Consider the following 125,050-nt stretch of genomic DNA (forward strand, 5'->3'; position numbering starts at 1 on the left):
CCTGATCCCTCTCTGGGCCCCACCCACAGTTGGCACAGACTCACGCCCACCGGGGGAGGCCAGTGCCACTGACCTCATCCCTGGCTGCCTGCCCCGTGTGTGTGTGTGTGGGGGGAGGGCGGCGGGGGATGAGGGGCTGGGGGGGGTTCAGCCCCAAATACTGACGGGAGTGCAGGGGTCGCGGGGAGGTTCAGGGACTCCTGCCCTCTCAGCCTCGCTGGGTGTCCCTCAGGCCCTTCTCCTCGGGGGTCCCTCAATTGTTCAACCCAGGGTTCCCCTTAAGAATTCTCCTTGGGGATCCCCTGGTAGCCTGTCCCTGGGGGTCTTCCCTTGCTCTCTTTCTCTCTCTCCCTCTCTCTCCCTCTCTCCTCTTTGTTCAGGTCCGGTTAGACCCAAGTGCAGAGTAAATGGGGCCGACTTGGGGCTATGCCCGCTCAGATCCTACCTGGGTCCCCCCGCTGCTGGCCTGGACCCTGTGGCCACCAGCTCGTGCACTAGGGCACCGCGCACGGCCACGAGACTGACTCAGCTGAGCACTGACCGGCGGGCCCCCTGACCAGCAGGGCCTCAGACAGGCGTGCGGGGCTCTGTGTCCACTCTGAGGGGAGATTGGCCTCAGGGCCCTCACAGAGAGGCTGCGCCTCCCTTGTGAGGGTCAGGCCCGCGCCCCCCGCCCCAACACCCTCACCTGGAGGGGGGGCGCCCAAACACCAAGGAAGTGGGAACACCCAACGTGCAGGGTTTCGCTGGGGGACTCGAGTGGGCAGTGGCCACTCGGTGACCCGCTGGGGGGACCCAGCACCCAGCACAGCCCAGCCCGGATTCCAGAGTGGTGGTTTCAGCAATATCGTAGACCACATTGTAACTGGATTAGAGGAAACAAACAAAACCCCGGGCCTCGCCCCCACACAGCCCTGCACGCACGTCCACACGGCGATGGCCGCCCCTGCCCCCCCTCCCCCGTGTCCCTGAGCAGGTCAGCATATGGGCCTGGCTGGGCTCATTTTCGGCTCCTCTCAGGCACCAGGGGGGCATGGGGACAAAGGAGGGGCCAGAGCAACAGGCTGGTGGGGAGGGCACTGGCCTTGCACACAGACCTGGGTTCGAACCCAGCACCCCACAGGGTCCTCCGAGCCCACCGGGAGGGACCCCTGAGCACAGAGCCAGCAGCCAGCCCTGCAGACTGTCGAGCGCACCCACCCCTGCAGCCCCTCCCAAAAGCAGTAACACCAAGAGCCAAGTGGAGGCAGGACCACAGGCAGGGGTGGGGCTGGGACACAGCGAAGTGAGGCCCCGCAGACAGGCTCCCCCGCTCCCAGAGCGCCCCACAGCCCCTGGGCCCCAAACTAAGCACACTAAGTCGGTACCAAGTGCCTGAGAATGAACGCCTGGCAGTGTCCATCCGGTGGTGTCCAGTCCGGTGGTGCCCAGCCCGAAGGTGTCCCGCCCGGAGATGCCCAGTCCAGAGGTGTCCAGCCCAAAGGTGCCCAGGCCGGAGGTGTCCAGCCCGGAGGTGTCCAGCCCGGAGGTGCCCAGGCCGGAGGTGTCCAGCCCGGAGGTGTCCAGCCCGGAGGTGCCCAGGCCGGAGGTGTCCAGCCCGGAGGTGTCCAGCCCGGAGGTGCCCAGCCCGGAGGTGTCCAGCCCGGAGGTGCCCAGCCCGGAGGTGCCCAGCCCGGAGGTGTCCAGCCCGGAGATGCCCAGCCCGGAGGTGCCCAGGCTGGAGGTGCCCAGGCCAGAGGTGCCCAGCCCAAAGGTCCCCAGTCCGGAGATGCCCAGACTGGAGGTGTCCTGCCCAGAGGTGCCCAGCCCGGAGGAGTCAAGCCCGGAGATGCCTGGCACGGAGGTGCCCAGGCTGGAGGTGCCCAGGCCGGAGATGCCCAGCCCGGAAGTGCCCAGGCCAAAGGTGTCAAGCCCGGAGGTGCCCAGCCCGGAGGTGCCCAGCCCGGAGATGCCCAGCCCGAAGGTGCCCAGCCCGGAGATGCCCAGCCCGGAGGTGTCCAGCCCGGAGGTGCCCAGCCCGGAGATGCCCAGCCCGGAGGTGTCCAGCCCGGAGGTGCCCAGCCCGGAGATGCCCAGCCCGGAGGTGTCCAGCCCGGAGGTACCCAGCTCGGAGGTGCCCAGGCCGGAGATGCCCAGCCCGGAGGTACCCAGGCCAAAGGTGTCAAGCCCCGAGGTGCCCAGCTTGAAGATGCCCAGCCCGAAAGTGCCCAGGCCGGAGATGCCCAGGCCTCAGGTGTCCCGTCCGGAGGTGCCCAGCCCGGAAGTGCCCAGGCCAGAGGTGTCCCACCCGGAGGTGTCCCGCCCGGAGATGTCCAGTCCAGAGGTGTCCAGCCCGAAGGTGCCCAGCCCAGAGATGCCCAGCCCAGAGGTGTCCAGCCCGGAGATGCCCAGCCCGGAGGTGTCCAGCCCGGAGATGCCCAGCCCGGAGGTGCCCAGCCCGGAGGTGCCCAGCCCAGAGGTGCCCAGGCTGGAGGTGCCCAGGCCAGAGGTGCCCAGCCCGGAGGTGCCCAGGCCAAAGGTGTCAAGCCCCGAGGTGCCCAGCCTGGAGATGCCCAGCCCGAAGGTGCCCAGCCCGAAGGTGCCCAGGCCGGAGATGCCCAGGCCTCAGGTGTCCCGTCCAGAGGTGCCCAGCCCGGAGGTGCCCAGGCCGGAGGTGTCCCACCCGGAGGTGTCCCGCCAGGAGGTGCCCAGCCTGGAGGTGCCCAGCCCGGAGTTGTCAAGCCCGGAGGTGCCCAGCCTGGAGATGCCCAGCCCGAAGGTGCCCAGGCCAGAGGTGCCCAGGCCAAAGGTGTCAAGCCCCGAGGTGCCCAGCCTGGAGATGCCCAGCCCGAAGGTGCCCAGCCCGGAGGTGCCCAGGCTGGAGGTGCCCAGCCCGAAGGTACCCAGCCCGAAGGTGCCCAGGCCGGAGGTGTCCCGCCCGGAGTTGCCCAGCCTGGAGGTGCCCAGCCCGGAGATGCCCAGCCCGAAGGTGCCCAGGCTGGAGATGCCCAGGCCGGAGGTGCCCAGGCTGGAGATGCCCAGGCCGGAAGTATCCTGCCCGGAGGTGTCCAGCCTGGAGGTGTCAAGCCCGGAGGTGCCCAGCCCGGAGATCCCCAGCCCTGAGATGCCCAGCCCAGAGGTGCCCAGGCCGAAGATGCCCAGGCCGGAGGTGTCCTGCCTGGAGGTGCCAGCTCGGAAGTGCCCTGCCCGGAGATGCCCAGCCTGGAAGTGCCCAGGCCAGAGGTGCCCAGCCCAGAGGTGCCCAGCCCAGGGGTGTCCAGGCCCATCTTGCGCCTGGTCTCCAGCCCCACTTCCCGGTTGGCAGTGGGGCCCCTTCAGAGCTGGCTGTAAAGTGGAAAACTAAGTCCGGCCGCGGGACTAAGGAAGAAAACAACTCCTCGGCGGCCGACGCTGGCCCAGACGCTCGCGAGCGCTGTGTGGGTTGTTGGATTGGGTTTGGGGCCACGCCCAGCCGTGCTCTGGGCCGACTCCCGGCTCTGTGCTCAGGGATCCCTCCAGGAGGGCTCAGGGGACTGTCTGGAGTGTGGGGAGGGACCGGGCGGCTACCACGCCCTCCCCGGGGTCTCTCGGGCGAGCGGGTTTGGTGGCAGGTCCCCCCCGCCCCCCTCTGGGGTTCCCCCTGCTAGAGCATCTGCAGACAGCACCGGGCCCATGACGTCACCCCGAGCCAGGGGAAACTCAAACTCTATTTTTCAAACTTTCTCGGAAAGTGAATCAGACCGTGAAGCCGTCAGCTCTTTGGCGAGCCGAGCGCCAGCTTCTCGGGGCCCCCGCGTGGACGGCCCCCCAGCTCCCCGGGCCCCTGGCATCGTTGCAGCCCGTGAGTCACACTAGAAAACAGAAGCATCACATTTAAAGTGAATCCGGGGGCTGGAGTCACAGCACAGCAGGGAGGGCGTTTGCCTTGCATGCGTCCGATCCGGGTTCGATTCCCAGCATCCCATAGGGTCCCCCGAGCACTGTCAGGAGTGATTCCTAAGTGCAGAGCCAGGAGGAACCCCCTCAGCATCGCCGGGTGTGACCCAACAAACAAAAAAAACATCAAAAAATTAAGTAAAGTGAAGCCAAAGGAGCGCCCCGCTTACAGATCCCAGCTCTCCCTCCCGCCAAGATAAGGCCCCTCACTGACGCCCACATGGGCCACGTTCCTTTGAGCTTGTAAACACTTCCTTTGCTTATCTGTGCCTCAGTGTTCTCATCTGTAACATGGAAAGAACAAAAGCACCAAGTCGGGGTGGGGGAAGAAAAAACTGAAAATACATAAAGAGGGATTGGAGAGTTAGTACAGCCAGTGAGGTGCTGGCCTTGCATGTGGCCGACCCAGGTTCGATCCCGGCATCCCATAGGGTCCCCCGAGCACTGCCAGGAGTGATCCCTGAATGCAGAGCCAGGAGGAAGCCCTGAGCATTACGGGGTGTGGCCCAAAAATGAACAAATAAAATATGTAAATAAAGGCCGGTGTCAAGGGGTGAGCTGCCTCTTTGTCTGGTGTTCAAATGCCGTGAGTTTGGGTGGGGTTTTGTTCTGTTTTGTTTTGTTTGCTTTTTGGGTCACACCTGGCGATGCTCAGGGGTTCCTCCTGGCTCTGCACTCAGGAATTACCCATGGCGGTGCTCGGGGGACCCTATGGGATGCTGGGAATCGAACCCAGGTCGGCTGTGTGCAAGGCAAATGCCCTCCCCGCTGTGCTATCGCTCCAGCCCCGTAGTGGCATGTTTTCAATGTGGGTGTTAACAGTCTGGCTACCCGAAACCTGCTCCCCAAAAATGGCGGCTTGAGTGAAGCCGGGGCCACCCCAAAGGGACTCAGCACAGGAAGACTTCAGTCTCCTGGCCACAGGCTTCTCTGGCCCCTCTCGTCGCCTGTCCTGGCCCTGGCGGTCACAGGGACAGAGGTGACACTTCCCTCTGGTGCCCCCAGGGCCTCACTCTCGGGTCTGCATCTTGGGGGTTGGGGGGGAGGGACATGCCTTAATTGTGTGGTTTCCATACACCTGGCTGGGGTGACCAGAGTCACAGAAGGTTCCCTCCCCCCAAAGCCCAGGGGAAGCTGCCGGGGGGGCCCGGGTGGTCCCGGGGACCCTGGAGCCCACACAGCCCGGCGTCCTTGTGTGAGTCTGAGCACGAAGCCCACAGCTGGGCTGGCCCAGAGCCACTGGGGAGGTTCCCCTGAGCGCTGCTTGGGAGGCCCCCAGATTATACAATTTAGTTGTCTGTGTCACTGATTTGTTTAAGTATCAGAATCCAAGAAAGCTCTTTATTTTGCAAGGAGAAGCTGTCAGCCAGGGTCGCTGGGACAGACTCCATCCTGGCCCGTCCAAGGCAGATGCAGGCAGCTGGGCCATGCGGGGCCCCTGGGCGCTGGGGCCAGCTCCAGCAGACGGGAGTGAGCATGTGTGTGTGTGTGTGCGCGTGTGCGAGTGTGTGTCTGTGTGTGTATATGTGTCTGTGTATGAGTGTGTGTGTCTGTGTGTCTCTGTGTCTGTGTCTTTGTGTGTCTGTGTATATGTGTCTGTGTTTGTGCGTCTGTTTGTGTTTGTGTGTCTGTGTGTCTGTGTGTGCGTGTGTGTATCTGTGTGTCTGTATGTGGTGTGTGTCTGTGTGTGTTGGGCCTGGTGGGGTAGGAGCACAGTTGTGTGTGTGTGTCTATGTGTGTGTGTGTGTCTGTGTGCATGTTAGTGTGTCTGTGTGTGTCTGTGTGTGTGTCTGTGTCTGTCTCTGTGTGTGTGTGTTGGAGGGGCAGGGGCACAGTCGTGTGTGTGCCTATGTGTGTCTGTGTCTGTGTGTGTGTCTGTGTGTGTGCACGCACATGTCTGTATGTGTGTGTGTGTGTGCGCGCGCACGTGTGTGTGTTGGGCCTGTGGGACAGAGTCGGAAGATCATCCCGTGCTCCCCAGAGCACAGCGCTCAGTGCTCCCTGGCCTGCCTTTGATTCCCGCCTTGGCGGGCCGGGAGGTGGAGGGGCGGGTGGGGGTCGGCACTGTATAAAGTCAGACTCAAAGGGTCCTCGGGGACCCTCCTCTGTGGCAGGAAGCGAGGCCACCACACAGCTGGACGTGGGCCCAGGCGGGGGCCAGCTGGCCTCCAGAACGGCAGGACGGGCATCTGGAACACATCAGCTCCGCTCAGCCAGCCGCGAGCACAGCCCTTCCTCCCTCCTCCCTCCTCCTCCCCGGCCTTCCAACTGGCGTCTGGCAGTGGGCGGGGCGGGGTCAGAGGGCGCCGCTGTTGGGGCTGGAATTCGCACCTGCCCAGGGAAGCGCCTACGGGTTACGGGTTACGGTTACGGGTCCCAGAGTTTAAGGTCCAGGGCTCCGGATTAAGGCAAAGACAACAGACAGGCAGGGGAGGGGCAGCCTGATCAGACCCGCCTCCTCCTCCTGCAGACCATCCCCTCGTCCCTGGGGCCCCTTCAGTGACTCCCCCTCCCGACCTGGCGCCCCCCAGGTCCTAGTCTGAACCTCAGCCTGGCTCCCCGGGTTCTGGGGCCCTCCCTCCCCAGCACCCTCCCCCTCCCACACAGCCCGGGCCAGGAGCATCTGGAGAGTCCCTGGGGAGGCGGCTCAGAGGCCCAGTCTAGGCTTTGCAGGCAGAAGCCCCAAACTTCAGGGGCAAACTTCAGGGAGGGCGCCTGCCTTGCACGCGGCCGACCCGGGTTCGATTCCCAGCATTCCATATGCCCCCCGACCCGAGCATTGCCAGGAGGGATTCCTGAGTGCAGAGCCAGGAGAAATCCCTGAGCATCGCCAGGTGTGACTCAAAAAGCCAAAAAAAAAAAAAAAAGCAGCAGCCCCAAATTTCATTCTACGGTGGTCCCCAAGCAGGCGTGTGGTCTCGATCCTCAAGAGCAGGGGAACTCGGAGGAGAGCCCGGGTCTCGTCACCCCCCCCCCCCGCCCCGTGGGCTGGGGGTCAGAGGGGCGGGCTGGCAGGACAGAGGAGGAGGAGGAGGTGGCAGGTGGCAGGGAAGGTGTGGGCAACCCGGGTGGGGGACAGGCAGACAAAAGGACAGGCGCCTGGGTGAGGGGCCCTCAGGGGCCGTCTGTCCTGGTGTTGTACCAGTGGGCGGCTCATATTTGTGGGTCCTATTTAAAACCGTTATGGGGACCCTAGGGAGACCCCACCTGGGTCCGTGAGAGCTCATGCAGTGCCGGGGGCCAAACCCAGAGCCTGGCATATACGGAGCTGCTTGTGCCCATCCCAGAGTCATGTAAAATCAGCGGGGTTCCAGGCCCGGGGGGCTCCCGAATTCTCCAGCCCCAGGCTCAAAGACCCCCATGGGGGGCGGGACACAGAGCCCCAGGACACGGGGAATAGCGCCTTGCCCATCCCCTGTCCCGGTCCCTGCCCTCTGGCCACTGCTGTCCTGGCCAGTGCTGGGCTGGGTCTGGAAAGAGGTTTGGGACCCGGAGGCCTCTGCGGGGTGTGGACGGTGTGTGGCCGTGTCCTGCGGAATTGGAGGCCCCGGAAGAACCAGGGTGCCGGAGCCTCTGGTCACTCTGTGGGGCCAGCAAGAACATTTGCCAGCTGCCCAAGTCTGCCTGGAAAGGGCTCTGAGGGAGGGGCTTTCCCTGGTGCGCCCCTGAAATGCAGGGACCCCCCCTGCCAGAGCAGAAAAGGGACTTTCCTTCCACTTGGGGTGGGCAGTGGGAGCCAGGTGATGCCGGGGGTATATCAGGTCAGGGCAGCCTGCCCCCAACCCCAGGGCCTCCCGCAGGGCCCTGAGGAATCAATCCCACTGCACCCCCAAAGTAAACATCCTTCCTGCCTCAGACACCCACCTCAGAATCAGACCCTCCCAGGCGCCCCCGCAGCTCAGTTGCTCCCTGAGCTGGGCTGGGTAGTCTCACTGAGGGGTTGGTGGTAACGTCCCCCCCTGCCCCCCGAAGTAGTCCTGAGGGCGGTAAGGAGGGTGGCACCTGGCCCAGTGCCCGGCTGCAGCAAGGAGCCCCAGGCCGGCTGAAAAACGCGCACCCACCTGGGCAGAGGGTCACGCGCTGGCCGCCGCCCACTCGGAGGGCTGGTTCCTTAGCCAGAGGTGGGGGGTGTGGCCGGGACACAGGCACTCTCCCAGGTGGAGGGACACCACCACAGGGCAAACCCAACCAGGACCCTCCCCGGGGAGGGCCGTGTGCCCTGGCGTGTTTATCCCAGGAGCAGGGTGTGTTTCTGGACACGTGGGGTCACCGGGCGTGGACGAAAGGCCCCCTCCCCGCCCTGAGCCTCCATCTGGCGAGCTCTCTTCTGAAACCCAGCCCAGCTGGCGTTGCTTCTGGAAGCTTCCAACCTGGGAAACATCAGCCCTGTCCGTGAACCGGGCGCAGGCGTCTCGGGGTCCCTCCCCGGCCCCTCCAGATAGGCGGCTGGGGCGGACGCTCCTGCCCCCACGGGATGGTCTGGGTTAACAGAGAAAAGCCGGAGCCTGTCCCTGCCAGGGCCCGAGGCCGATCTGGTCAAAGAGCCCCACAAAAGCCCGGCCCGGAGCCAGCCCCGTCAGCTCCGCCGCTAATTGGGAACAGGTTCCAGGGGCGTGTGGCACAGTTCCCGCCGGATTCCTGCGCTCTGCTCCCCCCACACGCGCCGCGCCAGACCCCCAACTGCCACGCCCTGGGGCCAGCCGCCCGGCTCTGTGGGTATCTGTGTATGTGGGCGCACGTGTGCTGTGTGTGAGTGTGTGTGCATGTCTGCGTGTGTGAGCGTGCATGTCTGTGTGAGTGTGTATCTGTGTGTGAGTGTGTGTCGGGGGGTGGGTTTGTGTGTGCATACGTGTGTATGTGTGTGCGTGTCTGTGTGAGTGTGTGCATATGTGTGTCTGTGTATGTGCGTGTGTCTGTGTGTGGAGATATGTGCATATCTGTGTGTGCATGTGTGTGTGCATGTCTGCGTGTGAGTGTGTATGTGTATACCTGTGCACGTGTGTGCATGTGTGTATGTGTGTGTGCATGTGTCTGTGTGGGTGTGCGTGTGCATGCATGTGTGTGTGTCTCTGCCTGTGCGCATGTGAATACGAGTGTGTCTGTGTGTACATACATGTGCATGCATATCTGTGTGTATGCGTGAGAGTGTATGTGGATGAGTGAGGGTGTTTGTGTGAGTGTGCGTGTGTGCGCATGTGTGTGTATATGTGCGAGTATGAGAGTGTGTCTGTGTGTGTCTGTGTGTGAGTGTGCATGTCTGTGTGTGTGTCTGTGCATGAGTGTGTGTGTATGTATGTGAGTATGCATGTCTGTGTGTCTGTGTGTGTGTGTGTGCGTATCTCTGCGTATGTGCGTGTGTGTGTGGGGGGGGGGGAGATCACCCTGGTGGAGGAGCCACAGGTCTGAGTCACTCCCGGGGCCCTTGACCACCTTCTGAGGGGGGATGGTGGGCAGAGGGCTCTGTGGGGCAGGCAGTGACCCCCACCCCCCACACTCTGGCAGCCTCTGCTGCGCGTCTTCACGGAACTGAGAGGTGTCCCCGGGGAGAGGGCCGGGGCTCCCCACGCCACCCCTGCACGGCCGGCACCCCTGCCGCCCTCACGCCTTTCTGATGGGCCGCCTGGCTCCAGTGCCCCTCCCACCTCCACCCTGCCGGGGCAGCTTGGGAGTGAGTCAGCAGCCTTCTGCCTCAGTTTCCCTGGCCGAGGTGAGTGGACTGTGGGGTGCAGCTCCCAGGGGACGGCTCAGGGCGAGGTCGGGGGCTGCTGTCCGGGCCCACCCCTCACCCTGGCACTCACCTCAAGACAGCGGGGGCAGGAGGAGATGGGGGGGGGACCCAGCCTCGGCCCACCCACCCTCCGCCTTCCTGGGGCTCAGGCCTCTCCTGCTTCTGGAAAGGTCCTTGTGGGTCGTCCCTAACACCCCCGGGGTCACCCCATTCCCCCTGAGCGTGAGCGGGCCCACAGAGGGGTGGGCAGGTGGAGGGCTGCCCCTGGGCTGTCGTGTTCCCGGCGCCCCGAGCTGGTCCTGGAGGGGAACTTTGACGTCTGTCATGGAGAGTTGGGGGTGTGTGGGGTCCAGCCCCACCAGCCTCTGCCCAAGGACCCCTGCAGCGAGGGGTCTGGGGAGCACAGGCCGCAGGAGGGGGGCTGCACTCCCCCAACCTGGCAGCAGGGAGCTGGGGTCAGAGAGAAGGTCCAGCCAGCCAGAAACCTGAGACCAGGGGCTCCGGGCGCCCAGGGACAGGCGGCCCTGCAGACAGAAAGTTCTAGCAGCCAAGAAAGAAGGCTCTTGGCGGGGCGGGGGCAGGGTCCCCGGGGAGAAGGGGTATTTACTACCGGCGGGTGGCGAAACCTGGGGTGATTTATGGGGGCGCTGCTGTGCGTCTGTTCCCGGGGAGGGGGCCGGGACCCCCGCATTCTGATCCTCTGTGTCACTTCCAGGCATTTGGTTCTGATTATGGAGAGAGACAGACCAGAGCCTGGCTGGGGGCAGAGAGGAAACAGGATGAAGCTCTAGTCCCTCCTCCAAGCCCCCCTGGGTGTCCCGTGTAGGGGGTGGGGCCCGGCCAGGCGCCCAGACACAGCTCAGGGCTGTGGCTGGAGAAGGAACTGTGTTAGGCCCTGAGTTCGCCTTCACAGCCACGCCGGGGCGTCCAGGGCCTTATTCCTGGGAGACCAACGGCTCCCCCTGGTCAGAAACGCAGAAACCATCGGGCTAGAATGCATGTTTTGAACTTTGGGGAGCAGAGGGACCCCCCCAAGCAGTGCTTAGGGGGCGGGGGGTGGTCCTGGTGATTCTCCTGCAACTGGGCTGGTGGGTCCGATGCAGAGCCAGGAGCCGTGGAGGGCCGCAGCACCAGGGGGTGGTCCGGGACCACATAGGGACCTCCCCCGCCCCCCCCCCCCCGTTGCAAACACCACACCACGGGGCGGCTGCCGAGGAAGCTTGAGGGGTCTTTGCTCCTTCCCTGCGCTGACCTGAGCCCTTCGAAGCCTTCCCGCTTCCTGGCACACAGCTCCCTGCGCCAGGGCGGGGCAAACGGCCTTCAAATGTTTTCTTAATTTTTTTTTTAGTTATTTTTGTATTGGATCACCGTGAGATAGAACATTACAAAATTGTTCATGATTGCGTGCCAGCCGTACAATGTTCCAACCCCCCAGCCCTCCGCCAGGGTGATTCCCAGCACCAGCGTCCCCGGGTTCCTTCCCGCCCCTTCAGGCCACCCCACCCCAGCCTGCCTCTGTGGCAGACACCTCTCTCCTCTCTCCCTCTCTCCCTCCCTCTCTCCTTCCCTCTCCCTCCTCTCTCGCTCCTCTCTCTCTCTCTTCCTCTCTGTCTCTCTCCATCTCTCTCCTCTCTCTCCCTCTCACCCTCTCTCTCCCTTCCTCTCTCCTTCCCTCTCCCTCTCTCTCCTCCCTCTCACCCTCTTTCTTTCTCTCTCTCCCTCTCCTCCTCTTTCTCCCTCTTCCTCTCTCCCTCCCTCCTTCTCTCCCTTCCTCCCTCTCCCTCCTTCTCTCCCTCCCTGTCTCTCTTCCTCCCTCTCTCCTTCTCTCTCCCTCTCTCCTCCTCTCTTCCTCTCCCTCCCTCTCTCTCTCCCTTCCTCCCTCTCTCTCCCTCTCTTCCTCTCCCTCCCTCTCTCTCTCCCTTCCTCCCTCTCTCCCCATCCCTCTCTCCTCCTCTCTTTCTCTCTCTTCCTCTCCCTCCCTCTCTCTCTCTCCCTTCCTCCCTCTCTCTCCCTCTCTTCCTCTCCCTCCCTCTCTCTCTCTCCCTCCCTCTCTCTCTCCCTTCCTCCCTCTCTCCCCATCCCTCTCTCCTCCTCTCTTTCTCTCTCTTCCTCTCCCTCCCTCTCTTTCTCCCTTCCTCCCTCTCTCTCCCTCTCTTCCTCTCCCTCCCTCTCTCTCCCTCTCTCCTCTCTTTCTCTCTCTTCCTCTCCCTCCCTCTCTCTCTCCCTTCCTCCCTCTCTCCCTCTCTCTTTCTCTCTCCCTCTCTCCCTCTATTTCAGGCCTTACGGTCTGCGTCACAGATGCTGACAGGTAATGGTGTCTATCCCTGTACCTGCTTCCCACGCTCAGTTCTTGTCCCGCGTGGCCATTTCCAACTGGTGTGTCGTAATGCTCCTCTCAAATATTCCCAGGAGACTTCACGAACAAATTCACAGATTCTCCGAACAAATCCTAGAGCAGAGCGCGCTGGAGCAGAGACTCGGCGAGACCCGGACAATTCTCAGACCACAGCACTTGCCCCCTCCCTGAGTGTCAGTGTGTGCGCATGTGTCTACCCCAGATGGGCAGAGCAGGACTGTGGTGGGGAGACCCCCGGGTCTTACTCACCACCCAGGAGCGCGTGTGATATGGTTGGGGTTCCGGGGACCGAGCCCCACCGCGGGAGTCTTGCCCTCAGCCCCACGCCACAGACGGACCCTGGCACTAGCCACCTGGTTGCTCTTCAGTCAGCCCCGCCTGGGCCCTTCAGCTTACTGAGCCTCAGTTTCCCCACCATTCCCTGGGCCTGGGGCCATTCCCTGGGGGGGTGGGCGGTGCATGGGGGCCAGGATACAGGAAGGGGAATGATCAGGCAGGGGCAGCTCCTGGCTCTGCGGTCAGTCGGGCACTGTGCCAGGATGCTCTGGGTGGGGGGGGACCACATGGTCCTGGGCTCCAGCTCTGCCCACTGGACTCTCCGGCCCCAGCTGATGTTTCCTTGGTCCCGTTCACCTTTCCCGACACCAGAGAAGGACTGAGAGTGGCAGGTGTGGGGGTGGTGCTGAGCGGCCACTTTGGGCCATGTGCCGGTTCCGGGGGCAAGTGGACAGTGACCGAGTGACCAGGCAGCCGGTCTGTCCCTGGGCATCTCTTCAACAACAACGCAACAACAGTTGGCAGTGCTCCCAGCTTGGCCCACGGGGAAGGAGATGCCCCCAGCCCAGCTTCCCCCGCCAGGGGTCTGGAATATTCCACCGGAAACCCCACGGGCCAGAGTCGGGTCTCTCCAGCACAGCTGTGTCGGGGGCGTTTTCTGCAACGTCTGGTCAGAAAAACTGAAGAGACTCCCTAGGTGGCAGGCACTTCCCTGGGCCCCCGCATCTGGGCGGTTGCGTGGGCCGGGCACGGGAGTGACTCTGCTAGCTCGGACCCGGGGCCAGGCACAGGCTGTTGCTGGGTGGTGGGGCGCAGAGCCCCCCAAGGCTGATTTCAACACACTCCTCGGGGTCACCGCTGGACACGGCCCCCAAGGGTAGAGAAAGGGGGTGTCTTCTGAGGGATGCACCCCCAGGGTCTGTGGTGTGTGGGGCCTTGTCGTCTCCTGGCTCTGACGCCCAGTGTGGCCAGCCTGGTCACCCCAGCGGGGAGACTGGAGGGACAATCCCCCCTCCCGCCCTGCGCCCCACAGGCAGCCGACGCCACCTGCTGGTGACACACGTGCACACACAGCCCAGGGGTTTCTGCTCAGCAACGTTTGCCCTGCCCTGCTGTCCTGAAGGGGCGGGGTGTGAGAGCGAGTGTGTGTGTGTGCGTGCGTGTGTGCAGAATGTGCACGTGTGCACACGTGTGTGTCAGTGAGAGTGGGTGCGATCTGTGCGTGTGCAAGAGTGTGAGAATATGTCCGTGTATGTGTGTGTGCAAGTGTGTGTGTGAACGGACGTGTCCTTTTTTGTTAGTATGTGTGTTTGTTTTACCGTTCCATGGACTCTCTTGTGAGTTCAGAATGCACATGAAATACTTGTGGTGTACCAGGATCTCAGAGCACTGTTGCGGGAGCCGGAGCGATAGCACAGCGGGGAGGGCGTTTGCCTGGCACGCGGCCCACCAGGGTTCGATCCTCGGTATCCCATAAGGTCCTTTGAGCACCACCAGGAGTGATTCCTGAGTGTAGAGCCAGCAGGAGACCCTGAGCATCGCCGGGTGTGACCCAAAATAAAAAAATTTAAAAAAAAAGGCAACAGTAAAACTTTTGAGTAGAAATAAAAGAGCTAAAAGCTCAGAGCATTGATGTGGTGGCCTGTGCCTATCTGTCCATCCGCCCTGTGGCCCTTCCCTTGTCCCGTGGAAGCTCGGTGACTTCATCTGTGAAGAATGGACACGGTCTTCCTGGCCTCTGAGGACCATGGCCAGACCCTGAGCTAGGAGAGAGGAATGCACGAGGGGCGGGCTCAGATAAGAGACCAGCAGGGTCCACTGTGAGGCAGTGGACAAAGCACCACCACAGCCAACACCCGCCTTCCACAAACAGACACGGCCCAGTTAAGCCAGGCCTGCGGGGCAAGGGGCAGCCTGGCCTGAGGCCACACGCTGAGCCAGGTCTGGGGGGTGTGGGAGGGCGGGGTGGCCCCCCGCAGGATGTGCTGGGCCTCAAGGCCTCTCTCTGCAGTGACCTCTCTGAATCTCCTCTCCTACTCTCCTAGCCAGCCTGTCAGTCACGGCCTGGCCGCAAGGTGACCCCACAGGGCAGTTGCAAGGACCCAGTTAGAGTTCGCTGATGAGAGTGGGGCCCGGGGCGGGTGGGGCTTGGGCAGGCAGAGAGGGGGCTGGTGACTGAGGCGGTGGTCTGAGGGGGGCTGTGTTTCTGAAACGGCTGGTCCCGTAGCGAGGGCAGTGGGGGTCCCCAGGCAGGTGGCAGGTGACGGGGACGGTGACCTCCCAGCTGTGACCCGGGGCGCACTGCTGACTGCTCTGAGCTCCTGATACCCCGGGGAAGACACAGCCCCAGGCTCTTGCCCTGCACTCGGGCAGAAACTGAGACTTCTGGAAGCAGGAGAAATGTGCTAGAAGCTTCCAGAACTCTTCTAGAACCAACGAGGCCCAGGTGCTGCGTTGGAATAATGTACTCCTGAGGACAGCCTGGTGCGACGGCCCCGCTGCAGCTCCGACATGCGGGCACATTGAGGGGGGAGGGGACCGGGGTGCCCAGGAAAGTCCTTCAACAAGTGCAGGGGGTCACTCCCTGCCCTCTGGCCGGGGGCCTTGTGCCTGCGAGGAGAGGACGCCTGCCCACAAGCAGGACGGTGAGGGCTCGCAGGAGCTGGGGACAGTCTGCCTTCCGCTGCGGGGACAGCCCGTGTGACAGGCGGGCAGTGTGGATGGGGGTGAGGCGCTCCCAAATACTCGTGTTCCTGGAGCCCGGGGCCTCCCGCCTGGCCTGGGAGGTGTGAGCGCGGCCTCCTGCCTGGCCCTCGGTCCCTGACAGCTTTCAATGCCACTGAAGGCCTGGCCCCGCCCGGTCACAAGGTCTCCGTCACCTGGGCTGCTCCTAGTGGGGCCCGCAACTCCGGGGGAACCCGCCCCAGGAGACCCTCAAGAACCAGGACAGGCCTCTGGCCTTGCGCAAACGCTCCTGAGTGAACATGCCGCATGGCGCTAACGCCCCGGGGTCCCCTGGACTAAGCTGTGCCCCCGAGCTCACTGCTGGGTCTGCCCTGTAGGAGGGGGCCATCCAGAGCCCTGATTCAAGTGCTCCGAGGCAGGGCTCTGGGGCCGGCGGGAGGCACGGGCTCCTGGGGGGGGGGGGGGGGCTCAGAACTCGCATAGACCAGAAGAGAGCGGGAGGGACAGGAGACTGAGCTCCAGGACCGTCCCCCAAGTCTGGACAAAATAGGGTTTGTCTGTACGCATGCTCGGCCGGTGCAGATCCCCCCCCCCCCACAGCGTTAAGGCTTAGGGATGTATCTTTTATAGACAGCGGTGCTTGGGGGGTCACTCCCAGAGAGGTGCATGGTGCCAGGGCCCAGCCCCCCCAGCCCCATCCGGCTTCTGTCACTTGGCGGAATGTGCGTTTTGGGGCTCCGTGCCCTTCTCTGGCTCGACAGCCTGCTTCTCACACTGAAAAACCACCGCCCGTGGCCTGGAGGACAGTGTCTGCCTTGGCCACGCACCCAGGGGGCCGGCGGCTGCTTGTGGCCACCGGGGTGGGGTCCCCAACTCATTTGGGCAGATTCAGAGCGATGTTTGAATCCTTTTAAGAATGAGAACTCTTTACTGGATTGTTCCATTGTTGACCTGTCTCTGGCAAGCAGCAGATGGGGGACCCCCAGAGCAGGGAGAGAGAAAAGGGGGGGGCCACGAACAGCCAGGCCTGGTGGACGCACGGCGGTGGGCGCTGCGCAAGGCCTTCTGCTCTTCTGGGTGTGAATCTCGTGACAAAAGGATGAAGCAAAGCAAAAGAGAATCCAACAAAACCTACTGGCGAGTGTGAGTGTGTGTGTGCCTGTGTGTGAATGTATGCTTGTGTGTGCATGTGTGTATGTAAGTATTCGTGTGTATGTGCATGTATGCATGCATGTGTGGATGTACGCGTGTACCTGTGTGTATATGTGTGTGCATGTGTGTGTGTGTGTGTACGCACGCGAGTGTATGTGTGTGTGTGAAGCTGTAAGGGCCTTCAGAGGAGATTAGACCCCGCGCTGATCCCTGGGTCTGCCTCCTGGGGGCTTAGGGGCTGGAGCACCTAAGTTCTCTTGTCAGACGGTGACCACAACGTCCCAGTGAGGCCACAGGTGGTGCCCGGGGCCTGTCCAGCACTGGGGTGGCTGGGGCCCTTCAACGTGGGCACTGAGCAAGTGCAGGTGCAGAAGGCCGTGGGCTCCACCGGCCCTTCTCAGGGTGACGCAAACGTGGGCCAGACCCTCACCATGGGCTGGGCCGCAGGCCCAGGAGCACGGGCGGACGGGGTCCAGGGGGTCATGTCCACAGTGGGGAACCAAACCCGACACCCTGGCACAAGGACGCTTGCGTGTGCATGTGTGTGACTGTGTGTGTCCGTGTCTGTGTGTACTGTCTGCGTGCACGCGTGCGTGTGTGCGCGCACAGTGTGACATTCCCAAGCCGCCGCCGCGTTCACCCGCGGTGGCTGGGGGCGGGAAGGAGGCTCGGGTCCTTATCGGCTCCTTGTATTGAACTGCGAGAAGTAGTCTTCGCTGTGGTAGTTCGTGGACGCCTCCTTCGTGGCCTTTTCCCTGACGGTACAGGGAAAGGACACGTCAGCAGCGCCGCAGCCATCCTGGGCACCCGCCGGGACTCGCCCGCGGAGCTCCTGGTCGCCCTCCTGCCCCAGACACCAGCTGGGCTCATGGGTGCCGGGGGAAGCTTCTCCCCTGCTGGGGCCGTGGGGGGCAGGGAAGGGCATGCCTCCACTCACTCCTGGGCGGGGGCACCCAACCGCCCTCCAGCCCCCCAGAGGGGAGATGGCCAACAGTGACCCCCACCCCACCAAACCACATCACTGAGACGCCCCAGCCTAGCGCCAGGGGCAGGAACGGGACCAGCTGGTTTCCCTCTGGAGTCCCCCTATGCTTGGGCACCCGGATGTAAGGGCCACTCTTAAGGGCTGGGGGGCGGGGGGGACAAGGAAGAGACCCCAGGCTTGCTCATGGCAGCCCCGGGCCCTCCCCCTGCCCAGAGAGCATCGCTCCCTGCTGGCGGCCTCCAGGAAGACCCCCTGGCTCTGCCAGGCCCAAGGGGAAGGCAGTGCCCCCCCACCAGTGGCCGGCATCTGCCTGAGCCCCGTGGTGAGGTGGGGTGGGTGGGGGTGCGGGAGGGAGGAGGGAGGAGAGCGCCCCAGGGCGCCATCCCCAAGGGGCTCTGTCATCATCCGCAGGTGCGGGGCCTTCTCCCCTTGGCCGCTGAGTTCTCAGACCCCCGGGCGCGCCGAGGGTCGGGGGCGCCGGGCGGGGGGCGGGGGTCTCACCGGAGCCGCTGCTCCTCGGCCAGGCCCCGGTTGCTGCAGTCCAGTGCCAGGCGCGCCTCCCGCCGCTGCCGCTCCCGCTGCCGCTGCTCCAGCTGCGCGTCCCGGGCCTCCTGCACCCGCAGCCGGTCCCAGGCGCGCGCGCGCTGCCGCTCCTCCTCCTGCAGCCTCTGCCGGGGCGGGGGGCTCAGGGCCGGCCCCTCCCCGCCCCCGACACCCGGGAGACGCCTGCACGGGCACCGCGCCCCTGGCCTGGGTGGGGGGACGCGCCCCACTCGGCCTGGCCGCGCGCCCCTCCCCAGGTCAGACGCCCAAAGGTCCTGCCCCCGCGGGCGCCCCTCCCCAGGTCGACACCCAAGAGTCCTGCCCCCGCGGGCGCCCCTCCCCAGGTCAGACGCCCCATGGGCCCTGCCCCCCGCCCCCGGGACCCCCGGGGCGCGGTACCAGCTTCTCCTGGACCTGCAGCTGCTGCAGGTCGCGCACGTGCGCGCGCTCCTGGGCGCTCATGCCCTTCCAGCGGTGGGGCAGCAGCCGGCGCGGGCCCCCGGTGCTGGCCGCCTGCAGCGGGTTCTCGGTCAGCAGGTCCCAGCCCAGCAGGTGGCAGATCTCGGCCGCGTTGTCCTCCTCTTCCTGCTGCCTCTCTCGGGCCCTCCTGGTCGCCAGCTCCGCCACCTGCCCGGGGCCAGGGGCAGAAGCGCGCAGGGGTGAGCGCCAGGGGCCCACCGAGGCTTCCCCTGGGATCTGGACGCCCCCCCCCACCACACACACCGGGAACCACGCAGGCTGGCCACGTGTCCAGTGTTCCCGCAGCCCTGCGCGGGCAGCCCGCCACATACCCACAGACGCCACACCCATGGACGCAGGGCCACCGGGGTGCGGGGCTGACCAGCGGCCACATCTGCTCCCAGGAGCAGCGCCAGGAAGGAGTGACCCCTGGACACTGTGGGGGTGGCCCTCCTACCCCAGAACGACCACCCAGTGGGGCTGCTCAGACTCCCTCCAGCTCCCAACCCTGCTCTCGCCACTTGGGGACCTCGGTTCTGACCCCAGGACTGGGGGAGGCAGCACCCCGCCACCTGGACGGTGGCAGGTCCAACCTGGGGAGGGGTGGGGGTCTTTCTTTCCCAAGGGGGCGCCTGAGTCAACCTCGGCGTGGGGCCGGCAGAGCCCGGAGAACCAGAGAACGGAGGTGTGTCCGGGAGCCCCCCAAATCTGCAGGCCGTGCTTGGGCAAGGGGGGCCCCGAGCCCGGGGAAGTGCTGTGGGGTCCGGCAGAGGCGGCCCAGGCGGCCAGGGGCCCAGCTGTGGACCCCGCCTGGCCTGTCTCCGTGTACCTGGCTCTTGTTGAACTCCTTCACTGCCACGCAGATGGCCTTGCTGGTGGCCCTCTCCTGCTCGTCCAGGAGCCTGGCGGTGGCGTCAAACTGCAGCTGGGTCTGCGTGTGGCGGTCCTCTGGGGGAGAGCAAGGCGCCGTCACACAGGTGGGCCCCCGCTCCCCCAAACAGGGCCCCCCGGGTGGCAACCTTGGGGACGCTCAGGTAAGGCCCGTGAGGCCGTGGCAGCAGTGCATCCGGGCAGAGGGTTGCGGCTACAGACTACTGGGCATGTCCACTGTGGGCGGGCCATGTCTGAGGACCAGTGGTGCCGTCTGCTGGGAGTGAAGACTGTCCACTGCGGGTGGAGGGTCTCGGCGGAAGATTGGTGATGTCTGCTGTGGGTGGGGACTGGTCACTGCAGGTTCAGGGCGTCTGAGGATGATCAGTGGGGTCTGCTGTGGCTGGAAAATAACCATGGTGGGCGGAGGGTGTCTGCAGGCCGTCGGTAGTGTCCGCGGTGGGTGGAGACTGTCCACTGCGGGGGGAGGGTGTCTGCGGATGGCTGATGATGTCTGCTGTGGCTGGACGCTGTCCACGGTGGGTGGCGGGTGTCTGAGGACGAGGGGTGGCATCCGCTGTGAGTGGGGACTGTCCACCGTGGGTGGAGGGTGTCTGTGGACGATTGGTGCTGTCGGCTGTGGGTGGACACTGTCCACTGTCGCTGGAGAATGTCTGCGGATGATGGGTGCTGTCTGCCGTGGGTGGAGACTGTCCACGGTGGGCTTAGGGTGTCTGAGGACGAGGGGTGCCATCCGCTGTGAGTGGAGACTGTCCACCGTGGGTGGAGGGTGTCTGCGGACGATTGGTGCTGTCTGCTCCGGGTGGACAGTGTCCACTGTCGGTGGGGAGTGTCTGCGGATGATGGGTGCTGTCTGCTGTGGGCTCAGACCGACCATGGTGGGCTTAAGGTGCCTGAGGACCAGGGGTGCTGTCTGCTGTGGGTGGAGCCTGTCCACTGCGGGTGGAGGGTGTCTGAGGGCCAGTGGTGCTGTCTGCTGTGGCCCCAGGCCCAGAGCGCTCTGCGGGACCCCTGCCATCCCTGATCTCGGGGGGCCTGGCCTCTACGTCCTCCCCGGGTCCAGTGGGAACCCAGAAGCGGGCGCCATGGGAGCCGAGGGTGCTCCCCAGGGGAGGGTGTCCAGGAAGCCAGGAGAGCGCAGGCGGGGGTGTGGGGGAGGCTCGGGGGGTGGGCACGGGCAGGGGGCTCACAATGGCGCTGGACAGAGGGGGGCTCTGTCCTGCGGGGGCCACGCCCACCAGTGCTGGAGGGCAGGGGACAGCACCAAGGCCAAGGCTGCAACGCGGGCTCGGAGCTGGACACCGAAACCCCGAAGTCTGGAGCTCGCGGAGAGCAACAGTGAACAAGACGCACAGAACCCGCCGCCGTCCTGAGCGGGGCGGGGTCCGGGGAGGGGCCTCCAGGGAAGCTGCGGTCCGACACCGAGGAGGGGGACGGGGCAGGGAGGTTGTGCCCCGCCATGGGACGTTTGAGCCCAGATGGGACGTTGGGGGAAGAGGTGGGTGGCCCTGAGGGCATCTGGGGAAAACGCTCCTCCGGAGGGCGCAGGATCGGGAGCTGCAAAGGCCCGGGGGCAGAAGGCGCGAGTGCTCGCTCTGGGGAAAGGCGCGCTGGCCAGAGGGCCGTGGGTGGCTCCGAGCTTCAACCCCCGGGCAGTGAGAAGGCACTGGACGAGCCCCGGCTGCTGGGCCGGGCACAGGGAGAACCACCAAGCGTGCAGCTCCGGGAGGGAAACGCGCAGGGGCAGCCGGTTGGGGGGTGGGGGTGGGGGTCGCTGGACCAGAGTGACATCGGGGAGAAGGGGGGGCGGCCGGAGACCTTGGGGCGGGGGGCCTGGAGTTCCGACCAAGGGAGGGGGGGGGCAGGTCTTCAAATCGCCTTCCTGGGCCGGAACGCCCGGCGCCCACGGACCAGGCACCCGCGCGCAGGGCGGGGTCCACGGGGCCCCTGGACCCCACAACCCAACCCTAAACCCCTGGGTGGGAGCGACACAGCTGCCAGGGGGGTCGCCTAGGTGACGCCAGGGGAGGGGTCGCAGCAGAGAGCAGCGGCCCTCGGAGGTCCGCTCGGAGCAGGCGGGGCCAACAGGGCCCCGGCCAGGCGATGCCCGTGCACTGACCGCGCCCGGGACAGGGGACGCAGCTATTGGTCGATTTCAGTGCAGGCTGGGGGCGGAAGTCGGGGTGCGGGGCGGGGCCTGCGAGAATCCGGGACGGTGATTGGGGCAGAGCCCAGCGCGGGCGCAGGGGGCGGGCGGTGCGTGCGCGCCCCCGAGCCCCGAGACGGTGCGTGCGCGTGCGCGTGCTCGGGGCACAGCGGACGCGGCTGCAGCGCGCTCCCGTGTGCGTACGTGCGCGTGCTCGAGGCACGGCAGCAGCTGCAGCGCGCGCTCCCGTGCGCGCGCGCTCCCGTGCGCGCACGTGCTTGGGGCACGGCGCCGGTCGCAGATAGCAATGCGCGCTCCCGCTCCCGTGCGTGCGCGTGCTCCAGGCACAGCAACAGCAGCAGTGCGCGCTCCCGTGCGTGCGCGTGCTCGAGGCACAGCAGCAGCTGCAGCGCGCGCTCCCGTGTGCGCGCGCTCCCGTGCGTGCACGTGCTTGGGGCACGGCGCCGGTCGCAGGCAGCAACGCGCGCTCCCGCGTGCGCGCTCCCGTGCGTGCGCGTGCTCGAGGCGCAGCAGCAGCGCGCGCTCCCGTGCGTGCATGTGCTCGGGCACGGCAGCGGTCGCAGCGCGTGCACCCGTGGGCGTGCGCGCGCTCGGGGCAAGGCAGCAGTGCGCGCTCCCGTGCGCGCGCGTGCCCGGAGCCGGGCCAGGGTTGCGCCCAGCCCTACCTGCGCGCTTCCGCGCTGCCCGCGCGTCGCGTCCTTCCCGCTGCTGCTGCAGGAGCCACTCCCGGTTCTGCTCCTCCTGGAACTTCTTCCTGGCCTGGAAGTCGAGGTCCTCGCCCATGAACTTCTGCATGCCCGAGACGGTGTTGCGGGGGTCGTGGTCCGAGAGCCGGGCTGGCGGCTCTTTCTGGAGGGCCAGGGGGTCCGAGAGGTCGAACTCGCGGCGCGTCTCGGGGCGCTGGCAGTTCTGCCGGAACTTGCTGATGGCTCTGCAGATGTTTAGCTTATCTGTCTTCTCCCGGTTTTCTAACATGCACAGGATCTTGTCGTTGTGCTTCATCTCGGCGGCTGGAAGAGACAGCACACACACACACACACACACACACACACACACACGAGACATAACACAGTGACTCACTTGACTTCCCAGGCGAAAGTAAACCTGAGCTCACTTTTAAAACTAGGTTTTTGGGGCCCGGAGCGATCATCCAGTGGGGAGGGCGTCTGCCTTGCACCCGGCCAACCCGGGTTCGACTCCCCCCCCCATCCCATAAGGTCTCTGGAGCACCGCCAAGAGTGATTCCTGAGTGCAGAGCCAGAAGTAACCCCTGAGCATCACCGGGTATAGCCCCCAAAACAACAATTTAAAAAAAATTAACTCTTGGGGGCTCAGAAAGAGAGGATGGGAGTTAAGGTGGTTGCCTGGCATGCTGCTGGTCTTGGTCTGATCCCCAGCACCACATATGGTCCCAAGAGGACTGAGGTTCTGCGCACAGAGCCGAGTAAACCCTGAGCACTGCCAGGTGTGGCCCAAAACTAATCCCCTCCAATTTGGAAAGTAGTTTGCCAAAATCTAAAGAAACTCAAAATATGCACACAGAGGACCCCCAGTTCTTGACAATGCAGAGCCCAGATATTCACTGCAGAGCTCTCGTCCTGCTTCTTTAGATTTAAAAATCTTCACGGCGGGGCCAGAGCAATAGTGCAGCAGGTAGGGCACTTACCTTCCTTCCGTGTGGCTGACCAGAGTTTGACCCAGACACCCCATATGGTCTTTTGGGCACCACCAGGAGTAATTCCTGAGTGCAGGGCTGAGAGTAACCTCGGAGGATCGCCAGGTGTGACCCAAATATTATCATGGTCCGCGTTTGTCTCCTACACGCTTGGGAACAATGAGGAAGATGATGGGAAGAGCTTCAGCCCCCGCCATACATGTATGTTCAAAAACTGTATAGAAATGTGAGGGGTTGGAGAGCGCTCAAGGGGCTGGGTGCAGCTTTGCGGGCAGGGAGCCGGGGTTGGCTCCCGCACCACAATGTCCCCAGAGCACGCTGGGATTGGCCCGTTTACCCAGGGCCAGGAGGAGCCCTGAGCACCCAGCCTGTGACCCCAGAACCAAAATACTTAAAGCCAATTTGGCAAAATCTTTACATCTGGGGCTGGAGCAGTAGCATCACATTTATTTATTTTATTTATTTTTTTTTGCTTTTTGGGGTCACACCCGGCGATGCACAGGAGTTCCTCCTGGCTCTGCACTCAGGAATCACCCCCTGGCGGTGCTCAGGGGACCCTGTGGGATGCTGGGAATCGAACCCGGGTCGGCCGCGTGCAAGGCAAACGCCCTACCTGCTGTGCTATCACTCCAGCCCCAGTAGTATCACATTTAAAGTGAATCCAAGGGGCCAGAGTCACAGCACAGTGGGGAGGGCATTTGCCTTGCACGCGGCCGACCTGGGTTCGATTTCCCAGCACCCCATAGGGTCCTCCGAGCACCACCAGGAGTAATTCCTGAGTGCAGAGCCAGGAGGAACACCTGAGCATCGCTGGGTGTGACCCCCTCCCCCCCCAAAAAAAAACTTTACATCTAATTTTGTTCAGGGTAGATGCTGTCCTGAACATCCTTGCAGATCGTGAGTTTAAGATGGTGGGTGCATGTTTATTCCATGGTTGTTGTTGTTTAGCACCTGGACCACACCTGGCTGTACTCAGGGCTGCCTCCCTGGCTCTGCAGTAAGGAATAACTCCTGGCCCTGCTTGTGGGACCACCTAGGGTCCTGGGGGTGAAACTGGGTCGGCTCCGTGCAAAACCAGTGCCCTACCCGCTGTGGCATCCTCGGCACCAAAGAGGCTGAATTCTAGAAGACACCGAGGGACACACACAGCCCTAACCCCCTGGACAGGCATCAGGCTCACCGAAGATTTCATCTCTAGCCTTCTCAGTCGCCTCTCGAATCTTCTGGTCTCGAACCTGAATGTCCCACGCGGCGGGGTCTCCCTGGGAATGGAGGGCGGGGGTGAGGGGCCGTCACTGCGTCCGGGTCGTCATCAGTCTGTCTCCCCAAAGGCCCCTGCCAAGGAGTGATCTTAGATATGCCTCTTGCCTCTGCCTGTCCTTATGCCGCTCCTTCGAGCAACTTCTTCAGCTGACCTCCACGATTCCTTTTTTTTTTTTTTTTTTTTTTTGCTTTTTGGGTCACACCTGGCGATGCACAGGGGTTACTCCTGGCTCTGCACTCAGGAATTACTCCTGGCGGTGCTCAGGGGACCATATGGGATGCTGGGAATCGAACCTGGGTCGCCCACGTGCAAGGCAAACACCCTACCCGTTGTGCTATCACTCCAGCCCCCCAAAAGTGATTTTTTTAAAAAACAACTATTTCAGACCATGAGCCTCAACAAAGAAGGAAAACGTTACAAAGCGAGAAATAACAAAGTGTTTACTACAGTCTTTTTTGTTTGCTTTTTTGTTTTTTGCTTTTTGTGTCACACCTGCCGATGTACAGGGGTTCCTCCTGGCTCTGAGCTCAGGAATCACTCCTGGCAGTGCACAGGGGACCCTATGGGATGCTGGGAATTGAACCCGGGTTGGCCTCGGGCAAGGCAAACGCCCTCCCCTCTGTGCTATCTTTCCAGCCCTGCCTCCAAGCTTCCTATCCCTTTCTCTTCCTTAACAATACTCCTTGGGGCTCTGCGGGGGCCGAGGGGGGGCATCCCCGACTCCCCACCCCACCCCGCACGGCTGGGCTCCCCCAGCTCCCGCCACACACACTCTAATGTGACCACTTGGACGCCTGCCTCGCCTCTGCTGCCGCTGCCCGCGCTCTGTAAGGTCCCGGGTTCTCAAGGCCCAGCCGGCCCCAGCCGATCCCCCAACGGGAATCTGCGGGTGGGGATCCAGGAGTCCGCAAGGGGCAGGCCTGGCTTACATGGGCTGGGCTTGATAGGCCTAATCTGAGAAGGGAGTACTGAATTTTTTTTTGTTTGTTTGTCTGTTCAGGAGCTAGAACCCGAACTAGCGAACCAGAGACGTGCGTTGGGTCAAGAGTGCACTCCTCTGGTGCAAAAGGCACAGCTGTGTCCTGGGGAAGGCCCTGAAATTCCTTGCAGATCATGAGTTTAAGATGGTGCGTGTGCGGCGCCCATGCTGCCCGAGCCCATGTGCTGCTTGCGCCCACGCCGGCTGAGCAGATGTGGTGCCCGAGTACATGTGTCGCCCGCATCTCCCCTCTTGAGATGTGGACTTTCGTGCTTTCGTGTCTAATGCTAGGATGTGTGTAGGGGCTCTCTGCCCTTGGAGAAGCTGGCGTTCTCTTTTGAGCGTGTTTCTCTCTCTCTCTCTCTCTCTCTCCCTCCACACCTTAAAAACCCTCCAAGTAAAATCTATTTATTTCACTGCTTGGACTGGAGCCATAGCACAGTGGGTAGGGCGTTTGCCTTGCATGCGGCTGACCTGGCCAACCTGAGTTCAATTCTTCTGCCCCTCTCGAAGAGCCCGACAAGCTACCGAGAGTATCTTGCCCGCACGGCAGAGCCTGGCAAGCTCCCCGTGACGTATTCAATATGCCAAACACAGTAACAACAAAGTCTCACAATGGAGACGTTACTGGTGCCCAATTGAGCCAATCAATGAACAATGGGAGGACAGTGCAGTGCAGTCCAAAAAAAAAAAAAAAGGAGGGGTGTGTGTGTTATTTTTTGGGGTTTTTTTTGGCTTTTTTTTTTCTTTTTGGGTCACACCCGGCGATGCTCAGGGGTTCCTCCTGGCTCATGCACTCAGGAGTTGCTCCTGGCGGTGCTCAGGGGACCATATGGGGTGCTGGGAATCGAACCTGTGTCAGTCATGTTGGCTGCGTGCAAGGCAAACGCCCTACCCGCTGTGCTATCACTCCAGCCCCTTTTTTTGGCTTTCTTTTGGTCACACCCAGCGATGCACAGGAGTTACTCCTGGTTCGTACACTCAGGAATCACTCCTGGCGGTGCTCAGGGGGACCCTATGGGATGCTGGGAATCGAACCCGGGTCGGCAGTGTGCAAGGCAAATGCCCTCCCTGCTGTGCTATTACTCCAGCCCCGGTGTGTGTGTGTGTGTGTGTGTGTGTGTGTGTGCGCTATCACTCCAGCCCCGGGTGTGTGTGTGTGCTATTACTCCAGCCCCGGCTGTGTGTGTGTGTGTGTGTGTGTGTGTGCTATTACTCCAGCCCCGGGGTGTGTGTGTGTGTGCTATTACTCCAGCCCTGGGGTGTGTGTGTGTGTGTGTGTGTGTGTGTGTGTGCTATTACTCCAGCCCCGGCTGTGTGTGTGTGTGTGTGTGTGTGTGCTATTACTCCAGCCCTGGCTGTGTGTGTGTGTGTGTGTGTATTCCACTGCTGTTGCTCGGGCTTCCCGACCACACCTGGCCATCGTGCTCAGGGCTGCCTCCCGGCCCTGCTCGTGGGACCCTCTGGGGCCCTGGGGGTGACACTTCCGCTCCCCCCCCACCCACGTGCCCCTGGCAAGGCCCAGTTCAGCCCCCTGGCCAGCGAGGGGCCGCGCCCTGGGCCCGGGTGCGGGCCCCTCCCGCCTTGGACGAGCCCGACGAGGCTGGCCCCCCGCACAGCGGCGGTGCCAGGCCGGCCGGGACGGGGTCGGGGGTCGGGGTCGGGGGTCGCGGGCCCCCCCTCACCCCGATGAGCCGGGCCCTGGCGTTGAAGATCCGGCCCTGCCGCAGCAGCTCCGCGTGCCGCCTCTGGGTCAGCGCCAGGAACTGCTTCTGGTCCCTGGGCAGCAGCATCGCCGCGCCGGGGTCCATGGCCGGGCTGGGGGCGCGCGGGGCGGCCGGGAGGAACCGCCGCCGCCGCCGCCGCCGCCGCCGCGGGGTCGAGTCCGGTCGCTAGGCAACGGCGCCCGCCGCGCTCTCGCGAGACTCGCGCGCCTCTTCCCGCGCTTTCCCGCTCCCGGCCGGCGGCGCGTGCGGGCGCAGAGGCGGGCGAGGGCGCGCGGCGCGGCCATGGGGCGGCTGGAGCTGCTGCTCGTGGACAACTTCAAGTCGTGGCGGGGCCGCCAGGTCATCGGGCCCTTCCGCAGGTTCACCTGCATCATCGGCCCCAACGGCTCGGGTAACCCCAGGCGCGGGGACCCGACCCCGACCCCGACTCTGACCCCCGACCCCCACCCCGCGGGCGCCTCACGGGGGCCCCCCCCGCCCCCCCACCCGCGGGGCGGCCCCTCCTCGGGGAGACGCGCGCGCGCAGCCTCTCGCCCCGGACCCCCGAACCGAGCGGCCCCTGCGCCCCCACTTCCGGCGGGGGGGCGCCCCCCCACCCCGAACATTCTCGAGCGAGGCAGGCGCCGAAGGAGCGGCCGCCCACGCGGGTCGCGCCGCCGCCACCCGCCTTGCCCCCGCGTCTGACTGAACTTCCGGTCAGGACTGGCCCCGACGCGGCCGGGGACTGGCCCCGCTGCTTCTGACTGAACTTCCGGTCACGTCTGGCCCCGCTTCTGACTGAACTTCCGGTCAGGACTGGCCCTGACGCGACCGGGGACTGGCCCCGCTGCTTCTGACTGAACTTCCGGTCACGTCTGGCCCCGCTTCTGACTGAACTTCCGGTCAGGACTGGCCCTGACGCGACCGGGGACTGGCCCCGCTGCTTCTGACTGAACTTCCGGTCACGTCTGGCCCCGACGCGACCGGGGACTGGCCCCGCTGCTTCTGACTGAACTTCCGGTCACAACTGACCACCAAGCGGCGGGAGCCTGTCCCCGCTTCCGACTGAACTTCCGGTCACGTCTGGCCCCGCTTCTGACTGAACTTCCGGTCACGTCTGGCCCCGCTTCCGACTGAACTTCCGGTCACGTCTGGCCCCGCTTCTGACTGAACTTCCGGTCACGTCTGGCCCCGACGCGACCGGAGACTGTCCCCGCTTCTTCTGACTGAACTTCCGGTCACGACTGACCACCAAGAGGCCGGGGCCCGTCCCCGTGTCTGAGAGAACTTCTGGTCACGACTGGTCCCGACACGGCCTGGCCGGGCTGGTCAGGGGGCACCCCCCTGCCCCCCACCGCGGGTGTGACTTAAGCACCGAGGGAAGTGGGTGGCGGCCACGTTCTTTGCGCGGCCCTCACGGCCAGGTGGCGGGAGGGAAGCCCACTGCGAGCCCCGGGCACGCGGCAGCCACTCACGCTGGCCCGTCCCCGTGAGCTGGCGCGGGATCCCCTGAGCAGAAAGTCCCCCCCACACACACACACCACAGGAGTCCAGGGCGCCCCCGGGGTCACGCAGAGGACAGCTGCAAAGGGTTCGAGTCCAGCTTCAACCAGGTGTGCGTCCCCGTCCCATACCCGACTCGGGGTGGACCGAGCGTTTGAAAGTGAATTCCGGGGCCGGAGCCATAGCGCAAGCAGGGAGGGCGTTTGCTTTGCAGGTGGCCGACCCGGGTTCGATCCCCGGCATCCCATAGGGTCCCCCGAGCACCGCCAGGAGAAATTCCTGAGTGCAAAGCCAGGAGGAACCCCTGAGCATCTCTGGTGTGACCCCAAAAGCAAAAAATAATAAAAAAATTTCCAGCCCTTAAAAAAAGTGAATTCTGGGGCTGGAGCAGTAGCACAACAGGTAGGGCGTTTGCCTTGCACGGGCCAACCTGGGTTCGATTCCCAGCATCCCATACGGTCCCCCGAGCACCACCAGGAGTGATTCCTGAGTTCATGAGCCAGGACTAATCCCTGTTCATCGCTGGGTGTGACCCAAAAAGCAAAAAAAAAAAGTGAATTCCAGGGCTGGAGCAATAGCGCAGTGGGGAGGGCGTTTGCCCCGCACACAGCTGACCGGGGTTCGATTCCCAACATCCCGTAGGGTCCCCAGAGCACCGCCAGGAGTCATTCCTGAATGCAGAGCCAGAAGTCAGCCCTGAGCATCACTGGGTGTGACCTAAAAAGAAAAAAAAAAGGGAATTTTAGACCTGAGTCAATATAAATTTTTTTTTTTAATTTGAGAATGTGCATGTTGTGCTTCACCAACTGTCTTGAAGGCACTGAGGAAATGTCTTTCCATTGCCTCTCGCCCCTCAGGAGGTCCACTGTCTGGAAGCCCAGCTCCCCCCCCCCAGAGTCCCTGATCACAGAGCCATTGACCACAGAACCACATCAAGCCAGGCAGAAATTGCTTCAGCATTGCCTTCAATAGCCTCTCCTTAACAAGGATTTCTCCTTTACTAAATTTTCCTAAACTGTTCAGTTTTTTTTTTGGCTCTGCATAGACTTGAAGTCAGTATTTATCCATAACTAATTTAATCTGTCCACTTGGATGCTCATTGTTATTAAGGCATATTTTTTCTGTTCTTACGGTATTACTGGCATAGTCATTTAGACTGTTAAACCAAAGTATAATTTACTCTTCTGATCATTTTGGCCATACTTAATTTTGTTGGACATACGTTTTATGATTTCTCTTGTTACAGTCTGCCACAACTTGACATGTTTTCACCGAATCTAATTTTGTTGGGTTTTTCGTGGCGCCAAAAAACAAAAAGGTTTTTTTTTTTTTTGGCATCTTGGGTCACACCCGGTGATATACAGGGGTTACTCCTGGCTCTGCACTCAGGAATTATCCCTGGTGGTGCTCAGAGGACCGTATGGGATGCTGGGAATCGAACGTGGATTGGCCGCATGCAAGGCAAAGACCCTCCCCACTGTGCCATTGCTCCAGCCCCCAAGTTTTTCATTTTAAGCAGCATGTTTCCGACTCAGACCCAGCAATATGCAAATATTAGCAGCAGAAACTGCAAAGTGAGATAGGGCATAGGAAGTATAAGAAAATGACTAACTGAAACAGAAGGTCAAATAGCGTTACATAGGCATTATTTATTTCCTTGTTCTTTAAACGAAGAAATTAACTGTTGGGACTGGAGCAATAGCACACCGGGTAGGGTGTTTGCCTTGCACGCAGCTTACCTGAATTCTATCCATGGCATCCCGTATGGCCCACCAATTACCACCAGGAGTAATTCCTAAGTGCAGAGCCAGGAATAACTCCTTAGCATCTCTGGGTGCGACCCAAAGAGCCAAAAATTTTTTTTATAGGAAGGAAAGTACTGTATCTGATCTCACAGGGAAAAGTGACGATTGGGAAAGGTTTTCTAGGTTGACATTTGGGCTGGTTCAGAAGAGCGAAGAGAGTACTGGAACAATAGTACAGCGGGTAATGTGTTTGCCTTCACGCAGCCAATCTGGGTTCAATCCCTGGCACCCCATTAGGTGGTAATCTGAAAATTTAAAAAAATAATGGGTATATTAAGTGAATACTTTTTTAAAGAATTATTTCGATATCTTTCTGTTTTCCTCAGGAAAATCCAATGTTATGGATGCACTTAGTTTTGTAATGGGAGAGAAAACAGCTAATTTAAGAGTAAAAAATATCCAAGAACTCATTCATGGAGCACATATTGGGAAACCTGTTTCTACTTCTGCAAGTGTAAAAATTATTTATTTGGAGGAAAGTGGAGAAGAGAAAACGTTTACAAGAATTATCCGAGGTATTTTCTTGTCTAAGTCTGCTTATGAATCTTTTTTTTTTTTAAAGTTGGATGATTTGTTTTTTTCTGTCTTTGAAGGGTGTGATTGATTCCACCAGCATAGCAACTCTAGAAGTTCTTTCCTTTGGGATAGTAAGTCGCAAAAACAAGGAAGACAACTTGATTGATTCTCTACCAGGTCTCATCTATGAGTAGAATATAAACATTCAGACCAGAGCACCATCCTACTTACGTTATTTTGGAGGAGGCTCCCCTAACGGTGCTTAGAAGACTTGGGGGTCCCTCTCAGTGACTTCTGGCTGGTAGGACTGGCAGTTCAGCGCAGGGGCCCCAGGATACAGTGCTGCTAACGGCCCAGGAATACCAGGGATGCCTGGGTCACACCTGGCGATGCTGAGGGGAGCCTTTAGGGCTCTACCTGATGACTCTAGGAGACCAGTTGGTGCTGGGGATCCACCTGGGGTGAGCTGCGTGCAGCCATGTACCCCAACCCCTGTACTCTCTGGCCCCTCCGTTCTGTTTCAGATGGCAGTGTCTGTTTCTGCTGTGCGTAAACTTTTGTGCCCCATTCCCAGATCTATTTTACTTATCACCACTTAATACTCTCTCATATACTTCATTCATTTTCACATACCTCTTTTTTTTTTCCTAGTCTCTATGATGAGATTGCTTCCTGGCCTTTTGGTTAAGTGTCTGATCTGTTCTTATCAGTTTGATATCTAATACATCCTCTATCTGAAGACAATATAGCGAATGGATTTTTGGAGCTAGGAGTTGGAATAGGAGCTTGCTCCAGCCACTCTACACATCGACCGGGTATCGCAGTACCTCCAGGAATTGTGCATCAAAAATAAATAAGCAAATCTCTGCGATGAGGCTATGAACTCATTGAGTTCAGACTTTGGTCTGTTTGGTTCATTGTGGTGTCAGATAATCAAGTGCATTTATTAACACGTAAATTGTTGCATAACTGACTATTTCAATAAGGGGAATTTTAATAAACTTAATAGTTGTTATCTAGTATTTATACTTCCTATAACAGTCTTTGTTTTTATTATAGGGGGAGGCTCAGAATTTCATTTCGGTGACAATCCTGTGAGTCGTTCTGTTTACATAGCAGAATTGGAAAAGATAGGCATAATAGTCAAGGCACGCAACTGTCTAGTTTTTCAGGTAGGTAGTTTATTTGATTCATGATTTTGAAAATATATCGCTATTTTTTTAATATATATTGTATCCTTTACTGTTTTTAAAAGGGAACTGTTGAGTCTATCTCAATGAAAAAACCCAAAGAAAGAACCCAGTTTTTTGAGGAAATAAGTGCATCAGGGGAACTTATAGGAGAATATGAGGAAAAGAAAAGAAGGTTACAAAAAGCTGAAGAGGATGCACAGTTTAATTTTAATAAGAAAAAGAATGTAGCTGCAGAGCGCAAACATGCAAAATTGGAGAAAGAAGAGGTAAGGTTTCATGAATATCCTATTGGGTTACAGAAATTGTTTCCTAGGTATTATGAAGCTACTTAAAAGATCTTTTAATAACAGGAGCGAAAGTACAACGTTCATTAAAGATAAACTTTTTGAATTTTTCACTGCCAGGATTTTCTTTTTTAAAATTTTTTCTAAACAGGCAAGACTAAACTGCGAAAGTATCTGATTTTCCCAAATGAAAATGAACATGAGGAATTTATCTTGCATGTCTCAAACTTCTGGATATTTTTCCATTATGCTTTTTTTTTTTGCTTTCTGGGTCACATCGCAATGCACAGGGGTTACTCCTGGCTCGTGTACTCAGGAATTACTCCTGGCGTGCTCAGGGGACTATATGGGATGCTGGGAATCGAACCCAGGTGCAAGGCAATCAGACATGTGCAAGGCAAACGCCCACTCTGCCATCCCTGCAGCCCCCCGAGATGCTCTTAAAAATTATTGAGGCAAGGAAGATAAGGCTCATGCATTGCCTGTGACCAACCCCAACTTTACCGCTTGTCGTTCCCGAATCCTGCCAAGAGTGCTCCCTGAGCACAGACCAGAAGTAAGCTCTGAGCACTGCCAGATACAGCTCACCTCACCCAAATTATTGAGGAACTCAAAGGAGATTTTGCTCATGGAACTAGGAGATATTACAGTGGTTAGCGTGTAGTGCCCCAATCCCAGTTTGATTCTCAGCACCACATTGACCCCAGGTATCATTGGGGGCAGCCCTGGAGTCCCCTCACAGAGTCATGGTTCAAGTAATACCTCACGCTACAGGGCCCAAGCAACATCGCGTCCGTAGGTCCTTGCACTGAACTAGACAGTCCGATTCACTGAGAATTGCTGATGGGGCCCGACAAGCCTGTGAACACTGCTTAGGAGGCCTTCCTCCAACCTCAAAAAATGAGTTTTTGTTCATGTGGGATATATATATACTGGGAGCAACATTTATTGTATTTGAAGATTTACACATAAGTATTTTTTAATGATAAATGTAAAAGGTCATATACTCTTGAAATGTTGATATGAATAACTTTGGTTTATTTTTTCCGGCTACCCCTGGCAGTGCTCAGGGCTTACTCCTGGTTCTGCTTTTGGGGATCACTCCTGGCGGACTCGGGGGGGACCTTATGTGGTGCCGCAAATTGAACCCTGATCGGTGGTATGCAAGGCAAGCACCCTATCTGCTGTGCTATTGCTCTGGCCCACACAGGTTTTTTTTTTTTAATTTTACGTATTATTTTTTAAAAATTTGTGAGCTAGGGGCTTGAGTGATAGCACAGCGGGGAGGGCGTTTGCCTTGCATGTGGCTGACCCAGATTCGATTCCCAGCATCCCATATGGTCCTCCAAGCACTGCCAGGAGTAATTCCTGAGTACAGAGCCGGGAGTAAACCCCGTGCATCACCGGGTGTGACCCAAAAAGGAAAAAAAGTTAAAAAATTTTATGAGATAGATCATTAAAAAACTGTTCATGATTAGGTCTCAGTCATACAGTGTTCCAACATCCATAGCTCCACCAGTGTACATTTCCTAGCTAGCACCAACGTCCCCAGTTTCCCTTCCTGCCTCCCCCATCAGCCTGTCTCTATGGGAGACACCTCTCTCTCTCTCTCTCTCTCTCTCTCTCTCTCTCTCTCTCTCTCTCTCTCTCCCCCGCCCCCCATGATGTATTCAATATGCCAAATTCAGTAACAAGTCTCACAATGGAGACGTTACTGGTGCCTGCTCGAGCAAATCGATGAACAACGGGAGGATGGTGCTACAGTGCTCTTCTCCCTTAACCCGTATCTTGCTTGTTTGTGTCTGTCTCTTTGAACTGGTATTCTCTCAAAAGTATATTTCTCTCCATCTCCCCCTACCCCAACTCCAACACGTCTTTCTAAGTAAGTTTTATTCAGTAAAAACTTTTCTCACACACACACACAAAGCAGAACACTGTGTGTTACTGCACTGACCCTGGGTGTTAAATATACACGTTAAAACCTAGCAGTTAGTTGGCGTTTAGACCATAATTGCAGATATTAGCACAATGAAAAAGCAAAATCATTTTTGTTTGGGGGCCACATCAGTGTTCACCAGTTACTCCTCATAAGGTTTGGCGGACCAGGGATCAAACATAGGCCAGCAGCATACAAAGCAACACACTACCTGTTGTATTATCACGCAGGCCCCACAAGCTGGTTTTAAGTAGCAATATTTATTACCCAAAACAAGTGTGAGAAAATGGCTTTTTACTAAAAACATGAGAACATCAGCCCTGCAAAACTCGGGCATCTGGCTCTTCTGGAAAAGAAAATAGCAAAAGATTTGAGCTGGAAGAGACAGCATGTTCAGTAAACTATGAATGTCACCATGGTGGGGAGAGAAGTTAAGTTGGAGACGCAGAAAGGAACTGCTGCTTAGAGGAGACTGGATTCTCAGGGCTCTGCAAAACTCAGTCCTTCAGAGGCTTTATACAAGAGTCTGATTGACGTTAGAAAAAATACTCTAATGCAGATGTATGCAGGAGGCCAAGTTTGATCCTCGTACCCCTAAATTAATGTTAACCATATACAAGATTATGAAATATGGTTTTTTTTTTTTGCCCTCCCGTTGATCATCGATTTGCTTGAGCGGGCCCAGTAACGTCTCCATTGGAGACTTTGTTGTTACTGTGTCTGGCATATCGAATACTCTCGGTAGCTTGCCGGGCTCTCCGAGAGGGGCGGAGGAATCGAACTCGGGTTGGCCATGTTGGCTGCGTGCAAGGCAGATGCCCTACCCGCTGTGCTATCGCTCCAGCGATATATATATGATGTATATGATATATATATACATATATATACACACATTTTTTAAAATGGCTACATTTTTTTTCTGGGTTTTGGGCCATACCCAGCAGTGCTCATGGCTTACTCTTGCCTCTGAGCTCAGAAATAACTCCTGGCAGTGCTCAGAGGACCTTATGGAATGCCAGAAATCGAACCCAGGTAAGCTGTATGCAAGGCAAGAGCCCTACCCGCTGTGCTTGCTCTCCACTTCCTATTATGAATTGCACCAAAAGTTTGTAAAGCAGCATTTGTAGGGGCTGGAGCAATAGCGCAGCGGGTAGGGCGTTTGCCTTGCAAGCGGCCAATATGGCTGACCCGAGTTCGATTCCTCCGCCCCTCTCGGAGAGCCCGGAAAGCTACCGAGAGTATCTCGCCCAGACGGCAGAGCCTGGCAAGCTCCCCGTGAAGTATTCGATATGCCAGACACAGTAACAAGTCTCACGATGGAGATGTTACTGGGCCCGCTCCAGCAAATCGATGAATAACAGGAGGACCGTGGAACAATAGCACAGCGGGTAGGGCGTTTGCCTTGCACGCCGCCAACATGGCCGACACAGGTTCGATTCCCAGCATCCCATATGGTCCCCCGAGCACTGCCAGGAGTGATTCCTGAGTGCATGAGCCAGGAGTAACCCCTGAGTATCGCTGGGTGTGACCCAAAAAGCAAAAAAAAAAAAAAAAGCATTTGTAACATGTCATGGCTTCCTCCAACAGCTTCTTTTGGAGTTACCTAAGTTCAAAACTTTTAACATTCAGATTATTTTTTTTGCCTTGGGGCCATAGAGAGATACCTGGGTTCAATTCCCTGAGCCCCATTTGGTCATGAAAGATTTCTAAGAGTGATCCCCGAGGGCCGGGGCAGCAGCAGATAGGGCATTTGCCTTGCACGTGGTGAATCCCTGGCCGGTATCCCATAAGGCCCCCAAGCACCACCAGGAGTCATTCCTGAGTGCGGAGCCAGGAGGAACCCCCAAGCATCGCTTGGGCGTGACCCAAAAAGAAAAAAAATGATCCCTGAGCACAGAGCTAGGAGTAAGCCCTAATCTCCAGGTATGGCCCAAAAAAATTTTTAAAAAAATGATTTGCTTGCTTATTTCCAGACTCCTTACCTCTCCCCTCTCCCATAGAATAATAAGATAGTAGCCCTGTAAAAGCAGGAATTGTTTCTTTCACACTATGTTTCCAACACAGGGTGAACAGGGCCTTGCACAAGGTATTCATTTTTGTTTGTGTGGGGGCTATTCTCTTGGGTTCTCTGGGCTCCCTGCACCATGCTGTCTCTCTTGCCCTAACTAATGAATGTTTGGGGGGAAATCAGTGAAAGTGGTTGTCTATCTTACTAGTGAGGTCTCTTTTTCACATTTTTGTCTATGAATACTATTGGTCTCTCCAGTGAAAAGAGTTGTGTGTCAACGAAATTCAGATGGTATTATCAAATACTGAAACTGTTGGCAGAAATACGGGGCCAGAGAGAGATTCCAGGGGCTAAGGCGTTTGCCTTGCATGAGGCAGACCCCAGTTCTTTCCACAGCACTGCATTTGTTCCCTTGAGGACTGCCAGTAGTAACCACTGGGAGCCAGGAATAGCTACTGAGCATCGCTGAGTGTATCCCAAACCTCTCTCCCCAGCCGCTCCCCGCCAAAAAACAAGTGTAGTCGCAGAACTTCATACATTTTAAGGACACAGTAGATCCACCTGTATAATTGTTTTTCACAGCAGCTGGGCAGATAACTGTTTACCAGTTACTTGGGTTTATTAAATCAAGAATAAGTTTTCCTCACAAGGCAGCTCTTCGCCTTATTTTATTAGCATAATACATGCTAAGGGAATTACGCCTTTTCACTTAAAATTTAGAATTATAATTGTACTTTCAGTTCTGTTAGTAGAAAGTTTCATCCTATGGTAGGGATTTTTTCTGGAATCATTGAATTTAAAGTTGCTAGAGACCTAGCAAGTTACTAAACTTACCTCAGACACCAAATGAAGGAATTCATTTCGGAAGTGTTAGTGGACTTGCCAAACTCCACGTCTAGACAGAAATGGCACAGGGACCAAGTTAGTGGGTGCCACCTCATTATTTTGACAGCTCTAATGCTGAGTACGTGAATACGAAATCTGTTTTATTGTAGAAGAGTTTCTAGACACATTCTCCAAGTAACACTATTTTTGACAGGAATGTTCTTTCTCCATGACAGCTAATAAAAATCATTTTTTGTATATTTATGAGAGTTAGCTTGGTGTGAAAGATTACATAAATATATTTCCTTTTAACTACTATTGTATTATTTTTGGTATGATAACTTGTGAAAGATTGGTCTGAAAGAAAAATATACTTCCTGTTAAAGACTGTTGAATTGCACTGTTTTATAGGCAGAACGTTATCAAAATCTCCTTGAAGAACTGAAAATAAACAAGATACAACTGCAACTTTTCAAACTATATCACAATGAGAAAAAGATTCATTTTCTGAACACTGAGTTAGAGCATGTTAACAGGAATTTGAGTGACACAAAAGAGTCTCTTTCTCATCATGAAAACTTAGTTAAAGCCCAGAAAAAGGAACATGGGATTCTAACTAGACAACTACAGCAAACAGAAAAAGAATTAAAGTGAGTTTTTAAAATGAGGTATTAGTTGGATTTTTAAAGATTAATATGTATATATACATTATATATCTGCTTGATATTATTAAGTAAGCTTTTTATTTTGTAGCACTCACAGCTATATAGAGTAAGTTATAAAGATAGTTTCTCCAGTCCCAACACTATTTTTCTCCTATTAACAATCTTGAGCTGGAGCAATAGCACAGCGGGTAGGGCGTTTGCCTTGGACACAGCTGACCCGGGTTTGATTCCCAGCATCCCATATGGTCCCCTGAGCACCGCCAGGGGTGATTCCTGAGTGCAGAACCGGGAGTAACCCCTGTGCATCGCCGGGTGTGACCCAAAAAGAAAAAAAAATTTACAGTCTTGAGGCTGGAGAGGTAGAACAGTGGGTGAGCTTCTTGTGTGTGGCTGACCTGGGTTTCATTTTTGGGTCTGCATATAGTCCCCATGGACACCATCCAGAAGTGATCCCTGAGCTCCGCTGGATGTGACTCCAGAAACAACAGAACAAAACATCTTACAATCTTAAAGATTCAGTGACCTAGGGTTGGAGTGATAGTACAGCGGGGAGGGTGTTTACCTTGCACACAGCGAGTCCCGGATTCGATTCCCAGCATCCCATAGGGTCCCCCGAGCACCGCCAGGAGTAACCCCTGTGCATTGCTGGGTGTGACCCAAAAAGCAAAAATAAATAAATAAATTTCCTGACTGAAGGGAAATTGGCACACTGTAATGTGCGCCTAAAACACAAATATTAATCCTATCGTAAATCGCACTTTGTGATTTCTTAATCCGATGCTTCACCTGTTTGAACTTTGCCCAACACTTGCTACTTGCTCAGCCTCTGGCAACCACGTCTGCTCCCGGCTTTGAAGGTCAGTTCTTTTCTAGAGGGAGCCACACCCAAGCAGCGCTCAGGTGGCCTGCAAGACTGCTGGGGACCCAGCTGGGCTTCACCACCGAAGCTATCTCCCCCTCTCCCCAAAAGCCAGTTTTGAAAAATCATATTTTATTTGAAGAGCCTTCCAAGAGGTGCCCCTCGACATACCTCTTGGCCTCGAAGGTGGTGGCAGGAAACGGGGACCCTGTGTGTTGGCATGAGCCAGGTCACCTGGTACGCTCAGACACCTCTGAGACTGCTCCAGGCTGTGCTCAGGGACACGTGATGCCAGGATCAAAGTGGGCTTGGCTGCTCCAGCCCCCTGAAATTATTGTTAAATGTATGATTTGGTCACAAAGGAATTTCCCATTCTTTATATCAGTTTTTATTTATTTTTTTAATGGGGGAAGGTGGAGGCCATACCCAGCTGTGTTCGGTGCTCTTTTTCCTAGTTCTGTGCTCAGAGATTTCTCCTGGCAGTGCTTGTGGGATCACACGTGGTACTGGGAATTGAACCGGGATTGGCCACGTGCAAGGCAAACGCTTTAACTTACGGACTCTCTAGTTCAAAAGTTTAATTTACTTTAAAGTAAACTTAATTTATCTTTTTTAGATCTCTGGAAGCACTTTTAAATCAGAAGAGGCCTCAGTACATTAAAGCCAAAGAAAATACTTCTTACCACCTCAAGAAATTAGATGTGGCTAAGAAGTCAATAAGGGACAGTGAGAAACAGTGTTCCAAACAAGAAGCGGACATCCGCGCCCTGGAGTTGGAGCTGGCTGATTTAGATGGCGCCTGGAAAAGCTTCGAGAAGCAACTGGAGGAAGAACTCTTACATAAAGGGCATGACATTGAATTAGAAGCCAGTCAGGTGAAAGAGAACACACGGGAGATGCAGCTTTCCCTTTGAATTGAAAATTTTAAAGGAAGACATTTGATGTTTCTTAAGATTTAAGATACCTTGATCTAAATTTCGGAATTTCAATTCTTTAAACTGAATATAGAATTTTAGTTTAGTCTTTGGGTTCATTCTCTTATACAGGGTTAGATAGCACTTAGATAATTAATGAATTAAAGTAACTAAAAATACTTCAAAAGATACATGATACCATTTTCTAATAAGTTAGGTGATTAAATTATATCTTTTGTGTTTTTACAGTGTTTTTTTTCTCATACCTACTAGAAAAGGTTAAAAGTCTGACATGTAACCTTCAGAGCCATAATCATTTAATTCACAGGAGGAAAATTAATTCCTTAAAGTGTTAAGTCGTTAATGCCTAACTTACATAAGAGTTCTGGTAATTAGGAGCATTCTTCATTTTAGAGATTTTCCCTCATATTAACTTGAAATGTGCCCTCTCATCTTTTTCTCTCTGGAACATGTGTCTGTCTCTGTCTTCCTCATATTCCTCTAAATCAATCCTCGAGGCTGGAGAGACAGTATAGGGATTAAGGAACTGGGATTTCATGTGGTTGATCCCCTTTCAGACTCCATTGCATCCGATGATCCCCTGTCACTGCTAGGAGTAAGCCCTGAGCACAGAGCCAGGAATAAACCCTGCCCAATGTCAGGGGTGGCCCCAACACCCTCCTCCCCGAAAAAGTATTTTTCTCTAAAGAAAATTATTTTACTTTAAAAGGAAGAATATGATTTTAATATAATTTAAATAGTGTCCAAATTTTGCAATTCATAGTTAGAAACATCCAATAAAATTTCATATTATCACTTTTTTAAAATTTTGGTTTTGGGGCCACACCTAGTGATGCTCAGGGATTACTCCTGGCTCGGTGCTCAGTAATTACACCTGGCAGTGCTCAAGGGGCCATACAGGATTCCATGGAGCAAACCTGGGCCAGCCGCATGTGAGGCAAGTGTCTTAACCTCCGTGCTCAGGCTCCTGCCATTTTTCATCTCGATTTTATACTCCACGTCATGGGTCGAGGAGCTTGCTCGAAGGCTAGTGTGTGCTTTGCATGCTAGAGGTTCTGTCCCCAGTATTTTATGGTCCCCAGGTACTGCCAGGTGTGGCCCAAAGGAGAGAAAGATCTTAGAATGTCAGCTAATCATCACTGTATAAATAGTGATGATTATGTGTAAATAGGGAAAAAATACTTTGCTTTCTCTGAACTCCTCTTGTTTTTCTCTTGGTGAGTTGGGTGCAGCTTGATGGGCTAAGAGCACGCTCTGCATGTGGGAGACTCAGGCTCAGTTCCCAGCATTGCATGGCCCCTGGGCACCTCTGGGAGCCAAGTATGGCCCAGAAACTAAACAAACTAGAATTGCCTTAAAGAGGACCAGAGATCAGGACTGGAGAAATAGGACAGTGGAAAACAGGGCACTTGCCTTTCACCTAGATCCTGAATTCAATCCCTGGCACCCCATGTGGTCCCCAAACAGCGCCAAGAGTGATTGCTGAGTGTGGAGCCAGAAGTAAACCCTTGGCACCACCGGGTGTGGCCCAGAACAAAAAAACAACAGAAAAAAAAATCCAGAGATAACCTCCCTGGCAGTGCTCAGGGGATCTACCCAGGGTGGCTGCATGCAAGGCAAATGCCGTAGCCCCTGTTGCTCTGGCCAGAGGCATTAGGCTTAATCCCCAGCACTAAGGCAAAAAAAAAAAAATGGGAGATTTTATATCGGGTTTAAATACCTTATTGATTCCATTTATGTGCCATGTTATCTAAAGATGATGGCGAATTTTGGTGTGGTTACACAAAACTCACTTTCGATAAGATTGCCATGTCCTCAGTTCGGTCTTCCGTGATCTCCCTTGAACACATCTCCTGCCAGCTAGTCACTGTTTCTTTGCTTACCTGTTTCCGCCCTGGAGAAGCCTGTGTTCTCTCTCCAGCACACACTCCTCTCTTCTGTTCCCTTTGCGTCTTTCTAAATGAGCGTCAATAAAATTTATCTTTTTTCACGCGCATGAAGATGATTCTCTCCCTAAGCTGGCAATGTTGAAATGTTTTTGGTGCAGCTGGATCGTTACAAGGTACTTAAGGAGCAAGTTAGAAGGAAAGTGGCTGTAATGACCCAACAGCTGGAAAAACTGCAGCGGGAACAGAAGGCGGATGAAGAGAGACTGGCATTCGAGAAGCGGAGATGTGGAGAAGTAAAGGTACCTTAGTTGTGTGCAGTCATGGTTCACGATGATTGGCAGTGATACTTTATTCCTTTTTGTATTGATTTTTCAGCACATAAATGGATTTCCATCAAACATAAGCGATGCATTTTAAAATTCTGTTCAGTACCAGGTGCTCTTCCGTGGTCTGGGATACATCCTAGGGCCTTAATCTATGGAGTCAGTGCCTTTGCCACACGTCTATCTATACCATGGTAGGCATAGGAAGGAAGCACGAGTTCTTTTCATTGTTGGCTTTAGTTTTGTTTGGGGGCCACACCCAGCTGTGCTTAGTGGGCTCGGGACCATGTGGGGTGCCGGGGATTCAGTCTGGGTCTGCAGTGTGTAAGGCAAGCGCTTTACTCACTGTCTCTCTCTCTGCCCTCTGGTCTCTTCTGAAATGCATTTTGAGCGTGTTTTAGACCTGTGCAGTTAGGGGAAAAATAGATAAGGGTAACAAAAGTGAATTCCCTGATATTAATGCAAAGTAGTTTTGAAGTGTTAAGGGCGTGGTGGCTCATCCCTCTCGGAGAGCCCGGCAAGCTACCGGGAGCCTGGCAAGCTACCCGTGGCGTACTCGATATGCCAAAAACAGTAACAACGATGGTCCTCGTTCTCCTGAGCCTGAAAGAGTCCCCAATATGCCATCGGGCTACACTAGTATGTGACAGGGATGAATGGAAACGTTACTGGCGCCTGCTCAAGCAAATCGATAAACAACGGGGTGACAGTGATAGTGAAGGGTGTGGCGGAGAGAGCGTCATCATCAGCATCAGGGGTGACTCAGCGCTGCGTGGTTGTTTCACCTCAGCGTGAGATAGACAAGGCTTCTCTGTGTTTGCAACTGATGATGGACCATTGGTCAGTAGTGAAATCTTGGAACTTTCCTGGACTTGAATTCTTTATTTGTACAATGAGGACCAGTATACCTCGTAGTGATGGGCAAGTTGAGTGAAAGCGATGAAATGCCAGGTCTTGGTAGGGGCTTTCTCTTTTAGGCCTCATGACCTCTTTTTCCATAAGCCTGTTTATCCATGGTTTGATATAAATAAATGTGTCATGCTAGTAACTTTACAGCCCAATTCTGACGGAACTAAGGACAGATCATCCGATATTAAGCAGTTTTTGACTCTACCCAAAATTTGAACACTGTTTTTCTAGTAAGAGTTGTAATAGTGAAATGGTTCTGAATAATAAATATATTTAATTATAATAAAATTTATGTTAGAAGGGCCAGAGCAGTAGCACAGTGGGTAATGTACTTGCCTTGCACACGGCAGACCCAGATTCGATCCCTGGCACCCCGTGTGAATGAGAGCCAGGAGTAAGTCTTGAGCACCACTAGTGTGTCCAAAAAAAAAAAAAATAAAACAATAAAATTAATGTTATAAATTTAGAGGGGACAAACATTTCTGGGTAACTACTCCTTTACACCTCACAGCACTGTAGGAGCCATAAATATAGCTCGGTGTAGCTTGAATAAGAATCTGTCTTATTCAAGCCCTGGGCTTGAGTCCGACCTCCAGAAAGTAACGTACAGGTGGATATTTATTCTGAGGTATGAAGAGGAACCTGAGGGTTTAGATTTCAGAATGAAATATGTCTCTAGAAGTGACTGATGTTTCACAGAAATAAAGGCAGTGGGATTGCAATGCAGTGTATGCCATCACCAAGCACTGCTCTACACCCAGTTTATGTAAGGCTTAAACAGCTTTAAGAAACAGATGCTACATTCTTGTTCTCTGGGTTTTCTTTTTCCCACGTTTTCCGCCTTGGTGATCTGATGGATCTGTACTCCCATAGCTTTAAGTACTGTCTGCCGATGGCTTCCAATTGTGTATTTCTTTTTTTTTTTTTCTTTTCGGGTCACACTCTTTGGTGCTTAGGGGTTCCTCCTGGGTCTGCACTCAGGAATTACTCCTGGTGGTGCTTGGGAGACCATATGGGATGGCCGGGGATTGAACCCAGGTCCGCCGTGTGCGAGGCAAATACCTTACCAACTGCACTATCACTCTGGGCCCCGCAATTGTGTATTTCTTTTGGCGGGGGAGAGGGGCACAGCCAGCAATGCTCAGGAATTCCTCCTGGCTCTGCACTCAGGAATTACTCCTGCCAGTGCTCAGGGGACTAAATGGGATGCTGGGGATGAAACTTGGGTCGGCCACGTGCAAGGCAAACACCCTCCCTGCTGTACTATCGCTCCGGCCCCTCCCAAATGTGTATTTTAAATCATGACTTCCAAATCCAGTGCATCCAGCTTTTTCCTCTGCATCTCCTACTGGATATTGAATAGACGTCGAAACGTAACTCTCAAACTGACCTTCTGATTCATTCACCCAGATATCCCCCACATGTGGTCCTTACCATCTTGGGGGTAGCTGTTCATTTGCCACTTACTCAGGCCAGTAGCCTTGGACTCCAGCTTTCTCGCAAATTCTGCTGGCTCCACTTTCAAAATCCACTTCTCTCTGGGTCAGTGGCTGCCGTCTTAGCCCAAGTGTCCGTGTCTTTGTTGGTTGAGGCCAGGAGGAGTGGTGAAGTGTGAGTTTTCCCTCCTCCACTGCAGCCAGAGCAATGCTGGCCAGAGCCAAGTCACATGACTGAGCTTGTTCTTGTGGAAGTCCTGAGGGGCGTCTCTTCACGTACAGACTGTGTGGGCGAGTCTTCGGGTGCCTTACGTGGACCTAGCTGGCATCCTCGTCTCCCTTCCCTAAGTTACTCTCAAACTTCCTTTTTCTGTATACTCTTTTGGGGGGGAGGTGGGTGTTGTCACAGCCGACAGTGGTCAAGGCTGACTCCTGGCTCTCTGCTCAGGGGTCACACCCGGCGGGGCTCAGGGAACCACATGCGCTGCTGTGGATCGAACCTGCATTGGTCTGCTCTTCTATGGCTCTGGCTCGTAATTTACTCTCACTCATCTACCTTCCCCCTCTAGAATGTAAACCCTGTAAGTGCAGAAAGTCTGTTGTATTCACTGACATGTTCCAATATTCCAAGCTACACTTTGATATCTGTATGCCTATCTGGCATGACTTATGGAACAGGTGATCAGTAGTACTTGTTGACTTTATGAACTTTATGGAGGAGGAATCAAGGCACGAGATAGCTCACTTGACTAAACGTTCTGTGTGATGTCAAACACCGTCCCCAGAATGAATCTTCTGCACTGCGGGTCTCATGGCACTTTGTGATTTGGTAGACACAAACACAAATATGTGGGGCTGGAGAGATAGCACAGCGGGGAGGGCATTTGCCTTGCACGCGACCAACCCGGGTTCGATTCCCAGCATCCTATGTGGTTCCCTGAGCGTCACCAGGAGTGATTCTGGAGTGCAGAGCCAGGAGTAACCCCTGTGCATCGCCGGGTGTGACCCAAAAAGAAAAAAATAATCTGCTTGATTTCTGTCACATTATAAAGGTACAAGTTGGTTTCTGTAAATGTTCATTGCATATGTTTTCCTTTCTGTATGCTAATGGAAACGCCTTCCCATCTTGGAGTTGAAGGGTTAAGACAATTACATGCCACTGACCCCTAGTTCAGTCTTTGGCACCGCACAGGGTCCCCAAGCCCCTCCAGGAATGACTCCTGAGCCTGAGCACTGCCAGGTGTGGCCCAGAGATCAGAATCAGACACCATCCCCCAAATCCCTGCTTTCTTTGCGTGCTGACTTCTAGGCTGACCCACCTCCCAAAGATTTTTTTCTTTTGTGTTGCTGGGATTGAACCCGGGCAACCCACACGCAAGGTCTGTGCTCCATTTCTGCACTGTTTCTCTGACCCCTCGCTCTCCGTCCAGTCCCTTCTCTGCATCTCCAAAAATCAGCTTGAGGGAACTGAAGATAGTACAAGGTTGAGGGCAAATGTTTTCAAAACGGCCGTCCTGGCTTGACCCCCGAGCACTGCTGGTGCAGTCCTGAAGGCCCCCTAACGCTGCTGGGTCGGACCCTGCTAGCGTGGCCCGGTCATTTCCCAGCACTGCACCCTCAGGTTCTCACTTCTAGTCTGTTTGGCCAGGAACCCCCAGTGCGGTCCCCAAGCCCCCTGAGCACTGCTCTGGAGGTCTCCCCACACAAAAAAAGGGGGCTTCAGGATCCTGACTGCTAGGCCACCAGGGAACTCTCAGAAAAAGAACCTGGAAATAATTTCTTTCTTGTCTAATCAGTCATTGTGCTTGAATCTCTCAAGACTGACTGGGTGGAAGGGAAAGTACAGACAACGGGCCCAAGGCTGCTGACCTGAGCTTCTTAGGGCCGGACCCTGACCGTGCCCCTCCTATACCTGGACCTGGTAGATGCCATTGTTGGTTCAGGTGTGGTTCTCTCTTGATTATGAAAACATCAGAGATGAAATTGAGTGTCAGATGGAGACCTCTGTAACCAGATCACGTTTCCGGATCTGACTTCCCACAGATCCAAGACTGACTGCTGTACCATTTGCTGTACCGTATGACTCTCCCACAGCTAGGGCGAGCATGGTCAGCCGATACCCCAAGTCCACAATGTCCGATCCCAGGCGTCTGCATCTGCCTCATTATGCCTCCCCAAAGCCCACAGGACTGGCGTACCCCCTTGCGGGCTAGTAAGAGGAAAGGGAACCTTCCCTTTCACGGACTCTGGCCTGGTTCGTTTTCTGAATAGAGCCTGCCTGCCAGCCCGAGTCGGATCTGAAATGATCTCCACCCTGACCCTTCCAGATGTTTGCCACTGTGATGGACCTCACCTGAGGTTGACAAGCTGTGGGAGTCACCAGAGTAAACTCTGAGGTACAGGCGTTTCCAGTCGACTAGATTTGCTAGTCCTTCTTAACTGTTTTGTTTTGGGGCCACACCTGGCAGTGCTCGGGGCTTACTTCTGCTATGGGCTCAGTGCTCACTCCTGATGGGACTCAGAGGACCATATATATGGAGTACTGAGGATCAAACCCAGGTCCGCTGCATGAAAGGCAAGCGTCCGATTCACTGTCTTTCTGGCCCCACAAATACATTTTTTTAACCTTATCACTTCAAATAGAATTATTCCTCTATTCCTCCTCCTCCTTCTCCTCCTCCTCCTCCTCCCTCCTCTCCCCCTCCTTTTCCCCATCTTGACTCTGACTGGAATTCTCTCGTGCATTAATGAGATTTCATCATGGAAACGTTAATTTTAACATGTGTTACTTTCTGGGACTGGAGAGATCGTACAGCGGGGAGGACGTTTGCGTTTGCCTTACACGCGGCCAACCCGGGCAGGATCTTCTGCATCCCATGTAGTTGCCTTGAGTCCCACCAGAAGTTATTCCGAAGTGCAGAGCTTGGAGTAGCCCCTGAGCATGGCCAGGTGTGACCCTGAAACAAAGCAATAAAATGTTTTTAAAAGTAGAAAAACGCAAAGAAAAGACGAAAGTAGCTACGTATAATTACAACGGATACATTTCAAATTCAGAACCACTTACGATCTTATATTAAATAGGAGGCATAGAAGTTCATATTAACTTGATTAGAAGCTGTCAGAGGAAGTAGTTTTATTGTTGAGAATCGCTGTGATTAATCTGAGGTTTCATTTCCTATTTTAGGAAAACCTAAAACAAACAAAAGAACAAATAGAAGATCATAAAAAGCGAATAGAGAAGTTGGAGGAGTACACAAAAACATGCATGTGGGTAGAGTAAAACTAGAACGTTCTCTCGGCTTCTTTGAGCTCAGAGGCCAGTTAGGGTCCTGGATATCTGTCTGGTGATTGCTCCCACTTCTTTTTCCACGGTCTGTATATGGAGCTTCACGTCCTCCTTTTTTTGTTGTTGTTGTTTTTTGCTTCATTATAAATATTTGAAAACTGTACTTAGCCATATAGTAGAAAAATACATATGTTTTGAAAGGATAGATACTTAACAGTGGCGAAATAAATTTCTTTGGTCGTTGATAGTTAAAATTTATGCCATGAAAGTTAGCATGATCAACGTATTCTGCCACTGCATTTCTTTTTAATTTGCATTTACTTGTTAAATCCATGATAATTGCTCTGGTTATTCCCATTTATTCTTTTTTTTAGTATCCAGAGATATGTGCATTTGAACCAACAGAGAATGAGCAAAAGTTTCTTTGTCCATCTTTGGTGTTAAATTTGGGATTAAATTATTCATCATTTAAAATTTGGGGCTGGAGCAATAGCACAGTGGGTAGGGCATTTGCCTTACATGCGGCTGACCCAGGTTCAGTTCCCAGCATCCCATATGGTCCCCCGAGCACCACCAGGAGTAATTCCTGAGTGCAGAGCCAGGAGTAACCCCTGAGCATCGCCGGGTGTGACCCAAAAAGCCAAACAAATAATAAAAAATAAATAAATAAAATTAACAAGAGTCCTCCATTACTGTAGAATGCCAGATCAGAGTATAAATTATATTCTGTCATTTCTAAGTCCTGGTTTTTCTTCTTCGTTTTTGCTGCATATTCTTTTACTGTGTGTAGGGATTGCTTGAAAGAGAAAAAGCTGCAAGAGGAAACCCTAGTGGATGAAATTGGAAAAACAAAATCAAGAATATCTGAAGTTAACGAGGAGTTGAATGTTATTAGAAGTGATTTACAGAATGCTGGAATTGAGAATCATGAGGGAAGACGTGAGCAAAAGAGAGCAGAAATCCTGGAAAACCTTAAGAGACTGTACCCAGATTTGGTGGTAATTAGAAATTAATTGAAACAAAAGGGCTGAACATTATTAATCGGAATTTAAATCGTTCACCATTATTGGGAAGCAAAGTTATTAGAGAAACGTTACATCTGGGGCCAGAGGAAGAGCGCTCAGAGGGTGAGCACATACTTTGCGTGCAGGAGCCCTGGGTGGGTTCAGGCCCAGGCACTCTGAGGTCCCCTGAACACTGCCAGGGATGGCCCAGGCACACCGGCCGTGTTGTCACTCTGGCCCCTCTCTCAGATAGTTTAAGGCTGGTCCATCTAAATGAACATTTCGTAACAAAACTTAAACAATGAATGAAGCTCTGTTAAATATTGCTTATAATTTTATAAAATTAAATATTGGTCTACACTACTTTGCTACATTAGAAAGAATGAAATATATTCCTCACTAAGATATTTCATTTTCTCTCTTTTTTGTGGAACCTGCCTAGTTTGGAAGACTGCTTGACCTGTGTCACCCTATCCATAAGAAGTACCAGTTGGCGGTCACTAAGCTTTTTGGCCGGTATATGGTGGCCATTGTTGTGGCCACGGAAAAGGTGGCAAGGGATTGTATTCGGTTCCTGAAGGAGGAGAGAGCTGAGCCCGAGACGTTCCTTGCTCTAGACTACCTTGATGTAAGAAATCTGTACTGTTTAGTTAGTCATGAAAAATTGCTCTTAGCCTGTGTTTTTATTGCCTAAAATGTGGTTTTGGATCGACAAGAGTCCTAGCTTCCATGTCAGCCAGTCATTCCAATAGCAAGGGTCAGTGTGCTAATGGGTCTGGGTGTTCTCCCTAATCTGGTTTCCCATGATTCTGACGTGATGATTTTCCAGACGCTGCTCTGCCACCACGTTTCCAAACATCTTAGGAGAGCCCCTCCGTCCCTCCCCCCAGTAAGCACCAAGCCATGAGTAATGCCGGAGCAATGCCACGTGGCCCAAAAACAAAAAAATTTAAGAGAGGGGCTGAGGGGTCAGAGCAATGGTACGGGGGGGGGGGGGGGTGGGTGGGTAGTGCGTTTGCCTTGCACTTGACTAACCTGAATTTGATCCCCAGAACCCCGTATGGTCCCCTAAGCACTGCCAGGAGTGATTTCTCAGCTCAGAGCCAGGAGAAACCCCTGAGCATTGCTGGATATAGCCCCAAAACCGAAACAAACAAAAAAATTTTAAAAACATCCTCTAGAGTTGCACTGCTCTGACCTTGAATTCCAGTTCTCCTTCTTGTATTTTTCTGCCTGTGAAATGGAGGGGTTAGTCTTGACTGAGTTAGCACAAATAGTCCCGTGAGACCCTCGCACAGTGCATGGCACAGGGAAGAGACTTGCCGACGTTCCCTTCTGCCTGGCCGTACTCACATGGTCCCATCTGCCCGTTGAAAGTTCTTGCCTCATTGTTAATCTGCCTGTTAAAACCCTGTTTACTTTTTTCGACTTATTTTTTTCAAGGCTTTAACAAAAAATAGTACAGGGTCAGAGAGACAGTACAGAGAGAGAGGTAAGCTGCATGCAGCTGGCCCGAGTTTATCTCAGGCATCACACGTAGTCCCTCAATACCAACAGGAGTGATCCCTGAGCACTGCCAGGTGTGGCCCCCAAACAAAACATAACGTAGTACAGAGGTTATAAAATATAAGGAATGCTCCTACCCCTTCTCTGTGCCCAATTCCTGGAATGTATATATTTTAAATTGCTTCTCTACGTGCAGATTTATGTAAATACATACTCCCAGGTAGATCTTTGCTTTTTTTTTTTTTCCAAAAAGAGAGCTTTCATGGCATGGCATTTTCAGTAACGAATTGCCTGTACATTTCTCTCAGAGAAAGTTTGAAGCCTTTCCTTATCACTTAAGCCTACAGTGGTATTTTGAGTTCCATAATGCCATTCTTTCAACACAATAAATGAGTATTGACTCCTGCTAGATTTTATGATCTTAAGAGCATGAAGATTTTCTCAGTTGTTTTGTCCAACTAGTTAGAGAATTAAATTTAATCATATAATGCATTATTTATGCGCCTGGTAAATTTAGTCTTCTGACTTGTGAGAGCGTGTTTTAGTTTGTTGGTTGGTTTTGTTTTGGCATTACATCCAGCAGTACTTGCGATACTCCTGGTTTGGTGCTTCTGAGTCAGTTCTAGTGGTACCCTGGGAACCAGGTGGTACCTGGCCTGAGCTGGGCATCCCACGTGCAGGGTGCTAACTCCAGCCCTTTGCACTATCTTCCCTGGCCCAATAATTTGCCTTCTTCATTTTTTTATGGTACTGATGAAATCAAACCTAGTATTTCACACATGCGAGCTGAGTACTCTGTTGCCAGCCACGTCTCCTGCCCCTGTGGGCTTTGTTTTATGGTGCCAGGGTTGAACTTACGGTCTAATGCGTGAGAAGCGTGTGTCCTGCCACAGAGCTGTGTCATCAGCAAGGTCATGTGGTATTTGGAGTGTTTTTTTTTTTGGGGGGGGATCACACACAGTGATGCACAGGGGTTCCTCCTGGCTCTGCACTCAGGAATTACTCCTGGTGGTACTTGGGGGACCGTATGGGATGCTGGGAATCGAACCTGGGTCAGCTGCGTGCAAGGCAAATGCCCTCCCCACTGTGCTCTCTCTCCAGCCCCTTGTGTAGTATTTCTTAAACACTCTGTGTGGCTGGGGATCAGCTCAGTGTCAGAATGCATACTTCCTAGGTCGGAGGCCAGGGGCTGGATTCTTAGCACCAGAAATAAAAAACAGACAGCATCGGCCACTTCGGGGATATAGTTCACCAGGTTCTTACCAAACTGTTGTTGTCAGAATGCCCTGTCACTCATCCGTCTAACGGGGAAGAATCAGCTGAGCATCTGGTTCCATCTTGGACTCTCTGATGCATCGTGTGTTTTTTTAACCGTTCAGATCAAGCCCATCAATGAAAGATTAAGGGAGATTAAAGGCTGCAAAATGGTGATTGATGTCATAAAGACTCAGTTTCCTCAGCTGAAGAGAGTGATCCAGTTTGTGTGTGGAAATGGTCTTGTCTGTGAGACTGTGGAGGAAGCCAGGCGCATTGCATTCGATGGACCTGAACGACGGAAGGTAAGAGGCTTAGTGAGCACCCTGGGGCTGCTGGAGGCTGCCTTTGGGAGATGAACACAAAAATTATGGCAGTGTTTGTGTATGCTGTGTTTCACAAGGAAACTCAGCGGAGGGGCCAGAGAGATCAGACAGCGGGTGAGGCATTTGCTGTGCACGCGCTAACCGGGTTTGATTCCTGATACCTCATTTTGGGTCCCCATCCCACTGCTCAAGGCAAGCGCCCTCCCAGCCCCCTTGCCTTCTCTTTCTCTTTTTTTTTTTCTTTTTGGGTCACACCCAGCGATGCACAGGGGTTACTCCTGGCTTTATACTCAGGAATTACTCCTGGCGGTGCTCGGGGGACCATATGGGATGCTAGGAATTGAACCTGGGTCAGTCAAGTGCAAGGCAAACGCTCTACCACCTGTGCTATCTCTCCAGACCGTCTTTCTCTTTCTTGACACAACACACGGCGGCTTGGCGTGGGGGTCCCGGAGGCCGTCCCAAAGCTGCTGCTCACAGCACTGTACTTGCAAACCTTCTCATGGCCACACAGATGTCAGATGAGCCTCTTGACAATTGACCTCCCGAGTGGCTGTGGGGCCTGGCGGGTGCCTCAGCTCCCATCGCCGAGTGCGTGGGCCTCTCCCTTCTAGACCAGAGGCTGTGTAGTGTTCACCCCTTTCCTGATGGGAGCCAGCAGTTGAGGCCTCATTGCCCAGCTACGCCTGGTAGGGAAGGGGATTTCCGGGGGCCTCCACAAAAGCCACATGTCACCCTGAGGCGTAACCTGAACCCTCAGTGGAGTCAGGTAGAAGCCTGGGTAACTTGGAGGCGCCCCGCAGGCCTGGAACGCTTGCTCTGTGGTTCCCTTCTGAAAGAGACCTGGGTTTCTGTTAAACGAAGGTCATTCCTACTCTGAGAGGTCCAGCGAACATCTGCCTTCTCCAGAAAATGTGAATCGTTCTTGGGGCTCGGTTAGAACCCCACCCTTGGCTTTCTGCTTCCAGATTACTCTGACTGTCCCTACTCTCTCCTCTTCTCATATCAGACACACATTTCTGTCCTCTGTGAGCCTGATTCCCGGGGGTAGGTCACTCCAGCCCTCTGTGTAGACTGCCCACGCAAACTCACTGTCGTTTTAGCCATGTCGTGTCACCTGCTTCGGTTCCTTCATTGATAGTCTCTTCCCACTCTGACTAATTAATTAGAAATATTTGCAGAAGGCTGAGAATTGTTTTCATGTTTTCATTTATTCAGAGAGATAGCACAGCGGGTAGGGCATTTGCCTTGCACACAGCCAACCCGGGTTAGATTCCTCCATCCCTCTTGGAGAGCCCGGCAAACTACCGAGAGTATCCCGCCCGCATGGCAGAGCCTGGCAAGCTACCCGAGACGTATTCAATATGCCAAACACAGTAACAAGTCTCACAATGGAGATGTGACTAGTGCCCGCTCAAGCAAATTGAACAACGGGAGGACAGTGATAGTGACAGTAATGCTTATACAAATTAACTGTTAATCTTATTTTTTTTAATTTTTTTTTTTATGTAGGAGTACTGCTATTTATTCACACACTAATTAGCTGATTGAATTGGGCATGTACTCCACCTTACTTTTTTTTTCATAATTTTATTTATTTATTTATTTTTGTGACTTAATTTTAGACCTTGACTTTATTTAAATGTTTTTCTAGTTCCATATTCATAATCATTTTGAAGAATATGATATTTTGGTGTCTTGATGTTATTAAAGTTGCTGTCACAATATGCCATAGATGTATAATGTTAAATTCTTTGAAGTAAATTTATGTAATATAAAATATTTTACATTAAATATAGATACTCTTTGTTTTTGTTTCTTGGTGTTGAATATATTTGAACTAATATATTGGAGGGATTTGTGTTCACATATTTTCAACCTTTTTAATTGCTGCTAATCTTCGGACTGGAGTTGCTTTGGACCTTTACAAAATAGAATTTGTGTCTTGTTTATTTTTATTTGTTTATTGGATGGTGTACCTTCAGTGACTAGGTATTAAAGTTCAGTAAGTGGTTTTTCTCACTTACAAAGTTTTAGCTATAAAAATTGCCATATTATGTCCTTATTTTGTTCTTTATTTATGGTTCTCCAAGGTAAAATATTTTTGATTTTGCAGACAGTAGCTCTTGATGGTACATTATTTTTGAAATCTGGTGTGATCTCTGGAGGGTCAAGTGACTTAAAACATAAGGCGAGATGCTGGGATGAGAAAGACTTAAAGAACTTGAAGGACAGAAGAAGCCAGCTAATCCAAGAATTAAAGGTAAATCCATGTCAAAATTTATAGACTACTAAGTATAATAATTGTGTTTCAAAATTAACTTTTATAACAAAATCAGTTTTTATTGTAAGAATTCTAGCCTGTCTTGAGTTGAAAAATTCAAATAACGTATAATAGAATACAGTAAAAAAAGAAAACATGTTTCTTTCCTATCCTTCCCTCTCAGTGGTATTTGCTAAATAGAGTTTGATGCATCACTTCTAGAAATCGTCTCTATATTTTTTTATTTTGGGGTTTTATAATGACTTACATAGTGTTTACGTGTTTTTATTTGCTATCATAACAAGGACATGTTTTAGTTTTAACATGTAAATAGCAACTTTATTTGTAATAAGTCACAGTCACGGTCCTCCTGTTGTTCATTGATTTGCTCGAGCGGGCCCAGTAACGTCTCCATTGGAGACCTTGTTGTTACTGTGTCTGGCATATCGAATACTCTCGGTAGCTTGCCGGGCTCTCCGAGAGGGGCGGAGGAATCGAACTCGGGTCGGCCATGTTGGCCGCTTGTAAGGCGAACGCCCTACCCGCTGTGCTATCGCTCCAGCCCTTTGTAATAAGTTCTATCTGCATTTTATTGTGTGGCTTTTGTTACTTTAACTTTGGAGGGGTTTGGGGTCACGCAAGGCAGTACTCAGCTCACTCCTGGCTCTGTGCTCAGGGATCACTCCTGGGGGTGCTCAGGGCACTGGAGGTCAGACTGGGATCAGCCACATGCAAGATACATCCCCTGGCCCTGGACTCTCGCTGGCCCTGCAGTGCCCTTTATTTAGCCACTCCACAGCTGTTACAGGTGTGTATGAATTATTCCTCAATAAGGCTCACAATTTTTGCATACATAATGCAGATGTGTGCACACGTACATCAATATATATTCCCATGTCTTTGGTGCTAGGGATTGAATCCAGGTCTCCTGCATAAAAGCATGAGCTTTACTATTTGATAAACTAATGGTAGAGTTAATCATAAATAAAACTAGCTTTTCCCTTTCACATAAAAAGCATCTAGAATTGGAAAAATAGTCACAAGAGGAAACAAAATGGGCATAAAGGCACAGTAACTACTTTTTGGAAACTCTTAGTGAAAGGCATAAAACAGCACTAAAAGGAAAGACCGGCCGTGTGTTTGAGTAGCAGTCCTCCAAGGAGAGTCAAAGCCTGAACACGGTTGGAGTCAACATATTGCCAAGAGCACCGGAGAGACGGCTCTGTTCTGAGCGCTTGGCTTTGCATTTGTGAGACTCGGGTTTGAGTCCTAGCAGTGCATGGCACACAGAGCACCCTGGGTATGAGTCGAAGTAAAAAATACTATAAAACTTCCGAATTTTTTGATAACAGTATCTGCTATGGAGGCTAGAGAGATAGTACAGCCGGTAAGGCACTTACCTTGCATGCAGCCGAGTCAGGTTCAATCCCCAGCATCCCCTCTGGTCTTCTGAGCACCATCAGGAATGGTTCCTGAGTGCAGAGCCAGGAGTAACCCCTGAGCATCACCAGATGTGGCTCAAAAACAAAAAAAAAAAAGAGTAAAAATAAGATTAAAGATTTTCCTAAAAATGGAAAATAGGTAGATAGGTATAATTTCTCTTAGCAAATAGAACACAGTGAAAAGCCCCTGAGTCATATTATTGCCCCTCTCGGAGAGCCCGGCAAGCTACCGAGAGTATCTCGCCCGCACGGCAGAGCCTGGCAAGCTCCCCGTGACGTATTCGATATGCCAGACACAGTAACAACAAAGTCTCCAATGGAGACGTTACTGGGCCCGCTCGAGCAAATCGACGATCAACGGGAGGGCCTTTACCTTTACCTTTACCATATTATTGTAATATAGGAATGGAACATAACGAAACACGAGAGGAACTCTAGGGAGCCCAGTACAGTTGACGGTTTGGTCTACAAGTGTCCATAAAATACCAAATACGGTGTTTCATTCTTATGGGCCAAGAGTAGATCACTTAGGAAGTAGCATTGGCATAGCTGGATAAAGCAAGTTTGTGCCTCCTAACAGAAATTCCAGAGACATCAAAAACTTGAATGTAAAATAAAAATTGAATGAGAATAAAATCTATCTTAATAAAAGCTTTAAAGTGAAGATCTTATACTGTCAAGAAATTCTTTATAAATTGGCATTTAAAAAAAAAGCATTGGTAGAGGACCCAGAGAGGTGGCACAGCAGGTCAGGTGCCACTTCGGGTCCCCTGTCCCCACCAGGAGTGGTCCCTGAGCACAGCCCGTTGTTACCCCCACCCTCCCTCCAAGGAAAAGACATTCTAGAAAACTCTAGAAAGGATAGGCTTGGGCGGTTTACAGAAGAAAGTCAGGTAGCTACTGGATATGGAAAACGCTCAGTTTAGAATAGAATACTCTGGAACACAAACTAAATTGCAGCTTCTGCCTGTCCGAAAGAAAAGTGGGGAGAATAACTTGCACCTGCTGGCGAAGATGTCAAGCACTGGGTCCTCAGACAGTAATCACAGGAATGTGGCGGTTGGGCCGGAGAGATAGTACAGCGGGTAAGCCCCTTGCTTGCGTGCAGCTGGCCCTGCTTGCTCCCGGCACCGCCTCTGGTCCCCAAGCATCGCCAGGCCTGAGTGAGCCCTGGGCGCAGCCAAGTGTGGCTCCTCTCCACATGGTGCTGAGTAAGTACTCTGAAGAGGTGCAGCAAACAGCCATGTGCTTCTCCATGAAACTTGGATCATTCTCAGGGTTAGGTTGAAAACCCTCACCCCAGGGGTCAGAATGGTAGTACAGTGGGCAGGGCATTTGCCTTGGACTCAGCCAACCTGGGTTCAATTCCCAGCATCCCATACGGTCCCCCAAGCAACGCCAGGAGTAATTCCTGAGTGTAGAGCCAGGAGGAACCCCTGAGCATCCCTGGGTGTGACCCAAACAGCAAAAAAACCACCCCAGCTTTCTGCTTCCAGATTACTGTGAGCCCTGGGGACGTCGGTAGTAATAGTTAATAGTAATAATCAATAGTAATAATAATAGTAATCTCCTGTCTTTACCCCACCAAAAAAATGAATTATTATATCCTGGCGGGGAGAGCAATTAGTACAAACTATTAAAATAAAAGCAAAAGTACTTTGGACACATTGATCTCACTCTGGGGCACCTACTACATGGAAGTAAAGATCCTTATACTTGACACGTGCAAGTATCCTGTTGGAGCACTGTTTGTGGGGGGAAGACCTGGGAAGCATGCTCTCAAAGAATGGCAGAATACCTTTGGTGAGTTGCACGCTGAAGAACATGCGCCATTACCGTGAGTCTAGAGCTTCGTTAGCTGGCGGGAGCAGCTGACTGAGAGAAGCAGGAGACAGCAAAGGATTTTAAGCTTGACTCTGAACTTACCGAACAGGACTGAAAGCCAACACGGGTGGGTATGTGGATTGTGCTTGGGGAGGGCCGGGAGTTACAATACAGGGTCTGTTCTGGAGAGTGTTTGGTCGTGAGCTAGATAAGGGGGAGGGGAGGGAGGAGACAAGCAAGAAGACTGGGGAAATGTCCATCGGGCAGTGTCCGTCCGGGGGTGCCTGTCCAGGATTCCAGCTGTGCCATTCCTGTGCCCGTTTCTCCTTAGGAAGCTTCGTTCGCTCGTTCCCTGCGTGTCGTCCGGCCTCGCCAGGCCACGGCTCCATTACTGGGTCTTTGGTTGCTGGGCAGGCGGAATGCAGGGGTGGTTGTGTCCGCCTGGGGGACAGTGGCAGGGGAAGCACAGAGCTTTTCTGTTTCTCTTCTTTTCAGGATTTAATGAAGGCACTCCGAAAGGAAGCGGATTTAAAACAAATACAGACTCTAGTACAAGGAACGCGGACACGCCTCAAATATTCCCAAAGTGAACTAGAGATGATCAAAAAGAAACACCTGGCTGCTTTTCATCGGGTAATCTGGGCTTACATAAAACCTGATGGCATTTTGAACCACGATAGAATTTTAGAAATTTCATACAAAGCCATGTAATGTTAGATAATATGCCCATAATAGAAGTTATATTGTCACTGTCTTTACTTGATTTTTATGGTCGTTAGTCTTGTGATCCAGTGTACCTAATTTATCCTGTCTCATAATTCCCTTTTTATTCTAAAAAAAAAATTACATTTTTTTACTTTACTGTGTAAAACTTAATGGCCATATTAAAAAGGAACTTTTTTCTCTTTCAACTAGGAACAATCTCAGTTACAAAGTGAACTACTAAATATTGAGTCACAGTGCACTATGCTGAGTGAAGGAATCAAAGAGCGGCAGCAAAGAATTGAAGAATTTCAGGAAAAGATTGACAAGGTCATGAGTGTTCTATTCACTACGAACGGTAGATGGAGTCTAGTTCCCCGTCAGATACCAGGTTGGGGGACCTCTCAGGCATGTGCTCGGGCAGATTTAATAAGAGCTAAAGGTTATGGTTTGCCTAAAATTAATTTCCTTGCGCCCTCCTAGAACCACTGTAGCCGCTCCCCAGAGTGAGTGTCCAGCGGTCACTGTCCTCTGCTTTCCACCTCTCCCCCACCGAGAAGTCACAGCCACAGGCAGGAGAGAATAGTCCAGCGAGTAAGGCCCTTTCCCTGCTAACCTTGCTTCAATCTGCTCGTATAAAACGTTGCAGGCATATCCCGTTCATATTTAATTAATAGCTAAAATCTCAAAGTTTTCGACAATGATCTTTTATTGAAATAGATTTTCTCATATATATTATATACGATAAATAAAATATCTAGTAAATATAGGACTTTAAACCTATTGAGGGGGCCGGAGTGATAGCACAGCGGGTAGGGCGCTTGCTTTGCACGCGGCTGACCTGGGTTCTATTCCCAGCATCCCATGTGGTCCCCCAAGCACCGCCAGGAGTGATTCCTGAGTGCAGAGTCAGGAGAAACCCCTGAGCATTGCTGGGTGTGACCCACAAAGCCAAAGGAGAAAAACTATTGAGGTTAAAAATATGTGAGGTTAAAAGTCGTTTTGTTACAGTGACTCATTCTGCTGCGTCCAAATATTTCTGATCAAGTCTACGCTCTAGAACTCTTGGGGTTTTTGTTTGTGTGCTTGTATTTTGGGGCCTCCCCAGCAGTGTTCAGGGCTCAGGGGCTACCCCCAGCCAGGGCGGCTTCGTTGCTGGGGTTCAAGCATGGTCGTGATGGGATGGGGCCATGCCGGAGACCACCGGGCCAGTCCAGCAGTTTGGGGGGACCATGAGATGCCAGGAGTGACCCAGGGTCTGGGTGCGAGCTGTGCATGTGCTCTTAGCCCCGTGCCGTCTCCCCAGCCCCTTCTCTTCGCTTCTGCAGCCTCAGATATAGTCTGTGCTATCGTCACGTATAAAGATGCTCGAGTCACATACACAGTGATATCCTGGCAGTGTGAAAGAATGGCTTCCACGTTTGTATAGAACACTTTATCAAAGCCAAAGTACTCAGACCAATTGTGGCCATTCTTACTTGTTTTTAGAATAAGAAGTTGGAACAAAATGAGCATAGTTTGTGGGGTTAACAAAAAAAGAGAAAGCACTGACTCATTGCACAGTAAATTTGTAGTTAGTACTTGAGAAAACCTTAGCGAGAGAATAGATTTTTAAGGACTGTCTACATAATTAAAATTGATGATCAAACTAATTCTTCTGAAACAAAAGGTTGAAGATGATATTTTCCGACGTTTCTGTGAAGAAATTGGTGTGGAGAATATTCGTGAATTTGAGAAAAAACACGTTAAACAGCAACAGGAAATTGATCAAAAAAGGTATTTCTTTTTAGAAATATTGATAAGCAGATTACAGTATTCAATGGACTGCACGGAGCAGTCTTCGTCACGGTTAATTATCAGTAGCGCTGTAGCACTGTTCTCCTGCTGTTCATCGATTTGCTCAAGCAGGCACCAGTAATGTCTCCATTGTGAGACTTGTTACTGTTTTTGGCATATCAAATATGCCACGGTGAGCTTGCCAGGCTCTGCCTTGCGGGCGGGATACTCTTAGAGCTTGCCGGACTCTTCCGAGAGGGATGGAGGAATCAAACCTGGGTCAGCCTTGTGCAAGGCAAACACCCGCCCCGCTGTGCTATCGCTCCAGCTCAGTTATCAGTAAACATTCGTATTACATGTCTTTTTGGTTTGGGGGCCGCTCTCCAAAAGCGTGCTCTTTGTAAAAATTAGAACTGAGGGTCTCCATGCCATCTGGCATGACTCGGTTGGTGCCAGAGAGATGGTGCCGAGGTGAGACGTTCCCTGGCACTGTGGCCAACCCGGGGTTGATCCTGCCTCTCCAGGCCCCGCCAGCTCCACCAGGGGGCGCTCCTGAAACAGCCAAGAAGCGCCCACGAGCACTGCCAGGTGTGCCCTCTTTGCACCCCTAAAATAAATAAGACACATACATGATGCAAACCCCGGGGGTCTTCTGCATTCTTCCTCTAGGGTCCCCGTCAGTGGTGCCCGCAGACGTGGTGCTCCACACTTGCGCAGTTGCTCTTCGTTCTCCACAGGCGTCCGTTCTGTGTGCTTAGTAACCTTGGGCTCTCGGTCCCTGGCCGTCCTGAGCTACAGCTTCGGCTGTTACACAATCTGCTATGCAGGGGGTTCAGACGTCGCCCTTAGCGTAGAAACAGTCGGTCATCGATTTCACGAAGTTCCGTTTGATGTTAAGGGATAAGTTGACAAAGCTGGTATCAGCAGGCGCGCAGGCCCTTGAGTGGGGCAGAGCCGCATAGTGGATGAATAAGCAGGCGGCTTGGGTGCTTGGGGGGCACCGCCCCTTCTCTTCCTTTCGGGTTTGGTCTTGCCTTTTAGCCGCGGGTCTCTCGCTCTGAGCATCCTCGTCATGGTTATCTGCTTAGTTGCAGCAGGAAGGAATGTGTTCTTCCCCAAGTGTTGATTTTGTGAGGGCAGAGATTTTGGCTTGGGGAAGCACCCAACAGTGCCCAGCGCTGACTCCCAGCTCTGCTCTGGGGTCATTCCTGGGGACCATATGTGGTGCCAGGAATCAGACCTGGGTCGGCACCATGCTAGGCAAGCAAGCACTTTACCCTCTGCACTAGCTCTCAGGACCCTAACGATCTAAAAAGATTGACAAAGTAAAATAAAGACAAATTTTTCAAAAGAAACAAAAAAGGAGAGGGAATCTGTAGGTTACAAAAGATTTAATATGCCCATCTCAGTACAGATTCTAACAAGTCCAGTTTGTTTGGGATTTTGTGGGTTTTTGTTGTTGTTTTTTGTTAATGAAACTTAGGAAATTTAGCAGTGATAGTCATATAATAGTTTATGATTATTGAAGGTTACTTTATTTTCAGAGCTACAAACTAAACTATTTACATGTGAATTTCCATCACGTCCTTAATATGACTAGTAATGCACTGGGCAGAGTGTTGAGTGAGGAAGCAAGATTAACCATGAATTGATCATTATTGGAGTTGAGTGATAGCTGTAGGGGAAGCCATTGCAATATTGCTTAGATTTTTTAAATTTCCTATAATAAAATAATTGAAGCACTCTGTATATCACTTACAATGTTTGACTTTATTATGCTAGACTGGAATTTGAGAAACAAAAAACTCGACTGAATGTTCAACTCGAGTATAGTCGCAATCATCTGAAGAAGACAACGACTAAGATAAACACGTTAAAAGAAAGTATCCAGAAAGGTAAAGAAGAGGTTGAAAACCTGAAGAAGGTAATTATCCTGGGCTGGGGCGCCCTGCCGTTGGAATGTGATTTCCTTCCCTGAGAGCTCCGGGGACCAAGGGTGTGGGAAGACTAGAGAGAGTTGGGTCTGTGCAGCTTCACAAAGCAGATTGCTGGGGGAGGGAGGGTGGGAGCAACGCTGAGCTTCCACCGAAGGGTTGGTGGGGCGGGGATCGACAGGCGCGTGAGAGGATTTTTTTTTTATTTTTCTGGCTCTGCACTCAGGAATCACTCCGGGCGGTGCTCAGGGGACCATATGGGATGCTGGGAGTCAAACCCAGATCGGCCGTGTGCAAGGCAAACGCCCTCCCCGCTGTGCTCTCTCTCCAGCCCCGAGTAAAAGAATTCTGAATCCTGGGCTTGAGCTGCCGCTCTGCCTTTAGGCCTGTTGCCAGCCATTGTTAAAACAGAGCTGAGGCTCAAAGCAGATAGAGTGTTAACTAGAATTCATCTGCCTCACAGGGACGGGGAGGGGTGGGGGGTGGGGTTTTACTGGGGTTCTTCATGGTAAAAAATAAGTATTGGTAAAGGGAAATGTGTTTGATATTTGCATGACTGAGACATAAACCTGAAAGCTTTGTAACCTTTCCCACAGTGATTCAATAAATAAATTTAAAAAAAAAAAAAACAGAGCTGAGGGATGTCGGAGAGCGTTGGGCAGCTTGTGGGGACCACGGGTGGACTGTTACATCAGGCAGAGAAGCGGGTGGGGCAGAGGAGGAGCAAGGGAGGAGCATTGAGCAGTGGGGAGGAAGCTGGAAGTGTCTAAGCTTGTGCTGTAAAGAGGCAGTTCCAAGGAAACAGCGAAAGTCACCAAATAAGATTGTGCCAGAAAATGTCTGTTTAACTGCCAGTAACAAGGTGAAAGTCGGATGGTTTCATTAGATAACGGGAATGAAAGTCAGGAATGAAATGAAGCAGAATGAATGGGGAGGCGGGGGAGCAGTGAGGGCGGGTGGGTCTGAGCTAGGGGGCGCCCAAACAGGCACAGCTTGGTGGCGGTCTCTCGCCCTCCTTGATGTGAAAGGTAGGACATCGCCAAGGCATTTCATCTCCATTCAGGTTGAAGAAAACTGTCTGCAGATGGTGGACGAACTCATGGAGGAGCGGCAGAAACTCAAGGACCTGTCGGTCGCTCAGACTTCGACCATTGAGAAAGTGCAAGCCCAGATTGAGGAGGAGCGGAAGAAGCTTCTCACAATTGACAGGTAATCGACAAGTTAGCCTTTGGGGTAACCCGTTTTCGGTCTTCATTATGACTGAATATCACATTTTTTGGGTAATGATCTTTATTTTTATCGGGTCACTAAGACACACAATCACACACAGGCACACAGATCTAGATCAGTTACATGAGTTGTTTTGAGTTATGCACTTTGACCTCTGTCCCTTCGCTGGTGTACAGTTCCCATCACCAGTGTCCCCAGTTCCCCTCCTGTCAACCTCTCACCCTGGCCTGCCTCTTTTTCCTCTGGGCACTGTCGTTACAATATGCTTGGTCAAAGGTCAAGTGAGGTCCCTGTTGTAACTCAAGTCTCTGTTGTAGATCGGGTCACTGATGGGGGTCGGGTCGCTGGTATGCGTCGGGTCCCTGGGACAGGTCAGCCCCTGTTGCTCATCGACCCCTATTGTGCATTGGCCCCTAGGGCTTGCTGGGCCACTGCGGATTGGCCCCTGGGACAGGTCGGGCCCATGGGATATCTCAGGCCACTGGGACCACAGAGTCCTCAAAGGCCCAGAGCGCTAGCTGCCATTGGATGCCTGGGTCCCATGGCTCTCAGGGCTCTCTCGGTCCTTCTGGCATAGTCGGACCACTTGACCCTCATGGTCCTTTCTGTGTTCACGGCCCATAAGACCCACTCAGACTGCCTGGACTGCCCAGACTGATGGGCTCCCTGTACCTGCTGGGCCATGGCTCTCCTTGTCATGACACCCGTCCTGGACCTCCTGGTCCTGACAACTGGCATGGTCCTCACGGTCCCTCACAGACAGCCCCACACACAGCAGAGCCCAGCAGTTCTGCACCGTGTGGCGTCCCACAAGAAACCGGCCCGGAATCACAGCTCGGGAGCGAGTGGTTCAGATCCCCTCAGCCTGGAGACTGTGGCGGGAAGGAGAATCTGGGAATTAACGCCAAGGCCTTCTCTAAAGGCTCCAGCTGCCTCCACAGGTGTGGATGGGCACTGTGGCTGCAAGCGGGGGAGGGGACGCCGTCCAGGAAGGAGGCAGCTTCCACCGGGCCCCTGTTGAGGAATGCGTGGCCTGGTGAAAAAAGCTGGGATAAAATAAAGGAAAGAGAACTGTTCCAGGGGCCTCTCCTGTAAGAAAGACGCGCTCGAGGAAGGATGGGGTGATGTGTGCTCTCGAGCCGCTGTGTGTGGGCTGGATCGGGACGGCTGCTGGCGATGGGCAGGCGAAGGAAGAACGAGGACCAAGCTGGTTGCTGATCAGTTGCCGTTCATTCAGTCTCGTCTCTCCCATCTCACACACTCTTCCTTCCTGGCCCCTCGTTCCTTGATCCCAGATCCCTGAATTCTGCCTCTGACCCTGACCCCTGATTCTCACCCGCCCTCCTTTTCTGCCTCTGCCTGCTTCTTGCTCCAGCGACTCCCTGACTCTGCCTCTCCCTCTGGAGCCCCTTCAAACTAACAGTGTTAGTTTATATAGCATTCACCTAGGGTGGTGATATAAAGGTGGGTTGAACATTAACAAATCAACAAAGAGGGGTAAAACTACTCCTCCAGATTAACTGAGGACAAATTCTCATCTAAGGAGATTACTTCCGATTACTAGGAGATCCGCTTAAGGGCGAGATTCCGTCCAAGGTGTGTTGCTTTCTTTCCTCAGCTAGTAATCCACTTAAATATTTGTAGTAAATCTACTTCTAATATTTCTAGCAATGTATTCTGTGTGAGCACAGTGAGAGATATAAACATCCCATTATTACATTCCGCAGTCCTCAGACCAGGTTAGTCTTCCTAGCCCCAGCAGGGTCCTAGTCTCGTCGTTACTTACTTTGGGATCATGACAGCATTTGTCCATGATCATGCCCTCAACTTATAGTTGAGTATCGTGGCTCTTTGGCCTGGCCCATTTCGATGCCAGAGTAGCTCACAGCTTGCCCTGGGTCCATTCAGTCCCTCATCAGGACCCTGCTTTTGGGGTGCTAGGAACTAAGGGCAACTGAGTCAAGAAAGCAGATGCGCAGGAGTATTATTCAGAGTCAGTCAACCCCCAAGTTACAAAAGCATAATAGTAACTGTCATCCTGTGTCCATACAGGATGCTTTGAGGTAAGCTAAGTTCCCTGCGGCAAGGCTGAAAGGACAAACCCAACATTATCCTACACTCTCACGTAGAATCAACCACCATTCAGGAGAAACACTAGCGTTTCACACCGCTGGCATTGCAGCAACTGGAAAAGAAATTCAGGAGAGGCTGTGTCAAGCTCTCCCGTGCAGGGGGCACTAAGGTACTGCATGGAAACGAGTCATGCCAGGGCTGAAGAGAGTACAGGGGTAGGGTGCTTGCACACAACTGATCGGGGTTTGATCCTGGGCATCCCATGTGGTCGTTAGAGCACTGTCATGAATGATCTCTGAGCACAGCACCAGGAGAAATCCCTGAGCGTTGCCAGGTGTGGCCCCCAAATTAGCATTTTTAAAAAATCATGCCCCAGTAAATAAACTGTGAAGGTCCACTCTCCAACAGCTAGCCCTGCTTGGCGTCAGCAGAGCCATTTTGGGAAAGCACAGCTTTGGCCAGTAACTGTCAGCTGAACCAGATAACACCCATTTACGGGAATCAGCCAGAATGGCAGAACTTCTCTTTTCTGTTGGACATCCACCCTTAGTGCTTTAGGCTTCACCAGTGAATTTCCCCTTAGAAGCTTCCCAGTGGATCCTCCGGGAGACGCTTACAGTGCTCTTGCTAACACTCCTAATTAAGTTAAAGTTTATCTTAAATCGTGATGTAGACAGGATAGGGAAGGCCCACCTCCCAAGGCAATGGCAAAAGCCAACCTTGCAGAAAACGGGAGCTAAGAGGGCAGATAAGATAGCACGGCGGGTAGGGCGTTAGCCGTGCACGTGGCCGACCCGGGTTCGATTCCTCCATCCCTCTCGGAGAGCCCGGCAAGCTACCGAGAGTATCTCGCCCGCACGGCAGAGCCTGGCAAGCTCCCCGTGGCGTATTCGATATGCCAAAAACAGTAACTATAAGTCTCACAATGGAGCTGTTACTGGTGCCCACTCGAGCAAATTGTTGAACAACAGGACAGTGCTAAGTGCATGATCGATTTGAAGTTAATAATCAGGAAGTCCAACAAGTGAATAGGTACCCTTGGAGGGCTTTTGCTCACATCATACTTTGTTTTGTTGGGGGCCACACCCGGCGGTGCTCAGGGCTTCTTCGTGCTCTGCACTCAGGGTTCACTCCTGACGGCCCAGGGAACCATATGGGGTGCCGGGGATGGACCCCAGGCCCGCAGCGTGCAAACTAGACTTCAGCCCCTCACATCATACCTTTCCATTTTTCTCTTTTGGGGGAAAATGAGAAATGTCAGTTATTTAGAGGAAGTTGATCTTTTTGGCAGGTGAAAATGGGCCGGTGCAGAGCGCCTCACCCGCGCCCAGTGCTGGTGCCGTCCCGTCATCATCTCTGTAGGTCAGTGCTCCCCAGATGAAGAGCCCCCCGTCCTCGAAAGCGGGGCTGCTGGACCACCTGGGGGCAGTAGAAGCCTCAGACACAGCGGGTGGACTAGGGGCTGTGTGATTGCGTAGGGAAGGTTGACTGGAAAGGGAGGCCAAGGGATTTTTTTCTGAAAGGAAGCAGTGGGCCAACTCAGTTCCGGAACTGCTCCAGGCCCTGATGTCGTCTGGTCGATTAGCACCCTGGCTCTGCTCTGTGTGTTGTACTGTGTCAGGGCCGCTCAGCTGGGGTGACCGGGAAGAGTGACTGCCTCAGGGAGGAGTTAGGGCTAGGGTGACGTCTTCGGCACTGGGGCAGTGCTGGCATCACTGAGGTGCTCGTGAACCCTCTGGCTTGTGCTCGAGTGACAACAGCTTGCCTCAGGGCTGACCCGGCCCCAAGGGAGCCAGTGCAATGGGCTGTTTGTACTCACTCTGGACAGTGCTCAATTCCTCACTATTTAAGGAGCTTCAGGATACAGCCAGAAAGTTCTTTATCTACGTGAGATATTTTAGTAGAATCAAAGTTCATTTATTTATGATTTTTTTAAACTCATTTTTGGTTTAAATAGACCTCCCTCTCCCTCCCCCATTCCCCCTTCTTCCCCATCCCAGTCCTGGGACTGTACTTGGGTCTCATGTAAAGTTTTTGTCCTGTCACAAAATATAGTGGGGAGGGTGCTTGCCAGTCTGGGTTTGATTATCCCTTATGGTCCCTCGAGCACCACCAGCAGTAATTCCTGAGTGCAGAGCCAAGAGTAGCCCCTGAGCATCGCCGGATGTGACCCGAAAAGCAAATAAATAAATAAAATTCACATTGTCGGGCCAGAGTGATAGTAGGTCTGATCCCTGGCACCTTCTGTGATCTGATCCCTGGCACCCTCTGTGGTCCCCCGTGCCCTGCCAGGAGTGATCCCTGAGCGCCACAGCCAGGATTCAGCCCTGAGCCCCATTGACTGTGGCTGAAAAAACAAAAAAATAACTGAAAATGGAAACTAAGGTCGCATATAGTTGGAGCTGGTTAATGTGGCTTAATGAAACCCTGGGCTCCAATCCCAGCGCCCAGTGCCGCCTGAGCACCCACAGGTGCCACTCCAGCAGCTCAGCACTCAGCAGGAAAGGAAGCTGGGGAGGCAGCTTGGTAGGTTCAGCACCTGTTTGATCTCCACCCTTCCGTGGTCCCTGAGCACGGAGCTAGGAGTAGTCCCTGAGTATTGTCAGGTGTGGCCCAAAGAGAGAGAAATTAAAAATCTGCACCCTGTGGGGCTGGAGCGATAGTACAGCAGGAAGGGCATCTTCCTTGCACACGGCCAACCCAGGTTCAAGCCCCAGCATTTCATATGATCTCCTAAGCACCACCAGGAGTAATTCCTGAGTGCAGAGCCGGGAGTAATCCCTTCGCATCGCTAGGTGTGACCCAAAATGCAAAAATAAATAAAATTATTTTTTAAAAATCTTCACATTGTTCTGGGGCTGGAGCAATAGCACAGCGGGTAGGGCGTTTGCCTTACACACAGCTGTCCCGCGTTTGATTCCCAGCATCCCGTAGGGTCCCCTAAGCACCGCCAGGGGTAATGCCTGAGTGCAGAGCCAGGAGTAACCTCTAAGCATCACCGGGTGTGACTCAAAAAAAAGCAAAAAAAAAAAAAAAGAAATCTTTATACTGTTCTTAAAATAGAAGCTATTACCACCTGGGACATGGCTAACACTTGCCTTGCTTGGGTGCGGCCTTGAGTTCAAATTCTGACCCCAAAAGGGCGCTCAGGTATTGCCAGGAGCAACCCTTGGGCTCCCAGTAGTCCTCAGAGCAGCCAGAAATGGCGTAAAACAAAATGGAAGTGGTGTATGAAAGTGTTCCAGATTACTAGAGTGTGTAAAGATTGAATGGGCAAGTCATTTCTTGTGCTGTGAACTTGGGTTCTAAAATGCAGAGTTTGGGCTGGGGAGTTCAGTAGTTGAAGGGCTGGCCTTGGGCACAGCAGCAGGGGCTCCGTCCCCAGCACTACGGACCAGAACCAAAATTATAAAACAGTAACAAAATGTAGAGTCTATATGTCTCCATATAAGGTGGAACTTGGAAAACTTTCAGATTGACAAAATAAGTGGGAAGATGTTAGTTACATTGTTGCTAGTCTGATAAAAATGTTTCTTATTGAAAATATCACTCTGGATTAACTGACTGTATTCATGATTTTTCCATGAATTTTAAAGTTTAAGTTATAAGCCGCAATGAGATCATTCTAGAACTTATAACAGTCATAGGGGAAACAGTGTTTTTATTTAACTTTATTTGGTCATCGTGAAATAACAGAGTTATCCTGCTTTCATAAGAGACACATTTTATTTTATTTTAATTTTTATTAGTGAAACACCATGAGGTACAGTTGTAGACTTATAAATTTTTGTGCTTGGGTTTCAGTTCTACAATGATCGAGTACCCATCCCTCCATCAGTGCCCGTTCTCCACCACCAATGATCCCAATATCCTTCCCACTCCCCATCCCCCCCATCCCACCCTGCCTCTGTGGCAGGACATTCCCTTTTGTTCTCTCTCTCCTTTTAAGGGTTGTGGTCTGCAAAAGAGGCATTGAGTGGCAATCATGTTCGGTCTATAGTCTACTTTCAGCATGCTTCTCCCATCCTGGGCGGATCCTCCCAACACCCTTTATTTGGTGCTCCCTTCTCTATCTGAGCTGCCTCTTCCCCTCGCATGTGCGGCTGACCTCCAAGCCATGGAGTAAACCTCCTGGTACTTATCTTGGCTATTCTTGGGTGTTAGTCTCCTATTTTGTTACTTTATATTCCCCAGATGAATGCAGTCTTTCTATGTGTGTCCCTCTCTTTCTGACTCATTTCACTTAGTGTGATACTTTACATGTAATATCACTTGTATATAAATTTCATGACTTCATCTTTTCTAACAGCTGTATAGTACTCCATTGTGTAGATGTACCAAAGTTTCTTTAACCAGTTCTCTGTTCTCGGGCACTCAGGTTTTTTCCAGATTCTGGCTATTGTAAAGAGTGCTGCAATGAACAAACAAGTGCAGATATCACTTCGACTATACATTTTTGCCTCTCTGGAATATATTCCCAGGAGTGGTATTGCTGGGTCAAATGGGAGCTCAATTTCTAATTTTTTGAGAATTGTCCATACTGTTTTCCGAAAGTGCTGAACCAGTCGGCATTCCCACCAGCAGTGAAGGAGGGTCCCTTTCTCGCCACATCCGTGCCAACAGCCACATCCGTGCCAACCCCGGTTGCTTTTGTTCTTTGGATGTGGGCCAGTCTCTGTGATGTGAGATGGTATCTAAGAGACACACTTTAAAAACAGTTGTTTTTTTTTTGCAGTGTGATTTCCAGCACTGTTGCTGAGAGGGTTTCATACACGACACTTGGCCACTGTGCACCCCCTCCTCTTCCCTCTACCTTGCCCCCGCCCTGTAAAAAGTGTTTCTTCATCTAAGCTTGTAACACGTGCTTTTCTTCCCTGCTACCAGCTTACCTAATGAGCAAAACATAGTCACCTTTTCATCGCTGCACATTTGTTGACAGGGCCGTGGGGAAATGCCAGAAGGAGATCGTTGTCATTCAGAGTTCTCTGGAACAGAAACGGTTGGAGAAGCACAACTTGCTGCTCGATTGCAAGGTTCAGGATATTGAGATAGTTCTTCTGTTGGGGTCCCTGGATGACATCATTGACGTGGAGGTGGGTACTCGGAGGGGCTGGGCTGGGCTTGGTTGGTCCTAGGTCTTGGCACTGCAAAAACAGTCGAACACAAATCGGTCAAACACGTGCAGTTATGTCCTGCTGCTTGTGTCAACAGCACAGGTAGGTCCAAGCAGAAAAACCCCACTCGGTGGACTGGGGCGAGGGCCGGTCTCCCACGGAGCTTCCTGTGAATAGAGCAGAAGAGGAAGGCTTGGGGTGACGGGCCCCCAGGTGATTGGGTCCAGCCTGTAGTGCCTGGCACCCCGTGATTAAGGGCCGTATTCAAACTGCACTCTCAGTCCGGCTCTCCCTTAGGAATCTTCTAGATGGTTCTCCCACGTGTCCGCGAGGAATGTGATACTGTTTTCATTTCTGTTAGTTTCAAAGACTTTTGTTTTCATCAGAGATATTTCCAAATAGATATTAATTAAGGCCTAAAATTGGTTAATGTTGAATCGTCATTTAAGAAGTGGGTATCAGAGAGATAATATGGGGGTAGGACTGCTTGGGCATTGACCGTGCAGGCGGCCAGCCCAGACTCGATCCCCAGCACCCCGAATAGCCCCCGAACCTGCCAGGAGTGATCCCTGGGCACAGAGCCAGAAGTCAGCCCTAAGCGCCCCTGGGTGTGACCCCCAAACACAAGACCAGTGATTGTGTCCGTCGTGATGGGGAGTGGAGGCTTGAGAATAGACGCCACCGCCTCCCGTAGAAGGTCATGCTGGTCCTTCTGGTCCCCAGGACGTCCCCGGGCTTGGAGGAGGCAGTCACAGGGTGGGAGGATGAAGGGCTGCTGGGGGCACATGTCCTCACTGGCCCCAGTGTGCTTGTGCGTGTAGCAGAGCTGAGGGCGGCTGGAAGACCAGGCGAGGGCAGCAGCTGGGAGTGCCCAGGGCCGCAGCCTTTGCCGCATGCATGGGTGTGATGGGGACCTGAGAGAGAACTGAGGTTCCCCCGCCCAGGAGAGCACTGAGACTCAGGTGTTGAGTCTGAGACTGCCCCGAGCCTCAGGCACAGAAGCAGCGCTGCAGCAGGGTTGCAGCGTCAGACGCAGATTCACTGTCAACGTACACGTGAAAACATGTGTATGACATTACACAAAAGTTAGAGTTGATTTTTAAAGATTGGTTCACACCGAGAGTGTCTAGAAAAGAATCACAAGGGGAATGTTTTTCTTTGAGTCTTAGTTTTTGTTATCGTCCAAATAGATGCTCGGGGGCTGGAGAGATAGCACAGAGAGTAGGGCATTTGCTTTGCACGCGGCCAACCCGGGTTCGATTCCCAGCATCCCATATGGTCCCCCGAGCACCGCCAGGAGTAACTCCTGAGTGCAGAGCCAGGAGGAACCCCTGTGCATCGCCAGGTGTGACCCAAAAAGCAAAAGCAAAAAAAAGACAAATAGATGCTCGGGTATTTTTTCCTTTCGAGTGACATTTGACTGTATTGAAACATTTTGCAGTTGAAATATATGTTGTCCGTCTTTAAAGTATGTTTTTGTGATGGGACTGGAGCGACACCGCAGTGGGGAGGGCACTGGTCTTGCGTGCAGAAGACCCAGGTTCAAACTCGGCACCCCAGATGGCCCCCTAAGCCCTCCAGGAGTGATCCCTGAGCACTACCGCATGTATATATATATACATATTTTCTTTGGGGGAGCGCTGCCTCCCCCGAAGAAAATATGTATATATAAATATCTTTGTGTCTGTGGTGCCACGGCTAGGACCCAGGTCCCGCGTGCAGGGCCTGCACTTCCCACGGACCCTGCCCCCTACTCTGCCATCAGTGACTAAGCCCGAGAATGAGCAGGGGAGCCGCCCCCAGGCCGCCTCCTTCCCGTGCCGGGTACGGGGAGGGGCGCACAAACAAAATCAAACAGGATTAGATTGCCGGGTTTGCTGCGAGACCGAAGAGGTAAAGCGGGACCGGAAAGTGTGCAGGGGAGAGACGGAGCGGCACAGGGGTCCAGGCACTGGGCACGGGGGAGGAGCAGGAAATGGGGAGATCTGGAGACCGGCTCATCGTGGCCAGCGGGGACAGGGATAGGACAGGCACCGTCCCCCGGGGGCAGAACAGGACAGCGCACCGCTCCAGGTGGGCAGGCACGGCGCAGCCTTCCAGAAGTTTCGACGGGCAGAGGCTTGTTGTGTCTTCCAGCTCGGCACCGAAGCCGAAAGCTCCCAGGCCACAACAGACATCTATGACCGGGAGGACGCCCTGGAGGTGGACTACAGCACTCTGAACGACGACTGGAAGGTGAGGGCGCGTCCGCGCGGCCCCCAGACCCGCCTTGCTGGACCCAGGGCACATGTTCAGGAGCGGCACCCGTTTCCCGTCTCTCCGAGAAGTGGTGCCAGCAGGCCGTTCCTCAGGCATTTCTTTCGGCGTCTCCGTGTAATGACCCGGTGGTGTGCGAGAGGCCCTGCCCTCTGGTGTGTGCGGCAGGGGGCAGCCTCCCCGACCGCCCCCCTCGGTGCCTAGATGGGGGAGAGACTGAATCTGCCCCCGGCCCTGCACTCGGCCTCCAGGCACGGGAACTGCCCCCCAAGGCCGGAGTTCTCAAACCAGGCCCTTAGGCGGCATCAAGATTCGGCCTCCTGGGTTGAGGGCCTGACCGCCACCCAAGGTTCCCAGTTTCTAATTTGCCTTTGCAGAAAAGAATTTCAGCAGGACACAAATAGTGAAGTAAAGACGTTTACTTAACAAAATCTGAGAGGAGAGAGTGGAGGAGGTGGGGAAGTCCGAGGGACCCTCTCGAGGCCTCCCCGCCCCCGTGGGACTCCCATTATTCCTCACACCACGCGCTGCTGGGAGGAGGCGGCCCTGACCTTCCCTGGGAGCCCCAGAGGCAGTGGTCAGTGACGGGCTTGGTCAGCAGGAGGAACTAGAGAATGGGCCAGCAGCACACTCCCCCCCTCGGTGCTCACATAGCATTGGGTTTGTTGGGGGAACACCCTGGCAGGGTTCAGGGGGCCCTGTGGGGCGTGGGGATTGAGACTGGGTGGCCGTGCACGAGGCCAGTGCCCGCCCCGCTGTGCTCTCACTCTGGACCCTCTTGTGCCCCTTGATGGTATTTGTGGAATCTCTTAGTAATCAGAAATTTCTGTCTTTTTTTTATTGCCTACTTAGTGCTTTCGCACATAAATGTTTCATGTTTCTGGGGTTTTTGTGGTCGGGCTTACTATGAACTTTGACTAAGGTATATCTTTTGGGGGGGTATTATTGGGGGGTACCACCTCGCAGGACTCACACTTCTGGCTCAGGGCTCACTCCAGGCAGGCTCAGGGGAGCAACCACATGGGTCTGGGGATTGAACCTGAGTCGGACTCAGGCACGGCAGCGCCCCGCCCTCTGTACTGTCTCTGGGCGCTCGAATCCGGTTTCTAACAGGTCCCTCTGTCGGTCAGCTTACTCCCCACTTTTCCAGTCTCCACGGGAACTCTAGCACTGGAGCACTGTCCTCCCGCTGTTCATCGATTTGCTCGAGCGGGCCCAGTAACGTCTCCATTGTGAGACTCGTTCCTGTGTTTGGCTTATCGAATACGTCACGGGCAGCTTGCCCAGCTTTTGCTTGCGGGTGCGATACTTTCGGTAGCTTGCCAGGCTCTCCGAGAGGGGCGGAGGAATCGAACCCGGCTCGGCCGGGTCGGCCGCATGCAAGGCAAACGCCCTACCCGCTGTGCTATCACTCTAGCCTCACGGGAACTCAAATCTCCTTTATCACATACTGATCCACTTCTCCTGGGCGGTCTGGAGAGTTTTCCTGACCGGACGTGCCTCTCCCCTCCCCTCCCCTTTCTGCGCCTGGGGAGGGCTGTCTGCCCTAGACTGAACTGACGCTATGGCGTTCGCGACGTGTTGCCTGGGTATTTGCAGCCAGATTGAGACACGGAAAGTGAAGTCAGTGTGTTCCAGACCGGCAGCAGGGATGACCCTAGTCGGGACAGCGTCCACCCGGTGCAGGGGGTGGGCCCTGGGCACCCGGCAGGGGGCAGCACCTGCTAACGCACCTGCTATTCTTTGCGACCACAGGCTCTGGAGACCGACAAGGAGGTGGAGGCCCAGCTCCGACTCCTGCTGCAGCAGGTCACCGCACACGAGGACGTTCTGCTGAAGACGACCGCCCCGAACCTCAGGGCCCTGGAGAACCTCAAGACAGTCCGGGACAAGTTCCAGGAGTCCACGGACGGTGAGGCGCGGCAGGGGCGGACAGGGTCTGCGGCTGGGGGCGCCCCTGCCCTCGTCCCCCACTGTGTACTTTCCTTTCTCATGCATTTAAGTACTTAATCACATCCTTTTTTTTTTTTTTTGCTTCTTGGGTCACACCTGGCGATGCACAGGGGTTCCTCCTGGCTCTGCACTCAGGAGTTACTCCTGGCGGTGCTCAGGGGACCATATGGGATGCTGGGAATCGAACCCAGGTCGGCCGTGTGCAAGGCAGACGCCCTACCCGCTGTGCTCTCTCCAGTCCCCAATCACGTCCTTTTTGAACTATTCCACTTACGTTTAAAACCAGGTGTATTGATTATTTTAGGACATAGACGTTATATATTCCCCCCACCCCATATCAGTACAATAAACTTGTTATAGGTACTGTGTCAGAAGTCGTCAGGGTTTTTTGGGTTTGTTCGTATTTTTTAATTAGCTCTGGTAGGAAAAGGGCTCATTGTTCTTAAAAGCCGTGTTCTTGGAATTATAGCTGAGGTATTTTGAAGGTAGATTTTACTAAAACAAGCAAAATGAAAATCCTTTAAAAAAAATTCCTGCCTTAATGTGGGATTAGAAGCCCTTCAGTGGTTCCCAAAATTAAGAACATTGATTCTCTCTTAGCTTTTGAGGCCAGCAGAAAGGAAGCCAGGATATGCAGGCAAGAGTTTGAACATGTGAAAAAAAGGAGATACGATCTTTTCAGCCAGTGTTTCGAACACGTCTCGATCTCAATTGACCAAATCTACAAGAAGCTCTGCAGAAACAACAGTGCCCAAGTACGTATGTTTCTTCCCTAAGTGTCCGTGGGAACTCGCGTTACTGGTGGGATGTTTCTCGGTGGGAAATCAGGTAAGCACCACCTTGCGTGGCTGCTTCTACGGCCAAGCACCGTGTGCTTGGCCTGGCTCTGCCAGCCCCTGGGCTTGTTCTTCGGTTGGCTGGGTCGGGGGCTACACCTAGCCAGTGCTTGGGGGCCGTGTGATGGCATGCAGAGCGCACGCTGCCGGGGTATTTCTCGGACTCCTCTGAGCCTGTTTTCCCGGCTGAAGTTGAGGGGGGTGGATGATTTCCTTTCCAGGTTCTCTTGAGTTCTGGGATTTCTCTCGTTTGGACCTAATCTGACTTATTGGCACCCCCTGGCAGACGCTGTTGTGACGGCGAGGGCTGGCGAGCCTCGCTTCAGCTGGCTGTGCTCTGAGCTCTAGTTTTGGTTTGTGGAAGGCCACACCCGGCGATGCTCAGGGGTTATTCCTAGCTCTCAACTCAGGAATGACTCCTGGTGCTGCTAAAGGCACCATAAGGAATGCCGGGGATCAATCTGGCCCGTTGCATGCAAGGCAGACGCCCTCCCCGCTGTACCCAAGGCTCTGGCCCCAAGGACCGCTCGAGTGGTCCGAGAGATCACCTGGAGTTCCGGGGATTGAGCCCAGGTCTGCAGCATGTGAGGCAAAGCACCTGTCTCTGGACCATCTCTCCAGCCCGAGCCACTTCGTAAACAGCCGCAGTGCACTCTGGAGGTCACGTAAATTTGACTAGGGGGGTTTGATCCACCCGGCTGTGTTCAGGGAGGTTGAGCCACACCTGGCTGTGTTCAGGGCTGAAGCTCCTGGCTCTACACTCGGGGATCTTTCTGGCAAGGCCCAGGGCACCGTGTAGGGCGGGAGGCGGGGGCAACCCAGGCCAGCCACCTGCAGGGCAATTGCGTTACCCACTGTACCCGGGCTGGGGCCCTACCAGGGGCCAGCGTGAAGCCCTGACATAGAGCACCTGAGGGAATGGCTGCTCCAGAGAGAGGAGGAGCAGGTGGACGCAGCCCGAGACTGGCTGGTGATTCTAGATCAGGCACTTAAACTTTAACCTGAAGGATCTAATTTTCAGTAGACCGAACTTAAGCCGTGAGCCTCCTGGGGGGGGGCTGCGTCTGCCCAGTCAGGGCTCGGCAGGGTGCGCTGAGGGAGGCCGACTGCAGCGTGAGGCCTGCGCCTTTCTGTCCCTTCGAGTTTCCGCTCTGCTCCCATGCTGACGCGCTGTGCGACACCCAGAGCTAAAACCATTACAGGCATCGAGATTTCTTCCATCGAAACTGAAGACGACACAGCTAAGACAGAACTAAGAGGAGGAGACTTCGCGGCTGGACTCTGCCGGTTTCTTTCCCGACCCTACTCAGTAGGCGCCCTGTGTTCCAGGCATTTCTGAGCCCAGAGAACCCCGAAGAGCCGTACTTGGAGGGAATCAGCTATAACTGCGTGGCGCCAGGCAAGAGGTTCATGCCGATGGACAACTTGTCGGGGGGCGAAAAGTGCGTGGCCGCCCTGGCGCTGCTGTTTGCCGTGCACAGGTGAGGCTGCCGTGGGCGGCTGGTTCCTCCTGGCCACAGAGGTGCGGGCAGGGACTGAGGAGTGGCCCCCGGGGTGCAGCCCTCCGCGGCGGGGTCAGAACAGTGGAGGTCTAGCGCGCCAGCCAGGCTCACCCCGCTGGTTCCCGTCAGCGTCTCCGAGACCCCGCGGCTCCTGCGGTGAAAGCGTCTCATTGACTTGTTCTTTCTCCCCCCAGTTTCCGGCCTGCTCCATTCTTTGTTCTCGATGAGGTGGATGCAGCCCTGGACAATACTAACATTGGCAAAGTAAGTTTCTGCTCTCACTTCCAGTAGAATGTCTACGATTCAAAGGCCCTGAATACGAGGGTTAGTAATTGATGATTAAAAATAAAATTAGGTTGAATATCTAAAACCATGCCAGATAGAACAATGCATTGCGCCAAGGCTCCCCGCAGCGGGCCTGGGAAAGATGCGCCTTTAAGTGCTTGCTTGTGTGGGCTGGAGAGTCCCGCAGGCCCCGTGCTCCTTCCCGGAGACCACACTTCCCGGCCACAGCACTGTACCTTTCCCTTATGGCACTCACTCAGGGGACACACTCCTTTTGTGAGGTGCTCCCACCCCCGGCTGAGATGCTGCCAGAGCCAGGAGTTGGCAAAATTGTCAGGATGACACGTGGCATGTGCGTGTGGGGCAGGAATTCCTGTGACCAGACTCTCGTGGCCAGTGCTCTTTCCCACAGTGCCGTCTCCAGACCCACCTCCCCATTCCTGTGTCCTGCTTTTTTGGGGGGGGCAGGAGGTGCACCCAAAAATGCTCAGGACTTACTCCTGACGGTGTCAAGAGCACCCAGTTAGGTGCCAAGGGGCGAACCCAGGCCGGCCACATGCAAGGCAGGCGCCCTTGCCGCTGTGCTCTTGCCTGTTGTCGTGACACCGGGGGCTCCCACACGCTCTTGTAGAGGCCTGTGCAGGCACACGCTTCTGGCTGTCGTGCCCACACACCTCACCGTTCCCCGAGACCAAGCAGATTGTGGCAAGTCGGGGACCCTCTCTGCAGGTCTGCCGGGGCTGCGCTTGGGGCAACGTGCTCGAGCCACTGAGCCATCCCCCGGCCTGTGGGTCACTCAGGTCTTGGGTGCATGCTCTGAATGCAGGGATCCACGTTCAGCCCCTGGCACTGCGCGTCCCTTCCCCAAGCACCTGGCCTAGTCCTGGAGCCTTCCTGCACCACCAGATATGGCCTTGGTAGCCCCCAGCTACTGGCTCTGAACACTGCGGTGCCGGGCCCAGGAATGGGTCTCTCCAGTCGCTTGGCCAAGTATCGCGGGAATGGGCCCCGGGCCCTGAGTATTGCCTAAGTCTCCCCAAATGTCTTTTAAGAAATTTGCGATCAGAATCTGAGATTTATGAACTTCTTGTTTCAGACTCTGACCCTTCTCTATGGCCACAGTCGTAGTTACTAAGTTAGCAGAGGCAGTGAAGTGCCTTATTGTTCAAAACGGGCAGAACTTCTGTCCCCAGAATCTGAGGCCTTTCCTTGAAGGTAAAATGTGTGCCCTGTGACGTTTCCCAGGTATCAAGCTACATCAAAGAACAGACTCAGGAGCAGTTTCAGATGATCGTCATTTCCCTGAAGGAGGAATTCTACTCCAAGGCAGATGCGCTGATCGGCATCTATCCCGAGGTGAGACCCAACACGTGCGTCCCGGCACACTCCCGACACGCTGGGTGCCATCTGCAGCTTAGAAGTGACCCACAGCACAGCGGGAAAGCCACTTGCTCTCATGCAGCACCCCATATGGTCCCTCAAGCCCTTCCAGCAGTCAGTCCTGACTCTCGTTGGGTGTGACCCCAAAACCAAAATAACAATTCAGTTGGTGAGGTGCTTGCCTTGTATGCAGTCGACCCACATTCAATCTCTAGCACCATATAAGGTTCCCCAAACCAGAGCCAGAGATAGCACAGTGGAGAGGACACTTGCCTTGCACGCAGCTGACCCTGGTTCGATCCCCGGCATCCTCTACGGTTTCCCAAGCACCTCCAGGAGGGATTCCTGAGTGCAGAGCCAGGTGTCCCTCCCCCCACAAAAAAGGAGGAAACCCCGCGAGGAATGATTCCTGAGTATAGAGCCAGGAGTGAGCACTGCCAGGTATGGCCCCGAAACAAAACAAAATCATTACTAAACTGTCCTGTGGCAGGACCCACTCCACTGGTTTAATGCATATAGGTGCAGGAGTAGCCCCTCGCACCGCCAGGTGTGGACCCTCCACCCAGCCCCCCAAAAAGACATAGAATGCATGATAGTTTGCTTTATAAATTAATAGCACATAACAATCTATACAAGTGCACCATTAATACTGTTGTACATTTCTGTAATATTGGATGTTTTAACTAAAACAAATTTAGTGTGGTAGTGGTAACAGGGAACCCTTTCTTTTCTAAAACTACAAAAGAAAAAAAAAAGACCAGAAACTTTTAACAGTAGTTTCTGCCTCTAGCTCACACACGGACCAGTGCTGGTGTAATTTCCTCCTGGTCCAAGAAAGTGCTGTTTACCACATCTGGATAAAAGTTCCATCTTATAGTAAGATTTAGGACTAGAGAAGCTCGAATAATAAGTACATGCTTTGCAGGAGGCCTGGGTTTGATCCTTGGCATCACATGAGCACCATGCCAGGAGTAGCCCCTGAGCACCACTGGGTATGGTTCCAAAACAACAAAAAAATCAGCTTTCAGGAACTGAAGCAACAGCACAGCGGGGAGAGCGTTTTCCTTGCACGCGGCCAACCTGGGTCGATTCCCAGCATCCTATATGATTCCCTGGGCACTGCCAGGGGTAATTACTGAGTGCAGAGCCAGGAGTAACACCTGAGCATCGCCGGGTGTGACCCAAAAAGCGGAAAAAAAAAAATCAGCTTTCAAAATACTAGGCCAGGATGTGAGGGTGATCCGGCTGCAACATCTGTCACCCCTTTGATCACCAGGGTTGATTCGGCTGATCGGGCTGGCTAGGCAGGTGTCCCCTTCCTCCCTCACCGCCCTGTGTGCGTCCCTCCTGAAGCTTCATGCTCGTCAAAGAGGATCGCCTCCCCTGAAGAGAGATGAACCGGTCCTCGCTCCCTGCTAGAACCCAAACAAGCTCTCAAAATACCAGGCAGGAAGGTGGATCCGTGGTAGTGTCTGCCTTGCATGCCTTGCATGTGTGGGACCTTGCGTGTGACGCACCCCCCGCGCCCCCCCCCACACACACAAAAGAAAACAAAACTAATACCAAAATACGATTTGTTTCGTTTTGGGGAATGTTAGGTCGGCCGGGTGCAAGGCAAATGCCAGCACACAACAGGAGAGAAATGGCAGTCCCCGAGGGGAGGAGAAAGGCCGCTGCCTCTGCCCTGCAGGGTCTCTGCTGGGTCCACAGGGTCCCTGGCTGGGCTGGAGAGTGCAGGGGTCAAGCGCTCGCCTTGTGCACGGCAGAGCCCCATTCACGCCCAGCACTGCCTCACCAGGAGTGACTCCTGAGCAGACTCAGGGTAGCTCGGGAGCACCACAGACCCGAGACTGGCCGCGGCAGATTCACAGGGAGCAAACAAGGACATCAGCAGGTGCATCACGCAGATGCCTGTGGAGCAACCTGCAGGGAAGCCAGAGTGGAGGCAGGAAGCTGAGCAGAGCCGCTGCAGCCTAGAGCCACCGATCCATGGGGACGGGAAGGCCGAGGGATGCTGTTGTGGGACAAGGAGCTAGACGTGGGAGAGGCAAGTGGAGGGACAGTGGCCAGAAGCTTCTGGGCCTGGGGCCGGGTGCACTGTGAGGGTGCACGGGGTTGAAGTGTGGAGGGCTCTGCCCTGTTCCGTGAACGTGACTTCCCTGGTCGTGCACTTCTCATTTGACTCGTCCCCAGGAGCCACGGGCTCAGAGGCCAGGGGTGCATCTGAGTTGAGTCCCTTATTCCAGTGGACAGTCGGAGATGCCAACTGCAGGTGTCATGTTTGGGTGGCTCTTCCCTGCAACTCCACCTCCCCGCCAGCTTCCTGGGCGGGGCTGCCTGCCTGCTCACCGTCTCCTCTCCCTGCAGCACGGCGACTGCATGTTCAGCCAGGTCCTCACCCTGGACCTCTCTCAGTACCCGGACACGGAAGGCCGGGAGAGCCGGGAGAGCGGCAGGAGACAGCGCCAGTCCCGTTAGAACGAGGAGGGCCACGTGCAGCTCTGCAGCCTGGAGCCACCCGAGGGCGAGCTGCACGTTCCCAGCACAGAAGCTTCACTTCTGCTCCGGCATGGCCGTCCCTGTACCAGGAGGAGGGTTCGCTTTGGGTTTTTTTCAAAAGAAATTTTTGTACCACATTTTTAACTTCCATCTGAGATCTAGTCAGGAAAGATTTTGAATCACATCATCTTCAGACTGGTCCTGTTTTACATTTGATCTTTAAGAGATTTCTAAGGTGTTGAAGCCAGGGTTTAAGTTACATTGTTTCAGCAGAACAGTGACAATATTGAAAATGTTAATAAAGAATTAAAAGTCTAACATCAGCTGCCTCCACAGAAGAAAAAAACGTAAAATGAAATTTAATTCTACTTCAGCGGTCTCTCTAAATAGGATTTTTGACAAAAGAAATGCGAAAGAACAGACTCTCCAGGTAACCGCAGTGCCTGAGTAGAGGGCATGGAACTCGCCGAGGTGCTGCGGTGACACAGTGGCCACTAGGGCAAGCTTTGGGCCCAAGTGCTGACCCGGGAGTAGATGCTAGAAGCATGGACTCCCGTGACCCCCCGGAGTGCTCAGATACCCATTTGCTTCCCCATCACCCCACAACTCACTCAGTACAGTTTGTCCTTCCTGCTGACCATCCCCCCCAGAGATAGATCGTAAGTGTCCCCAGTGCCCCAGGAGTTTGGTGGAAAGACTTCCATGGGGACAGATCTATTTACACAGAGACCCACATTCCTGAGATCCCAAACTAGGCAAAAGCCCAGCTGAAGACCAGGGTCAAAACTGAGGGCTCACGGCCCAACCTGACAAAAGAACGGCCAGTTTTGCATAACAGCTAAATGCACGTGCTCATGGCTGGGGCACCCTGAGGCCAGCAATGAGCAGGTGCCCAGAGTGCTGGGGTGGAAAGCGGCTGTGGTCAGCGGGAAAAGAGACCGGCAGGCGGCAGGAGCCCTGTACAGCTCTGTCCTGCAGGGGGCAGTCGGCTGCTGTCTGGGAGCAAGTCCACAGCCTCCAAGGGCTCAGCAGGCCAAGTAGGCCGTTGTGCTGATACCTGCTGTAATTTTTTCACTCATGTAACCACTTAAAAATGTGGACTTTGGGGCTGGAGCAATAGCACGGCGGATAGGACATTTGCCTTGCACACGGCCGACCCGGGTTCAATTTGCAGCATCCCATAGGGTCCCCCAAGCACCGCCAGGAGTGATTCCTGAGTGCAGAGCCAGGAGGAATCCCTGAGCATCGCCGGGTGTGACCCCAAAAGGGGGAAAAAGAAAAGTGGACGTTTCCAGGTTGACCATAAATTAGACCTGTATCTCTGACCTATGTTTATCACAGACAAAATTAAGTCTAAGCAAATGTGACATACTTGTGCAGCTGCCTGCTAATTCACCCATCAGGTGCATTTACCTTTTTTAAATAACCATTAACTGAATAAATTCAGTCCCTTCAGCAGAAGTCTCTGCCCCTTCCTAGGCACGCAGAGCTTGTCCTGGACTGTAGCACAGTCTGTGATAATGCTGTCTGTCCTGCAGGGCCTGGAGAGTGCAGTTGGGAAGGCGCTTGCCTTGCCCATACCCAACCGGGATTCAGTTCCTGGCACCACATACATGGTACCCAGAAAACTGCCAGGAGTGAACCCTGAGCATCACCGGGTGTGACCAGAAACTTGTAATAGCTATCCTGTATCTGGTGACATGCAATTCAGATCTCTACCTATGACTGCACTACGTGAATGCCTCTTTAAAAAAAATTATCCTGCAGCTTTTTTTTTCTGCCCAGGAATGAGGGTCCTGAGGCCACAGCGTCAGGGATGGAACCACAGCCTTAAAGCCCTGAACTGTCTCTCCAGCTGGTAACATGGCATGAGAGGAGTTCGGATCCTAGAGCACATGCCTGGCCTGGCAGAGCCCCCAGTCTGATCCTCAGCGCCAGAGGGACCCCACCCAACACCAGTGGGTTTGGCCCCTATTTTAAATAACATATTCAGATCGTCAGTTGACTTCAACACTGAATGGGACTCAAGGTCAAAGTTCTCCAGCACAGGACAGTAAGCCGTTTATAACGAGAGCGGAGTGGAGCACAGGGCAGAAATTAAAGTTTTATTTATGACCAGGTAACATAGAGGAATTGTTTTCATGCGTCAGAAAGGAAAAAGAAAACAAGGTCTCAAGCAGGTCTGTGGCTTCCCGCTGCCCGCACACCCATCCTCAGCTTTCTCTAGCTGTGGGAAGCCCCGGTGCCCCAGTGTGCTACAAGGTGCTACAGCAGTACAGGCCCAAAGACCGCCAACCCCTGGAGCCGCCTGAGGCGTGGTGGGTCCTTCCGGGCGGGGCCTGCCTCCCACTGTGCATCCCCCCTGCTGTGGGTCGGGGAAGGGCTGAGGTAGGACGAGGCTGGCAAGTGCGCGACGAGGGAAAGCCTGGTCCTGCGCCCCACTTCATGGCCCGCTCCACGCCCTCCGGTGCCAGGAAAAGGCCTCCGGGAGGTCACACTCCAGGGCGACTGGCGGGGTCTTTGGAGGGGGAGCTGCGAAGAGGCCGGGGCTGCAAGACCCGGCCACAGTCCTGTCTGGAGACTCATTCAACAGCAAACACTCAAAATGGTCCCTACCGTAACAGGTTTCCACAGACACCGTAAAACATGTCTTATTTTCTTTGGCAACTACTGTTGCTTAGACAGTCTTCACCTGCTTCGTCAGGAAGCCCTGTGAGGGGTGTCCGCGGGACAGGAAGCGCAGCGCCCTCCCCGTGGTGGTCCTGAGGTAGCAGTGCATGAGTCCGCACGGGGCGTACCTGAAGTGTGCGCGCAGCCTCCCCAGTGCAGCCCGCACGGGGACGCTCCTGCCCGGCCCAAGGGCCACAGCACACAGGGCTCTTTGGGGGTCTGTGATGTCTAACGGAGATCCCGTGGGGAGTTCTCGGAACATTCCTCATCGTTGGGTGTGGCACTGCGGTTACAGAAGGCTGGTTTTTCAAGTGGCAGGTTTTATTGGTAGATTCGGGGATTTCAAGACCCTCCAGCGTCATCTGTTTGAGGAAATGAGACGCAGGCATTAAACTTAGCAGCCCGGAAGCATCGAGACAGGTCTCTAGTGCAGAAAGCAGTCGGGGTTCCTTCCGGGCCCAGGGCTGAAGGCGCATCTGTGTGGAAAGAGCGGCCACGGCCTAGAACCTGTTCTTAGTGGGGCGCCATCCGCAGGACGGAAGCACGGGAAGGATGAAAGCTGGGGAGCGGGGGCTGCAGCCAGGGGAATGCCATGGAAACTCCGCAGTGCAGGCCGCCCGGGCCTGTCCCCTGTGGTCTCAGAGGCAGCTGCAGAGCCCCGGGGAGGCAGCGTCTGCAGGACAGGCCCCGTCTGGAGGCAATGAGGTGCAGTTTTCCCCAGCAGACACCCCTCCCGGGCTAGGGTTAGGTCCCCAAAGCGGACAACCCCAGGGCAAGATTGGCTGTGGCGCCTTCTCCGCACGCCACCCAGTGACCCCAGGCAGCAGCAATGCCCCGTCCCCACAGGCTGTCCCCCCACCAGCAGCACTGCTCCAGACCACTGCCACCTGGGAGCCTCTGCAGGGACCAGGGAAAGCCAAGCAGCCTGTCCCAGGCCGGCCGGCGTCAGGAGCATCTCTGGGGGTTGCCCCCCGGCACTGGTTAGTTCAGTGCCCCCTTGCTCGGCTCCTTCTGCGGGCGCCTCTCGGGACAGAGGAGGGGCCACACCCCCGTTCCTCCGCCAAGGACCCCGACAGCAAACCCACCACCACGCCACCCCACAAGAACAGCAGGAGGCAGGGAGGGAGGCTCAGTCCCCGGCCCCACCGGCATGGCCCAAAGAAAGCGAGCACAGTACCCGGAGCTGACTGCCGGGCCTTCTTGGAGCCTTCCACGCCGTTCTCCTCAGACTTCCTCTTTGCGCAGTCCTGACAGGCGTTACCTGAGAGAGGAAACGCGCTGACTCAGATCCCTCCAGGCCCAGATGCCCAGCGGGACCTCACTTGGCACGGGCTGACCGCCACGGGGAGCCTGACTGGCAGGTTCCCGCCTCCCCTCATGGGGGTCTGAAGTGGGGCGTGAAGTGCTACGACGCTCCCCACCTGAGGCCCCCAACAGGCACCCCAGGTGCCCCCACCCGGGCCCTGCTGATCCCGCCGCTGCCCAGAGAGGAGAGATGCAGTGGTGGGTGGCGAGCAGGCGGCCCTGGGCAGGGTCCCAGGAGGGGCAAAGGGGAGCCAACCTCCCTGCCGGGCTCCCATTGGCACAGGCACCCGTTCAGATGGGGGCGGAGAGGGAGACGGGGGAAGGCAGGAGGCGCTTTACCCAGCAACGTGGTGCTGTCCACTCGATCGGCATCTGGGGAAGAAAGAAATGATGAGAGGCGGGCGGGCAGGCAGGGAGGCTGCTGGGGCCCTCGGCGGGGAAGGACACAGGCTGCGCTCTGGGTGGCCACCTCGTGGATCAAGGGCACACGTCCTTAAGGACACCCTCCTAGGAAAGTGCCAGAGGTGTCTCGGCCCTGGGCCCGGCTGTCACAGAGACAGCCCGAGCGCCCGGTCCCGGTCCCCTGACAGCAGTGCGTGTGGCGGCCAGAGAGCAACACTGGGAGCGAGATGAGGGGTCCGGCCCCTTGCTCGAGACCCCAACTGCAGGTCCAGACCCCGAATACTGGCAGGTGTGACCCCTGGGCACTGCTGGGGTGGCCCAACCATCAGTAAAAACACAAAAAGGAGGCAAAGTCACAGCAGTGTGGAGGTAAGCCAAGTGCCCTGCTCCTGTCTCTCGGGGGACAGTGCCACCCGCACCCCACATTTCTGGCTGGAAAGGCACCTAGTAGGTGAGGCCGGGCTCAGCCGTGCACTCAGCTATGCGTGACCTTGTTCTTCTCATGTTCAAGGTCCAAGCCGGCCCTGCCCTGCGGTTTCCCATTACAGTGAAATGAGAGTTGATAGAGCTTTCAAGGGTGCCGGCATCCATGTTTTATGGTGCCCGACTTGGCCCGGGGCCCGGACGCTCCCTCCGTGCTCATTCTGCAGGAGCGCTCCCCAGAAGATCGATCCCCAGGAGCCCCTGACCCGCACAAGAAGCCCGCCCACCAGTACACTGACAGTGAGGAAGAAATCTTGAACCTGGAGGGCCACGGCGATAGTACAGGGGCCAGGGTGCTGGCCTCACACGCGATCAAACTGGCACCCCGTAGGGTCCCCCGAGCCCCAGCAGGAGTGATTCCTGAGTTCGGGAGTCAGCCCTGAGCCCAGCCGGGTGTAGCGCCAAAACAAAACAAACATCTCAAACCTGGACTCCGCTGCCTGCAGATCTGAGTGGCCAGGTCCTGCACGTAGCCCGGGAAATAGTCGAAACAGTCCCCGTAGGACACGACTTTGATGCCATGCAGGAGCATGTCCGCCTGGTGCTTGAAGAAGTGGTCCTCGTCCTCCTTGAGCACCAGCATGTAGTGCTCCAGGTCCACCTTGTCGGGCACCGAGTAGAGGAAGAGCGCCTGGAAGATCTGGTCGCGGAGCGTCTCCCCGCAGCCCACGAACAGGAAGGACTTGGTGCGGTACAGGCCCTGCAGGACCTCCTGCAAAGGCACCACAGCGCTGCCGCCAACCCGCCCACGGAATGCGAGAACCTGCCCCGTCCCCCGCCCCGGAAGCAGCACCCCCAAAATGAGCATCCTGCTCTCGGGACCCCTGATGGGAGAGGAGCAGGGGAAGCAAAGGCTCCCTATCACCCGGCAGGCCGCCCACTCAGACCCCCCCACGCTGGGGCGCTTCCAAGAGGAAGACACGGAGACAAGCACACGGGGCCACACAGGCCCTGCCTGAGCGGGCACTGCTGTCCTCCCTGGCCTCACAGGGTCTCCGGGGACCGGAAGCTCAGCATCCCTACATGGGATGAGCTGCCAGGTGGTCTGGACATGCTCAAACTTCTTCCCCCTTAAATCAAGGGTAATAACATTCCTGGGCGCAGACGCCAGGGGCCAGCCTGCTGCCAGCAGGAACATTCTCGCCCCAGCAGAAGGAGGCGCGACCCCCACTGCGCGCTTCCGGCTCCTGGCTTCCAGCCAAGACCTCGAGTGCTTCGAAGATTCTCGCCTGTTCTGTATCGAAATTCTCGAGGAATTTCTGTACTATCTGCATGTTGCTCTTCCTCGGCCTTTGTTCCTACGGCCGAGGAAAGCTGCGTGTGATATGAAGAGAGAACAGTGAAAGCAAGGTTTTCCTCGAAAGCCTGATCTTCCCATTTTTTAAATAAGCGTGATAAATACTGAAAGGAGTGGGGAAGGGAGGGTTTGCGACGGGCCCCAGAGTTCCAGCCAGGCTCCTGGCCAGCTGGCAGTGTGTGTGGCCGGCAAGCCACCCCCGCAGTGGCGCCAACTCACCTGGGGTCACCTGTGCTTACAGTCGTCTGGCATAGTGTTGAGTTCAGGCGTTTTGCTTTTCAGTGGGAGCTTTGTTTGTTTTTGGGCTACACTCAGGGCGCAGGGCTTATTCCTGGCTCTGCACCCAAGAGATCATTCCTGGCCGGCTCGGGGGGGACATGGAATGCGGAGGATCAAGCCTGGGTCAGCCACGTGCAAGGAAGCACCCTCCCCGCTGTACTGTCTCCCTGGTCCCAGGAACTTATACTTTTAAGTGGTCACAAACAGAGGGGGTGGGAGAGGGAAAGGGGGAGGGCAGGGGCGTGGGGGAGAGGGAGGGAGCAGCAGAGAGAGAGGAGGGAGAAGGAGAGGGAGAGCAGCATGGCCTAAGACCACCCACAGACATGGGCCTCAGTGGGGAAGCCTCGGACGTGCCTTTGAAAGCCCAAGCAACAGAAAAGGAGAGTACAGGGCACTGACTCGTCTGCCTGGCATGCCTGTGGCCGACCCGGGTTCAATCTGCAGGATCCCATTCAGTCCCCCAGCACTGCCAGGGGGATCCCTGAAGTTCAGGGCCAGGAGTGAGCAGAGGACATGCCAGGTGTGGCCAAACACTCCCAGACACAAAATGGGGAATTAAAATCAGGCAATCAGGTTTCCCTGAGCAGCTGCCGTCTGAGACAGACCCCGGCCGTGCGGTCCCCAGAGACGCTGTGCGCAGAGGAAGGCCTCCTTACCATGACTTCTGGGTCTTGAGTTACATCTTTGTAGCCCGAGGGATCCAAGACCAAGCCGCAGGGGTCCGTGTACAAGCCGTGGATGTGAAGAACTCCATAGCGGACGTGCCCGCGTGCCCACTGCAGGACCTAGAGAGGCGGGGTGGGGCGAACCCAGTGCCACTCAGCACAGATGTGCAGCACACCTAACCAGAGCCCGTGGCCCTGCCCACGGATGCCCTCTGTGCTTGGCAAGGACGCGGCTCAGCGCTCAGGGTGGGTAATGTGAATGCGAAGCCCAGGGTCACCCCACACCACCTGGTCCGGCAAAAAAACTTTCATTTTCTAATTTTCTTGAGGGGCGCCAGGGATGACACACCAGCTCTGCGCAGGGCTTACTCCTGGCTCTGCTCGGGGATCACCTCCAGCTGTACTCGGGACCGTATGTGAGGCCCAGGGTTAGACCCAGGCCAGCAGCTTTTGCAAGGCCAGCGCCTTGGCTACTATTTTATCATTCCCAACCTCCGCAAAATTATTTTCAATCCTAAGAGAAGCTCGGCTCCTGGCACTGATTCCTCTGTGATGTCATGTCTAAACGACTCCTTTAAAGAGTCATTTAGGGGCCAGTGATAGTACAGCGGGAAGGGCATCTGCCTTGGACGTGACCAACCTGGGTTCCATCCCCGGAACCCATAGGGTCCCCCCACCTCCCTGCCTGCCCCCATCAAAGATTTCGGATGAAGGAGCCAGGGAGACAGGCTGGGAGCTCCAAGGGCACCCCCAGGCACTCCCGAGCACCGCGGCTAGCGCCCAATTCCTAGCCCCAGCGGTCGGTTTCCCTTTCTCTCCTGTCCATCACCCACCCGGCCCCGTTTCCTACCCCACGGAACAGAGGTGGGGTCTCTTGTCCATCCGCAGGCAGGACGCACAACAGGGAGCAGAAGCCCCAAGAGCACAGGGGTCCCCCTGGACCCCGCGCAGCCCTGGCCCCCGTGCTGGAGACTGGGCTCGAGTTCCAGCAGACGGCGGGGGGAAGGCTGGCTGGGCCGGGACACACCTTGGTCTTGTCCTTGAGGTCCAGGGACTGCATGGGCCGGTTCTGCTGCTGCCCGAAGAGCTCCAGCAGGTTGTCGTAGTTGGTGGTGAGCACCAGCGTGCCGCGCTCCATCAGGCTCAGGATGGACTGCAGCACCAGCGGGTTCTGGATGTGCTGCTCGAGGCTGTCGAACACCTCCATCAGGCAGTCCTGGAAGAAGTTGGGCTTGGTGTCGCCCGTGCGCTGGGAGGGACAGAAGGACAGACATCCTCTCAGCGACTGCGAGCCTCCGCACGGGCACGAAAGGCCCCAGCCCCGGGGAGAGGAGTGGATGCAGAGGCAAGTGGGCAGACGGCGGCACAGTGCAGGACAGCTGTGCAGGGCAGCATGGCGGGCCTGCCGGGAGGGCGCAGGTGCAGCCGGGCTGGGCCTTCCCGCTGCGACGGGCCTGGGATTCCCCTGCTGGGGGTCGGGAATGTGCCAACACGCGTCGCGTCAGGTGAAAGTGGCGGGTCCCCAACTCCACAGCACCACGGCCCCGCACCAAAGGACAATGGACTGAGTGACCCCGTCACAGTTTGGCCAGAGGGTGCCCACTGGCAATAGCCCTGCAGACCGTCCCTCTTGGCTGCCCTCCCTGAAGCAGCTCTGGGCCTCACCCCTGCCCACTGGAATCACTGGGTTTCCAGAGCGGACACGAAACAACCGGTGTGGCCAAGACCAGCTTCCACAGGCGGGCCCCTGACCTCACCTTCTCCAGAGCCACCGTGTCCCCGCTGAGCCCCGCATGCCATTGGGAAAGACTCACAGGGGACATCTTCCGGATGAGGTCGTGGGCCACCACCAGCAGGTCCCGGTCCTTGGTCACCTTCCTGCGGAACTCGGCGATGTCCCCGGGGTGCAGCACCTCCAGCTGCTCTGCCGCCTCGATGACCGCCTCAATGCAGCTGCGCCAGGAGCACAGGGCGGGGATCCCAGGGGCCACTGCCGCGCTCACTCCCGTCCCGATGACCAGAAGCAGCTCCTGGGGCTGCTTCCGAATGAGGCTTTTTAAAAACTTTCTACTTAAAGACAAGAAGGCAGAGGCTGGGCGTTACCAGAGAAGCCGCAGCCTGCAGTGTCGGGGCCGCCCCACCTCCCACCCACCCCTCCTGCTCTCCAGGAGAGAAAGCCAGAGGCCGAGTCCTGTCTGGCTGTGACCGGACTGGCGTGCCACCCGTGACAGCCTCAGAACCCGCATTAGACACTGCCTCCTGGGCAGACAGCAAGGGGAGGCACTGGCCTCACATGCAGGCAGCCCCAGTTTGGCCCCCACGCGCCATCTCCGCTTACCCCCGAGCACTGATCCAGGAGCAGCCCAAGCAGTGCTGAGTATGTGGTGACCTCCCCCAACTCCTACCCCACCCCCACAAAAAATAAGCTGCCTCCTGAGGAGATCAAACCCACCTGGGATCACTAGTGAGAATTTTGTGGGGGCTGGTTTGTCTGTTTTGGGGCCACACCCGCGGTATTCAGGGGGTACTCCGGGCCTTGTGCTCAGGGGTCCACAAGGGTGTGAGACAAGCCCCTTAGCCACAGTACTCACTCCCACCCCAGAAATTAAACTATTAAGCGTTCTGAAACCAAGAATGGGGTTTGGTTCTGTTTTTCACCTTTTCTGGTGTGTTTTTGGTGGGTTTTTTTGCTGGGTTTTATTTTTGAGCCACAACTGGAGGTGATCAGGGTATCACAGGGGGTGCCAGGGATTAAACAGAGTCAGCTGTGCATGAAGCAAGTGCCCTACTCATTGTACTAGCTCACTCCCTACCCCATTCTTTTTCTTTGATTGTTTCTGAAAACAGGACTTAAGAACAATAGTTCACGACTATGAATCAAATAGATCATGCAAAAACCAAAAATGTCAATGATTTCAGTTCCTCTGGAGCTGTAGATTACTTGTCAACCCAATGGCCCTTTACAGTGCTAAGTCTTACAAATGGTTTTCTGCACTAACAACCGGACCCACTGATGAGTCCTCCTGTGTTCCACTTTCTAACAAGTAAAGCCTCATCCACTTGTGAGCTAAGTATTTCTTCCTGGCCCCGAGTGGGAGCCACTCCCCCCTCCCCCCCAACAATCAGGCACGGTCAAATCCCTGGGCAGAAAAAGAACAACGCAGGAGGCTGGTGAGAGGCTGGGGCCTGCCCGGATGTGCACGGACTCCATTTACCTTGATTTCTGTTCGCTTCGATTTGCTGTCTTTTCCACAGAATCCATCTGGGAATCCTAAAGAGAAAAATCAATCAGAAGTGACTTATTTTGCCTTGTTACAAATTCTTCCATTAGTATCCTGAAGAATAAAAGGGTTGATTTCAAAGCAAAACAAACTCTTTATTTAAGAAATAGATCATATAAAAAATCCACACAAAGTGACTATCAGTAACTGTGTGCATGATCCCCTGGAGAGAGGGCAGGAAGGAGGCTACACCAAACTCGATTCCGGAGGTGCTGGGCCATGGACACAATGACTCAATGCAAAAGCCAGGCACAGAGCTTCGGGGCAGTCTGCTGCTCTCGGGGGACACCGGGTGCTGTGGGACGGGCCCAGTGAGGCACCTGGTCCCCCCTCGTGCAGACTGAAACCCAGTGCAGAGAAACGAGAGTCCACTCTGGGCTGACCCAGGAAAGGAATCAAACCACGGAGGTCTTTATTGCCAAACCGCCTCCAGACCCTGTTTTCCAGGACACGCCCACCCAGTTCTGACTGGGCTAAGATTACACAACGGTCAGATACAGCAAGTTTTTAAATCCTATAATCTCACTACCTAGAAGCAGCAACTGTTTGCATTTGCATATTAGCCTCTAGACACTTAAAAACATTTTCTAGACAAGATTCACAACTCTAAGTTCATAGCTGGGGATCAGGGCTGTGGCTCGGGGGCAGAGCACTTAACTTGCACTTGTGAGGCCCTGGGTTCGATCCCCAGCATCATAGGTGGGGCTACGTCTTATCTACACCAAGTGCAGACCCTTACCACCACAATGACGACTGACTCTGTGCACAAAGTTTTTTATCTGGCTTGAAATGATTCAGGAGGGCACCAGAGCAATAGCACAGTGGGTGGGGCGTTTGCCTTGCACGTGGGTCGACCCAAGTTCCATCCCCCACATCCCAAAGGGTCCACCGAGCACCGCCAGGAGTAATTCCTGAGTGCAGAGCCAGGAGGAACCCCTGAGCATCACCGAGTGTGACCCATAAAGCCAATATAATCTTTAAAAAAAAAATTATTCAGGAGAAATGTCTGAGAACAGCTGAGCTATGAAACCAGACTATCGATCCGCAAACAATCCAGCCTCCCAGCTTGTGGGCAGGGTACCCAGGAAGTTCCCATTTGACCGGCACTCAGGGAGAACCACCTGTTCAGGGCTGGCCACCTTTTAGGGGTGTTATCTTTTTGTTTCCAACTAGAATCAGGTCACCAAGAATGACTTCCCCGGGTAACTCAGTCAATAAGCACCACCAGGATTTGTCTGTCCTTAATCTTAGGCAAGGTGACTTACAAGCTTGGTGACAGCAGGGCTTGATGCATAAACCATCCCACAAGGCTCCCTGCACCTGGTCCCAGAGCTGTGCCCTGTCTCTGCTGCCTCAGCTTTTGGGTCAGCGCTGTTAGGTTTCACAGGGAAAAGACGCCCAGAGAAACAAACCTTGGGCACCCAAGCACAGCGGTCTAAGTGCCTGCCCCACTGGCCAAGGGGGACGGGGTTCAGAGCTCCCACCAAAGTGAAGGGGGGGGCTGCAGAAATGGCTCAGCAAGCTGACCGGCAGACAGGAGGCCTCGGTTCATCCCAAGCACTGCCTCAAGTGACCCTCAAGAACAAGTTAGGGGGAGGGCGTTTGCTTTGCACACGGCCGACCCGGGTTCGATTCCCAGCATCCCATATGGTCCCCTGAGCACCGCCAGGGGTAAAATCCTGAGTGCATGAGCCAGGAGTAACCCCTGTGCAAAGCTGGGTGTGACCCAAAAAAGAAAAAAAAAAGAACAAGCTAGGAGTAGCCCCTGAGCACTTCCGGGGGGGCGGGGGGAGAACCCAGGGTCCAGGCTAGGACACTGAGGGCCAGAGATTGCCGGAAGCTGGCGGAAGGGAAAGGCAGGTCACTCCAACACGCCTCCCTTCCTATGCAAATACAGTCAACAAATAGTTCTGCTATTTGCAACCTACCAGCTGTTTCCTGGTGGAATAGTCAATACTGGGGTTTCCCACTGCATCTACACTCCTGAGCAACTCTGGACTTGCTCTGGGATTTCAGTGGCTGACTTCAGCATTCCCAGTCCACAGCTCATCGGCCAGACCCAGGAACGCTTGCGAATGAGCGGCGGGGAAAGCTCTGAGGTCTCTCCCATGCAAGGAAGGCTGGGAGTTAGTCAGCGACCAGCTCAGGCTCGGACCCATCCTGGGGTGCCCAACTCCCTTTCCCAACCCCCCACCGCAGCATCACCACAGAAAGTCACACCTCCGCTCCCGGGTAAGCTGCCCCAGGGAACCCCCAGCCTCTGAACAGCCTCCCAGGATAACGGGGAGAGAAGGCTTTCATCCCTTCAGCAAGACAACACTGAGGGGCTGGGGGTGGGAGGTGTCGCAGGCCACCCCGGCGTTACTCAGAGCAGCACTGGGGGTCTCAGGGCTCAGTGCTCACGCCCCGCAGGCTGGGGGACACCAGGGCCACTGCGGCAGAGCTGCGGACCCAACTCAGGCCAAGCATGCGGCCCTGAGCAGCCCCGTGGCCCCCTGGAGTATTCTCCAGCCAGTCCCTCTCAGGCCAGGAACAGTGCAGAGCTGACACATCCTGCAGCTTCCCCTGCCCCACACGGCCCAGAGCCCCTGCAGAGGAAGCTCCCAAGAGCCCCGGGGCACCACCCACTCACATGCCCACACTTGCTGCCTCAGTAAAGCACTTTTTTCCAGCACCTTGTACAGACAATTAGAGCTACAATGAAAAATCAAAATATTCCATCCACGGGGCTGGCGAGAGTGACCCCAAAGACAATATATCCCATTCATATATCCTCTCAAAAACGAGACCAAATTAAATTTCTGTAAGCGGTGCTTACCCCTAAAATGAAACCATTCCCAAGTTTTCTGAAGGACAGGTTTTCAGTAAAGCACAGACCACTGACGGGACATGAGAGAGTTCCCGAGAGTCGGTCTCAAGCCCGGAGCCATCCCTCACTCCGCGGTCAGGCAGCAGGACACTCCGAGAGGCGCCTCCAGACCACAGGCCGGGGTCCCAATCACCCCGCACCCCAGCATGCCGAGTCTGTACAGAGCTGCCCATATTTAGACATTCACAGCCCATTCGGCTCGCATTACCTCATTTCCTGTTCCTCAGGCAACAACACAAGCATCAGCGCCAAACCTCAGAGGACAGACACAAGTACCCAGTCTTCCCACTGCCACGCCAGGGAGCAGCAGAGAAGCTCGGTGAGAAAGCGAAACCTCTGGTGGCCCGGATCCCCCGAACCTTTCTTCCGAGCCAATCAGAGTGCAGGCAGCAGGAACGGAAGCCCGCAGGGACCTGCGAAGCTGTGTCCCCGCGTTTCCTTGGTGATCCAGGCGTCACCACAGTCCGCAGGCCCCGAGCCAAGTCCTCGTAGCAACCGAGCAGCGTTTTCTGAACGGCAACGCAGGCCCCAACACAGGTACGCGTGAGCAGTGCATCTACAGCAAGCATCAGTCTCAACAGGCGTTCTGAAGATTCGAGACCTCAGGCTGGGGACAGCTCACAGGGCTGGAGCGTGCGCCGGGGAAGCAGAAGCCTGGCTGAGGGCCTGCAGAGCGGTGCGCCCCAGCCGCACACCGGGGTATACCACCACCCCACCCCCGCCCAGTTTCCAGATCATGAGTATTTTATGAACTGCATCAGGGCAGTCACCCTGCCTTACTCTTTCCAGCCCCAGCATCCAGTACAGAACAAATGCTCACAAGCTGAGATTAACAGAGGAGAGAGCAAGCTTCAAACTTGTCACAGGGTCAGAACTACAGGGCAGCGGGGAAGGCTCCAGGAATGGCCCCCAAACAAGCAAAAACCAAAACAAACAAAAAGCCCCCAACTTAATTAGCCATGACTGGTAAAACAAAGCCCCCAGTTCCCTCATCCCATGGTCCCAGATTATCGCTGCCCCTCCCCAAGCCTTTCTCCCGTACTTAATGCCCGATTCACTGACTCTGGGTGGGACCTGACTTCCTGCCTACCAGCACCTGGGCCAGAGCATGATCAACACTCTGACAAAGCTACCCTCTAGGAAGTCACCCTCGTAAAACCCAGCTGAGTGCCCCAGGGGGGCGCCCAGGCACACCCACTCTGCAGGAGACACCAGCTGGGTCCTGCAGGCAGTTTCAACACTACTCAGGACCAGCACTGCGCCTTACACACAAGAGGGTGGGAAGGAATAAAGATCATGGTGGGGGCTGGAGTGATGGCACAGCACAGCGGGTCGGGCACGTGGCCAACCCGGGTTCGATTCCCAGCATCCCATAGGGTCCCCCGAGCACTGCCAGGAGTCATTCCTGAGTGCAGAGCCAGGAACAGCCCCTGAGCATCGCTGGGTGTGACCCAAAAAGGAAAAAAAAAAAAAAGATCATGGTGAAAAGAAAAGAGAAGAAGGAACAGACCGATTGTGGGGCCCAGAATCCGGAATAATGGAGCCCAGATGGAATGCTGCCCTCCTAGAATTTCCCCTTAATTTCCCCTTTACATCTGTGTTTATATTTAACCAACACCCTCAGGTATGTAAAAGTCTAACCCAACTAAAGAATGCTCCCCTGCTGCTTACTGCTTCTAAATAATAAACACTGCAAGCTGAGGACAGGGTGTGCGCCCCCGGGCCCCATGTTTTCTCTTATTTCTGTCTCTATTTCTGTCTCTTCTTAATTCTCAGGGTGCCCCTGCTTCAGGCCTGTTTGCCCAGGGCTGTGTGACCCACCACACCGGCAACGAGTGCAAGAATTCATAAAGACAGGGCAATGGGGAAGAGAAACTGTCAAGACTGTCTTTATTAAAGTAACGTAGTAAGAGTTGTAACTAGTTGGGGCTGGAGCAATAGCACGCAGGCAGGGCGTTTGCCTTGCACTCGGCCAACCCGGGTTCGATTCCCAACATCCCACAGGGTCCCCTGAGCACCGCCAGGGGTCATTCCTGAGTGCAGAGCCAGGAGGGACCCCTGTGCATCGCCAGGCGTGACCCAAAAAGCCAAAAAAAAAAAAAGTTGTGACTAGTTTCTGTTATAAACTATACCTTCACTGATCAAGTGAAAACCAAACCGAGAAGTTTCAAGTCTTTAAGGGCTTCAAAACTCTCCTTAAAAGGGCTAGAGGAAACGGGATAAGACACTTGCCTTGCACGTGACCAACCCTGTTTTGATCCCCGGCATCCCATAAGGTCTCCCGAGCACTACCAAGAAAGAGTGATTCCTCGGTGCAGAGGCGGGAGTCACCCCTGAGCACCGCCGGGTGTGGCCCAGAGGCAAAAACGATGATGCCCGAGAACTGGTGGGGAGAGCACTGTGCCTGCAGGGGGCTGGATGGTGCCAAGGCCTGGCTCGGGGCTATCCCGCACTCTGCTTGCTGCGTACAGACCCACCACACCAAGAAGCCCCCGACCCAGCTCCTCCTCATCCGAGCAGCGCGGCCTGAGCAAGCCCTTCCCAGCAGGATTCTTACTGAGAGCCTGGGGCCTAAGGCTTGCGACCCCACATCCTGGTCCAGGCTGGTTCCTTCTCTCCCTCTACTCATTTCACTCTCACAAATTGCCCATTGCTGGGGGCGGGGGGGGGGAGGGGCAGACAATGGAAGCAGACGTCAGCGGGCGAGTTTTCAGGTGCCTCTGGTATCACCCTTGCAGCTGTACGCATGGAGATGATTTCCCGCCGGTCTGACCAGCCTGCCCAGTTCACTGTGTTGGAAACAGCGCATGAACGGACAAAAGTGAAGCGTCCAGCCCTGCCTCGGAAACAGGGCCCCACACCGCAGCAATCCGTCCCACCCCATCTCACGCCCGGCCCTGCAAGGCTCTTGTGAAGATGTCCTGTGACTCGGACCCCCGACCGGCTGTGTGCAGGCCCTGACCATGAGCGCATGGATACATGCACGCGTGCACATGCATATGTACGTGCAGGCACACCCCACCACCACCCCCATTTCCCAGTGTTCGTGCCTTGACCAAAGCGAGAGAATGGAGCACTTTATGTGGCGCTGATTCTGCAGCTGCCCCTAAAAGGGGCGATCCGTATAACTCTCACCTGGCCCCGGCCGGCCGGTAGCGAGCCCTTGGAAGAGGCCGGTCACCACGGCAACACCAGAGCAGCCCAGAGACGCGGCTAAATATACCAGCCGCTTGAGGAGGACGCCCGCCAGCCAATGCGGTGTTTGCTCCTTTACGGTTTGTCCGCCAGATGTGTGACACGTGGCAGAGCAGAACCCAAACAAGTCTGAGTTCCGGGACGACAGGCCGGTAAGAGGGAACTGCACCGGGACAGCAGCCGGAGACACGCGAGACACCACTCGGCCTCATCCCCTCAGGAGTAAGACATGGTCTGCAAAGTCAGCCCGCAGCGGAACAGAATCTAGGACACGGGAGCTGGAGGTGGCCTGGAAGGTTCCGGGCCACCGGATCCCCTGACGCCTCTCTGAGACCGAGAGAGAGGAGCGGAGCCGCGCCGCGGTCAAGGTTCCCCGGGAGGAGCGGCTATGAACCCCCTCCCGGACCAAAACCGGCATCCTGCCTCCCTCCTCGCTCCCAAGCTCCTTCCTCGGGCCGCAGACCTTCCGCTCACCGGCTTCCCACCCCACTCACTGTCTGCAAGCCTCGGGGAGATTTCAGGGTCAGCGCCCCCGGAAGACGCTGCCGGCAAAACAACCAGCTCACAACGGCGTCCGTCTGGGTCTCTCCAGGCTTATCACAGTCGGTCAACTTTAGCAGGGCAGATAAGGAGGGGCGAGGGGCCGGGAGGAGCGCCCAGCCCGGCCCGCGGCAGGTTGAGGGAAGGAAGTCGGTCCCGGAGCGCCACGGCCCTGCCTCGGAAATAACTGGGAGGTACTGAGCGCCCTGCTCCCGCGGCGCCTCCCAAGCCTCTGTCCTCCAGAGCAGCGTCTGCCTCGGACAGCTGCAGGGTCATTCCGAAGAACGGGGCAGGGCCGAGGAAAGCCCAGCGGGCGGGCGGGGCGCCCGAGCAGGAGCCTCGAGGCTCCTCGGGCTAAGCCCTGAGCGCCACCGGGTGCGGCCCCCAGACCAGCCAAAAACAAACAAACTAAACCTCAGAGAGCAGCGCAGGGGGCTGGAGCCATAGTACAGTGGATGGGGGCCGGGGGGCGTTTGCCTTGCACGCGGCCCGGCCCGGGTTCGATCCCCGGCATCCCATAGGGTCCCCGGAGCACCGCCAGGAGGGATTCCTGAGTGCATGAACCAGGAGGAACCCCTGAGCATCGCTGGATGTGACCCAAAAGAAAAAAAAATGGGGGGGGGGGGAGAGAGTTGAACTCTGGGAATGGTTTGAAATAAAACACAATAAGGGTCCGGAGCAACAGTCCAGCGGGGAGGGCGTTTCCCTTGCACACGGCCGACCCGGGTTCGATTCCCAGCATCCCATAGGGTCCCCCAAGCACTGCCGGGGGTAATTCCTGAGTGCGAGTCAGGAGGAACCTCTGAGCATCGCCGGGTGGGACCCAAAAAGCAAAAAAAAAAAAAAAAAAAAAGTAGACTTCACGAGGCTGGGGCGATAGCACGGTGGGGAGAAGTTTGCCTTGCACACGGCCGACCCGGGTTCGATTCCCAGCATCCCATATATGGTCCCCTGAGCACCGCCAGGGGTGATTCCTGAGTGGGCAGAGCCAGGAGGAACCCCTGGGCATCTCCCCCCCAAAAAGAGAGAAGGCTTCAGACCACATGGGCACCACGTGGCGGGCCTCCGTGACAGGGAGTCAGGGAAGGGTTGGGAGAGGAGAGCGAGCCCCAAGGGTCCGAGGCCGCCGGGATGAGCGGAACAACCCTGAGCGCCTCCAAACTAAATACCGTCGGGGCTGGAGCAAGGGCACAGCGGGGAGAGCGTCTGGCTGGCACGCGGCCGACCCGGGTTCGACTCCCAGCATCCCATAGGGTCCCCCGAGCACTGCCAGGAGTGACCCCTGAGCATCGCCGGGTGGGACCCAAAAAAGAAAAGAAAACAAAAACACAAAACATCGTGGCACGAATGCAGCATCCCGCTGTCCTGCCACGCGGGCAGAACTGGGCAGCAGAGCCAGGCCCGGGCACTGGCACGTGGGATGGGCAAGGGCAGCTCCCCCGAAAGCGACAGTCCTGGGGGCGCGGGGGGAGGGGCCGTCGGAGCTGGACCACCGCCCCGGCCACTTGCCCTCCCGGGAAGTCGCTCTCCGAAGCGGCGTCAGACCTGGGTGCGACCCCCCGGCCAGGAGGGAGCCCTGAGCACTGCGCCGGGAGTCAGCCCCGGGCCGGCGCCACGCCCCCCTCGCCCTCCCGCCCTCCTCAGGACCCCGGGCCCGTCCGGGCGACCCCCACCCCACGGAGCGTCCTCTCCACGCCGCGCTCCGCAGGCCGCTCCGGGGGGTCGGCCGGGGGGGGGAGGGGGCGCACACGCCGCGCGAGGCTGAGCGATGAGGGGCCCGGGGAGGGGGGCCTCAGGGCAATGAGGGGGCGGCGGTCCTGGCCTGAGGGGGGGTCCCGCGGGGCGCAGCGCCGCCCCCCGCCGTCCCTCACCTGCGGGCCTCGGCGCCTCAGCGGGCTGAGGGGAGCGGGTCGGGGGTCGGGGGTCGGGGGCTGAGGGGGACGCGAGCCGCCTCAGCCGCCTTAGTCGCCTCAGGAGCCGCCTCAGCTGCCTCAGTCGCCTCAGACTCAGCCTCAGTCGCCTCAGCAGCCGCCTCGAGCTTCAGCCTCAGCCGCCTCAGTCGCCTCAGCCGCCTCAGGAGCCGCCTCAGGAGCCTCAGACTCAGCCTCAGCCGCCTCAGGAGCCGCCTCAGGAGCCGCCTCGGCTGCCTCAGTCGCCTCAGACTCCGCTTCAGCCGCCTCAGCAGCCGCCTCAAGCTTCAGCCTCAGCCGCCTCAGGAGCCTCCTCAGCCGCCTCAGTCCCCTCAGCTGCTTCAGCTGCTTCAGCCGCCTCAGCCCCAGCAGCCGCCTCAGCCGCCTCAGCCGCGGCTCCCTCAGGGGCGCGCCGTGGCGCCGCGCAAACTCTTCCCCCCGCGCCCGCCTCGCCGCGCGAAGGTTCCGCCCAGACCAACCGCCTCGCCGCGCCCGGAGGCCCCGCCCCGGGTGGGGGCGTGGCCAGACCCGCCCACCCTTTTCCCCCGCCCCCGGGTGAGGGCGTGGCCAAGGCCCCACCGCCCCCAGAGTGGGCGTGGTCACGTCGCGCGTGCCGGACCGGCCGGTGGGGCGTGGTCAAAGCGTCGAGCGTCTGGTTCTAATAGGGGCGTGGTCACGCCGCGCGCCCCGCCCCCCCGAGTCGCGGGCTCCGCCTCTCCCGGGAGGCGGGACGCGCAGGCGCGGAAGCTCAGGGGGCGGGGCCGGCGCTCGGGAGGCGGAGCCTGTGCCTGTGGCCGCAGGTCCTGCGGGCGTCCCAGTGTCCATCCTTGCCCGCTGGTCCTGCGTCTTGCCCCACGTGGGTCCAGCCCCAGGCTGCTCCCTAGGCCCCCAGCGAAAGTCGCCAGTCCCTATACTGGGGACATTGGTGGTGGAAAATGTGCACCGGTGGAGGGATGGGTGTTTGGTCATTGTATGACTGAAACTCAGACGTGAAAGCTTTGTAACTGTATCTCACAGTGATTCAATACATAAAAGTAAAAAATAAATAAATGAAACATAGAAGTATTCATGAAATATATAAATATAAATATGCATATTTGTATAAATACATTTCTATTATATAAATATAAGTATTCATGACATGTATAAATATATTTCTAATGAAATATAGAAAGAGTAGACATATTAAGAACTTTTTTTGGAAAAAAGGCAGTTCAAATAAAAATATCAATCGGTATAAAATAAAATCGCCAGTCCCCTCTGTCCTGCCGAACTTGTGATCACTCTGCAGTTACCTGCCCTTGTTTGAGTGTCAGGACCTGGGGGGACCCCCCTCAGGCATAAGTCTCAGTGCCCAGGTGTCTATAAGTGCTTGGGTCTACTTCCTGATTTTTGTCTTGTATCAATAATCTCCGCTCCTCCGCCCCTCTCGGAGAGCCCGGCAAGCTACCAAGAGTATCTTGCCCGCACGGCGGAGCCTGGCAAGTTACCCATGACGTATTCGATATGCCAAACACAGTAACAACAAGTCTCATGATGGAGACGCTACTGGGCCCACTCGAGCAAATCGATGAACAACAGGAGGACCGTGACCGTGACCATGACCGTGATCAATAATCTGGGGCTGGAGGGATAGCACAGTGGGAGGGTGTTTGCTTTACATGTGGCCAATCTAGGTTCCATCCCCAGCACCCTGTATGGCCCCCTGAGCACTGGCAGGTGTGGTCCAAACCCAAAGCAAACAAAAAGGGAAATAACCCTCCTTTGGGGGCACTCGGGGTGCCCAGGATCCAAGCCAAACCTCCCTCCCGTAGGGCCATCTCCCGGCTCATTGGCCCCTCATTGAACCTTTCGGATCCCCCGCCCCACAACACCGATTCACCAGAAACATTTGGTGCTGCTCCCACCTTGGCTGCAGGCAGGGTTGGGTGTGGCCCCTGGCCCCAGGCTGGTGGGATATGGGTGGTGCTGGGGGTGAGCAGTGCAAGTCTACACACAGGAAACCATTGCATACGCAAATGAGTGCTGGAACCCAGCCAGAGGTCACACCCGCAGCAGGTTCTGGGCCTGGAGAGATAGTCCCGGGTGGGTAAGGCCCTGGCCTTGCACTTCAAACACAGCTGACCTTGGCAGATCCTTGGCAGCGCGTCTGGTCCTCCAAGCCCGCCAGGAGTGCCCCCCTGAGCCCAGAGCCTGGAAGCCAGTTGCTGTTTCTGTAGCATCTACCCACACAGCCTCCCTCCCAGACAGCCAAATAAATGCCTTCTCCAGAGAACCTATGGGCACTGCAGGACGTGGAAGCTGACTACATCTCCAGCTCCCAAGTGTGCGTGCGTGTGTGCATGTGTGTTTGCATGCGTGTATGTGTCTGTGTGTGTATGTGTGTACGTGTCTGTGTGTGCATGTGTGTATGTGTGTGCATGCATGCGTGTGTCTGTGTGCATGTGTCTGTGTGTGCATGTGTGTACATGTCTGTGTGTGCATGTGTGTACATATCTGTGTGTGCATGTGTGTCTGTGCACATGTGTATGTGTGCATGCATGTGTCTGCGTGTGCATGTGTGTATGTGTGTGCATGCGTGTGTGTGCATGTATATGTGTGTGCATGCGTGCACGTCTGTGTGTGCACATATGTGCATGTGTGTGTGCATGCATGCACGTGTCTGTGCATGTCCATGTCTGTGTGTGCATGTGTGTGAATTTATTTCCTATTTTCTGAATTTGTTTTGTTTCGCGGCTACACCTGGCAGTGCTCAGGGCTTACTTACTCTACTCCTGGCTCTGCACTCGGAGATCACTCCTAGCAGGGCCCGGGGTACCATACCTGAACCCCAGCGGCCACAGCAAGGCGAGCACCCTCCCCGCTGTCCCACGGCTCGGGCCCAGCTCCGTGTGGAGGACCAGAGCACGCTGGGCCTGAGGTTCTGAGCACGTGCTCCTATTCCAGCCTCTGCAGCCCAGGGGGGCCTGGATTCTACCGGGTGGCGTTGAATGAGATTTCTGACAGACCAGAACTGGGGTGGGGTGGGATGGGGGAGTGGAATCGTGTCTTTGCTGCCACCTTCCCCAGCATTCGGGACCCCACCCCCCCGCCTCAGCTCAGAGCCCGGAGAGGGGCTTGCTTGTCCTGAGTCTCACCGCGTGTCTCAGGGACCAGAGCAGGGAAGACCGCAGCCCTGCGGGGATGGAGGTGGGGGCGGCTCTTTCTCCTCCCCGAAGAGCCAGAGAAATTGCGCCGTGGGCGTTTCTAATTAGAATCTTCTAGGAAGCCTGAGTCCAGCCCCAGAGTCCCGCAGACTCGCCCACCAGCGCGCCTTCCTCTGCTCAGATGGCACAGGGCTGGCTGCAGGTGGGCAGAGCCCAGACCCTGCCTGCCGAAGGGACCGCCCCTTCCCCTCCTGCTGCCTCAGGGAGGGAGAGCCCGAGTGGGAAGGGGTTGCAGGTAGCTGCCCTTGCACCCCTGACAGGTGGGCTCTCTCTGACATGCCCCAGCGGGGGACCCAGGGCAACTGGCTAGCACCACGCTGCAGCACAGGAAGGTCAAAGGCAGGCCGGACACTCGCTGGGCACCAGCGCCAGCCAGCTCCCTGCCTGCCTCCAGCAAGCCTGCAAAGCCGAGACGGGCCTGGCACAGCCTGACCGCCCAGCTCAGGTGACCCTGAGACGCTGAGCCCGGAGGAAGAGGAACAGGAAGCCGCCCAAGAGGAACTGCAGATCAGGAGGTGCCTGAGACCAAGGAGAAGCGAGCCCAGGGGCCAGGGATGGAAAGGGGGCCACAGGCGTGGGAAGGGGGAGGCACCCACGCCGCGAGAGAGGCAGAGCCGCATGCAAAGGAGGTCGTGCAAACCAGAGGGGCACAGCAAGGAAGCATGCAAAGAAAGTGGGCACGTGCACACGCGGCGTGAGCGTGCAAATCAGTGTGTGCGGACCAGGCGGGTGTGTGCAAATGAGGCGGAGCGCGTGCAGGTGAAGGCGCCCAGGAACACGCGCGCGCGGAGCTGCGTGGGCGGGGCCGCCCGGGTTCTGGTGCTTTCCCCGGCTGCAGGAGCTGAAGCCCCAGCGAGCGGCAGATGCAGGTGCATCAGCAGATGCAGGAGTGGGAGGAGGTGGGGACGCCAGGGCTGCTGGGGGGGGGGGGGGGGAACTCTCCAGGCGGTCCCTGCCTGGAGCCCCAGGGCGCAGAGTGGCTGGGAAGTCGCGCCCACCCCCCACCTCCGAGCACCAGGCACTGGGGACCTCTGCTGAGGACCGAGGGGACCCCAGTGCCCTCTGAGTCTCCGCTCAGAAGGGGTCCTAGTCCCCAGAGGGATGGGGCAGGGAAACGCTTTCACCGTGGGGACAGGGAGTGATGGGAGCCGCAGTGCCCTCTGCTCCTCTCCAGGACCCCAAACCTAAACCCGTCAGCACCCCAGCGCCTGCAGCCCGTGACACTGAGAGCAGCCGACGGACAGGAGACACATTTCCAAAAGTGCTCCGGGGCTCTGGGGGTTTGCCCAGCAGCGCTGAGAAAGGGCTCACCCAGCAGTGCTCAGGGCTCTTGGGGCTCCACCCAGCAGTGCTCAGGAAGGGCCCACCCAGCAGTGCTCAGGGCTCTTGGGGCCACACCCAGCAGTGCTCAGGAAGGGCTCACCCAGCAGTGCTCAAGGCTCTTGGGGCCACACCCAGCAGTGCTCAGGAAGGGCTCACCCAGCAGTGCTCAAGGCTCTTGGGGCCACACCCAGCAGTGCTCAGGAAGGGCTCACCCAGCAGTGCTCAGGGCACTCTTGGGACCTCACCCATCAGTGCTCAGAGGCTCTTGGGGCCACACCCAGCAGTGCTCAGAGGCTCTTGGGGCCACACCCAGCAGTGCTCAGGGGCTCTGGGGGGCTCACCAAGCAGGGCTCGGGCTATGGGGAGACTCGCCCAGCAGTGCTCAAAGCTCTAGGGGTCACACCCATCAGTGCTCAGTAAGGGCTCACCCAGCAGTGCTCAGGGGCTCTTGGGGAGACTCACGCAGCAGTGCTCAAGAGCCCTGGGGGCCTCATCCAGCAGTGCTCAGGGGTACTGGGGGCCACACTCAGCAGAGCTTTGAGGGCCTTCCGAGCTGGGAGTCAAACTCAAGGCTTCGGGCATGCCCGGACTGAACATTCTCCCAGTCCAGCCCTGGTTTCCTTCATCCTCGCTGCCTTCGCTCTGAGGAAACAGCCCCACCCGCCGGGCCCGGCATGTCCAGGCGTGTCCAGGCGTGTCCCTTCCCTCCGGCACCCACCCCTCCCCCTCCCCCCGCAATGCCGATCCAGAGAGACTTCGGAATCCTGGGACACTTTTATTCAAAGTTCCCCCGCAGTTGGTGCAGCATCCCTGGCCTCCCCCGGTGGCTGGGCGCGGTGTGGGCGTGGCCGTGGCCGCCTGAGACCCAGTGGGACCAGCAGCCGGGTCCCCGCTCAGTCCTGAAGCTTGCTGGCGTACACCTCGGGCCGGTCCAGGGCTGGCCCTCGGCTTGCTGACGACGGGTATGGGCGCTCCGCAGCCCCCAGGGACTTGGGGGCCGCCGTCCCCTGCGTGATCTGGGAGTCGTGTGTTGTTTCCCCGTCAAAGCCGCCCATGTCGCTGTTGGGGGGGGCGGTGAGAAGCGTCGCCATTAGGGGGTGGGGGGTCCGGCTGGCCCGCGATCCCTCATCACCGACGTACTTCACTGACGTGGAGTTTCTTTGGGGGTTCAATTGAGGGGGGAGGGGTGCTCCTAGGCAGAGCCCAGGGGGCCTGGGGGTTGGCCCACATGGAGGAGAGCCTGAACTCAGGGCCGGGGCCAGACTCAGCGAAGTCGCAGCTTTCATCCGGTGGAACGAGCTTTCCGGGGCATTGGCAGTGCCAGCCCTGGGGTCGCCACCTCTGAGAGCTGCTTGAACAATCTCTAGAGCTTGGGACGCTCTGCGTGTGGGAGCCCCGATTTCATCCCTCAGACCACAACACGGGGGGGGGGGCACTCCCCGGGCACTGCACAGAAGGAGACCCCAAGGACCACTATGGTTGTTATTATTGTTATTTTGTTGGGGTTTTTTGTTGTTGTTTTTGGGGTTTTTTTTTAATTTTAGGTCATACCCGGCAATGCACAGGGGTTCCTCCTGGCTCATGCACTCAGGGATGACTCCTGGCAGTGCTCGGGGAACCCTATGGGATGCTGGGAATCGAACCCCGGTGCAAGGCAAACGCCCTCCCCGCTGTGCTGTCACTCCAGCCCCCAAGGCCAGTGCTTTAGCCCCGTGCCTGACCCGGTCCTGCTACCATCCCTCCGACTGTCTCTGAGGCTTTTCCTCTCGAATCCCCCCTCCCGGGGACAGTGAGATGCCCTCTGGGTGCTGACATTCCCCGGCCCTCCCCGCCACGCTGAGGAGCACACTGGAGTCCTCCCCGTTGCTCAGGCAGGATCTGCCCTGGCCTCCGGGCTGCCCACACAGGGTGGACGGAGAATTTGGATCAGAAGTAAACACGGGTCAGAGCTGTCGGGGCAGGGGTCCCTGGGTGTGTGTGCGTGCGTGCATGCTGTGTGTGTCCGTGTGTGCATATGCATGCATCTGTATGCATTTCTACTATGTGCATACACGTGTGCATGTGTGTGCGTGTGTGTATGCATGCTTGTGTATACATGTGTATATGTGCATTATGTATGCATGAGTGTGCACGTATGCATGTGTGCATGTGTTCATGTGTATCTCTGTACATGTGTGTGCATGTGCGTCCATTTGTATATGTTTGTGTGTACATGTGTGTATGTGTGCATGCTTGTGTGTGCATGTGTGTGTACATGCGTGCGTGTGTGTCCATGCGTATGCGTGGGCATGTGCGTCCATTTGTATATGTTTGTGTGTACATGTGTGTGTGCATGCTTGTGTGTGCATGTGTGTGTACATGCGTGCATGTGTGTCCATGCGTATGTGTGTGCATGTGCGTCCATTTGTATATGTTTGTGTGTACATGTGTGTGTGCATGCTTGTGTGTGCGTGTGTGTACATGCGTGCGTGTGTGTCCATGTGTATGTGTGTGCATGTGCGTCCATTTGTATATGTTTGTGTGTGTACATGTGTTTATGTGTGCATGCTTGTGTGTGCGTGTGTGTACATGCGTGCGTGTGTGTCCATGCGTATGTGTGGGCATGTGCGTCCATTTGTATATGTTTGTGTGTGTGCATGTGTGTATGTGTGCATGCTTGTGTGTGCGTGTGTGTGTATAGGCATGCGTGTGTGTATGCATGCTTTTGTGTGTGTGTGTACATTGCGTGCATGTGTGTCCATGTGTATGTGTGGGCATGTGCATCCATTTGTGTATGTTTGTGTGTGCATGTGTGTATGTGTGCATGTGTGCATGCTTGTGTGTGTGTGCATAGGCATGAATGTGTGTATGCATGCTTGTGTGTGCGTGTGTGTGTACATGCGTGCTTGTGTGTGCATGTGTATGTGTCTGTGTGTGTGATACACACCACCTCCAAGAGTGTGGGAGTCCGGGCTTCCCTGTGGCGCTTGGTCTGCCTGTCTGGGCTGCTTGGCCCCTGCTGGGCCTCTCCAGGGACACACCTTGGAGTGCTCGGGGCCCATGCCGAGGGGTCAGGGTCCGACTCAGGGCCTGGTGCACCTGGGCTGCTTCCCCCAAGCCCCAGCTCTGCGAGCGCTGCTCTGTGACCTCAACCCCAGCCTCCGCGGACAGGGGTTTTCCACTTAACCCCCCCAACTGCGCAGGTGGGCGGGACGGACCGGGCACTCCCTCGCCCAGCACATGCTCAGAGAGGAGGGAGAAGCTCAGTGGTCAGTGGTCAGCGGTCAGCGCCTGAGCCGGCAGTCACAGTGGCCACGGCCCACCCAGCACAGCCCCCTGCCCCGGGCCACCCCGTCTCCTGGGCTCTCCGCTGACAGGAGGACCCTGGTGCTGGCTGTGTCCCCCCACCCCTCACCCCTGCAAACTCACATGAGGCTGAAGATGACGGCCCCCGTGAAGGCCACCAGCAGGAAGAAGGGCAGGGAGCCCAGGATGGACGTGATGACGATCATGCCCCCGCTGCGCCGGCCCGGCCACGTGTCGATGGCTGCGTAGGGGGTGGCTACAGACAGAGGCTCTGTCACCCAGCTGGGGGGCGTCCCGGAGCCCCTTACCCCGAGCCCACCCCCAACGTCCCCTGGGAGTCTCATCTCATCTCCTCTCTGCGCGGACTGTTCAGTTTTGTTTTGTTTTGTTTTTTCTGGGTCACACCTGGCAATACACAGGGGTTCCTCCTGGCTCTGTGCTCAGGAATCACTCCTGGTGGCGCTCAGGGGACCCTATGGGATGCTGGGAATCGAACCCAGTATGCCGCGTACGAGGCAAACGCCCTCCCCACTGCACTATTGCTCCAGCCCTTTTTTTTTTTCAGCTTTTTGGGTCACACTCGGCGATGCCCAGGGGTTCCTCCTGGCTCTGCACTCAGGAATGACTCCTGGTGAAGCTCGGGGGACCCTAGGGGATGCTGGGAGTCGAACCCAGGTTGGCTGTGTGCAAGGCAAATGCCTTACCCCCCTCCCTTGATTTTTATCTATGTTTGGGGCCCCTGCGGCTCCCCCATAAGCTCCAGCCCCTGGCGCCACCTCCCAGGTCTCACCCTTTGCATCATTTTAAATTATAACTGGGGGCTGCAGCGACAGGACAGTGGGGAGGACACTTTGCTCGCCTGAAGAGGCCCCAGGTTCAGTCCCCGGCACCCACTATGGCGCTGGAGTAACTCCTGAGCGCAGCCAGGCCTGGCCCCAAAGCAAAAATAAATTTTCAGTGGACTTGAATTTTCAGAGGCCAGAGGATGAGTCCAGGGATGAAGGTGGCCGGGGCCGAGCCCGGCTCCGTCCCCAGCACTGCTCAGCCCCCCAAGCACCGCCGGGTGTGGCCCAGCCCCCCCCAGCCCCACCCCGTCGGGACCACCTTGACCAGAGCCGGGCCTGGCAGGTGAGGAATTCCCAGGGGTCCTGCACCTCCAGACCAGCCGCCATCAAGGCGGCTGGGGAGGGCGCTGGGGCCCAGGGGCCGCCAGGAGCCCCCCTGCCTTGGTCACGTGTCACCATCTGGGACCGGCGCGAACAGTCTGTGGTCGGGGCAAGTCGCCTCCTCCGGACTCAAGCCCAGGCCCGCAGGCCCGAGACAGCTCCCGCATGCTCTGCCCCCCACCCCAGCCGGCCCGCAGAGCACTGGGCCCTGAGCCCTGGCCTGGATTACCCAAGGGAGCAGGAGCAGGGGAGCACTGGGGAGGAGCAGTGCCCAGGAGCTCCGCCTCAGGCCGGGCAGGACGGTCTCCATAGGGACGCAGGCCCCACGTGTCACAGAGGCGGGCAGGAGACCCCTGGGAGCCCCGAGCTGCCGGGAGGGCCCAGGGCAGCGTGCACCCCCCCACCCCGTTGGGGCTCGAGGCAGCGGGAAGAGGGTCCAGAGGTGGGCGTGGTCACAAGCCTGAGAAACGCCCACCTCCAAGTCTGCCAGAGCTGTCGGGGGAGACCCCACCTGGGGTGCGGGCACCTGGGCCCCAGGACACCCAAAAACCCCCGGGCCTGGACGCAAATGCGGGGGCGGGCCAGGGAGTGTCCGCTGGGTCTGCCCCTGCCCCTCCCTCTCTGCCCCTCCCCCTCCCCCGCCCTCCCCTTGCCCCTCCCTCCCTTCCCCTGCCCCTCCCTGCCCCTCCCCTCCCCCTGCCCTTGCCCCTGCCCCACCTCACTACTCCCCTCTGCCCCTCCCCTCCCACTGTCCTTCCCCTCCCCGCCCCTCCCCTTCCCCTGCCCCTACCTCCCCGCCCCTCCCTTCCTCTCCCCTCCCCTTCTCTAGTCCCTGCTCCTTCCCTCCCCCTCCCCCTCCCTCTCCCCTCCCCCACCCCTCCCTCTCTGCCCCTCCCTCCCCTCCCCTGCCCTTGCCCCTGCCCCTCCTCACTACTCCCCTGCCCCTCTCCTCCCCTTGCCTCTCCCCTCCCCTCTGCCCTCCCCTCCCCCTGCCCCTACCTCCCCACCCCTCCCCCTCCCCTGCCCTTCCCTTGCCCCTGCCCCTCCCCTCCCCTCCCCTTCTCTAGCCCCTGCTCCTTCCCGCCCCTCCCCCTCCCTCTCCCCTCCCCCTGCCCCTCCTCACTCCTCCCCTGCCCCTCCCTTGCCCCACCCCTCCCTCTCCCTCTCCCTCTCCCTCAACCCCTCCCCTGCCCCTCTCCTGTCCCTCTGCTGACATGCCCCCTCCCCTCCTTCTCCCTCCCTCTCTCCCCCTCCCCTGCCCACGCCGCCCCTATGCTCACAGGCCAAACCGCTGCCGACCCAGGCCCAGGGCCCAGGAGGACTCGGGGAGGGGTGCTCAGGGCCATTCTGGGCCGCACTCAGGTGGGTGCTCGTGGGTCTCTCCTGGCCGTGCTGGGTGGTGGGGGTGGCACGTGGTGCTGGGCAGAGGCTGAGCCCCGTCCCCAGCCCTCTCTTTGGCCCAGAGGCGACCTGCAGGGCACCGCTCTGCCCCATACTCCCGCTTGGGCTGCCCCCTCCTCCAGGAAGCCTTCAGTCCTGCCTCTATCCCTGGACGCACACACCGCTGTCCTGTCACCCTGTCACCCTCCCCACTGTCCTCCAGGTGTCTGGGACCCGAGCCAGGCGGGGGGGGGGGGGCTGCTTCCCGCCCAGGGCCTGCCCCACTTACGCCGGCCTGTGCGGATGGGGTTTGACCACAGCGTCTGCTCCTGCACCAGCCCGCTGGACGTGTTGACGAGGACGTACTTGAACCTGGAGCACACAGCGAGGAGCACCGTCACCCCCGGGAGCCCACAGCTCCAAAGGGGGGCACACGTGCCACGGGGGGGCAGTGCAGAGGGGTGCAGCCTAGGAAACGGGAGCTCGGGGGCTGTGAGGTGTGCCCTGGGTGGCAGGTCCTCCTGCTCTTGGCACAGACTCCCGCTTGGGCTGCTGCCTCCTCCAGGAAGCCTTCAGTCCTGCCTCTCTCACTGGACGCACACACAGCCGTCCTGGCATCTGTGCCTGCCTCTGTTTCCAGCCTGGCCCTTGGGCTCACAAAAGGGACTTTAGAAAGGGGAGGGAGTCGGGGCACGACAGGACAGCAGGGAGGGCACCTGCTTGCATGTGTCTGATCCTGGTTCAATCCCCGACTCCCCTCCTCAGGGTCCCCCCAAGCCCCGCAGGAGTGATCCCTGAGTGAGAGCCAGGAGGAAGCTCTGAGCCCCCCTCCAAGTGTTCTCCCAGGTTGGCCACATGCAAGGGCAGGGCCCTCCCCGCTGTCCCGCTGTGCCCATTTCTCTGATTTGAAGAGGGGGTGGCCATGCCCTGAGCCCCCAAGTACGGGGCGGGGCAGGTTCTGCAGACCAGGGGGAGGGAGGGGTCCTGTGGGGTGGACAGGGACTGCGCCACCTGCTGGTGGCTGCAGAGAGCGGGCCTAGAGGGGAGAGACCCTGAACTCATGGGTCCACAGGGACTGTGGGTGCAGAGGTCAGGGTGCAGAGGTCAAGGTGCAGAGGTCAGGCCGGCTCCAGCTCTCATCCACAGACACTCACCGTGGGGGTCCAACCACAGGGTACCTGGCCTCGGGTGGGCAGCACCGGACGGCCGCCGAAGGGGACTCACACTAGACTGGATGACCCCTGCCCTCTTGGGGCCACAGTTTCCTTCCCGCCCAGGAGCACCGGGTGCGAGAGCCCACTGCCGCTGGCACCCCGGCTGCAGACACCCACCTGTACTTTGTGTCCCCTGCCAGGGGCGGGTTGCAGAGGCCCTGGAAGTTGGGGTCGGACAGGCAGGTCCCGTCGTCGCCCACCCGGACGAAGTACGTGCTTAGGATGTCCGAGACCCGGGACGTGTCCCTGACGGCGTCCACGCTGGGCAGGTCTCCGCAGGGCACCAGGGCGAAGGCTGAGGCCTTGTAGGGGCCCCTCTGGCCGCCCTCCGTCTGCTGGAACGAGGCACTCAGCGGGGCCCCGTGGCCGTCCTGCACCGATGCGTTCCAGGTGCGCTCTGGAGAGGCGGAGCCCGTGAGGTCCTGGATGGTGTGGCTCGGAGCCACACACACAGGCACGCACACTCATGTAGGCATGTACGCAGTTACACACACACATGCATTAGGCATGCACGAAGTTGCACACACATGTAGGCATGCATGCAATTGTACACACATGTAGGCATGCACACAGTTGTACACACTTGTAGGCATACACACAGTTGTACACACTTGTAGGCATACACACAGTTGTACACACTTGTAGGCATACACACAGTTGTGCACGCATCACATTGAGGAGAGAGACCCCAGGGGCTGAGGCGCTGGCCTCTCACACAGCCGAGCCGGGTTCACTCTCTCTCCCCATGTAGGCTCTCCCGAGCACCACCAGGAGTGAGCCCTGAGGGGCCGGAGCAATAGCACAGCATTTGCCTGGCACACAGCCAACCCGGATTCGATCCTCGGCATCCCTTAGGGTCCCCCGAGCACTGTCAGGAGTAATTCCTGAGTGCAGAGCCAGGAGGAACCCCTGACCATCGCCGGGTGGAACCCAAAAAGTTCCCCAACGCCCTCTCCCCCCAGAAAAAGAGTGTTCCCTGGGGCTGGAAAGATAGCACAGTGGGTAGGGCGTTTGCCTTGCACGCGGCCGACCCAGGTTTGATTCCCAGCATCCCATAGGGTCCCCCGAGCACCGCCAGGAATAACTCCTGAGTGCAGAGCCAGGAGTAACCCCTGTGCATAGCCGGGTGTGACCCAAAAAGCAAAAAAAAAAAAAAAAAAGTGCTCCCTGAGCACTGCTGGGTGCGGGAGACAGTGATGTTCACTGGAGCCCGTGTGAGGCATGGCTGCGGTGTCCTCTCCTGGGAGCCTGCGGTCAGCAGGCTCAAAGGCTCTGGTCCAACCCTGAAGCCCCTTGGGAGCTGCAGGACTTGGACTTCCGGCCAATGGGCACCTGGGCTATGCTCCCCGTTGACCTCACAAGGCTTTCTTGGAAGTTTCCTTGTGAATGGCAGCTCCGGGGCATGCAAGGCCTGGGCGTGGCCCAGCTGCTTGGGGTGGTCACTCTCCACAAGCCCACGGTCCCCCAGACAGGGCTAGACAGTGGGTGATCTCAAGCAGGCGGGCCTCCACCTGCCCTTCTGCCCGCTGGCTCCCCTCGGGGGACACACAGCCCGGCCTTACCCGAGTCCACCAGGACGTACAGGAAAACCTCATAGGTGCCGGGCAGCGGGGCGGCACCGTCAAACACGCACAGCGGCTTCTCCAGGGCCACCGTGGTGAGCGTGGGGTTGTTGGTGGCCAGGTTCACGCTGGCCAGTTGGGGCTGGAGGTCAACACCTGGAGGGGGCAGGAAGGGCCAGGAGGTCACGCCCATGGGATGCCTGGGCACCCCGCCTCCCGCACTCTGACCCACGCCTGCCCGTCTGGGGTGCCCCAGAACCCACTCCTGGCTGGCCATGGGGTTTCCACTCCCCCTTGGACATACTTAGGGCCTGGACTCAGGTCTGGGCAGCGCGCTGGTCCCCGCCTGGGGCCCCGAGCAGAAATGAGGGGTCCCTGCAGAGCTGTGGCCCTCTCCCACCCCCACCGCGGTGTTGGGTGGCTGTGGACCCCTGCAGCTCTCCAGGTGGGGCGCCCCCTCCTCCTTCACCTGTTCCCTACTGACCAGCCTTCTGCTCTGACACGCAAAGCTGACCACCTCCGGGGTGGCCCCTTCTATGTGTCTGGGCCCTGCGGGGCACCTGGCCCTGGCCCTGGCCCCCCCTCGACCAGGCATCACCCGAGCTGTCCCTTGCATTCTCTCTCTCCATCAGTGTCCATGCATGAGTCCCGGTCCCCAGCGCCCACCGCCAGTTCCAGTTCCCAGTCCAGGCTCCCCTTGGACCCCGGGGAGGAGGGCCGGGGGCAAGCGGCAGGACCCCCCCTCACCTAGCCCCCACCCCCCGCCCTTACCCGAACCACGTCGCAGGCAGCTGAGGGCCAGCAGGGTCCAAAGCGGAACCATGACCCGGGAGAGAGCCCCGGCGCGGGCTCAGGGCTGCAGGTGCAGGTAGGAGCGCGCACCCCTGCCCGCACCTGGACCGGGCGCGCCCCGCCCCGCCCGCCCCGCCGGCCAATCCGAAGCCTCCTAGCAGGGCCTATTTGCATATCCCCGCCCAGACCTGGGAGCCCGCCTGTTTATTTGCATACTCCCCGCCCCTTGGCCACACCCTCCGGCGGGGCGCCCAGGACCAAGTGCGTCTGAGCTGGCCCTCCTGCAGGCGTCCTCACCTAAGCGCCTACTGTGTGCCAGGGTGCCAGGGCCCTGCTCCCACGGATCTTTAGCCTTCGTGAGACTGGAGGGAGAAACAATCCCCCTCCTGGCTTTCTTTGCTTTTTTGGGTCACACCCAGCGCTGCACAGGGCATCCTCCTGGTTCATGCACTCAGGAATGACTCCTGACAGTGCTCGGGGGAATCAAATGGGATGCTGGGAACTGAACCCGGGTCGGCCGTGTGCAAGGCAAACGCCCTCCCCGCTGTGCTATTGCTCCAGCCTTTATCTGGCTCTTTTGGGGGCGAGGGCTGACTCCTGGCTCTGTGCTCAGGGATCACTCCTGGCACAGATCCACACCTGGGGCATCATAAGGGATGTCGAGGATCGAACCCGGGGGGTCACATGCAAGGCAAGCGCCCTCCCCTCCGTCCTATGACTGCGGCGTCCAGTCCTCCCTTCTCCGAGCCTTAGTTTCTCTTTGTTGTTGTTTATTGTTTGTTTTTGTTTGTTTGTTTTGGGTTTTGCTTTTTGCTTTTTGGGTCACACCCAGCAATGCTCAGGGGTTACTCCTGGTTCATGCACTCAGAAATTACTCCTGACGATGCTCGGGGGACCATATGAGATGCTGGGAATCAAACCCGGGTCGGCCGCGTGCAAGGCGAATGCACAACCCGTTGTGCTATTGCTCCAGCCCCTCTCTTTCGTTTTTTAATTTTTTTTGTGTGTGTGTGTCTTATGGGGTCACACCCGGCGATGCTCAGGGCTTACTCCTGGCTCTGCGCTCAGGAAAAATTCCTGGCGGTGCTCAGGGGACCATATGGGATGCCCGGGATCAAACCCAGATCGACCGCATGCAAGGCAAACGCCCTCCCCGCTGTGCTGTGGCTCCGTGCTCAGTCCTTCCTTCTCTGAACCTTGCTTTCTTTGCTACAAAATGAGGACCAACCTCTGACAGCTGCTGCTGGCTGCTGTGATATGCCAGGTGTTCTCGGGCAGGTGCCAGGTGCTCTCGGGAAGGTGCCATCAGACCTGACAGACCTTCAAGTGCCAGTCTCTGCGCCAGCTGAGACTGTGCACCTGCTCACTCATTCCCTAAATGAAGGACCCCCAATGGTCGCCTGAGCTCACCAGGAGTGATCCCTGAGTGCTGAGCCAGAAGTAAGTCCCAAGCACTGCCAGGGAAGGTCCCCAAACAAAAACTAATAATAGTTAATAAATGAAAGATTTTTAGGGAACAGGCCGCAGGAGTCTGCGGCTGGCCACTTACTGAAAGATTGAAACCCTACATTGCCTGGCCCTCCTGAGGGACAGCGCCACGGCTCTGAGAAGGGCCTGGTCCTCCTGCCCGGAAGCTTCACCCGAATGTCATCTGAGCAGACGGGCCCCTGAAGGGCATCTCCCAGCATCCCTTTCCATGTGGGAGCCCTGGCTTTGGTGGTCCCGGGACTGCGTGGCCGGAGCACTGAGCTGAAAGAAGTCTCCGAGCACCACTGGGTGTGGCCCCCAAACTGAAACCCCACAAACCGCTTCCTCTCATCGTGCCTCAGTTTCCCCTCTGTGCCCCAGGGAGGGGCCGGGTGGCGGTGGGGGGTGACTGTGTTCCTAACCGCCCCTGACCTCAGACTCGGCATGGTTTCTCTCTCTGAGCATGCCTGTGGACTCACGTTCCCGCCCAGGAGGGTTGGATTATTCTCGAACAAACAGGACAGCTCTTGAAGTCTCTGCCAGGTCCATCGCTCAAAGAGGAGGGCAGATGTCTGAGCCCCCCCCCCCCCCCAACTCCCAGGGTCTTCTGCCAGAGGCCGCGGTTTCTCACAAAGAAACAAAACAGCAATCTTCTCTTTTCTTGCCCAAATATGGTGAGAACATCTGGGGGTGGAGGCGAGAAGTTAAAATAATAATTTCCTAAAATCCCAAAAATGTCCAGGGGTGGGGGGTGGGGGTGAAAGCTTGGATTTGTAAAGCAAGAATTGCACTTTTGAGAGCAGCTGGCTTGTCTCAGGCCGATTTGGAAGGGGAGAGAGAACTGGAGAAGAGTAAGTCGTCGGCATGGGGGTCGTGGTCCCGGCTTGCCTGGAAGCCAAGCGCTCAGGAGGGGACTCCAAGCCAAAGAAGGGGGGAGGGGACACCTGCAGGGGCCCCCGCCGCCGTCCTGGGCCCCGGGGCACAGCCACGAGTTTCTCTGCAGAACCCAGACCGAGGCCTCTCCCATGGGCGTTTCCTGGGGCTGACCCCTGGCCCCGAGCCGCCCGCCACAGAGCCCCAGAGAAATGGGAAGTTCGGGGATGTAAAAGTTCACGCCCGCCCTTGCCCTGCACAAGGCACCTTGGAATTGGAAACTTGTGGGTTTTTTTTTCTCTTTTTGGGTCACACCCTGCAATGCACAGGGGTTCCCTCCTGGCGCTGCACTCAGGAATCACTTCTGGCGGTGCTTGGGGGACCCTATGGGATGCTGGGAATTGAACCTGGGGTTGGCCACGTGCATGGCAAACGCCCTCCCTGCTGTGCTATCGCTCCAGTCCTGAAACTTGGGGGGTTTGTGGGCTGCAAACACTTGGCCCAGAAATGTCTCTGCAAACCCAGGGAGACCTGAGTGTACCCAGGGTCTCATAGCCCCCTATGAGGACCCGGACATTGTCGGGGCCACTGCGTTCAGACCCGGTTGGCTGGGAGCTTCAGGGCTCAGGACGTCTTTGCGAGCAGGGCAGTGAGGGGTCACACTTGGCTCCCAGCACCTCAGAAGCAGCAGCTGACCCCAAGGGGCAGCGACCCCTGCCCAGAGACGTGGGGGGCTCTATTACACCCTGTCTTGAACCCCGGTCGCCATCGCCAGTGCTACCCGGCTCGAGCTGGGTCCGGGGACTCGGGGCAGCCAGACCCCCTCCCCCTAGGACCTGAGGTAAGGCCACAGGGCAGGGGGACAGCAGGGAGGGCCTGGGCGCAGCCAGACAACGCCTGTTGGGCTGGGCCGGGACAAACGGGTTTGTCCGTCTCCGGAATGAAACCGGGCAGCAAGTTCACCCTTATCTCTGCCATCTGAAGCGGGCACTGTGCCCGTTCCCGGGACCCCGGCCAGTCACACGCCGCTCCCTGCCGCCTTCCTCCATCACGCCCCTCCCCCCAGCACAGCCCCCCAAACCACCAGCATTGCCCCCACTTTACAGAGGAGAAAAACCCGGGGTCACATATGGTGGCGACCGTCCCCAAAGCTCCCGGGGGGACGTGAAGTTGAACCCCAGTGTGTGTTTGAGGGGCTCTCACGGGGGTTGAGGGGCCGCGGAAGGCAGCCCGGTACCCAGGCGGAAGGACTGGCCCCAGGACCCCAAGTGTGGAGGTGTCTGGCTATGACTCTTGTACCCTGCACCCAGCCTGAGGTGCCTCTGGGTCCCCTATGGGCTCACCCCCGTGGCCTGGTGCTGGGGATCCAACCCAGATTGGCCAAATGCAATTCAGGCTCCGCCCGGACCCCTCTTTCCTCTTCTTCGGTTTCACTCGGCTCACCCCAACTTGCCCTTCCCTCAGGTTACTATGAAGAAAACCGCAGTTTACACGTCGTGGAACTAGAAACTTTGGGGTACTCTGATGAACCCTGACCCTCCGTGGAAAAACATCTTCAAACAAAGATACTCTCTTCTTCCTTCTTTCCTTCCTTCCTTCCTTCCTTTCTCTCTCTCTCTCTCTCTCTCTCTCTCTCTCTCTTTCTTTCTTTCTTTCCTGGGGCTGGAGCAATAGCACAGCGGGTAGGGCGTTTGCCTTGCACACGGCCAACCCAGGTTCAATTCCCAGCATCCCATAGGGTCCCCTGAGCACTGCCAGGGCTGATTCCTGAGTACAGAACCAGGAGTAACCCTTGTGCGTCGCCAGGTGTGACCCAAAAAGAAAAAAAAAGTCTTTCTTTCTTTCCTTTTTTGTTTTGTTTTTGCATTTTGGGTCACATCTGGCGATGCTTAGGGGTTACCCCTGTGTCTGCACTCAGGAATGACTCCTGGCGGTGCTCGGGGGCCCCTATGGGATGCCGGGGATTGAACCTGGGTCAGCTGCGTGCAAGGCAAACGCCCTCCCTGCTGCTTTATTGCTCCAGCCCAGGGTCCCGTTTTCAGGGGAACCAGGCACGGGGCACTAGGGTGGCCGGCACTGGGCTCTGTTCAGCTCTGGCTCTAGCACACTCCGGCCCCCTGCGTTGTCGATTACATCTTTATTATATCTACATTCTTACCTGAAAACCTGAGTCCCTGACCCTTGCACACGTAAACTCAGCTGGATTTGGCTTGGGGAACGATCAAATAGTTTCAAAACCAGTCTGCAAGTCTTTGTTTGATTTTGGGCCGCACCTGTGCATACCCAGGGGTTCTTCCTGAATTTGTGTTCAGGGATCCCTCCTGGTGGACTCGGGGGACCATAGGGGGTGCCAGGGGTGGACCCGGGCTGGCCATGTGCAAGGCCTGCCCGCTGCCCTATTTCTCCAGCCCCCTGGTCTGCTAGTCAGCACAGTAGCACTGTCCTCCCGTTGTTCATTGATTTGCTCTAGCAGGCACCAGTAACGTCTCCATGGTGAGACTTGTTACTGTGTTTTGTTTTGTTTTGTTTTGTTTTGTTTTTTTTGCTTTTTGGGTCACACCTGGTGATGCACAGGGGTTACTCCTGGCTCTGCTCTCAGGAGTTACTCCTGGCGGTGCTCAGGGGACCATATGGGATGCTGGGAATTGAACCCGGGTCGGCCGCATGCAAGGCAAGTCCTACCCGCTGTACTATTGCTCCAGCCCAGGTTTTTTTTTTTTTTTTTTGCTTTTTGTAGAGACTTGTTGTTACTGTGTTTGGCATATTGAATACATCACGGGTAGCTCGCCAGGCTTTGCTGTGCGGGCGAGATACTCTTGGTTGCTTGCCGGGCTCTCCGAGAGGGACGGAAGAATCAAACCCAGGTTGGCCGCGTGCGAGGCAAATACCCTACCCGCCGTGCTATCGCTCCACCAGCCAGAATAGAAACTAAACTCCAGTATGAACTCCTCCCCAAAGCACTGAAGCATCCTCTTAGCTCAGGTGTCAGAACCAGGCCAGGAGGGGCTCCCTCCCGCCCTCCGGTGTGAGGCGTGAGGAGGGGTCTGGAGTCAGCCCAGCCAGGAACGAGCCCCTGGACGTGCGAGTGGAGAGCTGGAGCACTGTGTCACAGAGGCCCTCTCTGGGAGCCCAGCTGGGGGCAGCTTGTCCTGTCTTGTCCCCAGGGACCCTGATCTCACCAGCCAACTCACACCTGCAGCTTTCCTGAGACCCACACACCCCGGCCCGTTCTGTCCGGGTATTTTCCTAGGGGTGGGAAGCAGTAACTGATCATGTAGCCCCCCAAGCCCCCATCCCTCCCCCCCAAACCCACCCCCTCCCAGGGTTGCAGCTGTTGGAAAACCAGGGCCTGGTCTGAGTATCCAGGAAGGCTTCCTGGAAGCGGTGGTATCTACAGTAGGTCCTAACGGAGGACACGGGGTGCACTTCATGGACTTGGGTGCAGAGGAGGAGAGAACACGGTGGGTGGACCCGCGCCCCCAGAGCGAGACTGGGTGCTTCTCCTGGCCCTTGCCCTGCCCGTGGGGCCGGTCGGTTGCTGGACGCCCCCTGGTGGTGCTGTGGGGACGGTGCAGACAGCTGACCCCGCGGCCGCCCACGGACCGTGGGGAGAACCATTAAGCAGAGGAAAAGGTGCCCAGCCGTGTTCTCCGGATGCAGTCTTCAGTGAAATCTGATGTAAATGATTAAGACAGGGGCCGGAGCCATAGCACAGCAGGGAGGGTTAGGGGTGGCCTAGCACGCGGCCGACCCGGGTTCAATTCCCAGCATCCCACAGGGTCCCCCGAGCACCACCAGGAGTGATTCCTGAGTGCAGAACCAGGAGGAATCCCTGAGCATCGCCGGGTGTGACCCAAAAAGAAAAACAAATAAATAATCAAGGGGCTGGGGAGACAGGTCAGGAGTAAGGCGTGCCTTCCACACGCAGACACCAGTTCAATCCCAGCCGCTCCTGTGGCCTCCCCAATGCCCGCTAGGAGTGCTCCCTGAGCACAGAGCCAGGAGCCAGCCTGGAGCACTGCAGAGAGTGCTTCAAAACACCTCAAAAAATAGAAATTCTTGGGGCTGGAGAGATAGCACAGCGGGCAGGGCGTCTGCCTTGAACGCAGCCGACCCAGGTTCGATTCCCAGGATCCCATGGGGTCCCCTGAGCACCGCCAGAGCGACTCCTGAGTTCAGAGCCAGGAATAACCCCTGTGCATCGCCGGGTGTGACCCAAAAAGCAATATATATATATATATATATATATATATAAATTCTGGGGCTGGAGCAACAGCACAGCGGGTAGGGCGCTTGCCTTGCACGCAGCTGACCTGAGTGCAGAGCCAGGAGTAACTCCTGTGCATTGCCGGGTGTGACCCCCCCCCAAAAAATAGGGCAGGGGCTGGGGCTCAGGGGAACAGCACGTGCTCTGTATGTGGGAGGCCGAGTTCCATCTGCCATATATATTAAAAAACAAACAAACAAAAAAAAAAAAAGCTGGAACAATCCACTCCTCCTGGTCTAACCAAGGGGCTCTTCAAATCTGTACATATCACTGTGATGATATGGCCCCAGGGGGTGAAAATAGTCCTGGAGAAGCAGAAATTGTTTCCTTTTTCTTTGTTTTTTTTTCCTCTGTCTGTCCGTCTGTCCATCCGTCCGTTTTTTTTTTTTTTTTTTGCAGTGCCAGGCTCTCCCACCAAGTCCTGCGGGCGTAGGGGGCTGGGCCCTGTGTGGGCCACAGCTTGACTCTGACGCACACGTGTGGCCTGGACTTCCTGGAGTCGCTGAGAAAAAACCACACGGGCTCCTTGTGGAGGGAGCAGGTGGACACAGGCTGAGGAACCGGCTCTGAGGCGGTTTTTCCGTCCGGCCTGGTTTCCTTCAGAACAGACCATTCATCTGGATACGGGCCTGGCCAGGAACCCTTCCCTCATCCTGCTCTCTGCACTTTGTCCTAGAAAGCACAGGGTTGCCCAGGCTTCTCTCAGGGTCCCTCACGGCCTCTCTCAGGGTCCCTCACGCCCTCTCAGGGTTTCTCACGGCCTCGCTCAGGGTTCCTCACGGCCTCACTCAGGGTCCCTCATGCCCTCTCAGGGTCCCTCACGGTCTTGCCCAGCGTCCCTCATGCCCTCTCAGGGTCCCTCACGTCCTCTCAGGTCCCTCACACCCTCTCAGGGTCCCTCAAGGCCTCCTCAGGGTCCCTCACGCCCTCTCAGGGTCCTTCACGCCCTCTCAAGGTCCCTCACAGCCTCCTCAGGGTCCCTCACGGCCTCCCCAGGGTCCCTCACAGCCTCACTCAGGGTCCCTCATGACCTCACTCAGGGTCCCTCACACCCTCTCAGGGTCCCCCACGGCCTCCTCAGGGTCCCTCACGCCCTCTCAGGGTCCTTCACGCCCTCTCAAGGTCCCTCACAGCCTCCTCAGGGTCCCTCACGGCCTCCCCAGGGTCCCTCACAGCCTCACTCAGGGTCCCTCATGACCTCACTCAGGGTCCCTCACACCCTCTCAGAGTCCCCCACGGCCTCCTCAGGGTCCCTCACGGCCTCCTCAGGGTCCCTCATGGCCTCTCTCAGGGTCCCTCACGCCCTCTCAGGGTTCCTCACGGTCTCACTCAGGGTCCCTCATGCCCTCTCAGGGTCCCTCACGGTCTTGCCCAGCGTCCCTCATGCCCTCTCAGGGTCCCTCACAGCCTCCTCAGGGTCCCTCACAGCCTTTCTCGGGTCCCTCACATCTTTCTCTTGCAATTGCCATGAGAAGTTGCATCCATCTGTCCCATGACTCTGCTTCAGGACAGGGTCCCACTTGTGCCCTTAAACACTCCCTGGACGAAGCGTGAGGGAGGCCGGGCTGGGCCTGGCGGGGTGTTTGTCCTGGGCGTTCCCGCTGCCCCACAATATTTGCCAAGTGGCTTTTCCTTCCCACGGAGCTACTTCAGTTCCCTTGTCAGAAACACCGCCTGGACTTTGGGTTCTGTGCCCACGAGCTCTGGGTTTAGGGGGGCCACACCCACCAATACTGCCTGCGGCATCAGGGCCACCTAGCAGTGTTGCAGGGGGTGCTGTGTGGGCTGGAAACGGAGCCAGGCGTGTGCCGGGTCCTGAATGCTGGTCACGGTGGCCTTCAGCTCCAAACGACCCAAGTGGCACTTTGGGGGGGGGGGAGGAGCCCAGACGGTGCCCCCTCCCCCCCATACACTCGAAAACGAGACTGCTTGCTTCGCAGGGCTTGGGCCTCACGACCTGCCCACCAGCCAGAGCCCCCCGGCCTGATGCAGAGAGAATCTCAAAAAAAAGACAGAGTCATCTCCCCACCCCCGCCCCTCGCCACTTCCGCTTTCAGAGACTCCTCAGTTTCATTCTCGCCCGCGGGCGAGTGGTGCTGAATAATAATTTTAGAGTCATCCTCTCCGGGGGAACACACACACACACACACACACACACACACACACACACACACACGCGCGAAACGCTGCACCCAAGGTGGAATTTCTGACAAGGGCTGCAGATGAGAACATGTGTGTGCGCGTGTGTATATGTGTGTATGTGTGTGTGTGTGTGTGTGTTTGCGCGTGCGGGGGGGTGGGGGGGCGTCATGGACAGTGGGAAGGGCTGGAGGAGGCTGAAAGAGATCATCAACCCTTTTTTGGGGTGCCCTGGGGGCAGAGGAGGAAGATTCAGTGTAGGGGGCGACTGTCCCCCACGTCAGAGCTGCATCTTCCCAGAGGAGAGAAGGCCAGGGGGTCGTGCGGCCCCCAGGCATGGCCGGAGCAGGCAGCCGAGGGAGAGGTGACCACACACCCACAGGACGAGTGTCGGGGAACACACAGCAGTTTCGGAGCCTGCCCTGGACACAGGTGCCCATGGACAGCAGTGCAGCTAACACACCCGACCCAGCTGGGGGGTGGGGGGGGGTGGTGGATTTCTCCTCTGTGGAGCCAATGAGAAGAGATGAATTGCTGGGGTCTAAGAATCCCGGGGAAGAATGTTCTGGCCAGGAGGGATCCGGCCGCCACCCAGTCCCTGAGGGCCATGGCCAAGGCGGCTTTCAGAGACCTGTGGGAGAGAGTGTGAGGGGCTGGGGGCGGCTCTCCTTGACACCCCTGGACTTCGAGGTCACTGACAAGTCCCAGAGGCGCCAGAGGGATAGTATAGTGGGTAGGGTCCTTGCCCTGCCTGCAGACCACCGAGGTTCGAGCCCTGACACCCCATATTGTCACTTGAGCACTGCAGAAGTGATCCCTGAGCACTGAGTCAGAAGCCAGCACTGAGCCCTGTTGGGTAGGATGAAAATGAAAAAAAAAAAAGTAGAAGAGGGGCCAGAGTGACAGGACAGCGGGGAGAGCGTTTGCCTTGCACTTAGCCGACCCGGGTTCGATTCCCAGCATCCCATAGGGTCCCCCGAGCACCACCAGGAGTCATTCCTGAGTGCAGAGCCAGTGTGACCCAAAAAGGAAAAAAAAAAAGTAGAGAAAGGGTTGTGTAACTAGCTCAACAGGCTGGAGAGCTGCTTGCTCGCTGGGGGCCCGAGGCCTGTGGTCAGTCTCGGCCTGCATGGTTTCCTGAACTCCTCCAGGAGTGACCTATGGCTGCAGGGCCAGGTGGAGTCCCGAGAGTCACCAGGCGTGACCCTAACGTAAACAAAGAAAGAACTCAGAGAATAAACTGCTTGTGGGGGACAAGTTCTATAGCTTCTTGGCGTGGGTCTGTCTTGGTGATGCTGGGGATCGAACCCGTGTCTGCTCCGGCAGGGTCACTGAGCCGTGGCCCTGTCCCCAAGTGCTTTTGCATTTCTTTTTTTTTTGCTTTTTTTTTTGTGTGTCACACCTGGCAATGCACAGGGGTTATTTCTGGCTCTGCAGTCAGGAGTTACTCCTGCGGTGCTCAGGGGACCCTATGGGATGCTGGGAATCGAACCCGGGTTGGCCGCATGCAAGGCAAACGCCCTACCCGCTGTACTATCTCTCCAGCCCCAAGTGCTTTTGCATTTCATGTTGACTGGCAGTATGGTTTGTTTTTTGTTCGGGGCCACCTCTGGCAGTGCCCAGGTGCTAGGAGGACCTTGTGGTGCCCGGGTGTAAACCCAGGCGAACTGCGTGAGATCCATGTGCTCAGAACCCTGTGGAATAACATCAGCCTCCGTGTGAGAGGGCAGAGGAAAAGGGAGAGAGGGAAGGGGAAGGGGGGGGAGAGAGAGCGAGAAAGAGAGAGGGAAAAAGAGAGGAGAAATGACACACCGTCACAACCAATTTACCTCCGCCCCCTGACAAACTGATTCAACAAGAGGTGAATTCCATCCCACACTGCAAAAAGTGTGATAGCACAGTGGGTAGGCGTTTGCCTTGCACGCGGCCCACCCAGGTTCGATTCCTCCGCCCCTCTCGGAGAGCCCGGCCAGCACCCGAGAGGATCCCGCCCGCACGGCAGAGCCTGGTAAGCTCCCCGTGGCGTATTCGAGATGCCAAACACAGTCACAACAAGTCTCACCATGGAGAGGTTACTGGTGCCTGCTCCAGCATATCGATGAACCACCTACAGTGCGACTGTAAGAAGAGCAACACAGCAAACAGGAAGGCCTCAAAAGCTCCCAGGGGTGTGACCCTTGGAGCGGCCGCCAGCCTCGGCCCGCCCGGGCTCTGACATTCTCACTTCCCCTCTGTCGCCAGCTCCAGCCCCAGCCGTGCAGACTAGCTCTGGAGGCCGAGTCCTCACATTAGTTCGCGACTAGCGTGGGGTGGGGGGCGTCAGACGGGGCGTTGAGGGGTGAGGATCAAGGCGGCGTCCTGTCCTCTGCTGCTTCCTGTGGAGGGTCCCCCTCATTCTCCTCTTGCCGCTTGCCACCTGCGTTGATTAAATGGGTAAAGGGGCGCAGGAGGCCGGAGGTGTCCGGGAGGCAGAAGACTCAGCTCCAGGGCCGGGAGGCCTCTGCAGAGCAGAAGGAGGGTGGGGGGGCGGTGGCCGGGGGCACTGCAGCGAGGAAGGAAGGGGAAGGGTGCTTCCACGGTCCAACTCACCCATGGGCGGTGTCTGGCAGGACTTTGCCCTTCAGTGGGACCACGTGCCCAGCAGGCCTCAGACCGGCCACACGCCTCCCCACCCAAGCAACACCCTGAGGGTCCCCTCCATGGAAGGTGGGAGGACGGAGGTTCAAAGCCCTTCTGGACACGACCATTCTGGCTGTGGGCGAGGGGCGAGTTTGCCGGTGCATCCCCCCCACCAAGGGAACTGTAGATAAGCATCACCTCCTTCTGGGGTCCACAGAGGAAGTTCCAGCGGAAACGGGCCTTGACAACTCGAGTGTGGCACGCTGAGGGCGGGTGTGAGAGGGTGGGGTTGCTGGTGACTGTATGGAGGGGTCGATGGGAGGGACTCAGAGACGCCAGACTGCATGCAGGAGAGACAGTATGCGGGAGAGACTGCATGCAGGAGAGATAACATGCAGGAGAGATTCCAAACTGCTTGCAGGAGAGACAGCATGCAGGAGAAGCCGCCAGACTGCATGCAGTTCGGGTCTTTGTCCGGGAGGGGCAAGGGACTCGAGAGGAAGAATGTGGTGGAAGTGCGGCAGGCGGGGTCGGCCCACTTGGAGGTCC

At 56.0% G+C, this 125,050-nt stretch overlaps 4 protein-coding genes and 1 non-coding gene across 9 annotated transcripts; 2 read left to right on the forward strand and 3 right to left on the reverse strand.

Annotated features, from left to right (window-relative positions):
• Positions 1–16,778: 16,778 nt before the first annotated feature.
• RIBC2 (RIB43A domain with coiled-coils 2) lies at positions 16,779–26,886 on the reverse strand. The gene is made up of 7 exons (XM_056107076.1): positions 26,761–26,886; positions 24,013–24,094; positions 21,823–22,167; positions 18,929–19,047; positions 18,040–18,267; positions 17,599–17,765; positions 16,779–16,867 (listed from the first exon to the last, which is right to left on the reverse strand). The coding sequence occupies exons 1-7, from the start codon at positions 26,884–26,886 to the stop codon at positions 16,789–16,791; spliced, it is 1,146 nt and encodes a 381-aa protein (XP_055963051.1). The 3' UTR covers positions 16,779–16,788.
• A 198-nt stretch (positions 26,887–27,084) lies between these two features.
• On the forward strand, positions 27,085–80,291 carry SMC1B (structural maintenance of chromosomes 1B). Of its 2 annotated transcripts, XM_056107002.1 has the most exons (25): positions 27,085–27,193; positions 30,416–30,604; positions 31,665–31,777; positions 31,861–32,064; positions 37,263–37,501; positions 38,992–39,250; positions 41,358–41,498; positions 47,052–47,134; positions 47,944–48,151; positions 48,600–48,785; positions 51,043–51,222; positions 53,360–53,506; positions 57,268–57,405; positions 57,688–57,804; positions 59,144–59,250; positions 61,033–61,174; positions 62,248–62,393; positions 69,427–69,580; positions 71,738–71,836; positions 73,613–73,769; positions 74,411–74,565; positions 75,976–76,127; positions 76,343–76,412; positions 77,679–77,789; positions 80,181–80,291. In XM_056107002.1, the coding sequence occupies exons 1-25, from the start codon at positions 27,085–27,087 to the stop codon at positions 80,289–80,291; spliced, it is 3,717 nt and encodes a 1,238-aa protein (XP_055962977.1). The 2 variants fall into 2 exon arrangements, with proteins under 2 accessions (XP_055962977.1, XP_055962978.1); XM_056107003.1 differs by lacking the exons at positions 75,976–76,127; positions 76,343–76,412.
• On the forward strand, positions 31,270–31,454 carry LOC130016411 (U2 spliceosomal RNA). The gene has a single exon (XR_008791231.1). It is a non-coding gene; the product is annotated as a U2 spliceosomal RNA (small nuclear RNA).
• A 2,597-nt stretch (positions 80,292–82,888) lies between the features above and the next one.
• Positions 82,889–93,841, reverse strand: FAM118A (family with sequence similarity 118 member A). Of its 3 annotated transcripts, none has more exons than XM_056107019.1 (9): positions 93,772–93,841; positions 90,629–90,684; positions 89,228–89,480; positions 88,441–88,662; positions 87,405–87,533; positions 85,599–85,884; positions 84,627–84,659; positions 84,160–84,243; positions 82,889–83,344 (listed from the first exon to the last, which is right to left on the reverse strand). In XM_056107019.1, the coding sequence occupies exons 2-9, from the start codon at positions 90,673–90,675 to the stop codon at positions 83,325–83,327; spliced, it is 1,074 nt and encodes a 357-aa protein (XP_055962994.1). In that variant the 5' UTR covers positions 90,676–90,684; positions 93,772–93,841; the 3' UTR covers positions 82,889–83,324. The 3 variants fall into 3 exon arrangements, with proteins under 3 accessions (XP_055962994.1, XP_055962993.1, XP_055962995.1); XM_056107018.1 differs by having other exon boundaries at positions 89,228–89,483; positions 93,772–93,828; XM_056107020.1 differs by lacking the exon at positions 84,627–84,659 and having other exon boundaries at positions 89,228–89,483; positions 93,772–93,831.
• A 10,789-nt stretch (positions 93,842–104,630) lies between these two features.
• UPK3A (uroplakin 3A) lies at positions 104,631–113,213 on the reverse strand. Of its 2 annotated transcripts, XM_056107027.1 has the most exons (6): positions 113,116–113,213; positions 112,345–112,500; positions 110,900–111,179; positions 109,858–109,940; positions 107,146–107,278; positions 104,631–104,796 (listed from the first exon to the last, which is right to left on the reverse strand). In XM_056107027.1, the coding sequence occupies exons 1-6, from the start codon at positions 113,165–113,167 to the stop codon at positions 104,631–104,633; spliced, it is 870 nt and encodes a 289-aa protein (XP_055963002.1). In that variant the 5' UTR covers positions 113,168–113,213. The 2 variants fall into 2 exon arrangements, with proteins under 2 accessions (XP_055963002.1, XP_055963003.1); XM_056107028.1 differs by lacking the exons at positions 109,858–109,940; positions 110,900–111,179.
• Between the last annotated feature and the right edge of the window lie 11,837 nt (positions 113,214–125,050).

The sequence above is a fragment of the Sorex fumeus genome, unplaced genomic scaffold (assembly GCF_029834395.1).
Source record: "Sorex fumeus unplaced genomic scaffold, SorFum_2.1 ptg000153l, whole genome shotgun sequence".
NCBI lineage: Eukaryota > Metazoa > Chordata > Mammalia > Eulipotyphla > Soricidae > Sorex > Sorex fumeus.

Excerpts from the sequence above, each read along its gene's own strand:
- RIBC2 (XM_056107076.1), bottom strand. The coding sequence starts at position 26,886 with ATGGACCCCGGCGCGGCGATGCTGCTGCCCAGGGACCAGAAGCAGTTC. Across the intron at positions 19,048-21,822 it reads GGCAGCGCGGAAGCGCGCAG|AGGACCGCCACACGCAGACC; the intron begins GTAGGGCTGGGC and ends GCTCTCCCCCAG. Across the intron at positions 18,268-18,928 it reads AGGAGTTCAACAAGAGCCAG|GTGGCGGAGCTGGCGACCAG; the intron begins GTACACGGAGAC and ends GGCCCCGGGCAG.
- SMC1B (XM_056107002.1), top strand. The coding sequence starts at position 27,085 with ATGGGGCGGCTGGAGCTGCTGCTCGTGGACAACTTCAAGTCGTGGCGG. Across the intron at positions 57,406-57,687 it reads ACCTGGCTGCTTTTCATCGG|GAACAATCTCAGTTACAAAG; the intron begins GTAATCTGGGCT and ends TCTTTCAACTAG. Across the intron at positions 62,394-69,426 it reads AAGCTTCTCACAATTGACAG|GGCCGTGGGGAAATGCCAGA; the intron begins GTAATCGACAAG and ends ATTTGTTGACAG.
- FAM118A (XM_056107018.1), bottom strand. The coding sequence starts at position 90,675 with ATGGATTCTGTGGAAAAGACAGCAAATCGAAGCGAACAGAAATCAAG. Across the intron at positions 88,663-89,227 it reads TCATCCGGAAGATGTCCCCT|CGCACGGGCGACACCAAGCC; the intron begins GTGAGTCTTTCC and ends TGTCCCTCCCAG. Across the intron at positions 85,885-87,404 it reads CTCAAGACCCAGAAGTCATG|GAGGTCCTGCAGGGCCTGTA; the intron begins GTAAGGAGGCCT and ends GTGCCTTTGCAG.
- UPK3A (XM_056107027.1), bottom strand. The coding sequence starts at position 113,167 with ATGGTTCCGCTTTGGACCCTGCTGGCCCTCAGCTGCCTGCGACGTGGT. Across the intron at positions 109,941-110,899 it reads GCAGGGGACACAAAGTACAG|GTTCAAGTACGTCCTCGTCA; the intron begins GTGGGTGTCTGC and ends TGTGTGCTCCAG. Across the intron at positions 104,797-107,145 it reads GCCGTCATCTTCAGCCTCAT|CGACATGGGCGGCTTTGACG; the intron begins GTGAGTTTGCAG and ends CCCCCCCAACAG.